The sequence below is a fragment of the Saccopteryx bilineata genome, chromosome 4 (genome assembly GCF_036850765.1).
Source record: "Saccopteryx bilineata isolate mSacBil1 chromosome 4, mSacBil1_pri_phased_curated, whole genome shotgun sequence".
Lineage (NCBI taxonomy): Eukaryota > Metazoa > Chordata > Mammalia > Chiroptera > Emballonuridae > Saccopteryx > Saccopteryx bilineata.
This window is the reverse complement of record NC_089493.1, coordinates 48,813,090-48,949,263: the sequence shown is the minus strand read 5'-3', so window position 1 is coordinate 48,949,263 and position 136,174 is coordinate 48,813,090. Positions and strand designations below refer to the sequence as shown.

The 136,174-nt window shown below is 41.7% G+C and overlaps 1 protein-coding gene across 14 annotated transcripts; it reads right to left on the bottom strand.

Moving 5' to 3' along the window:
* Nucleotides 1-18,742: 18,742 nt before the first annotated feature.
* On the bottom strand, nucleotides 18,743-129,878 carry TRIM9 (tripartite motif containing 9). 14 transcript variants are annotated; one of them, XM_066276063.1, is made up of 14 exons: nucleotides 128,909-129,878; nucleotides 70,219-70,314; nucleotides 67,687-67,809; nucleotides 53,553-53,663; nucleotides 52,118-52,271; nucleotides 45,463-45,507; nucleotides 42,272-42,429; nucleotides 40,391-40,529; nucleotides 27,779-27,967; nucleotides 25,319-25,360; nucleotides 24,886-24,909; nucleotides 23,738-24,041; nucleotides 21,224-21,386; nucleotides 18,743-19,266 (listed from the first exon to the last, which is right to left on the bottom strand). In XM_066276063.1, the coding sequence occupies exons 1-14, from the start codon at nucleotides 129,728-129,730 to the stop codon at nucleotides 19,204-19,206; spliced, it is 2,433 nt and encodes an 810-aa protein (XP_066132160.1). In that variant the 5' UTR covers nucleotides 129,731-129,878; the 3' UTR covers nucleotides 18,743-19,203. The 14 variants fall into 14 exon arrangements, with proteins under 14 accessions (XP_066132160.1, XP_066132163.1, XP_066132161.1 ...); XM_066276066.1 differs by having other exon boundaries at nucleotides 23,792-24,041; XM_066276064.1 differs by having other exon boundaries at nucleotides 42,272-42,417.
* Nucleotides 129,879-136,174: the final 6,296 nt, after the last annotated feature.

The following is a 136,174-nucleotide window of genomic DNA, read 5'->3' as shown; positions in this document are numbered from 1 at the left end:
GGCACGGGCTTTTACCTTGAATTACTTTTGAACGGAAGTGGGGGTGGATTGGGCAGAAAAGGAGGGTGTGTGTGTGTGGAAAAGGAAGGGATAACTCACTGAGCCAGTTGCCTTGTTTACATGAAACAAAGCAGCCTGTGTTAATCTGCAGTACAGGCTGATCTTTGCACCGTTCACCTCCGGCTTTACTGGTACTTATTTTTAAGTGTGGATTTTTTTCTCCCCAAAACGTTGGCAAAGACAAACGCATGGTATTTTAGGATGTTAGAGGCTTTTCTTTTCCAAGAAGTAGTATTAATCTATTATTTTAGAAACAGTTCATTGCCAGAAATGAGTTAAAATCTTAGTATAACTGACAAATAGACTTCACATGTAAAAATAAACTAAAGCTGATTATTTTGAGTTGATACATTGGTGGTGGAGTTGTTGTTGTTGTAAAGTAGTGTACTTTAATTCCACGGGTTACGTAGAGACACCAAGGCAGGATACAGAAGAATTTTTAGGAGGAGATATATTAATAAGCCGGCTGCATATGACTTACACAGGGTATAGCTGACTCAAATCGTGTGTGTGCAAAATAGCCCTGCAGCTCGTTATATAGACTTGATCACACACAGGTTGGGGGGAAAAGGAAGGGGAACATGATACAATAATCAATCATTAACAAACTTATAACATTTGTCTATAGGATCTATAAAAAACATTCCTACATATTAAAACTTACAATGTAGCACAATAGTGATGCCATTTTACAAATCAAAGACATTCACAAATCTTTTAGTGTCTACCTCCTTTGTCTAGAGGTATATGTTGCTCTCAAGATTCCAGGAAGGGAAGAAGAGTTAAAATCAGTGTAGGATATGTAAACATTGTCTCATATTGAAAGGGAAAGGAAATTCTTCAGATAACCTTTATTCTTTCAATGCCTAACTTTTCCTCTTTAAAATGGCGTTGCCAATACTAAGTTTTACAGTTCTTTGGTACTTACCACAGTGGGGCAGGATTACTTGACTCAGGCTAAGTGCAGCTCTCACCATAAAAATGAAAATTAAGATCACATAGGTCTGTTAAAATATCCAACCTCTTGTATTCCAAAGTTAGGGTTTTAGACCCTAGGCCAGGGGTCCCCAAACTTTTTACACAGGGAGACAGATCACTGTCCCTCAGACCGTTGGAGGGCCGGACTATAAAAAAAAACTATGAACAAATCCCTATGCACACTGAACATATCTTATTTTAAAGTAAAAAAACAAAAAGGGAACAAATACAATATTTAAAATAAAGAACAAGTAAATTTAAATAAACAAACTGACCAGTATTTTAATGGGAACTATGGGCCTGCTTTTGGCTAATGAGATGGTCAATGTGCTCCTCTCACTGACCACCAATGAAAGAGGTGCCCCTTCCGGAAGTGCGGCAGGGACTGGAAAAATGGCCTCAGGGGGCCACATGCAGCTTGTGGGCTGTAGTTTGGGGACCTCTGCCCTAGGCCTTTGGGGCAAAACTGAGATTGATCTGGGCCTCATGCAATACCTGCCACACAGATGATTTGCATAGGAAACATTTACAGGACACCCGAGGTGGAGTTTGGGGATGTATGTGGGGGATGAAGTGTGGCCATCTAGATGAGGCCAGAAATACCTTGAGTGAGAGTGGAACCACATCAATCTTAAAAATAACTAGGCCTGTGTGGTTATGTTAGAGGTGAGGTCTGAAGGAGAAGGTCCCTTGACATTGTTTTTAAAATCAACTTTTAATACCCCTTGGATGGTCACAGTGTTAAGCCAATTTTGAGCCATTCACTTGGTGTGAAATAGCTCCATCAGCTATTGATGGAAGAATAGGGTGGAACAGTGGAGTGAGGGGAAGGTCTGAGTAGATCTTACTTACAGGGAGACCTATGAGCAGCAAAAGGCAAAATAATGTACTGGCACTTTGGATGGGTTAAGGAATTAGGGGGTGCAAGAGAAGAGATGAAAGACTCCGAAGGTATTGGGCAGATAAAATATATTATGCTCACTTTGTTAAAGATGGTGCTGCCCACGTGGAAGCCCATACCCAGGTGATGGTATTGGTTGCCCTTCTTGCTTGGGATGGGTTTGATTATATTAATGTGTGTTGGGGGCGGGCTATGGGCAGGCAGGTTCCTTGTAGCTTGGGACTTAGTTTTAAGACTAAGCCTTTCCCACCCTTTTTGATGTAGGGTGGTACACTCTCATGAGGAATCTCATTATGCCTCAGATAAGTGACTTTGTATCAGAGACTTCCTTGTTTGTATATTGGATTAAAGGTTTTGGTTTCTACACTATAAAGTGGGGCAGACCGGGAGCTTGCTCTCTTTCGGTTCCTGAGATTAGCATTAGAGAGGAGAGTAAGGCCACATGGAGGAGAGGAGAGAAGCAGTCAAGATGGCGGAGTGCTGAAGGAGAAGCCAGTTTGTGTAGAGTTTGTGCAGGGAGAAGGAGATGGGGAACAGAGGTGAATAAGGCTAGTGAGCTAGAAACCTTTGATTCTAGGAAAGTTGGATAAGTTAGTAGCTTTGTGAGCACTGGATGAGTGGGTTTTGGAGCCCAGTGTGTGTTTTTACTTGCCTGCCAGTTGCAAACTAGGATTAAAGGTAATGGCCCTGGCTCTGTTTTCTCATTACCGACTGTTTGAATCAGATGCGAACCTGCATGGGCCAGGCTGCTGTGATGGTGGCCGTGCCTACTGGCTTTACAGAAGGCAAACTTACTATTCCTTAGTTTTGCTTAAGACAGTTTCAAATAGGTGGATCTTAGCCCCACTATCTACTGAGAAGTACTAAATTCTTGTTGGAAACCCAAGATAATGAGCTAATAAACACACTATTTACTTGATTCAGTACCTGGTCAGTGAGCCCACGTCCCTGACTTGAACATCTCTCAAAGGGAAAAAAACTGAACTATAGATGTCCACACTATAGAATGTAGGGAGGGACCAGCCAACGCCGTGTTAAAGAGAACGTGATGGTACCAGGAGCTTTGGGTGCTCCACAGATCCAGTCTTAAATGATAATAAGTCACATGATCAGATAGTCATTCCCTTTTCATGTCTCTTTTAGTCTTTCTGTAAAGTCTTTGATGTTAGCATCCCTTTGACACTCATTCATCTATTTGTGCTTTTAACAGAAAGCAGGCCCAGGTTCCAGACTCACTTCAGGTTCTAGCAATGTTATTAGAATTTAATAACATTGTCTCCCCTTTATGATAAATGATACTTTTCCAGTTAACGTTTTGAAATAAACTTTAGTTTTTTAATTTTAAAGTTAATTGACTTAAAGAAAAACAATATAGTCTGAGTGGTACACGAACTGGCCAAAATGGGCAGTGTAAGTATCAGTGTAACTGAAGTTTGGGAAACACAGCTTATGGTCTCCCAGGTCTGGTTGAAATCTGACATCAGCTTGTCCTGTGCTGGTCTGGGACACTGAGGACTAGAGGGATTAAGTTGCTTGACCAAAAACATTATCTTTAAAAACCTTTCGACCTGTGGTGGCGCAGTGGATAAAGCGTCGACCTGGAAATGCTGAGGCGCCGGTTTGAAACCCTGGGCTTGCCTGGTCAAGGCACATATGGGAGTTGATGCTTCCAGCTCCTCCCCCCTTCTCTCTCTCTGTCTCTCCTCTCTCTCTGTCTCTCTCTCTCCTGTCTAAAATGAATAAATTAAAAAAAAATTAAAAAAAAATTAAAAATTAAAAAAAAAAAAAGGTCCTGGCCGGTTGGCTCAGTGGTAGAGCATCGGCCTGGTGTGCGGGGGACCCGGGTTCGATTCCCGGCCAGGGCACATAGGAGAAGCGCCCATTTGCTTCTCCCCCCCCCCTTCCTCTCTGTCTCTCTCTTCCCCTCCCGCAGCCAAGGCTCCATTGGAGCAAAGATGGCCTGGGCGCTGGGGATGGCTCCTTGGCCTCTGCCCCAGGCGCTAGAGTGGCTCTGGTGGCGGCAGAGCGATGCCCCGGAGGGGCAGAGCATCGTCCCCTGGTGGGCAGAGCGTCGCCCCTGGCGGGCGTGCCGGGTGGATCCCGGTTCGGGCACATGCGGGAGTCTGTCTGACTGTCTCTCCCCGTTTCCAGCTTCAGAAAAATACAAAATAAAATAAAATAAATAAATAAATAAATAAATAAAAATAAAATGAAAACCTTTCCTTTCACCTCTCCCTGACCAGGAACAGCAAAAATCTGTGATTCCCTGGGAAGGCATGAGGTAAATTGCTTACATCTGTTTATACCGGCCTTTGCCAGAAAACCTGTGTTGTTTCTGTTTCTCATCTGCTTCTGCCCTTGGGCGGCTGTGCTGTAACGGTGCTTGTGAATAGCTGAGCAAGCGACCCAGACCTCATGGGACAAGTTTAAGTGCCCACTATTGGGAAAAAAAAAACCCTTTGGAAAGTGTGTTAGTCCAGGTCTTCAGAGAGGCAGATCAGAAGATGGAATTAAACGTGCCAGGATTTCATTAGGGCAGATGCCTGTGGGAGAGAAGACAGGGAAGGAGCCACATTAGCCTGGGAGAGTATTGGGATATGATGAAGTGTGGCCCCCAGTGAAGGACAGAAGGGGGGAAGAATGGGAGCGAGCATCTCATACTGCTATGCAGTCCCAGGAAGCTCCAGCAAGACCACTGGGCGGCTATGGAACCGAAGTCCGCCGCCAGGGGAGTTCTCATGTTCTCTTACTCATTGGTGGGAGCATCCTGGAAGGCGTGGCTTCTCCACAAACATAGGAAGGAATGGGGGGGGGGGGGGAGGCTAGTTATGCTCCCTGCAGTGGGAGGTCTGTGAGACCCATTCTAGTGGCCAGCACAGAAAGAACTAGAGAAACAAACATAGGTTAGCAGCCGCTGCGTTTCAGAGTTGGCCTTATTGTGTTGACATACCACTTACAGGTTCAACAAGTCTGCCACTAGCACTGTCCCAGGGCTCTGGCTTGGCCCCTACTATGCATTTCCCCATGTAGTCCTCTCACTAGCTCTCTGAGACAAGTTCTGTTATTCTTCCCATTTTACACATGAAGAAACCAAGGCTTAGAGACATTAAGTAGCTTGCTCAAGGTCACTTAACAAGTATAAGTGACTGAAGAGGTTTTCAAATCTTTTCACATTGTTTTTCCTCCTCTGTAATAAGGTTTGCGATATGTTAACTAAACCTGGATTCTGCCTGCACCTCAGCTGACCTACTTACCTTGTTCACTCGGCTTGTTTTATACTGTTCTCTGGCCTTTTGGCCTACTTTTAATCCGTTCTGAAGTTCAGGGAAATGCCAGAGCTCCGAAGTGGCCCCACAAACAGATCATTTGCACTCCAGAGATGGGTGGTGAGCTTTCAGCTCAAGGAGTTAATTTCGGTACATTCCACACTGTGTATTTAATGTATGAATCTGTCAATCAAAGTTACTTACCTAGGCGCTGCTGTTTTAAATATTTAGAAAGATGACTGAGAACCCGGATTTATTATACAATTGAATGCCCTTCGAATCGGTAGGCAGCCTTGCTGACCGCAATGCCATCTCTATAATTGTCTGTGACTGCGAACGTTTGCTTGTTACGCTGAATATATTTGGCTCCTCTTGAAGCAAGTGGGTGTTCCCGGCACTTTCAGGTCCTGTCATGAATGTGATTTTTCTCATTAATACGATAGTTTGACATGTTAGGTGTGGTCCAGTGGGAGCTCCTGAGAAGCCAGAAATATTTAACAACCCATTTTCTCCCTGCCTCTCAAATCACTTACAATTTTAATATGGAGTATACTGAGACCAGGGAATCACTTAGTGCCTTCTTTACGATGTCTGCAAATTAAGGATAATACTTTCTGTCCGATTCCTTCCATGAGATGGCTAAGCTCAAAAAATAAGTATGAGTAGAAAAATGCCAGGAAACATTAAAAGCATTATTAAGATGTCAGCTTTTGGGATGGGATTATATTTTGAAAGGTCAGTGTTTGACTTTTCTCCTGTAGTTTACTTTTTCCCTACCTACCTTGAGGAGCCATTCCAGCACTTGTGCTTTGACTCTCCAAGGGAGGATGTGAGCCATCCTGGGTTTGGCCTGCTGGCCGAGGTTGACATTTGGGAGACACGCTATGAGTGAGGGCCAAGGGTCGGAGAAGATGACACGGTGGGTGCAGGGGGAGTAGAGATGTCAGCGGTCTTGGAGGGAGGAGCCTGGAGCCTGCCTTCCTGGGGAGGCCCGGGGAACCCTAGGTAGCCCGAGTACCTGAGGGCAGCCTGGGACTTTGCTCTGCTTTCTTGGGAAGATCCAGGAAGCAGCAGGACCCCAGGGAGAAGCAGCTGCTTGGTGGCTCTTAGCTGTTGGGTCTTAGACGTATTCTCAAAGACTCCCCATGCCCAGGGAGGTGAGAGAGAGCCCTTAGCTGAACAGTGAGTCCTGAAGACTGACTCAGAGAATAATACCCAAGGGGAGAGGCGCCAAGCTCTGGGGCTTCCCACCCCCACCCCACCACTTGTGCCTTGGTCTCCAATTGAATGGACCAATTGACTGAGATCACATGTTCCCCCTTTTTGGAGGAATGAAGCTTCAATTTAGAAATTGATTAGAAACTTACATATACATATAATAAAGCTGCATTTCTTGCACATCAAGTTGATATACCATTTTTATTTGTGTTAACCTCTGGTTTTATTACTAACTGCCACAATGCTTGTGTTTCAGAAAAGACTTTCAACTTGTTATGGGAATGAATGAGGAGATGAACTCTGGGACAGTTTTGCCAAGAGATATGACCCAAAGCTGACAGAGGAAGGGAGTGAGAAATGTGCTAAGCACAGGGTTTCAGCAGGTAATCTTGATGCAACATGCACTAGTGACAGCCTCTCTGTCACCTTGTCTCAGGGCCTTTGTCATACAGACCCTCACAGGGGCTCACATTTTGACCGGCCCTTTGTGTGAGATTGATTTGTTGCAAGATTGACCATATAAAATGTATACTTCCCACACAAATATTTATTGGGTTTGAGAATTTTGTTCCCTTAAGGAGTAAACCTAAGGAATCACAAACACTACCTCCTCAAATGCCAAATACTTCAACTCCTCTGAGCTATTTAATTGCCTAGCTTTAAAGCTCTAACCAGGAAGGTGCTGAGATAACAAGGGGTAACATTTATTAGCTTAAGACATATAATACAGAGGAAAATAGCTTCCTTTTCACTCAGTATTTTCAAAAACAGAGCCTGGGAGTCTGGATGATATATTGAAATGCAAGGCTTTTCTTTTTGCATTTCTTGTTGTCTTAGGTGTATTGTAATTCATTAAACATAGTTTTGCATAGCATAAGCTATCTCTGTTTTTCAAAGTCAATGTTTTAATTTACTGACTTATTAGAAAAATATTTGTTAAGCACCTACTATGTGTCCAGCATTGTTCTGGGTACTTGGGATACATCAGTGAACCAAACTGACCCTGAGTAGCCAGACACACTGTTCCCAGTGCCTTGTTTTCTGGGAACTGACTCCCTCCCCTGCCCCTTACTTAAGTATAAGTCCATATACTTATTGTGGGAGTGGTCATTTTCTAACCTGAACAAGGCTTTACAACCATGATTAAAGGACTCCCTGATGGTCCTGTGCCTGGTGAAAGAAGGACCTGGAAGTGTTGGCTAACTTGGAAATTCAACAAAACATCAGAGAGCCCCTAACTGTATACGAGTTACTGTGCTCACTGCTAATGGTACAAAAATATAAAGGCTATTTACTCCTCTACCCTCTTGAATAACAGTATCTTAGTTATTAAATCATTATACATTTCCAGTTTAAAATGAAATTTACTTTCTAATTTTCATAAGAAATTATTTTGCATGTTTGAGGAAGGGATTCGGTGTGAGAACTGCAGAGACAGGCTCACACCAGCAGGTGGAGGAATTTTCCATTTGCACTTGACATCTCAAGCTATTGAGGGGTTTAGCAAAGGATGTGATCGCAATTTTAATTACGGCTTTCTTTCTTTGCACCGGATCTTTATGCACCAAAAACACTGTGAAAAAATTGCTCATGTTCTGAAGATAAATCAAAATGGATTATTCTCATCACTCTAGCCAGAGCATAAAGCAGATGATAACTTCTCCCTTTCAATAACTGAAAGAGAAATATATTGAAATCTAAATAAATAATTTATTCTGATATAGAGCATTGGTGAAATCTTAAAAGTAAACAAACAAGAAAAACCCCATGGGACTTTAACACTGTTACTCTAGATTTGGAACACACGCAAAGCTGGGTCTGCTAGCGGCTTGGGCGTTTCCCAGTCAACCATATGAACTTACTGTAGCAGAGTAGATGGATCTCTGCACTGGTTTATCTGGGGTGTCTCACAGGTTTTCAAGCCTGTGTGGGCATGTTGGCAACCTGGTGAGGCAGGCCTGAGCGAAGTTGGTGTGCCCAGGGGAGTTGGAGTCATCAGGAAGGAAGTCAGCCCTTGCCCATTGCTGGGGTTTAGGTATATACAGACTTGTCTAGCAGAATTCCAGCTGTGGGTGGCTGCTGGAAGCTGAGAAACTTCTTGGGTGAGAACTCACCATAAGGGTAGAAAGAGTCTGTTGATTAGCTTGAGCCAGGAAAAAGCCTTCATTGTCAGAGGATAGAGGCAAGTCTGGTTGGGGTTGTTGTAGCAGGGCTTGGTTCTGTTCTCTGGTCTGTCTACCTAGCTAGAAGCATGTGTTTGTCGCATTGGACAAAGAAGCCTGTCAGTAAAAACTGAAAGAATTTTCTCACTAAGTTTTTTTGGGGTTTTTTTTGTATTATTATTTTTTTTTCTGAAGCTGGAAACAGGGAGAGACCGTCAGACAGACTCCCGCATGCACCCGACCGGGATCCACCCGGCACGCCCACCAGGGGCGAAGCTCTGCCCACCAGGGGGCGATGCTCTGCCCCTCCGGGGAGTCGCTCTGTTGCGACCAGAGCCACTCTAGCGCCTGGGGCAGAGGCCAAGGAGCCATCCCCAGCGCCCGGGCCATCTTTGCTCCAATGGAGCCTAGCTGCTGGAGGGGAAGAGAGAGACAGAGAGGAAGGAGAGGGGGAGGGGTAAAGAAGCAGATGGGTGCTTCTCTTGTGTGCCCTGGCTGGGAATCGAACCCGGGACTTCTGCACGCCAGGCCGACGCTCTACCACTGAGCCAACCGGCCAGGGCTCTCACTAAGTTTTATAAGAAATACTCAGATCCCAGAAACACTGTTTTACCTTATAACATGACCAGGTGAGTCATTCTTGCATGTCATTCCTGGACAGTGTAGAGGTGGGTCTGGTGGAATCCCTGTGTTGTCAGCTGGATTGTAAGCATGTAGAGACACCTTCTGGAGACTTCCGGAAATGCAGGACTTGGTGTGCAGGGGTTGGAGGTTTGGGAAGGCAAGTGGGAGCAATACCAGGGACATTTATGTTGGATTAATGAGATGTCCTTTGACTCAAAATCTCTTAAGAACTAGAGAAAGAGTCATTATATACATACTATTAATCAAGTTCTTAGATTTATTGAATATTTACTAAAAGAACCTTAATAACTGTTATTCTTTTGATGTATAGGGTGGGACAAAAACTGGTGTACAATTGTTCATATGGAAAATAATACAACAGTTGACAAATTATACAAGAATCACCTCTGTGTTTTGCATACTCACAACTGTAAACCTACTTTTGCCCCACCCTGTATAAGCTCTTTGAAAAACCTCTTTTTTGGATAATGTTTATATAGCAGTAAAATATACTTACAGACAGATGTATAAATCTTAAGCTTGTATTAAACTGAATTTTTACAAATGAATAACTTGTGCAAAACCCACTCAGACTGCATTAGAGAACATTATGAGCAGTCAGAAGCCTCTTGGACCCACTTCTAGCCACTATCCCATCCTAAAGGTCATCACTATCCTGAGTTCTAATACTACAAGTTACTTTCAGCTGTTTTAAACTTTGTATAAATGGAATCATACAGTACATCTGTTTTGCCTGACTCCTTTTACTTAAACAACTGTAAGTTTCATTTATGCTCTCGCCAAACATCATATGTTTTCATTGTTGTCTCATAGTCCATTATACAAATGCAGCACTATTTTATTCTGAATAAATCCTGGGCATTTTGGTTTACTCTCCAATCCCCAAATCACTTAGCTTCAAGTACAGAGGCACTTTTCACTTAAGACTGGCCATAGCTGATGTAAGTTAAGAAACACTTGGCTGGTATGTGTGTGCGGGTTGGTAGTAGAGGAGAACTATGTCACAGCAGAGGAATATCTTGAAACTGGATCTCGGGCATCATCGTGCATAAAGTCCACTAGGCAAACACTGTCAGAGGGAATTCCTTGCGAGCTATTTCTTTCCTTGGATCCTATTCTGTTTTCCTGTTCCTGAAGACCACCCTTTTTAGAGTGTTTTTCTCCTACCTTTTCATTCCCTTGAGACCCTCAGCTGCAATCTCTGGGCTGTCAGGCGGAAAAGGAACTCCCTTAAAATGAACAAACAAACAAACAAATCCTGTGCCCAAACCCTCTGCACAAAGATGAAACACTCGCATCACTGAAAACAATTAGCTCCATATTTCTTAGTCACAATTAATAGCCTGGGCTGGACTTTTCCTTTCACATAGTCTGAGATCTCTTTAAAGCATTTTAACAAAAGAAAGGGGGGAGGGAAATCCAGGAAAAAAGCAGTTTTCCCCAAAACAGTCACCTACAGCGTACTCAGTGCAGCAATGGCTGCAGTTCTGAAAATTCTTACCTTCCAGCCACCCTGTTCCTAATTCCCACGCCTAACTCTTACCACCCTTAGCGGCTGGCCTCTGATCTTCCCTCCTCAGCCCTCACGTGCCACACCCCCTCCGCTTGCAGTAGCTGTGGACCTGAACGGGCACAGTGAGAGTAAGTGGGTGTCCTCCTGGCTGCAGCAGGGCATAGCTGCCTGGGTATTAGTTTGTGCAGACCCTGTATTTCTAAGCTGGGTGCTGATGGACGTGGCGTGACCCAAGCATCCTTTTCTCTCCTTTCTAGGTGATCTGTCCCAAAGGGTGGAGTCTGTTTATTTCAACAAGTTCCCTTTGTATCTTGACCATGAGTATGTTTTGCAGTTCAGCCTTCTTTATTTTGACGTTAATCTAGATTCTTTTTAGGCGCTGTAAAATAATGGACAGGATTTCGAATGCTGTTGAAACCCTTGTATTTTAAGAAGCTTGTGTGGATATCTTAGTGGAGAATTGTAAGAAACTGTATTAGAGATTTTACTCTGATAAAGCAATAACCCAGAAATTGAATACTGAAACATTTGATTAATGAGGGGAATGGAAAAGAGATTGAGTCGAGCACGAGTACGGGTCCTGAGGCATGAGGTAAGTTGTAGCTGTTGGAAGCTTTCAGTACTTTGGATACTGTATTTGGGATGAGAAGTGGTGTACCCAGAAAGGGAAGTGGGAGGGGACCAAAGAGACACTTTGTTTATTTTGAAATTTTGCCTGGAGTTGACTTTGTTCTCTATCCTCCAGGCTACCAGATGGGTAATAAAGCTTAGGGAGCCTGACCTGTGGTGGCGCAGTGAATAAAGTGTCAACCTGGAAACCCTGAGGTTGCTGGTTCAAAACCCTGGGCTTGCCTGGTCAAGGCACATATGGGAGTTGATGCTTTCTGCTCCTCCCCCTTCTCTCTCTCTCTCTCCCCTCTCTATAATGAATAAATAAAATCTTTAAAAAAAAAAAAGCTTAGGGAAGAGAGCCTTCTTCCCCCAGCTGGGTGATCCTCCGAGAGGGCCAAGGTCAAAGGCCAGGTTGCAAGAAAACTAGGTCTCTATCAGAATTTCTCCAGGTCCCGTACATAAACCTTTAAAAATACATGTATTTTTTAATCGTGGCAAGAATACTTAACATTAGATCTATTCTCCTGAAAAATTTTTGAGTGCACAATGTAGTGTTGTTCACTACAATACAAGTACAGTGCTGCACAGCAGATCTCTAGAACTTACTCCTCTTGCTTAGCCGACACTTTATGCCTGCTGATTAGCAATTACCCGATCCCCTCCCCCAGCCTCTGGCAGCCACCGTTCCACTCTCTGATTGTATGTGTTTTATCATCTCCATGTTTACTACAGAATTATTCACACTAGTTAAGCTATGGAAACAGCTTAAATGTCCATCTGTGGATGAATGGATAAAGAAAATATGGTATATACATACAATGGAATATTCTTCAGCCTTAAAAAAGAAGTACCGTATTTTTCACTCCATAAGATGCACCTGACCATAAGACACACCTAGGGTTTTAAGGAGGAAAATAAGAAAAAAAAATTCTGAACCAAATGGTGTGTTAAAATATTTAATAAAATATCATATTTTTCGCTTCATAAGACGCACAGGCATTTTCCCCTCCAGTTTTTTTGGGAAAATGTGCAACTTATGGAGCGAAAAATATGGTAAATGCGATAATATGTAACAATGTGGATGAACTTTGAGGACATTGAGTTAAATGAAACAAACCAGTCACATAAAGGCAAATACTGCATGATCCCACTTACATGAGGGATCTAAAACAGTCAAATACATGGATTTAAATCTATTATAGGAAATGAGAAGACCTGTTTCCCTGTACTTCCAGACCAGTGTCCAATCCCAATTGATAACATCTGCTCCATGCTGCACATGACACTCTGATGAACAGATGGAGCCGAGGAGCTTGACCAGCACCCAGTGCTAAAGGCATGTGCATAGGTGGTTGTGGTTGGTTTGCTCACACTTACACAAAACAGCTCATAGGGAGCAAGGGACACAGCGTAATACTGAAGAACACATGGTCCCTGTCTTCAGAAACTTCATATTCACAAAAAGTACTTTTCCAACAAAACTTAAAACTTGAAAAAAATTTAAGTTTGTTTTTGGAGAATCAACAAAACACACATAATTTAAAAATTGCGATTTTAATTTGTTACACCAAATGGACAACTTTGCATGCAAGGGAGGAAGTTGAACAGCCCAAGGGGGGAAGTATGTGTGAATTAGTGCTTCTTTGCTCTTTGGAGAGTAAAGCAGAACAGTTAGGAGTGAAGGCCCTAGAACCAACCTTTGGGGGCTCACATCCCAGCCTGGCACTTACCTGCTATGTGACCTTAAGCAGATTACACATACTTGATTTTTAAAATGAAGGGAAATAGTAATGCCATCTCAGAGAGCTATTGTAGAGATTAAATGAATTAATAAATTTGAAGTATTAAGAATAGTGCAGGGCACATTGTGAGCCCTAAGGTAACAAGAGCAATTATTATTACTTGCCCTAAGCAACACTGGCGTGAACCATGCTTGAAGAATATAAATCTTTTATAGTTATTCAAGGCCAACACCTTTTGTAAATCTTTTCCCCCTCTACATCCACACTGCAGACATTCAAACAGTGTGTATTTATATACTGACCACTTCCCATTGCAAAGATCAACAAGAGCTTAATTAAGAGGAATCCTGATGAGGTGTTGCGTCAGGCACTTCATATTATTTTCTGACTTAATCCTCACAGTCACCCTATTTTGTAGGTATTATTACCTCTGGTTTGTGACAAATTAAGGCTGACTGAGGTTAAATGAACTTGCCTAAACTTGTATCTAATAAGTGGTTGACCTGGGCTGGGAACCTGTTTTTTTTGACTCAGAAGTCCACAATGAGACAGATATTCAGATCAGCAACGTCCAAAGAATTATTATTTTTTTCCTATTAGCTGTGTGGATCTTTATGTCATGTAAAAAAATTCTCAGTTCCATTTTGAATAGCTTAGAGGCAGCAATTTTTTGTGTTTATTGGTTGGAAAAGATGTGCTAGGTAATATTGGCTGTGACTCCAGTTTCAACTTGGTTGTGGGAGCTCTGTTGTTTTTGAGCTAAATCGGTTATGAGCATTTGGTATTCTGAGATGTGCAGTCAATACTAAAGAAAATTCCTCCTTCACTGTTTGCTGTCTGCAGAGATTGAAATTGAGCCTACTTGCTTCCTGCCATTTCTAAAACATTTGCCTTTGTAAAACAAAGAACACATCCCCGAAATTAGAGGCACAGACTTCAGGAGCACTCATTCATTTAAAGTGTGACAGAGATAGAACCTGTCAACTCTGCTCATTTTGCTGCCAGCACCCATCCCTGCTTTTCTGGAAATGGCAGTCAGATTGGAAGCAGTGGTTGGGGTTCTAAGTCATGATCTTGTCCTCCCTTCACTAGGAGGCAGACACAGGAACCAAGCAAAGTCAGACCCTGTCTTTCTGGAATCATACCTTGAGCAGAGACAAAAAGACGAAGAACTGGGGAGCTTCTGTGAGGCCGGAGCTGGACAGTGGAAGGGATGGAACTGTGGTACCATTCCCTAGTTGCATGCAAATAAAGTAAGTGCTCATTATGGGCCAGGGACTGTTCAGAGTGGTTTATGTATGTTCTCTGATTTAATCCTCAGAAAATTTCTATTAGTCTCTCCACTATAGAGATGCGGAAATGGCACGTGAGTTGTCATCGCTTGCTGCAGGGCACACAGCTGGCGCACCTTGGGGCCAGGACCAGAATTCGGTCCCTGCCAGAAACTGTGCTCTCAACCGCTACACTAGGGCTCTCAGGGGTGTCTGAAATGCAGAGTGCAGAGGCTACAATAGTTAGTACTCGGATTTAATACGTTTTTCAGCTTTCTTGTGCTAAGCACTGTCACATGCTTTATCGCGCTTCGTGTCCCTTTCTTTGTGCAGAATGTGTAGAAATGCATGGTTGAACAGACTGCCCTTATTAGAGAATTTTAGCTCTGGGTGAGAAGCAATGGCTTATACCTTCATGCAGTTCCTCTCTCCAACACGGTTTCTTTGTCTTTATGGTTTCCTTCCTCAGACGCATTAAAAATCATGGTCATACATCAAAAGATGATGTGTAAGTTGATAAACGGGTAATTAAAATTCAACATTCAACCATGCTTATTAATGAAATTATTTTTATTATCTTCTAATTAGTAAACAAATTTTAGAAAAAAATATTAGGAGAGAAAAAGGGTAAGGTTATCAGCCACAATATTAACCCTTTTAGATTTCATGGTGTTTATTTTTACTTGGTGGGAGAAGGAAAAAAAAATATGTGAACAAGATTCATAACCACAGGGAGTATGTAAGAGCTATTTTGAATTGCTTCCTTAATGGTAGCCAGGTCTCCTCTGTCCACCATGATGGCTTTCAGGAAAGGGGCAGGTTAAAGTCCCCGTCAGAAAGGCAGACAGCAAAATGCAGAGGCATCGTCACCAGAAGGGAAGAGGAAGCAAGTCAAAGCCCTTCCAGTGACTGTGGGAAGGTGGGAAGGGAAAGGAAAGTTAGGGGCGGAAGGTCAGCTGCCAGGCCCTCCCACCCCTGGCTTTGGGCTCTGCCTCGGAGGACAGGTGTGGTACAATAGAAACAGACTGTTAGGTGTGGTGCGAGGGGGCTGCAAGGAGAGTCTTGGTCACACCCAACATGGCCCCTCACCCTTTTAAAGTGTACAATTCAGTGATTTTTACTATATTCACAAGGTTATGCAACCATCTACACTTTCTAATTCTGGGATATCTAATTTTATACCTGCAGCTTTTCTTAGCATAGCTGTGGTAGAGTGGAGCGGATAATAAATTCAAAGGACCAGACTGATGTTTCTGTGTATTTAATTAGGTGCTTCCATTGTTCACCCTTATTCCATACCCCACATTCTGTGTGTATCCAAAAAGCTGGTTCTTCAGATAAAGATGAGATTTAGGCAGCCTCGGTGCCAGTCTCAGTGGAAGGCGCTGGCACACATATTTGAAGAATATATGCAGGAGTCTTTAGCATATTCATATAAATTATAAAGTGGTGTGATCTGAGAACTTCTCTCCTTACTACAGTTTCCTTGATTCATAATCAGAAATCCTGATTTGACACCAAGCCCTCCTTTCATGTCAGTACATTGACTAGACGGGCAAAAGATTAACGCACACATTAGAGACAGAGAAAAAGGGTCTCATTTCCAGAGAATGGCTGATGTTTGTAAATCACTTAATCACTCCTATGAGAAAATACCAGGAATCAGAAGTTCCATTAATATAAGAAGAGTAAAAAAAAAAAAAAAAAAAATAGCCAAAGTGTTCCATTAGGGAGTGAACAGAAGAGAGAAAACATGGAAGAGAGATGGGACCAGTAGAGGAAGAAGGGAAAAGCAGCAGGGTGGGTGGGTGGGTGGGGGTGATGAGGAAAGAGGACTGAGCAGGAACCTGGAGGAGGCTGGGCAGCGGCTGCTTCCAACCGCCTCTCGCTCCGCTCCGAGATAACAACCCAGATCGTGTACTCTTAGGTGATGTTTTTATTTTAATAAAAAAACAAAGGCAGTTTATTTTAAGAGGCCATTGACAATGTAAAGGAGATCAGTAATGTTATAATTATTTAAAAACAATCGTATTGTTTAGCCATCTGAACCTACAAAAACAACAACAACAAACAATTGTGTTATTAAACATACAGACATTCAAGGAAATGTTGAAGGAATGAGGTTTGAAAAAGTCAGGGACACTACACTTTGCAGTACAAGTTTTGTGGCTTCTTTAGGAGCAGATTTGTTCAAGTCGGTCCCCAATGGTCGGAGGCAGACCCCACCTGCATCTGTATATATAAGATTTCACACTCACTAAGTACTTCCAGGAGGGATGAATAACACGTGATTTCAAGAGCTCTGGGGGACTTTCCTATCACACTTTACTGAAGAAACATTGCTTTGACAAAGGTGAATTGTCATTCCCAAATAGACAAAAAATAATATATTCTAAAGAGACATATGATGTTCTCTCATAAAAATCATTTATTGGCACAACAGAAATATCCATTTTTTCTAGTACAGTAGCTTTATATATCTATAATTGCAATTCTGTGTAAACTACATGTTACAAGTCACTAGAAATCTAATTAGTGGGATGAATTTAATAAAGAACAAGAGAGACTGTGAGTCTACAGCGGCCCAGCCATCGAGTCTCATTGGAGAGTAAATCAAATATGGAACTAGTGTTGCCCTGCAACAGAGTTTTTCTGTGGCCAAGAAAAACCAGGACAGACATAAACAGGATAGCACCCATTCAATAAATTAGGTCCACGTAACTAGAAAAACTATAACTGATAGAAATAATCTAAATCAATTAAGCATAAAAGTAAATAATTACCTATTTACATCTATTACTTTTTGCCAAAGCTTTGTTAGCTTTTATATCCTACCTCTTCCTTTTTTATTTATTATTCTTGCTTTTTTTCCATGGTGAATTTCTTGGGTCACAGGCAAATATTTAGACCACTAATCAGAACCACTTTCCAGGTCCTACATTTTCCAAAATGTCATGTCAAATGAAAGAATCTGAAGGGTAGCTTACATACAAATCTATCTCTAATTAGAAATAATAATAAGCATTATTATTTTACTATCACTCATCACAATGACATACAATTTCATTTTCTTCCAAACAGTGTTTGAACTGCTCCAGAAAGTTAGGTTGTAAATGGCAGCAGAGCGGATGGTGGATTCTTCACTTGTTTTTTGTTTGTTTATTTATTTGTTTGTAGGTTAGAGGAGGATATATAGTGAGGCAGATTCCCACATGTGCCCCGACCGGGACCCACCCGGCAAACCCATCTGGGGCCAATGCTTGAGTACCAAGCTATTTTTAGCACCTGAGGCTGAGAGGCTTGGACCAACCAAGCTACCCTCAGCACCAGGGGCCATGCTCGAACCAATTGAGCCACTGGCTGTGGCGGGGTTGGTCCCCCCACAACCAACCCCGCCACAGGGAGAGAAGGGGGAGAGAAAGGGGGAGAGAAGCAGATGGTCGCTTCTCTTGTGTGCCCTGACTGGGAATCAAACCCAGGACGTCCATGTGCCAGACCGAGGCTCTATTTACTGAGCCACTGGTCAGGGCCGGATTCTTCACTTGTAGCAGGCACAGAAAGTGTACATGGAGACGAGTGTGTTTATCCTGAGAATGAGAATGCTGTGGACTGCAACTTACGACATCCCATTACTGAGGATGGGTCCTCCTCCCTCTGGCCACTATTTTTTTTTCACATTCATTTTTAAGGCTTAGTATTACTGCAGTATTAACAAATAAGAATGCTGACACCATTTCTATCAAAGAAGGGCTCTGTGATGAATGGCAGCAGGTACCATAATTGAAATAGCACGGTTGAAAAGGCATTGAGCTGGTATGCTTCTGGTGCTGCGGCCAGAATATGTGGATTTTTAACATCATTCCAGGGGATTTAAAAGATCTTGCCAATGAGCTGCTCCCTCCCTCATGTATTTCCTTTCTACTTAATAACAATTTGTTGTTATTTTATTTTTGTTTGTTCTCCTAGGAGACTATAAGCTCCAGAGGGCAGAGACCACACCTGTGTATTCACCATTGCCTACAGTAATGCCTGGTCCATAGCAGGCTCTCAATTAAAAGCTTGAACTAAATAAACAAACCAAATTATTAAGTCCCCTGGTCTGCTTATGTCTAGAAACTTTCCAATTCAGTGACCCGGCTTCTGGCCTGTCCTAATGACCCAGCTGTCCTGATGCTCCTACCCACTGTGAACCTTCGGGTAGCAGTGTAGCTGCTATTGTTGTGCTTCAATGGATGGTAAAACTTTTCAAGGCTACGTTCACTCTGTCCACCCCCCAAAGATCAGCTGTGCAGAGCTACCGCTGCACGAAAGGTAACAGGGCAAGGACATTGCAGGAGGTAACTGCAGGCTCCCCAGTTCGCTCCTTCCCCTCAGCCTTCCCCAGTCCTCTCCTTCCCCTCAGCCTTCCCCACCACCTCTGATACAAAGCTGAAGGAGAACGTCATCAGGAGACTTCCCTCTGGGCAGTGCCCGTTCCATATGTCACAACAGCATGATCAGAAAGGAATCAAAATATAACTCACCTATGTAAAAATTAAGTTCAATAAGAGCAAAATCTGAGAGTGGAAATGAAGTGACATGGTGGGCTGTCTAGGTCCTTTGTTGGTTGGAATTGCTGAACATGGAAGCGAATGCAAGCGTTAGGGCAGGAGAGAGGTCGGCGGGGACAGGGGTGGAGCTGTGGGGTGGAGACCATAGAGGACCAGCTTTCCTCTCCTCCTCGTCCCTCTCCTTCTAGCTCTCTGGCATCCCACCGTGCTCTGGCTGAGCTTCTTGCTGTTGCTTCTCAGGCGGAGGTAAGAAGAACAGGCAGCTGGTGCCTCCACAGCCCATCCTTAGGCGATTGATGCTCTGCTGGAGTAGAAGTCAGGGACTGGGAGCCCCGTGTGCAGTGTGACCTGGGGGAAGAGACTATGAGTCCTGGAGGCTCTGCGGAAGACCCTCACCCCTTTCCCCCATCCTCCTCCCCAGGACACGGTGGGTGTGTTCCTAATTCAAAAGGGGATCTGTCCACTTTATCATCTATTGTAGAACACATTAAAGAGAATTCTAGTAGGAACTCTGTCTGTACTAAGCACCTGGACATCATGGTGGGCTCCCAAATCCTGAAGACACTGGACATATTGGTTCTCATTTTAATAGATTCTGAGGATATTGTGTTCCTTATGACTGAAGACCCCCACCATTGATCAGCAGGTAAAGAAAGCCTGCTGGCCACATTCTAGTGATTACTGCTAAACCCATAGTCAGAGAACAGACGAACAGTCAACCCTTCCATTTTTAGTTGTCCACTAGTTATTCCAATAGGATAAACCTTCCCTTTTGGGATTGCATAGATGATTGCCAGGTGTGAGGAAACCTGGGCACTTATGCAATTTCACTGGTTTCTGCCCTACCTCATACCTCAGTGGACAAGCTAGGACCAGTTCACACAGGCCTGTCACCTCTCCCATTCTTGTGCCCATCTTCACTAGCCCAAGAGTCTTTAACTATAGATACTTAGAGCTAAAAATGTGGAAGACTTTGAGTGAGGTTTTTCTAAGGCTCACTTCTAGGGTATTTTATGGTTTTCTTTCTTCCAATGTAGAGGCTGAACTTGACTGATTAGATGTCAGCCTCCCAGAAAAACCCAAGTAGCTGCATGAAGAGAGGAGGGCCGAGGTCACTGCATTGCCATCACTTTTACTCTACATCCTGATAATCAACAATGGATTTTTTTTTTAATAGCACTCAAGACTGTGGTTCTGAATACAGGAAAAAATCACCTGCAGTGTCCTGAGCCTCAAGTCCTAACGATCTTAAGGGAACCATTTGCTGAATGAGATTCACGGCTGACAATGAGAGTTCCAGCTCAGGAGGCAAACGGCTGGGTGCAAACGGCAGTGGCTGGCTGGGCACCCCCTCCCTGTACAGCTCTGACTGTCTCTCCCACCACCCCACCCTTAGCTGCTCCTGCACAGGGCCCCTTGGCCCTTCCTTGACTGTGTGAAGCCTCTCACGCCTCTGAAGCTTTGCTCTGGTTGTTTCCTCTGCTCGGAAAGCTCCACGCAGCTCACTCCCTCACCCACTTCAAGGCTCAGCTCACCTGTGACTGCAAGAAGGCCTACCTGCGCTGACCACCCTGTTTAGGACGGCAACATCCTCCCGGCCCCAGCACTTCTGACCCCTTTCTCTTACTGTGGGTCTTTCCTCCCTTTCACGGATGGCCTTCTAATGACTTGTCTGTCTCCTACAATTAGACTGTGAAGTCTAATGAGGGCAAGATTGTTTTGTTTTCGCTATAAACAATACTTATAATAGTGCTTCACATTGTAAAGGCACTCCACAGATATTTGTTGAATGAACAAATGAGAAGAACCTATTGTTTCTATATACAATAAATCAGAAGCAATTAACTTTTGGGCTGGGACTGTTTTCCACCCCTCCCCCCCTAGACTCTAATAAGAACACATAGAAGATGCTTAACCTTTCTGAAAATAGTGTAAATACTTCAGTCTTACACCTTCCCTTCCCCGACGCTCACAGAATTGTGTGAATCACTTGTTTTCACGCCAGCTGGGTCAAGAGTTTCATTTCTACTAGAGATGAAACCAGGGCTGGGAGCGGCAATCATTAGCAGACCATGAATAGAATTCCAGTTTCCCACTTGCTGTTAACTAGACTGTGTCCAAAATAACGCAGGGGGTTAGGCTGGTTTGGAAACAGGTCAGTTGTCAGTGCGATCCCTTTCCTTCCTGTCTTGGCCTGGCCCTTCCACCGCCAGCTTCCCTCTCTCAGCAGTGGAGTGACTCGCCATGGGCGGCCGGTGAAGCGGGGCCCGCAGCAGCCTTCCACGCTCAGGGGCGCGGTGCTTACCTGCACGTTCCTGTTCAGGCTGACTGCCGGGAAGAACAGGCCCTCCACGTTCTCGAAGGCGATGGGCCCTTGCTGTTCATCGTTGATAAAAAATGTCAAGGTTTTTCTATTTAAGTCGAGGAGGACTCCGATTGTGGCCCCTTTTGTGATCCCTCCCTCAGTTCTGTGGAAAAAAAGCAACAACAATTGGGTGTCACTTGCCGGTCATTCTAGAAGCTTCCCATTTGTATGGTTCAGCCAGTGTTTCTCAGCTTGTTTAAAGTAGCATCTTCTCAACCCCAGGAGCCTTTTAAAATAGATCACTCCTCCCTCATTACTCCTCCTTACGTAAAATTTTAAATACCACAGATATACTGTATGTCTGCTTATGTGCTAGATGCATACCTGTGCTTTATAGATAAAAAATGTAATATATTTTCGCTTACTCCCCCCCACCCTCAAACCAACTTTCACTCCCTTGGGGGGGTATCCCCCTGTGTTGAGAAGGTATAGGTCAACCACGCTGCTCTGCTGTTGCTGAGAGTGAACTCATTCATGTAGGGTCACTACCCCTGTGACACAGCTCAGAAAACAAAGCATTAAAGACCAAGAAAGTTCTGCCCAAAAGCTATGTCATGCACTTTGCACGGAGGGTGTGAATTAAAGAGCATTTAATTGAAAGAGATTTAATTTAAAAATCAAGTTAAAGAACTTAAGCCAAACTTTGTGCCTGAGAAATTGGATTTGTGGCATGATGATACCCATTACATAGGAAAACTCATTCCAGAAAGATGATAATTTTGGACATGTTGAGTTTGAATTGAGAAGTTGGAGGCTCTCTATGAAATGACAACATTGAAGATGTTGTCATTTACCTGTAAAGTAATTATATGGTCGGAGATAGGTTTTAAAGAATCAGCATTCAAATGTTATTTTACAATGAACTGTGTTTTATGCTTCAATTGATGGTTTCACAAAGGCCAGTGAGCATGGATGATCAGACTTGTCATTTCCCCCTCTTTGAGACGTAGCCATACTAAATTTCATCCTCATCCAGCAGAGCTCAGAAATGTCAGTGTCGCTCTTTTCCTCTGGCATGCAGAATACACACTACACAAAGTTGTTAAAAGACAAGCTTATAAATTGTGTCTTGTTAATTCACACCTTCTATGACAGCACAGTGACATGTAGTTCGCATGCAAACAGGCGTGTTCAGCTCTAAGGGTGTAAGTTTCTTTGCATAGTGTGACAATATCATTATTCACTCCTTCGCTCCGCAATAAAGAAGCTAAAAGGGAAAAAGTGAGCCTGGTATGTGGGGGATGGATTCCGACATCCCATTCCAGAGCTTTCCCCCTAAATGTAGATCACTGAAAATAACTGCTTATCTGCACTCAGTAGGATTTGATATCAGGCTGAAATGACATGCACGTTCACTTAAGTGATAGTGAATAATGCACACCAGCACGGAGGTGTATAGAAAATATGCAAGAGAACAGGAATAAAGGCTCTAGGAGACCTACTAGCTAGAGGAGGGGCAGTGATGAGCAGTAAGAAAAGGCTGGAACAGTGCAGCCCACTATCCTACCATAGCCTGACTCACTTTCCTTTTGATTTGATTGACTTTTTCCCCTCAGAGACACCAGGGAGAATGTATCGTGGAGAACTCATTGAGAATAAGTTGGACCAGGGTCCACAAAAGACACTTACCTATCTAGAAAATTTGTAAACAATACATTTGAGGAAGAAAATATAAACCAAAGGAAAAAAGGAAGTTTAGGGAAACTTATTGCAGTGTGGGCTAAATTATAATTGCTTACATTTTGGTGTGTTCAGCTTTAAGGATGTAACTTTCTCTGCAATGCAGTGATTTGGTGGTAGAGGAAAAGCTAAGGAGATCACCATGTTTTTTCCTCTCAGCAACTGGGTAGTCTGAGTCTGTACAATTATGAAAGAGTTCTCCAAGTACAAAGCTATCCAAACTGGCATCTGTAAGACTTAATTTATTAAATGGCTTCTATGCAGAGCAGTGGCATTGATAATGATCATAATAAGAAGAACAGTGGCTTCTGTTTTCAGGTACTTCTGATGTGAAACATTTTTGCATATTCTGTTTAATCTTGGGTACACTCTTGCATGGAAAAATATTATTATCCTAATTTGGTGGATTTAAAAATTGAGGTTTAGAAAAACTAAGGACCTTGTCCAAAACTGCTTTTCTGTAAAGGTTTCCTATAACGGCTATCTATGCATTGGGATTTTTCATTTCCAGCCATGGGTGGAATATTACAATGAAGGGCCTAGGAAAGAGCTCACATCTCTGCCATTATGCAAAAACAAACAAACAAACAAAAATAAATAAAAGACCCACCAGGATGGGATCAGTTAAAGACTAGTAGATCTCCTGTGCTACCAAATGAAGACCGCCTGCCTGACATCCTTAACATTGCCTATTTAATAGGTCTTTGAACTTAGGCTCTCGTTCTTAACCAGAAGCCAACGTGAAGAAGGCCTGGTCTGGGGGCTGCAGGGTACCTGTTGGTGTGCGAGTTGTTGTGCATGAACCAGCTCCGGTTATTGTCCACATACATTGCCCAAGCTTTGTCGTCCTTTCCTAACATCACATCCTTCAGCACGTCCATGCGAGCCACGCCAAAGGCAGGGTCGGGGTGGTTATCGTAGCGATCCACAGTCAGCTCCCAGTAGTGGACACCCTTGGAGAAGCCGGTCTTCCCCAGCACCACCCGGTCATCGTAGCTACTGCAGGTCACAGTCAGGTTGTCATTGGAGAAGATGATGTCCGAGTGCGCCGAGCCAGGGTCAAAAGCAAACCAGGCCACTGGGAACAACAGAAGGGAACAAAGTTACTAAGATGGACCCAATGAACCCAACACCATAACAGACTCCTGGGCGGCTGAGGAGTGTGGTGGCCCATTTTCACGCTGCTGTGCAGGAGGGAGGCATCCAAAGCCAGAGAGGCTGTGAGTGAGCCGACAGGGAACACATCCTGGGAGTTGGTACTCTCTGCGCCCAGAGCAGACGAGGAACACAGGACCGACTCAGCAGGGGTTACCTGGCTCAGACTGCACTCCCCACCAGGTGATCCTGGAGTGAAGTGGCATTGATTTTGGAAGGTGCAAGTCCCTTCACCCAGTGACTGGCAGAACAGTACAGACATAAAGGGAGAAGGATGTGCTAAGATGCCTGTGTAACCCTGAGCAAGGAGGCTAGGATCTAGAGTCCTAGACAGAGGAGGGATGAAACACACCGGGAAATCAGGAATTACTCCTTCGGCAGAACTGCTAAATTCTGGCCGTTTTGAAAATGTCCTCAGTGCTAGTGAAAGCTCAAAAAAGCTGCGAAGCTCTCCGCAACATCAAGGAGCTTGCATGAGTGATTATGACTTGGCCGTAAGACAGCTTGCTGCCTTCAGAACTTGAACATACAGTTTGTATGTTACTTCTAACACTAACGTGTAAAATATTTTACTGGAGCAGTAGGTATTTTGGACATCAGGTACAGAAAGAATGATGTACTTGTACACATTGTTATGCTCCGAGTTCTAAATGCTGCCTACTAATAACACTCTGCAGAGACGTCACTGCTGATTTATGAAACCAGTGAGTCACCTCACATGCACTTTCGGTCTTTGCTATTTGTAACAGAATAAGGATATTTCATACCTGCCAACAGCTTTTTAATGTCAACTGTTGTCATTCCAAGTGAAAGGCATGGGAGAGAGAAATAGGAAGCAAAATTGACATTGATAAGAAACCATGATTCTTCTAATAGGCTACCACAAAAAAGGGCTCAACTTAAAACACTACAAACACTACAACAGTTGGTCTGATTATACCTTTACCCACAGTTAGCGCTCATAAAGAGTGCTTTGCATTGATGCATAAGAAAACTGGTCAGAAAAAGTTGAGTTATAAAATTAAAACACAGGTATGTTTTCCGTTTTTCTAAATATTTGGGAAGTGGTTATAATGGGATCTGAATGACAATTAGACAATTTTATTGACATAAAATAAGCTACTGCCATTTATTTCATGAAGGAAATTGAGCATACCCATCACATAAGTAAAAGGTAACAATTACAATAGATATACTTGCCTAATTGAGAGTAAGGTGCAGACTGTGGCTCAAAATTGCATCCTACAAAGAGATACTACACATCAAAGCTATGAAACAACAACAACGTTGTTAGAAATTACTTGTATACACTTAAAAAGCACCAGTGGGAAAGAGTCACCAGAGGCCTGATTCACGAAAACCAAAAGCCCTTTTTACGTCAGTTTACTTTGCTGAGTAAAGATTGCTTTTCTGGAATAAAAAGTACCTCTTTTTCTCCATGTAATAAGTCCTCCTGTAATAGATTCTATACTGTACAGCTTAAGTTTTCATCATCTCCCAAATTCAATTTTTTCCGTGTTAGGAAGGCTTATTGTTTAAAAATTAGAAAAGTTCATCCAATTGAAATGGAGAAAACACTGGACCTTGATAAAACTCCACTCGACATCACTTGATTCTATGCACTTCTAACCTGGGGTAGGCCTTTGTTGTGACTTGAGCCCAAGTTAAATGATACATATATGATTAAACGTGAAATGTAATCTATATGCTAATGAATGCATCTGATAACTATTAATAATGACATGAATTAAGTGTTATAAAAATGACCTCACCTCCTTCTTAGATTGCTTTATATATCAATCCTTCTCATCTAAGGGAGAGGAGGGGGAACAGTGGATGGTGGGGGTTTTCCAACCACCCCCTGTCCTTACGATTTGGATACCCCTCCCTGCCCCATGTGAAGTTGCATTGGGGTGGGGGGAGCAGTCTTGTCTTACTTAAAATATTCAAAGATGTGAGAACTGTGATTACAAGTGGTGCCAGGGACTGCTCCAGAAAGAGTGTTTTTAATGAGCACTTAGTGTATCCCCAGGAAGGATCATTTAATTTTTTTCCAACTCAGTTAAGACCCTTGTTTGTTAATTTCTAAAACTGTTCAAGGATAGTACACTAAATTAAAATAATCTCAGAAGAATTAAGAAAGCAACTCAGAAAGGACTAACAATTGAGTTAAAGCAAAATTTAAAGGTTTTGACCTTACTTTTAGTTACTTTATTTTATTCTGGGATGAATTCACATACAGAGGAATCATTTCTCCTGCTAACCCATGGAGTTTTAAAAACCGAATCTCATATCCAGCTTTGGAAATACATTTGTAGAATCTCAGTAGGGCTTTTAAAATGTTTAAATGAATCATGCCTTGAGCAAGTCCTTTTCAAAGCAAGTTTTCTGAAATCTTTTTACACTACTGTAAACACACCCTCATACATTCAAGATCCAGCAGTACAACTAGAACAGGGCTGTCAGACACAGCCATCAAATAGCCCCAAACCCACATTTCATTTTATTCTTGAGACGATATACATTACAAAGACCATTACAATGTTTCAGTACATCAGACACAAGGGAAAAGAATTCCATAACAAAGCATGTCGGAAAGCCAGTAGTGCACAGAGAAACAATAAGAAACATAGAAGCACAAAAGAAAATGTCATTTTAAAGAGAGCTTGAAGTCCCTGCATCCTTTTTGCACTGTCATGCTGTGGTCTTCTTCATTCCAGGATGTGGGATGAGCAAAAAGAATGAACTAAAAAAATAAAAGAAACCTTTGGGAATGTGAAATGTGCGTCACATGTATCCATGATTACAATATAGTCCTGAAGAGATCAAATAAGTTTGCATCGTAGATATTTAAAGGTTCTGTTTGCTAGACAGTCCACTGCATGGTAACACAAGTCTAGCTTCTCTGAAATTGGCCTGGAGCCCTGTCACAACCTGCTTGGCTGTGGGAAACTCTGGGGAGGCCAGACTTTTCAATAACTCAGATCTTGGGCCTGAGGCTAGTTAAGGGTATCTGATTCAGCTAGTGGTGGTCCCTCCCCTTTGCTTGGAAAAAAACAACAACAACCCAGTCTTGAGCTCAACTGTCATACCAGTGAGCACAAGCTTTTACAGAGAAAACTTTTACTTTCTGCCCTCTGGTTTGCCTGCTTTGTATGCTGCGTTCTGCTGTTGGCATGTTTTGACTTTTATTTTTTCAATAAAGATCTCTTGAGTCTATGTTTAATCAGACCACTCCAGGCTGGATGCACTGATCCAGTCCCCCAGACACAGCTGGTTTCCTGGATACAGCAGGGTTGCAAACCTTCAAACTAAGACCTCCACTCAGCCAAGCGCCTGTGCCGTGCTAGGCCACTGCATGTGATGACAGAGCAGGCTATCCACAGTGGTAGCAGCTTGTGCAAAAAGAACAACTTCACTCATCGCTTTCCAATGCCATTGTACATTGACCACAACTCAATGGTGGGCCCTCACACCACACAAACAAGAACGCCACAAAGTGCCATCATCCAAATGCCCCTTACAACGAAGCAGGCCACAAACACAGAGACTAGCTCATCCCCTTCTCCAAGCACATGAATGGCAAGACCAAAACAAGTATTTCAGAGATGCCTTCAAGGCACAGAGATCAAGGGGAAAGGTCAGAGGAGCTCAGCTCACCGGGTGCATTGAGAGACTGTAAGGAGGAATGCAAGCTCAGCTGGTGGGGTGAGGATCGGAAATCAAGGTAGGATCTCCCGGGGAAGCTGGGCTGTAGATTAAGGGTGGAGGAGAAAGGACTCATTCTACGGAGCGGCAATCTTTCCGAAGGCACTGGAAAAGGGAGTGTCTGTTCTTCTGAATCTGTGTCTAAACGTAAGATCAATGCAAACTAGAGATCAGAAATCTGCCACTTGCCCGTGCACAGTTCCCCAAGACCTGCTTAGCAATGCATCTGTACAAAGCCTCATCCAGCCCGCAGTTGCCACAGCCATTTACTAAACCACAGTGGCTTGGGCTAGGAGGGAATTCTTGGCAGGTCAGGACCCAAGACCAGATAAGAGGACACCACAAATGTCACAGACAGTCGTTTTCACTTCTCTCTATTTTTCTTGGTAGAAAAAGTATTCTGGTAGAGAAAGTTTCCTTTTAATTGAATATTTTTAGAGTTGAGTTTATAAACGTTAGAGGTAAATTCTACCCACTGATCACCAAGAGGAGATTTCATACTTCACCCCCTTCAGCTACTTTTGAAGTGACTACCTGTCCAACAATAGCTTCTTAAAATAGTGTCCTCTTAGGAGGTGATGATTTTTACCAACTCTTCTCTGTTCCATGTTTTCCCTTTTCTCTCTGCAAATATATTTTCATTTAGACATGGATGAGATGATTTTTCTATATCAGCACACTTGAGACTTGCTCAGAAAATCAGGCCTGAACAGGTAGGTAATCAGGAAAGGAGCCTTACTTTTGTTTCTGTATTATGATCAAACCCTAGGGATGGCACTTGAACATCTCTGGTTCTCTGATAATAAACAGATTGTGGGCAGTGGTGAGGTGCGTCGGTGGCAAAAAAAAAGTCTTTATTTTCAGATAGTCAGGTCTGGTGTGAAGATCACTATTATATCAGAGAAAGGACGGATCAATTACTCGATCTGGTTTTAGGAGGTCTTGTGAGGTAGTTTCTCTAAATTACTAAAATCACTCCTTTTTCTTTTGTCAATAACTGATTCTTTGCATTAGGATGGTCTGGTTAGAAGTAGGTGATTTCCTAACCGGTGCCTTCTGAGAACTTAGTTTGATGGTCATAATTTGGGAACTACCAGTGACATGGTGGTTAACAGTCAATATCCAAAACCAACAAGGAACTTTCTTCTCATCGAAAAGATAATTTTACTTCAGTGGCCAGAGGGTGTTGTTGAAAATATTTTTCTGGTTTGAGCCCGTTAGCATGCTTCTCCATGTTGAACGCACCCTTTGCCCTGTGAAAATGCTACTATGGGTATGTTTAAACAGAAGTGACATGTTTAATCATGTGTGCGGAACGTGATTCTACTTGAGTGCTCAGAACAAGGGCATTGGTGGGTTTTAATTTTAGAATTGCCAAGAGTCAGCCTCATTTTCATTTCTGACCTTAGAATATTAAAGTTAGCTTTTTAGGTTTTAGCCTTATTCTTGAAGGGAATTTTTTTTTTAAATATACACTTGATCTCAGAAAAAAAGCAATACTACATATTTATGGCGTTAAAGCATTGAGGTCCCCACAATAATATATTTAACATTTTTTCTACCTAAACTTTATATGGTTTGGATGACTTGACATATGTGATAATTTCTTTTTTTCAGAAATAGTGAATCAGAAATAATTCCTGTTACAATTGTCTCAAGGGGAACTTAGTTTTTTTAGTTAAATGGAAAAAAATTGAAAACCAGTAATATAGCACCACAAACTGCTGTGGGCTTCTTTTAGGGAGAGAAGGCATTTCCAGGGATATATGTCAGTAAAAGGTTTTTTTATTAACAAAAATTTGCTTGCAAATGTATTTTTCACCAGGTGGTAACAATCAACTGATTATGTTGAAAATACTTGTTTCTTTAAAAATTCAGAGAAAGGACCTATATAGTAAAATTAATTTCAGAGTATAGTGAAACCCCAAGGAAACATCTGAAAACCAGTGAAGAGATATGCACTGAACCCAGACCTTGGGGAGCATAATAAGAACCCATCAGGGACCGTACTTACCTTTTCTATTCTCAGCACCAGGAAGAAACACTTAAGAGTTGGTGATGACACCACTCTGTGGGGTGGGGGCCAATGGTAGCTATGGTTATTCATGGGATTAATAACTTGACACTAAAACAGTACTGTTTTTCTATCCTTTTATGTGGACTCACTGTTTATTGATGACCCAGCTTTCCTTGACTCCTCTCACTCTTGAGGTATGCCCTCTATTCAGGCAAGAATATTGAATAGCCTCATTATCCACCATCCATTTCTGTCTTTGAGTTTTCCCCACTTACGGGTTCCCGCACCCTACCAGCTGAGATCTTATCCCATGTTCTCTAAGCAGCTCTTAAGATTGTTTTTTTTTCTACCTTGTCATGAAAACTTCCCAACTGAATTACAAGAGAGAGAACATGGTCCACCTGATCCCAGCCAGACTAAAAAAAATCAATGCTTCTGATGCCCATCCTCACGAGCACATAGTGCAAATGTTTGGTCAGTTGCCTATACAGGCCATCTCTGCCCCTTGATATTATCTTAAAGTGCAGGAATCTTAGAGGGAAGACACATCTTGGTAACATCTGAGGAGCAATCATCAAACTTCCCCTTGAACTCGCCTGGGTGGAGAAACTCATCACCCCAAGGCAGCCCCATCAGTATGTAGTTATTGCTTATGTTGCTCTGGATATGTCTCTTTGGGAGCTCCATTCATTAACTGAAGCATTACTACCTGTGCCCACACACAACAGATCACTAAGTCTTCAAGTATTTGAGGGCAGTTACCAATCCCCTTAAAATCTTCTCTTTTCTGTGGTAAATAGAATCTATTTCTGATCTTCCTTCTGTGGTAAGGATTTCAAATCTTTAATCTCATCATCCCTCTGGACATGTTCAAAGACATAAACCAAAGACAATAAGACACTACTGGGAACAGTATTACAACTTCTTGGTTTCACCAAGTCACATACCTCACACCGTGCATGCACACAGCTATGCACGTGTACGTTTTGTGTTGTACCATGGAATGCAGGAAGTATGTACATCCCACGTCCTCCCCTCCCCTTCAAAGCACAAATATTGAGATCTGGAGAAGGCTTCTCAGCCATTGATATTCTATTAGTCAAGACAAATAGGAATGAGAAATGAGATTATCTATTTTTTTCTTCTTCTCCAGAATACATGATACAAAGCCATGTTTCGGTTCATAGCTAATAATCAGGATGATTACCATTAGTTTTTAATGTGTAGACCACTAGAGAAAGACAAGTAGCTCCTTAAAAAAATTTTAAGTTCTTGTCATATTTCATTCTGTGTAGTGATCCTATCTGCTGAAGAGCTTTGCTGGTAAAAAACAGGTTAGCAGGAAAAAGCAATGGAAAACTTATGTCAGCTGAATACTGGTGGGGCCTCTCTAGGCATATCTGAAACTCTGGGATGGGGACTGTGTTCATAATGCGAATGGGTCAACACACACTTGCCATCAACTCTGTCTTCTTGCCCTTGTCTGGATTGCTTTCCCTTCTCACCTGGGATCGCTGGATTCTGGATTTGGGGGCTCTGCTTGAAAGAAGCCATCACAAATTAGCAAAGCAGAGTTCGGCTGGGTGATCCCACTTATTATTTACTGACTTTTGTCTTTGAGGTGAAAAAGAATATCTAGGCAGTACTTCTGTGTGGCTAACTTTATAATTCTTTTATTCATTAACTAACATTTATTGAACACCTACCATGGGCCAGACAGTGCATTAGAACTGAGTAGCTGGGAAACATGAACTGTTAGGAGAGCTGACCCTCAGAAAAATAACAATTCAGAGAACATCTGTGTCATATTATTGATAGATTTTTACTCTTCTGGGAATAGAAATTCTTGACTGATTCCAACATATACAAGTACTAAAGACTTCCATGGATGTTATAGACTATTTTGGAAACATAAAGTACAATACTTGAGATGTTATTTTTGGGATTCAAAGAGGAAAGGCAAACTGACAGGGGTTTTCCTTATGACAGCGTATGCTAACCCAGCTCCTCTGTGCCCCTGGTAGACTTCTTGGTTATCTTCCTGTCTGGTAGTGAGTGAGCAGCATCTTAACTGAAGCAGCCCTCGGGCACTGGTCCAACAAGAGGGTTGCATTTCTGGGCACAGTAAAGCGAGACATGTCATGAGCTGCATGAACAGCATGCAAGGTGAGTTTCAGTTCAATTATAAATCAGCTGGAAAAGGAGTTGCTTTTGTTGGGAAGATTTTAAAAGAGACAAAGAAATGAATGAAGGAGGCTGAGTATCCTTCAGTGATCTAATAAGCATCCGAAGTCACAATTATGTACAACTGGTACATAATTTACAGCGGAAGGTAGTCTTCTAAGCTTTCTTAAGTGTGGCATTAATTGCAGCTGAGATGTGAGGAACAGATACATTTTGAAACCTTGTAGGAGAAGAAATGAAACAGCTAACACCCCTGAGACAGGTGCATACTTTGTCACCAAGTCCTCCATTCCAATTTAGAATACCATGGCATTATTTATAAGGAACTGTCATCAGGAGAACCAAAAATTCCTATATTTCAAATAGATAAAAAAGATTTCAAAGGACTAAACTGCTCCCCAGAGTATCAACCGCAAACCAAACCAGAACCAAAAATAGGGTCTGGATCCAATTCAGTCCTATGGAAAAATTCAGGAACTTCCCTGGGATATCATGCATGTGGTCAAAATGAAAAGGAGCAAAGTATCTCTCTTTTCTGGGCTCTGACCTACCAGCGTGCCTCTTGCCTTGGGTTTTATAAAATCGACTCAAATTTGTTCAGGTATGATTTACCTCCCATGAAGATTTGTCCTGAAAATGCATATTCTTCTAACTGAATTATTCTGGGGGAGGCTTTTAGGCTCTAAGTCAGGAAGAGCAAAGCAGAGGCATAGAAAACCATACTTTCCTGATGTGACCCTTATCAGATATTTCCAGGCAGACGTCTAAGACCCACCAAGACCCTTAGAGGAGAAAGGAACTGTCTACACCTGTTCATAGCATTTCTGAATTAGTTAACAGCTTTCAGTAGTAAATTTGAAGAGAGAAGCCAAGAAGAAAACCAGAGGGTACTAATTATTATAAAGAACTTAGAGGTCACCTGCTCTATGTCTATAGACAAACAACAACAACAAGACACAATAACAACAAAATAAAATCCTGAGAGCTTAAGGGACAAGTCAGAGCCACATGGCCAGCTGTGGTGGGACAGGAGAGGGATCCAGGCAGGATTGAATCCTGTTGGATAAACTTTTGAGGGTGACAATGCTGTTGTTGCTCTTTTGTGCCTAGGAAATGTATAAAAGGTAAAATGTATGCCATCGGCCATGGGACACATACCAGTTGTCTCAGGGGTGACCAAGGTTTGTCCCCTTTTGGAGAATGACTTAACATTCTCCAAACTTTGCACTATACTAAGGAGGAATTTTCCTTCTCTAAATAAAGTAATTCCATAGATTGTGGTGGTTAGGGTTTGAAAGGCAAACACATCGGACTTCCCTTTGGGACTTTGGCTACAGGGGGTGGGTGGGCTGAGGCATTCAGTCCCTGTTGTCTCTGAGATCAGATGAGGTTACCGCTTCTCTGGGGCTGGGGGTGTGTGTGTGTCAGGACACCAGGGTTTACGAGTGCAATACTTACGCTGGCCCCAAATGACTGTGAAATTTCTTCAAAGAGATTTAGGGCAGATGCATTGGAGGCCATTCTGGAGCTACATTCTGTCTGCACTGAATATTCTCTGGGTGATTTCCTTTGATGTGTGGGAGAAGGAGCTATCACATTAAAAGGGTTGGTGTGATGCTAAATCTAATGGGGCAAAAAAGCATTTTAATCTGTATGAATAATGCTTTCTATGTCCTCTTTTAGAAGGCAATTTCTGATATGTAATTTCAAGAATCCCAACCCTTCTATTGTCATTAGGTAAAACAGGCTTGGAAAGTGTTAGGGCTCTTGTGGACATTTAACTAAGAGACTTAAGAACACTTTTTTTTTCTCCAGTGGTCTGAGCAGCTATTTGCTGAAATGCTGAAATTTACAGCCTTATCGATTGCCTGATTCTCTAATTATCACTGATTACTTTCTCCCCACTTTTCCTCCCAGTTGAGATCTGGAGGCCTGAGAGCTTTTGTGAATAAATAGCTCTGTGGTTTCAACATCAGCAGGGCTCCCAGTCTTAGAGCTCATTTGGTGTGGCCTTTCAAGGACCTCAAAGGTGGAGTTCCAACATTCCTTTTCCTTCCAGGCAACAGAAGGGCCTGTCTTAGAGGAGGGCTTGTCTGGTGAAGTGCTCACCTGGGTGGAGGTGGGGACTAGAGGAAGTGCAGAGACATGAAAACAGGACAGGACCTGAGGAGGAGCTCGGATATTATGCTGGAAATGACAGCTACTTCCATACCTCCTTTTAAAAGTAGGAATGTTACTCTTTTCAATAAAACTCTCACGTAACCCTTTGAAAGCATCGAAGTCTTATTTCTGGCTGGGGTCTCTGGATGAACACATGAGGCGCAATACAATGCTGCTTCATTTTGAGAAGATGTTTCAAATACCCAAAGACAGACTTAGGGTTGTTTTCCCACTTCCCTTCCCTTTGAGTGCGAACAGCACTGTTCTGTTGTCAGCACCAGAGTACACGGTGCTGGGCATTGGAGGCTGAAAGGCCTGGTCTGACATGTTACATAACTTTTCAGAGGCTCAATTTCCCCATATGTAGAGTGGTATGTAATAATAATAATACTTCCCTCTTAGATTGTGTGGTAGGTAAAATAATGGCATACTCCAAAACGTCCACATCATAATCCTGGAAATCTGTGTCACCTCACATGGCAAAAGGAACTTTGTAGATGTGATTAAGGATCTTGACATGGGGAGATTATCCTGAACTATCCAGGTAATCACAGGGCCCAAGGTTATCACAACGGTTCTTAGAGAAGAAAAACGAGATGGTCAAAATCAGATATTGGGAGGTATTTTGCTACTGGCTTTGAAGATGGAGGCAGGAACCATGACCCAAGGAACAGGTGGTTTCTAGAAGCTGGGAAAAGAGAGATTGGATTCTCCCCTAGAACTGTCTGAAGGACCGCAGCCCTGCTGGTACCTCACTGTAAGCCCAGCGAAACCCATTCAGGATTCTGACCTCTAGGACTGTAAGGAGTTGTATTGGTGCTGTTTTAAGCTGCTAAGCTTGTGGCAATTTGTTAAAGCAGCAATGGGAAAACAACACACGGTCAATCTGGAATGTTGCAGCAGCAGAACGAGTGGGAGGTGGAGCTCAGACATTAGCGATGGGTACAGAGTTGTAGTCTAAAGTCTATATAGCTGTCATGTCTCGTGGAATATTTTAATGGACAATGAAGAAAGTTCTTGGGAGCCTGACACAAAATGAATTAGGGTTTAGCATCAGAGATTTTTGGGAAGATGGGGGACTTATTTTATATTGTGATTCCATAAAGCCTTCTGAGGTATACCTAATACCTCATTACCAAAGATAATATACCGACTTTTAAATGTGCTTTATGGAAATATTTCTAAAATGCATTATACAACTTCTTAATAAGAACATATGCCATAGAATGTTCTCTTTTGATTTTTTTTTGTCTGTTCAGTTTTTCCAGTCACCTCTCATGTTCAGTGCTACCAACATCCATGACTCACTTCCGTACCAGATCCTTCTTCTCCCCTCGGATGTGGTGCCGCAGGGCTCCTCGTAAACGGGCCAGGAGGTGAGCGGAACTGGGTGTAAACTAAGAGCGACTGAGAACTGAAGGGGACCAAGGGCTCTGCTGTGAGGATAACACAGGGGCTTCTCTGCCTGAACTTTGTCTTTCTTTTTTCCCCAAGCAGAGGTCATTGTGACTTACTTCTTGATTGTAAGGTGACTAGCTAGATTGTAGGGTAGGTATCTCAGTTTTAGAGAGGTCAGGTGGTACTGTAGTTTTTAGGCGCCCTGAGTCAGATGCTGCGACGTTCAGGAGGGAGGAGGGGTAAAAAAGCCACACACCATATAGCAGGGACCTTGCCCTATGCACACTGTGGTCCTGGGACCCAACCCTGTGCTTGACAACATCCAGGTGCTTAATTCATGCTTTTGAATGAATGCTGTTCTTCTCATAGTCACCTGAATGCAGATTTTGAAGTTTTTGCCTTGCATACAGTTATTCCCTTTGTTTGAATTTCTTTCTCTTTTCTGGGAAGTCGTCTCTCCCCTTTAGATCATGTTTATTTTTCCCTGCAATATGTTGTAATGTATTTTATGTAGCTCCTAGAGGTAAAACAACCAGATTATTATTCCCATGAAGATATACTTTAAAAACCCTCTTTGAATAGTAAGTGAAATAAGTCAGAGAAAGACAACTACTGTGTGATTTCACTTATATGTTGAATCTAAAAAACAAAATAAACAAACAAAAGAAAACAGAAACAGACTCATAGATACAGAGAACAGAGACTGATAGGGGCCACAGTGGAGGGGACTTGGGGGACTGGGTAAAAATGTGAAGGGATTAAGTACAAATGGGTAGTTGCAAAATATTCACTGGATGTACAGTACAGCATCGGGAATAGAGTCAATAACATTGTAATAATTGTGTACAGTGCCAGGTGGGTACTGGGAATATCAGGGGGATATTTTGCAAAGGATATGACTGTCTAAGCACTACTATGCCATACACCTGAAACTATTACAAAGTCATATCGAATGTAAACTGTAATTGAAAAATAACGTTTTTATTAGAATTTTAAATTTTAATCAGGTACAAAAATAACAGAAGAGTAAACCTACCTGTAAAGCCTTGCTAAAATCCTCTTTTATGAACGTTTTTACTTTTAGAAGAGGCTGCTCATAGGTCAAAATTAAACTCTAGATAGTGGAATTAAAGTGGTGAAGAATGAAGTGGTTTGTACATTTCTGGTATAAAACCTATTTGAAAGCACAGAGCAAGGGCCTTAAGAATGTTCACGCTCTTTGGTCCAGACTTTGCCCAAGGAAAATAATCTTTACACACAAAGATTTGCATTAAAGAGTATTTATTGCATAGAGGAGGCAACAATCCCCTGAAGGCTGGGTGGGCTGCAGCGCCACCTCTGCTGAGACGGCTGCACTGCGGAGAGCACTTCCCTGGCTGGCACCCGCCAGAAAGACCTTCTCTTTCCAGCCAATTAACAGTCTCTCTAAGTTATGTGACCTCAGGATTTTGATTCTTTTCTACTCGCTTTGGTCTATTTCTATTCTCTTTAGATTAAAGAAAAAGAAAAAGGTGCAGTCTGTTTAGATAGGCAGAGGGGGAATAGGGAAAAGGAAACAGAAGAAATGTCCTCTCCTGTCCTCATCCTTGTCTCCCAGACACAGAACAAATCTGTGTACTAAGAATGTCTTGTCACATAATGTTTTTAATGAATACTCTTTTGCAGATGGTTTCAAAGACTGTAACACAGACATGATGGCTAATGAATCACTTTAAAGATATATACAACCAGGGTTGTGGGCTGTATTTTCAAATGTTGTTGCCATTCTTAATTGCTTACAGTTATAACTCTTCTTAAATCAGGGTTGCTTGGTTTAGAGTACTTATTTGCATGCCTGTTTTAGCTATATCCCCAAGAAGTTTTGCTTTTAGGAAACTAACCAAACATGCATTTCTCTTTCCTCTTCTCTTTTAATGACGCATTCTTTATAATTTCCATTAAATTAAATTATTTTTTATTGCTGACCAATTCCCCTATACAAATCATGTCTTCCTCCTGGTCCCCTTTCCCTCTTTCACACTGTTTATCATAACTTGTAAATATGCAACTTTTTGTGTGTCTGTTTCTTTAAGGCCTGTCTTGTTTCTTAGGCAGCAACGGCGAGGTCTGCTTCCTACTCTGTACCCACAGCCGAGGACTCAGTGGGCACTTATCGAACACTGCCCAGCCAAAAGACAAATCAATAGACAAATTTGTTTTTGAAAACAATGATGAGAATTTATAACAATGTGGACATAGGATCTTCCCTACTAATGTTACTTTTAGGTTAGCAGAAAGTTTTGTGATCGTTCAAAGAGTATAAGTGATAAGTGACTTAAACCTCAGACTAAACGCCTGTAGATACAGGTTCGACTTGCTATCACATATGAATTGCACCCTTATGTGATTAGACATTTTGTTCTGATCTTTGGAAAAGGAGTTAACTCTTGCTAAGATGAATGCAAAATATTTCCTTATAGTAGAAAACCAAAAACCAACCACCATATCACCCCCAATAGCAGCAAAGAAAAAACAATCTCCAAAGCAAACCTTTCCAGGAACTATAGGTAATAATATTAATAAAGCTCAAGTTCAGTTAATATAACAACACTCCATTAATGGCATTTTCTTTCTCACTGATTTCTAAGAAGCAAACAAACAAACAAAAAAGATATAATTCTTTAATTCTATAGGCTTTCTGTATTGTTACAGATTGATTAAAACTTTTTTTCCTCAAAAGTAATCTATTCATTATATTTCTTTCTTTTTTTTTTTCCTTTCTAAATCTGGTCTCACTGTTTGAATGAATTAGAATGAGGAAGAAACAAATAGAACAAACCAAAGTTATGGAGAAAGTATGTGTGTGAACTTTATTTCATCATGAGAAAATCACTTCTGTGCAGTAACAGAGAATACTGATATCTACACGATAATAAGGTTGTCTTTGTATTTAGATACATACCTTCTATTTGTACACAATATATAAAATTCATGGAGGAAATGATTTTCTACAGTACAGTTTCTTTGTTGAAAGAGGACTTGTTCCGTTAGTTTCTGTTAGAGAACGACCCCCAGTGCTGTGACTGTGGTACCAAGGATCGCAGTTTCGATTTTGTAATTTATTAGACACCATAATCTCATATGAACATTAAGTGAAAGCTAGAAACTACATCCTCCTGCAGGATGGAAAGAGAGATGTAAGTACTCAGGTTGCTATGCCAATAACTGAGTTTAGCAGAGTATGATTTCCGTGATGTGTTATGAATAGACATAGCTTTCCCGACTAAGTCTGATGATGCCTATTAGTAACATTGCTGCAAATGGTCTCCCTGCTCTGACGGCATGCACCTCATCTTCAATCAGACATCCCTGTACACACAAGGGAAATGAGGCTACCACCACGAAGGGCCTTCTGCATTGTATCTAAGAACTTGTGGAGGGCTTTAGTGGTTAGCATGGTACTTTGGGAAAAGAGGCAACCACTTTCAAGCAGACAGCCCATCCCAGGGAGAAGCTGCTAAAACAGTAATTCCAGGGGAGGCTCTCTACCCCATCCCTGTAACCTAAATAGAAATAGACCATGTGGGTATTTTTCCCTTCAAGAAATTCTTCTCTTTGAATAGCATACCTCACAGATTTACGACTGTGCCCCACACATGGTTTTTATGGCCAGGGGCCTATCAACCTTGCTGTGGGATTTGAAATTGTGCTTGTTTTTAACCATGTGAATCATTTTAGGGATAACTGGCACAGGCTGAGGTTTGTGGGAAGTAGGGGGGGAAAAAGAAAATACCAGCATAGTTCTCTTAGCTAACATCTTGAATTTGACCCAAATGAACATAATTAGCTCTGCACAGGGAAGTTATGGAGAATGCTGGTGGTGAGGGGATGAACTCTATGATTAAAATCACACCGAGAAAGTCTGAGAATGCGTTGGCACCAACCACAAATACTTCTTCATAGGGTTAATTTCATGTGTTGCAGCTGCTTTTAAAATAAAAATGTTAAAAGCCTCAGAGGTTATACCTGGCCACCAAATTCAACCCTCTCTTCTGAGATGGATGGCTTGCCTTTGATGACCAAAATATTTAAAGTATAGCTGAGAAGCAAAAGTTCTCTAGAGAGTGACCTTTCCTGGTGGCCCAAGGCAGCCTAACTAAGCCTAGAGGGACAGGCAAAGATGCAAATGGTGAGGTAATGCGGAGTTGCTGGTCTCTTCCTGTCTGGTGCCCACAGGAAGCCTCAGTCCTGGTGCCGCCGGCCTGGGCTTTGGGTGTGAAATGGAAGCAGTCCACGCTGGTTAAGCCAGGAGTGGCCGACGGGCCCTCTCTGAACAGCTCTAGCACCCACACCCATTGGAAAAACAGTCAGTCAGGCAAATCCACAGCTGGAGGGAACCTTGGCCCCACCCTCAGGAACAAGCAAGCACTAAACGGCAATTTAGAATCATTTGGGCAAAATTGGCAAACGCTGTGTGTGGTGGAGAATAGGAGCCTGCCCTAAAGCCTAGACACACTGGTCTCACACACCGGGGGGCATTCAGGCCTTCATTTCTCAGCTTCTTCAACTGCAGCTTATTTAGAGTGTTATCAAAGGAGGCCGGCGGCCCAAGCCATTTGAACTGCCGCTGTGGACTCTTTGGTTTGATACATCCACATGCCATGGGCTCTCTAGCGGCGGGAGAGGCACAGTGGCCCTGTGCCAGAATGCAGAGCAAGTCATGGAAACACTGCAGAGCGTGGGCAGTGGTGGGGTTACCTCCGGCCTGCCAGCCACTTAGATGCCTCGCAGCTCTCGCTCTGAGGGATACTGCTGAAGGGCCTTACCCTCGGACGTTTGGAGGACCAGGGTCTTGCTGTACTGGCTGACGCCTGTTTTGTTGAAGGCCTTGACGCGAGCGTTGTACGTGCTGTTGAAGTGGAGACCATCCACGGTGCACATTGTCTCCTTTCCGACATACACTTCCTGGGGGTCAACAGAAAACAGGCCACCATTTAATGGGAACCCTTGTTAGGAATTAGGGAGGTAGTGTTTTTCAGTGGTGCTTTGGCATCAGCCTGATCTGGATTCAAATTTTGAGTTACTGGGCCATTTAATTGACTTCTTTTTAGTCTCAGTTTCCTCATCTGTGAAATGGTATAGTAATACCCACCTTATGAGGTTGGTGTAAGGATTTCACAAGGTCAAATGGGCAAACTGGCAAGCATAGTGCCCTGTATTTATTTATTTGTTTATTTAATTGATTGCGTTTAGAGAGACAGAGGAAGGGGGAGAGGGGGAGAGGTAGAAAAGGGGGGGGAGAGAGAGAGAGAGAGAGAGAAAGAGAGAAGCACTTATTTGTTGTTCCACTTAGCTGTGCATTCTTTGGTTGTTTCCCTTCTGTACCCTGATCAGGGATCAAACCTACAACCTTGGTGTTTTGGGACAACACTCTAACTGACTGAGCTAACCAGCCAGGGCCCATAGTGCCTTGTATTTAGGATAGGCCTGGCAGTTTAGTGAATGGGAGTTGTTAGTAGCTAGGGCTTAAAAAGTAAAATTGGGTGTTACAGGTAGTCTTATACTTATCATTATTAACATGGCATTTATACACTGTATTATACCTACAAGCTCTTTATCAGTGTGATTTGTAAAAAAAAAAAAGGTTTGAAAACATGAGGGTGGTCTCCATGCTGTGTTTCTAACTCCACTAATGACTTCAGGAACTATTATAAGATGATACACTCAAAGCCAGAGGAGTGTAGGTTTCCATCCCCATACAGAAGGAAGGGGGAGGAAACAAGGAAGAGAGGAAGAATGACATTTCAGGGCTTAAAATAAATTCTAGCACAATGCATCTTTAGCATAGGTTAAGCATTTGCTTCCCACTTTGCAACGTTATGCTGATGTAATGAGTAAAAATAATTCACATTCAAAGCACAGCCTTAAAACAACAACTCTTCTGTGGGACACGAAGAAGATTGGAGTCTGGGATGGCAGTATGCTAAGAATTTCACATGGATTATCTATATGACTTTTCACAGTGCATGAGGTACATGATATTATTATCATCTCCATTTTACCACGGAGGACGTGAAGGCTCAAAGAGGTGAGAAATGGGCACAGTCACACAGCGAAGTGGTGGAGTTGGGACCTAAATGCAGGCATTCTGACTCCAGAGCTCACAGTAGCACCTGTACTCTCTCTTAAGAAGGATAAAGACTACCTGGCCAGGCAGTGGCGCAGTGGATAGAGCATTGAACTGGGACACAATAGACCCAGGTTCGAAACTCTGAGGTTGCCGGCTCGAGCGCAGGCTCATCTGGTTTGAGCACAGTTTATCAGCTTGGACCCAAGGTAACTGGCTTGAGCAAGGGGTCACTCAGTCTGCTGTAGCCCCCCAGTCAAGGCACATATGAGAAAGCAATCAATGAACAACTAAGGTGCTGCAATGAAGAATTGATGCTTCTCATCTTTCTCCCTTCCTGTCTGTCTGTCCTTAGCTGTCCCTCTCTCTGTCTCTGTCACAAAAAAGAAAAGAAAAGAAAAGAAGGACAGGACTGTTTCTATTCAGAGACTCCTTCATCTATCTTTGATATGGAACAGGAGAAAGGAGGCCGCAGCTGGAGGGCAGGCCCCTGCCGGGTTGGCCTGCCCCCAGGAGAGGGGGTATGGTTGAGCCTGAGACCCCTCAGAGGTAGCCGACAAGGAGCAGGTCCCCTGCTTACCCGGAACTGACCGCCATTGCCGTCATCCAGCTCCAGAATGTATCCTTCAGCGGGCACCATGGACAGAGGCGGCTGTTTCCAGGACAGTGTAGCGCTGTTGTTGTGGGTGCAACACTCCTCCAGCTGTAGGATGGGGGTTGCTGGGACTGGAGAGGAAGCTAAACAGAAATTAGTGTAACCCTGGCTTCTGTTGAGTTGCAAACACTTCAGTATCTTGGAATGATAAACACTCCTCTGATAAACCTGCAAGCAGATGAAGTAGCTAGCCCAGGAGTGCATGGGGAGGGGGGGCGGGGCAGGGAGGAGCCCTCGCAGTCTCCACTCCTGTGCTGCCTTTGCTCAAGTCCATGGTGTACTTCCTACCTTAATGAAAGGGGAGGCTCTGTTCTCACTCCCTTGAGCTTCAAAGACATCATCCCTTAGACATCATCACTAAGGGAAATGTTTTACATGGGGGATTGATTTCCAGTCCAGCCCATGGAAGCCTATTTAACCCACACCATGGCTGATAAATTTATCATAAAATTTATTCTGTACATGGGAGTGTCTTATTCATGGGGGAATACAGTATATTTCTAAGGTCCTACCATTTTTTTTTTAAACCAGTGATTCTACTCAAGGCCTTATGCATGGAAGTAGCTAAAACACTGTTTTGAAAATTTGGTATCAATGGACTAAAATGGTGATTTTTCAGTTTTGAAACTTCTGAGAAACTTGACATCATTCTTTCAAGGGAGCTAGCTATACCTTGAAAACAGCACTCAAGTCTCTTCTTTCTGTAGGTATAGAATGTCAACTGTGAGCCTAGAGAGTAGTATGGGAGAAGACAGGGCCTGGCAAGGGAGGTCGAGGTGTCCTCACGACCTGGCGGGAGTCTGTCATAGTGCTGCTAGCCACAACATAACCCGGTCTGCACTCTGTGCCGAGTCCTCTCTATTACTTAAAACTGCAGATTAGTTGAGCCTTCAGACACACAGCCACAGAAAAGTTATGTAATGAATAATCCAAGTTCCTAAATATAAACTCAGTATATGTATCTGAGAACAATGTTTTTTACCAACTGCTTAAAATTATGTTTTTCAGCACCAAAATATGAATTTATTTTTGGAGCACTTGAACAACAGGAGAGCACAGTTCGGATCCCATCCAGGGACAAGCAGGTGAACAAATGCCCACTGTGGAACACCTGGTATGTTGTACCGAAAATGGACCCTGAATGTCATGCATTGAAGTAAATCTGCTCCTTTTCAGTCACCCCCACCAAGAAGACGGTTAATTTAACAGCAGCTTAGGAAACAGGTTGTGTAGTGGATGACCGAGAAAACAAAAGCAGCGACTCTACCATGAGAAATGTGACAGTGAAGCAGGTCAGTGATCTTATACTTAAGAAAAAGACTGTGATACGTTAAATAAAACCATGCCTGAGTTGCTAGATCAAATACAATTAAATTAAAATTATGACTGGTTAATTGGAGATGATCAGTTTAGGAAGGGACATCCTGTTTCCAGTGTCAATGGCATAGAGTTCAGGTGGAATTTTATTAAAGAACAAAGTCTTCTGTAGCTCCAGAAATCCTAGAAAAATCTGGATGTAAAGAAAAGGAGATGCATTCATTGCCTTGTCCAATAAAAAGACTACAGGACTGGATGGAAGAAGGAAGAGAGAAGACATGACTCCATCTAATGATTCTAACGGTCCTCTCCACACAAGCGGGCATCACTTAGGAGTTGTAATTAGAGGGTTAACTTTAGGTTATTATATATGTTAGGAACGTACTTTGTCATTTCAACATTTTCCTCATAAAAAGAATACATTTTAGCATATTAACTGTGGAGTAAACTATGACAAGTTTAAGCAAACCATTCTTCAAAGGGCTTTTAAAGACATGGAATGATTCTCCCTTGGGATATTTGCTCTTTAAAAAATTTTTTTAATTGAATTTATTGGGGTGACATTGGTTAATAAAACTACACAGGTTTCAGGTGTACAATTCTATAACTCATCATCAGTATATTGCATTGTGTGTTCACCACCCCAAGTCAAGTCTCCTTCCGTCACCCTCTATCCCTCTACATTCCCTCTCCCCCTTCCCTTACCACCCTTGCTCCTTTTTTTTTTTTTTTTGTATTTTTCTGAAGCTGGAAACGGGGAGAGACAGTCAGACAGACTCCCGCATGCGCCCGACCGGGATCCACCCAGCACGCACGCCCACCAGGGGCGATGCTCTGCCCCTCCAGGGCATCGCTCTGCCGCGATCAGAGCCACTCTAGCGCCTGGGACAGAGGCCAAGGAGCCATCCCCAGCGCCCGGGCCATCTTTGCTCCAATGGAGCCTTGGCTGCGGGAGAGGAAGAGAGAGACAGAGAGAAAGGAGGGGGGGTGGAGAAGCAAATGGGCGCTTCTCCTGTGTGCCCTGGCCAGGAATCGAACCTGGGACTTCTGCACGCCAGGCCGATGCTCTACCGCTGAGCCAACTGGTCAGGGCCACCACCCTTGCTCTTAAATGGCCTTATTTGTTAGCGCTACCATAAATCCACAATTCCTAGGACTCTATTTTATTAGCTCCCCTATCAGTCCTCATTTTTCCTTTGTTCATGTTTCAGGAAAGACTACATTTCATTAATTTTAAAATCAAAGAATAAGATCACAATAAGAAACCAATAAGATGGTTTCAACCTGAAGCATACAAATATTGCAATGTCTCTGACAAGAAACTCAAAATTTCCTATATAGATATAAGTATAATTAAAAGATTAATTGAAACACCTGGTGTCATGTATAATTAAAACATGTGAACTTCATTTATAAGTCCTCAGTGGATATACTTTAAAAGACCAAAAGTATAGAAAAAAGTCTAACCATTCACTAATCTTCAGATCTTAATATTGCCCCAGGTTTAAACAAATAAGCAAAGAAAAAAGGGAGAGAGAGAGAGAGAGAGAGAAATTAAATGAAGGAACCTAGAGACAATCTGTACGATTAAATCTATTTCTCAATGTGCTCAGAACTATTTTTTCTTTTTCATTATTTACCCCAAAGTGATGTTGCATATAAAAGGCAAGTGTGACAACATTCAAGCTGACATTTAAAAAGAATACATTTTATAGTGGGTGTTATGTAACCCCATTTTACTTTATTAAGTATAAAATCAATGATCTACGAGAATCCAAAGTATTTCCAAATTAATTTACCTTTTGTGTTTTGGAAATGGATAGCATCACAGTTCCTGGGCTGAACTACAAGAAAAAATGTTTTATTTAAACTCCTGTCACTGAAGTTTTCATAGCTATCTTAATCTTAACACTTTCATAATCATTCTTAGACATCATTATTTTTTTTCCCCTAAAGAACTAATTTTTCCTAGCTGATAAGAATTTAAACACCTGGCATTCTTTTAGCTGGTAAAATCAAGCTTCTGGCTCAAAGTCTCCTCTTGGATAGAAAGGGGCAGCTGTTTTTACTGACTTCCTTGAAGAGACCTGGTAGAGCTATGGCTCAAAAATTACATTTTGTAACAGGGTCTTCTTATGTTTTAATTTTTTTTTTTTCTTACAGAGACAGAGAGAGAATCAGAGAGAGGGATAGACAGGGACAGACAGACAGGAACGGAGAGATGAGAAGCATCAATCATTAGTTTTTTGTTGCACATTGCGACACCTTAGTTGTTCATTGATTGCTTTCTCATATGTGCCTTGACCGTGGGCCTTCAGCAGACTGAGTAACCCCTTGCTGGAGCCAGCGACCTTGGGTCCAAGCTGGTGAGCTTTTTGCTCAAACCAGATGAGCCCGTGCTCAAGCTGGCGACCTCGGGGTCTCGAACCTGGGTCCTCAGCATTCCAGTCCGATGCTCTATCTACTGCGCCACCGCCTGGTCAGGCTAATTTTTTTTTTTTTTTTTGGTAATTTTCCGAAGTTAGAAGTGGGGAGGCAGAGACTCCCGCATGTACCCAACCAGGATCCACCCAGCATGCCCCCTAGGGGGTGATGCTCTGCCCATCTGGGGCATTGTTCTGTTGCAGACAGAGCCATTCTAGCGCCTGAGGTGGAAGCCATGGAGCCATCCTCAGCACCCGGGCCAACTTTGCTCCAATGGAGCCTTGGCTGTGTGTGTGTGTGGGGAGATAGAGAGGAAGGAGAGAGGAAAGGGTGGAGAAGCAGATGGGCGCTTCTCCTGTGTGCCCTGGCCGGGAATCGAACCCGGGACTTTCACACGCTGGGCAGATGCTCTACCGCTGAGCCAACCAGCCAGGGCCTGTTTTAACTTTTAAGCCCATTCCAGTTCAGATTATATCTCAGATTTTTCATGTTCATTTCAGATTTCTCCCCTAATCCTTCAGATAGTGCACAGTCACAGCCACCCAGAATTCCTCTGAGAAGGATAAGAGGAGTATGGTGAGGACATGTGAGGAAGGGAAGCTGGCCTCCCACTGTTGACAGGAAAAAACAATGACAGCTGATGCCTTTGAGTACTTACTGAATGCATGGCAGTGTGGTGAAAAGTTTTACATGTATTCACTCATCTAATTTTCACAACAATCCCACCGTGACTGGTACTGTTACCATCTCAACTTTGTAGATGAGGAAACTGAAACACAGAAAGGTTCCCTGGCTAGTGAGTGGCAGTGATGGGATTTAGAGCCAAGGTTACATTGCATCCTACGGTCTCTCTAGCCTGCTGTTCAGTCATAATGCACTAGAGCAGGGGTCTCAAACTCGCGGCCCGCAGGCTGAATGCGGCCCGCCAAACAATTTTGTGCGGCCCGCAGACTAATCCACGAAGTTCAAAATATTTTGGATAAAATTAAGTAAGCCTAGGGGCCTACTTGTATTTTTCATTTCTCTAGCATCCTAGCTAGATATTAGCTTAGTTAACAGCAGTTGTGATGCGAACTACAGTTTCTGGTCGTTTTGTGACACTGAGTAAACTGCATGTACGATTGTGCTTGTTGTACTGATTTTTTTTGTTTTCAACTGCAGTGAGAAAAGTGTTGCGTAACAGTTGCCTTTTGTAGACCAAGTGCAGCCCCACGAACGGCTGTGATCTTGCTCTGCGGCCCACATGCTGAGTTGAGTTTGAGACCCCTGCCCTAGAGGGAAGGCCCCACACCTAAATCCAAGGGGAATGTTCTTTTTGGTTTCCATATGGGAACGATAAAGCCTCCCAAGAATTGATGGCATGGATTAATGAAATATTTCGCTGCAGGACCTATGGTGGTTGGGAATGCAATTTTACTGCCACTTTCCCTGAAGGTTCCTTTGTGAACTCTCATTTCTGGTTATGGTGGCTGGACAGTACAAATGGCATCTGAGGAAGTTCAGACGTTAGAGGAATACTGCAATAAGCCATTTCTGCCAAGCTGTCAGTAGCGCACTGTTAGGGATAAACACGAACACAGGTTTTGAGAGCATGCCTTTTAAGTCCCCAAACCATGAATTGATTTCATGCATGAACAGGTTACATGCATGAACAGGTTACATGCAAGTCATCGTGTGTGCTCATTTTATCACCGCCAACCCCCTGGGCACACTTTCTCCATCGTTTCTATAGGAGAGTCTGTTCAGATCACACTGTCCTTGTCCATGACCTTGGTGCATACTCAGAGCTCTTACATTCAATATGAGTTAATAAAGATAAATGTGTCTTAGGTGAGTAGAGGCACTTAAGGGATTAACAGCCATTGGCCTATGCACTAAATAGGCTTGGTAGGGTGTTAAGTCATTATTTTATCTTCATTCAGAATGAACACACTGGGGTTTCATTTCAGCACCCTGACCAGTGAATCTTGGGATACTTTGTATGTTGTACTTAGACGATTCTGGGGTAATCTTTTTCTGGGCTGGGGTAGGTATCTGAAATCTAGTCTGAGCCAAGCAGCAGAGCCCTTGATGGACTAGGAAAAATGTCTTAAAATTTCCTCCCCATGTCCTGGGAAGAGTTGATAATACCAACTTAGAATTAAAGAAAAACTTTAAAAAAAAATGAAAGGAAAAAACCCCCAATAAAAACAGAAAACAAAGCTTAATCTGTTGTTTTTTTATAAATGAAAAGTTTGAGAAAGAAAATACCACTCCCAATAGTCTAGAAAAAGAGTAATGATGATTTTCTAATCAAAATGCAATCAGAAAACATGTCATTAAAATTTAGGGACATTTGAACAAGAAAAGTACCAGCATTCTCCACTTAGATCTCAATTGTTTGGGGGGTGATGTGAAATCAGAAAGAGCAGATTAGTTACATCCTTAGTTAATAGCTGTGTATTCTTGCTGAACCTTAGCTGGCCTAAATGGAAACATGTAAAAACCAACAACAGAACTATTTTCTTTTATATCAAAAAAACCCCCAAAAGGCATCTGAGATGAAATTTCAAAACCAGAGAGTTGCTAAAGTTTTGTTTCAAGATGTAAGCAGAAATTTTAGTTGTTCGTTTGAGTCATAACTTTAAATGCATATGTTAAGTAATTTTGAAACTATTTTAACTCCCTACTGTAATCCACAATTAGAAGACAAGTGGAACAATTAGAAAACATACTGATGGGCCCAGACGGGGTTGCTGGGTGGATCCCCATCGGGGTGCATGCAGGAGGGAGTCTGTCTCTATCTCCCCTCCTCTCACTTGGAAAAGAAGAAGAAAAAGAGAAAACATATTGATTTACACATATTGTTAGTTTCACGATGGTCAGATTGCTTAAAAATGCTCCTTAAATTTTGGTCATTTATACATGGATTTTGGGTGTAGTTTCTTGAGATATTTTTATTGATAAACTGTGAAAGTGCAGTTTATTAAACTGACTAAAAATACCCTTAAAAAATTAAAAGTCTAATACTACCCTGATGCAGTTGTGTATATGTTAACAGCTATCAGAGAGGCCAGCAGAAGTCTTCACTGCAGCCAGTCAAGTTCCAGTACCTCATGAGTTTTGGCTTTTACCTTCCATCGCAAGCATCTGACAGATAAAAATGATCCAGATCCTAAAGAGGACTGGGCTCTCCCTGAAATAATTAAACTTAATGGCACAAAACAAAGCACATAAACTAACTCTGCAGAGGGATACTAATCAGAAGTAAATTAAATTACGATGAAGTGTTAAAAAGAAAAGAAATATGGAACAATCCAGTCTCGTACCCAATGGCCTGTTTTATCACCTTCATAAACCACTGTTCTGGATAATTTTGTGTTCCGGGTGAATTTCCGCAGTGCGTTCTTCATTTTGGCCTTTAGAGTGCTAGGCATTCTCTGCTGTGTGTATAGACTGACGGACTGAACACACAGCTGTGGCCATGCTTCTCTGTATGCAGCCTACACAGCCAAGTGACAATGCTTTTAGGAATGTGGACCGCGATGCACACACAGCACATTGAACCTGAAGTTTCCATACCAGACGAAAGGCCTGTTCACTCCAACACTACGGTTACCCTCCCACCAAGTGGCCTGGACGCCACGTTGGGCAGACGGACACGGCTCAGAATGACAGTGAAGGGAGGAGGAATGGATGGAAGGACTTCAAAATCCTGAGGCTTTTTTGTCTGACCTGTGGTGGCACAGTGGATAAAGCGTCGACCTGGAAATGCTGAAGTCGCCGGTTCGAAACCCTGGGCTCGCCTGGTCAAGGCACATATGGGAGTTGATGCTTCTTGCTCCTCCTCTGTTCTCTCTATCTCTTGCCCCCCCCACTCTAATAATAAAAATGAATAAATAAAAAAAAATTTTAAAAAAAGTCCTGAGGCTTTTACCCTCTACCTGCCCCTCCTCTCCTGCCCTGTCACCATGGCTAATTGGTTGGCTCATTTTTTTTCTTTTCCACCGAAAGCCCTTACATTGCCATTCTTAGCTGCTCCTGACATAACCGTTCACTGATTTTAGCTCATTGAAAGAACTGGGTACAGAGAGAGGCTGACGGAGGGGAATTTACCTGGGGCTCTATACACTACTCAGGCGGCTGTATTTCACAGGCCACAGAGTAGGTCTTAAAGAAGATAAATTTAAATAGCAAGAAAAAGTTGCTGCAACAAAAAAAGAAATTTCTATGTTTGAGAGAGGAATTCAGTTATTCCTTACAGCAGCGCGTAGTAAGGCGCTAGCTTCGCAGCACTCACTGGAAGCTGTCAGCGTGGGTTCTGGAGCCATGCTCCCCCGGTTTGGATCCTGGGCCTGGCACTCACTAGTTGTGAGAGCTCAGGCCAGTAACTCAGTCTTTCTGTGCCTCAGTTTCCTCAGTTGCCTACTAGGGCTGTGAGACTAAAATGAGTTTTAATCCACGTAAAGCACTTAGGAGAGTGTCTGATTTGGTAAGCGGTCAGTAAATGCTGAACGTTTTTGTTACTGCAACGAAGTATTTTTGTTTGCAATCTATATACTACTTACTTCAAATATGAATTAAGGCATCATCCCAAAGCAATACATATTAAACAAAAAATGAGAAAATTGAAAATAAAAGAGGGCAAAGGTCCACTAAAAGGATGAGAGATGTGCATGCCCCAGGTACAGGGTGAGTTTAACTGCGTGATGTGCGCCATCAGTATGTATATAGCCCAGAACTTGCAGGGTTATATGGTTCTAGACAGATAAAGTCTAGTCTGATAAGGGAAGCACATAGATTTTTCTTAAGAAACACAAATTTTAAAGCACGGACTTCTAAGTCATTTATTATGTAGATGCTTAAATTGGGAGGAGCAAAGACCAAATCAATTTCTTAAAGAAACGTCAGAAAATGACTAAATTATAGAGACAGAGAACAGCTCAGCAGCTGCCAGAGATCGGGGATGGTGGAGGGGAGGGGTGTGGGTGTGACTGAGGGAGAGCTTTGTGGTGATGCAATAGTTCTGCATCTTGATTGCAGCGGTGGTTAGACACCTGGCAAATGGCATAGAACTAGCCGCACACACAACATGCCGATGTCAGTTTCCTGGTTTTGACATTGTATGATAGTTACCCAAGTTGTAACCATTGATAGCACTGGATAAAGAGTACACTGACCTCTCCTTACTGTTGTTGCAACTTTCTGTGACTATATAGTTATTTCAATATAAAAAATAAAAAGACAACAACAAACCTATCAGAAATAATTTTCAGATGAATATTACCTACACTGCACAATTGGCTCGAGTTTTATTTTTATTTGAAAGGGTTATTCCTTAAGGTAATTTAAAGTGTTTTTATTTTCCTTTACCCATCTCAAAATCTCAGAGATTTCGCCATATCCTATAATCACATAAACCAACAAGTTTAAGAGTTAAAGTTTATTTCGAAATTTCGTTTTCTTTGTGCATCCAGGCTCGCATTTTCCTGACCATTACTGGCAAGCCGCTGAGCCTGTCAAATTCCCGCAGATCCACGTGCAGCTGTTTGCTCACTGTCTCTATCCACGTGGAAGCAGTCATTTCAGTTCTCCACTCCTTTGATTTTTATCAATATTTCTGGGTTACTTTCTGTAACAAGATTATATTTGTGTACAGCAATGCTTGCTGTCTCTTCCTCTCTCTCTCTCTCTCTCTCTCTCTCTCTCTCTCTCTCTCTCTTTTGTCAGCTATTCTCTGATGCTGAGCCTCTGAAATCTAAAAGATGCTCAAAGTGACAAACATAGAGTTTATCTGAATTTATCTGACATTCTGAGAGGTAGGCTACAGAGCTACAAGGTATATTTCTATTACATGGTAAGATAGGAACCATTTCAAGCTTTTTTTATTTTATTTTATTTTTTTACATTAACCAGAGGGATGTGTGTGTCCACCTTCCAGCCTCTCAGGTGATTTATAAACCTGATAGCTGCCTTTCTTTGCCTATATCCTGCTTCAAGCACCAGTCTTTACTTGGCTGGAGCTATGCCTGGGGAGAGCGGGGCACCCACCTTTCATCTGCACGAAGTCCAGCTGGTGAATGGACTGCAGCAGAGGGCTGTTGTCCAGACTCAGGTCGAAGTCCGTGGTCATCCTGGGAGTGAGCGTGCCTTTCCCCCACTGATCCTCAGTCAGGTGCACTCTCCTTATGAGGGCGTCAGAAATCTAATCACATCAAAGACCACAGCCTAAGAAACACACTACCACACTGGGCCCAGACCACTGCTCCTCCACTCTCCTGGACTGTCACCACCAAGCTTCCTGGGACTTACACTTTCCTGTCTCTACGCAGGTGGTGACCCACTCTTTATCATGCAAATCTAAACACTTTTGTGAGTCAGAGGGGGTGATTTAAATAATTAGCAGCTATTAATTGCCCTAATATTTGGATATATGATCATGATATTTATGATTGAAAAAATATTTATGACTAACAGCCAACATTAAATAATGATATGTTGGTGATTAATTAATCCTACCAGAACCAATAACCCTGATTCTAATATGAGGTGTGGGTATCCTGTCAAGACTTACAAATGAGGTTTACAAATAGTTTAGAGAGGCTGCATATCATAATCTGTAAAATGGAATTTCTTACACTCCCAGGGGTCCCCAAACTTTTTACACAGGGGGCCAGTTCACTGTCTCTCAGACCGTTGGAGGGCTGCCACATACAGAGCTCCTCTCACTGACCACCAATGAAAGAAGTGCCCCTTCCGAAAGTGCAGCGGGGGCCAGATAAATGGCCTCAGGGGGACGCTTGCGGCCCCCAGGCCGTAGTTTGGGGACCCCTGCAAGCCATCATCTTCATGGATCACTCTATGCTTTGGCAGAGGATGCTTTCATTTCTTATATTTAGTCTCTGTCTTTCTTGGCCAGCTTGGTAGAAGGGATCTACATATTCCTTAATAAAAGGTCCCTTAATCATTGGGATTAAAACTTAAGTAAAATTCAGCTGTTATCATGGCATCTCACTAAAACAATTAACACTGAAGAAATCATGAGACAGCCAAGGAATGAAAAACTTCACTTTATTTGCGAAATCACTGACTTGCTGGCAGTAGGAGGTGTCAAGAAGATAGAAACTTTGTACACTTAGACGTTTAGCATCAACACCGTCCAGGTGATATTAGTGGAAAAGGACACACTTCTTAGGGAAGGCAGTTAGTCTGCTTTGGAGGAACTTAGAGGGAATTACGTTTTCATGATTAAACACAAGAACAAAAACAAACACAAAAGCCCGTGCACTCGTCAATCTTGTAGCACGAGGTGGCAGAGACTTCCAGGAAGTCAGTGGAGTTTAGCAGGCACCCACATACACACAGCAATGCAGGCAGGTTCTGTTATAGAGGGACCCATGTCCAGCCAGGGCCATTGGGAGTCTGGCCTTGGTAGACTCAGTCTCATGGGATAGAGAATCTGAAGCAGAAACTAATCCATACTTACCTGCAAAAAGCCACTGGGATCATTTTCCTTAATCACCTCCAGGCAGTACTCCATGAGACCCGTGGTCTGGCGCAGTTTCACGGTGCAGTGAGAGATCTGATCTCGAACCACCTATGAGTGATGACAGAACAGAATGGTCCATAATGGCAGAAGGTGGAAAAGAAGCAAACTGGGACTTCAGGTCACTTCTTCAAACCAGAATCCAAGAGCATCATGGAACGAAACTCAGTTTATGCGTATTTTGTGGCAATGCCTGCTGTGGACAACGGCCCCAGAGGACAGGTGGATAATGGCTCTTACAGGAACTTGTAACAACAGGACCCATCAGAAAGGCTTGCAGATTGAAATCATGAGAATCTGGTTATATTAGCATCTCAAGGGACATCTTCCACAGCCCCACTCCCCCTTGCTCCCCTCTTCTGGGAGCTGCTCTAAGTGGGAGGTCTTGGAGCATCTGCCAAGGAGCTGAGCAGCTTGAGGTCCAGCTGCAGCTTCAGCTTCTGCTCTGTGACACAGTAGCCCACCTTGTCCCACCCACGGCCTGTCCCTTCTAAACAGCAGGCGTCACCATCTGAACCCAGTGCCTTTCTCATACTGATTCTCTTTCTTCAGGTGGGTGGTAGGGTGGGGCTAGAGGTGGAACTTGCTGAAAGACAATCAGCTGATGTAACGAAGCCAGAGAACCGTGGATGCAGAATCAAGTTTTAAGAATAACCCACTTAGAATCAACTCATTTTGGAAAGCAGTTTTAAAGGCTGTTCTATTTGCCAAGCTGTGCATCAGCTTTAACCTAGAAAGGCAGTTTCTGCCTCTGGGAAGTTGGCTTTGCCCAGTGTTAAACACTTGACTGTCCTTGAAAAGTTTCTTTCTTCAGAGATGTTTATCGTCTGTGTCCTCTGCTCAGTGACCCACACCCTGAAGTGGTTTCTGAAGCAGAATTGAACAACAGTTTTCTAGGAGTTTCAGTCACTCACATCCTAGCTGTTTATACTACTTTGCAAAAGCCTCAAAAACATCCAGCATTCCATACTTCACAGATAACAAAAGAGGTTTTTATAATAATTAAATTAAATATTAAATTAAATATAATTAAATAATATTAAATATAATTAAATAATAATTATTTAATAACTTTTCCTTGTCCCTTCTTTTCATTTATTTATTATAAATTTATTTTCTTTTACATATACTTTTGGAAAACAAATGGGGGAAAAGGCAAATCATCTCACCTCTCTGATGCAAAATTTTAAAGCATTTGATACTTCCTTTTAGTTTTTTTCTTTGAGCTAGATTTATTTATAGTTGCAATCATAGTATGTAACAATTTTACCTCCTTCCCACTGAACACCTTACCATAGGCATTTTCCATGTTGCCACCATCCATAAATGTTATTGGTTACATAAACATCCCTTTGAGTGGGTTGTCATAATTGATTTAACTCTTTCTGTTCCTCTATTTTTGGACATTTAAGTTTCTTCCTAATTTTTTTTTGACCATTCATTCGTTATTACTGGTCTTTGTTTCTAATTTTTTTTTATTATGATAAAATACACACAACATAGAATTTACCATTTTAACTATTTTTATTTGTACAATTCTGTGGCATTAAATACATTCACACTGTGCAGCCACCACTACTATTGGTCTCCAAAACTTTTCCTCTTCTCAAACAGAAACTTTGTACTCATTGAACAACAGCTCTCTCTTTTTTCCTGCCCCCAGTCCCAGGCAAACACCATTCTACTTTCTGACTGGATTTGACTGCTCTAGGACTCTCATAGAAGTGGAAGTATACAATATTTGTTCTTTTGTGACTGGCTGTTTCACTTGGCAAATGTCTTCAAGGTTCATCTATGTTGTAGCTGGTGTCAAAATTTTCTTCTTTTTAAGACTAAATAATGACAAGTGATGTTGACCATCTTTTCATGTGCTATTGGCCATTTATATATTTCCTTTTGAGAAATAGTTATTCAAGTCCTTTGCCCATTTTTAAAAAATGGGTTATTTGTTTTTCTGTCGTCTTTTGATGCACAAAATTTATAGATTTTCATGAAGTCCAATTTGTCTACTTTTTCTTTTGTTGCTTGTGCCTTTGGTGTATATCCAATAAATTATTATTGTTTGTTGTTGTTGTTTTTAAGAGAAAGGAGGGGAGATAGTGAGATAGACTCCCACATGTGCCCTACCAGGATCCACCCAGCAAACCCATTTAGGGCCAATGCGCAAATCAATCAAGCTATCCTCAGTGCCTGAGGCCAACACTCAGACCAAGTGCACTATCCTCAGCACCTGGGGCCGATGCTCAAACAAGTTGGGTCCTGGCTGCGAGAAGGGAAGAGAGAGAAGGAGAAAGGGATGGGAAAAGAAGCAGATGGTCATTTCTCACGTGTGTCTTGACCAGGGATTGAACCCAGGACATCCACATGCAGGGCTGATGGTCTATCCACTGAGCCGACTGGTGAAAATAATTTCAGAGCCAGAAATTATTTTCAAATCCAGTGTTGTGAAGTGTTTGCCTTATATTTGCATCTAATAGTTTTATAGTTTCAGTTCTTACATTTAGGACTTTGTTCCACTTTGAGTTAATTTTTATATATAGTATTAGGCTCAATTTCATTCTTTTGCATATGTATAGCCAGTTTCCCCAGCATCATTTGTAGAAAAACTGCCTTTTCCTCACTGAATGGTCTTGGAACACTTGTCAAAAATAATTTGACCATATATGTGATATGTGAGAGTTTATTTCTGGGCAGTCTATTCAATTTCAGTGGTCCATGTGTCTAGCTTTATGCCATTACTATACTGGTCTTTTTAAAAACATCTTTTATTTATTTATTTTTCTTTAGTAAGAAGTGAGGAGGCAGAGATACAGGCTCCTGCATGCGCCCTGACGGGGATCTATCTGGCAGATCCCCTATTGGGTGATGCTCTGCCCATCTGGGGCTGTCACTCCATTGCTTGGCAACTGAGCTACTTTAGTGACTGAGGCAAGGCCATGGAGCCATCCTCAGTGCCTGGGACCAACTTGCTCCAACAGAGCCATAGCTGTGGGATGTGGGAGGGGAAGAGAGAGACAGAAAGAGAGATAAGGGTGAGGGGGGTTGGGGAGAGGAGCAGATGGGCACTTCTCCTGTGTGTCCTGACTGGGAATTAAACCCAGGATGTCCATACACCAGGCCAATGCTCTACCACTGAGCCAACTGGCCAGGGTTACTATACTATTTTGATTACTGAAGCTTGGTAGGTAAGTCTTGTAATCAGGAAGTATGAGAATTCTAATTCTGTCCTTTTTCAAGATTGTTTTAGTTATTTTGGAGTCTTCTAATTTTTTGACAGATGATTTGCTATTGCTTTTAAACTTTCAATATAATAAAAAATAAAATTAAAATGTGGGATTTAAAAATCTCTTTATTGGAATTAATGAAAGAAAGCAACTTTGATATGAAGATTATTTGGTTTTGGTGGGGAGGGGGAGGAGATCAAATTTAAGATTGACTTATTTTCTTCTGGCATCTAGTGTGTTTCTGTCAAACTGTTACCACCATCTGTCGGTCTGGGTTCAAGAAATACAAATAATTTTATTTTTTAATCAGAAAAGAAATAGGAAAGTTAACTTTCTATTTCTTGGGTGGAAAATAACCACCCACAAGTAAAACATTTTAAAATGCCAAGACAAATGACCTACAGAAAATATGCTACCCTTCTCTGCTATGTGAGGCTCATCTAAATTGTTCTGAGAAGATGTTTTTATATTTCGGTAGCCAGTGCATCAACGTTGCTAGGTAGCAGAAATCTCAGCAGGTATTCTTCACTACTCAAATGTCACCCGCCAGGAACATGCCTGACTGACTAGTAGTACTAAAAGTCCGAATAACGACCACGAACCTCATCTGAGCACAAAGTGAGTTTACCATTGAGGCAAAATAGACTAAATTGTGCTTACTTTCCAGGGCATTCAGCTCAATGATAATTTTATGACCTTAATATGCTGAAATAAATACAATACTCCAGCCTCATGAAATTCTGTCTGCTTCTATAAATTTCCTTCTCAAGCAAGGTTTATTTGGTGCCAAAGAAGCTGTCTGAGTGTTGGGACTCCCTTCTCTTAAGAAGCTTCCCTGTTGCCCTGCAGACAGACGATTCTCTGTCTCAGCAGGGGTTTGCTGGCTCCTGAGCTTCACAGTTCAAGCTTCCTGGGCGGACTCACAATTCCCAGAGTTCCTGGTTCTCAATTCCCACTGTTGCAACAATTGATTTTGGTCTATCTTTTTACATGTGTAATTGACCATTTCACAGTAATCACCATAGCCTGTTATAAAAATCACTGCTAAAAATTAAACTACAGGGTCCCAGAAGTAGTGCTTTTGGGTGCGTTATAATGGACTTCTAGTTTCTGAAGTAGTTTAGAAGGATTTCCTGTCTTATAGAAATTGGCCATATACTTAGAACATTTAAGAGTATAATTTTTTTTTCTCTGAGTGTCTTTATCAGCTCTCTTACTTGCTACCTTATTCACTCCGATATTTCTACCCCTTTTTATTATTATTTACTTCTACATTGTATTTTTTAGGAAAATCAATTCCTAGGAAGCCAAGCCATGTTCTTTTTCTGTGAGTTTCAGGTTTCTTTGTGGTGGCTCTGATGCTCTAGGGACAGTCCTGGCAGCATGTCCGCCGCTGGCTGGACTCAAGAGTTCCTCTTCCTAGGAAAAGTGTGAGGTGCAGGAATGACACCAATAGGCACCAGGAAACAACCTTCCTGCTTTTCATCTGCACTAAAGCCCAAGTAAGCCAGCTCTCCAGGGACAATGCATTAATTTGTGCTCCATAGTTTCAGTAAAGGTTTTCATCATTTTATCAGCAGTCACCATCTGTTCCGGATGGCAGTGCCTGTTCATTATTTCAGCAGTTTTATACTGTTAAGTGGCACATTTATAAAGGTCATTTCTTGAGACAGGATGTGACACTAACGCCTATTCAGAAAACGAGAACCTGAGGACAGACTGTTGTGTCCCTTTGAATGCTCAGACATTTTCCGTAGCATAGAGCAACCCCTGATAGCCTCTACCAGACAAATAAAAACTTTTGTTCTGCCCACTCACAACGACATTTTCCCATTGCACCTCTGACAGGCCAGTCTCCCTCCATGCATCTCATGTGACATATCCAGTAACAAGAACTGGTGTTAAGTAAGGGGGAATTTTCATTATTTCAACTGATTTTTTTTTTTACCTTGGCACCCTTCTTCTCCCTCTATTCACCTCTTCATCTAATAGGTGGCTCTTCAAATTTTTCTTTGCTTCTTCTTTTTTACTTTTATTTTTATTATTATTATCTTAGGTGAGAAGAGGGGAGATAATGAGGCAGACTCCCACATGTGCCCTGACCTGGATTAACCTGGCAACCCTGTCTGGGGTTGATGCTCAAATCAACTGAGCTATCCTCAGTGCCAGGGGCCACACTCAAACAAATTGAGCTACTGGCTGCTGGTGTTGGGGCAGGGGAGAAGGAGAGAAGGGGTTAAGGGAGAGGGGGAGAAGCAGACGGTCGCTTCTGTGTTTCCTGACCAGGGATCGATCCCAGGACGTCCATCGCTGGGCCGATGCCCTATTCACTGAGCCACTGTCCAGGTCTGTTTCTTCTTTTTAATTATTTATTTATTTATTCATTTTAGAGAGGGGAGAGAGAGAGAGAGAGAGAGAGAGAGAGAGAGAGAGAGAGAGGAGAGACAGAGAGAGAGAAGGGGGGAGGAGCTGGAAGCATCAACTCCCATATGTGCCTTGACCAGGCAAGCCCAGGGTTTCGAACCGGCAACCTCAGCATTTCCAGGTCGACACTTTATCCACTGCGCCACCACAGGTCAGGCTCTTCTTTTTAAATTAATACTTCTTCTCATAGCATTCTCTCTCATTTTAGCATCTGGAAGAATACCACTAATGAATTTTTAGTCTAAGTAAATACATTCTTTTTCTCCTATTTCAGAAATGATTTTTAAATATAATCTATATTTTCCCTTCACAGTTTAAAACAATTACCCACAAGTAAAAAGTAACCTTTTTTTTTCTTTTCTTTTTGAGATTTATGTGCTTTAAAGATGCAAGCTTGAACTTATTGTTCACAGGTCCTTTTGGTCAGTGGGGGGATTTCCTATGGATTCCATCATGTCTTAAAGCAAGATGACCAATTAATGCTTGGAACTGACTCACCTTTGAGTTATAGGTGAAGTGCCATGGCTGTTAGATTCATCTAGTAAAATAAAGAATTCTCCTGGTTTTTTTTTTCCCCCCTGGAGTTGAATGTTATCTCCTATAGAACTATGATTACATTCACTGAAACTTAGAGCCATTTAAATTAAGAAAGAACATCTTTATTTTCTCACAAGCCACCATCCCTTCACTCTGTTTTAGGCAAATGTTTTCTGTTCTCTTGATATTACCCTTTGTATGGGTGTTATCCACTCACTTACATTGGCAACTAATCATTTCAAAGACAAGTCTGAGCCTTTGAGTTTTTAGTCAAGATTAAGGATCATTAGGGCTATTAAATATAATATATAAAACACTACCTGTTTTGAGGAAGGTTTGAAATTTTAACAGTAAAGCACTGAACTGTCTATTCTAGAAGTGTAAGTGCCATCAACAGCCTCACTGATAAACACTGAGTGGAATATGCAAAGCATGCTCCTAGCGTATAGAATACTGTACCCTTGTACAGAACAGTGAATAAAGGAAAAAGTACCAGCCATTCGGAGAGAGAAGCATGTTACTGTCGTCCCACCCACACAAGAGAACATTTACCATTTACGGTGGGCAATAGTAAAAGTGACACATGCAGTATGGTGCTTTGTAAAATATTGTATATGAGGCACAGTAAGTTGCGGGGGATTATCCATCATCTTCAAAGTATGCGTTAAGTCTTCGGGAGCTAATTAGTGTTAGTCATGTCTGAGTTCAGGCAAGGGTGTCAGAGAAGTTCTGTGACTGTCCTTCGCTAGCATGGCCAAGATGTGTAGGGAGGATTCAACGGTACGTCCCCTAACCTTGGTGAGCTCCAGCTCTATGTGATGGCGTCCTGTTGATTCCAGGGCACCCTGAGTGCTCTATTTCACACACACAGATCTTCTGTGACTTTGGCTCCTACACAGAATTTGCCAAATGAAACTGAAAGTAATTTCCCATTAATAACAGACTTATAATCAATCATAATTGTGGTTAAATTATTAGATCAGCCCCCTAAAAAGTTCTGATGAGGGTAGTTGAAGGTTTTAAGTTGTTACAGTGTGACTAATTTTTCCAAATGTCTTCACTGTGACAGACTAACTGAACTTCTTGCCAGTAGTTGTATTAGGATTTATCTGATTATTGGCTTAAATTTGTTGCTTTTTCTTTCTAGTAATGGCTGTAGCCAGTCAAATACTATATAATTATTTTAAAATTCCTTATAAGCTTGAGCAGGTCTTCCTTCCTTCCTTCCTTCCTTCCTTCCTTCCTTCCTTCCTTCCTTCCTTCCTTCCTTCCTTCCTTCCCTCCCTCCTTCCCTCCTTCCCTCCCTCCCCCAACTCTCTCTCTCTGGATTACTTGCCTATTATGAAGCAATGGAAAAATATCTGAAGTAAGCAGTTTGACAAGCCAACAATGTCCCTAGTGTAAATTTGTACTCAATGATACAGCCATATGATTTTTTTTAAACATAATGGGAACATAACAGGCAATACATGGTAAATAATAACAAAGATAATGATAGCAATAATAATAATAATTCTAATAAAATCCAATAGTATATAGTAGGATTCAAAATCTAGCATTCTCTAGATAATTATAATTGGGATAGGGAGACCCTCTATAAATATGAAAGGCTCTATAAACAGTAAGCTTTATCATTATCTTTCAGCATTCTCACTGAATAATTTTGTTGGTAGATTAATTTACCAACCACATATAGAAATGAAAGGTTAGACTTTTTCAGAATGTTTTTTTCATAATTATAATTTTCTTTTCTACAGAGGAACTCAGAAAAACGTACTATTCAACATATTAATTCACTTAATAATATTGGAGGGAGAACACATTTAAAATGATTGTAGAATTATTTCAAATTTTGAATATGATATAGAGTAAAAGAATTCTCAGATATTTCTTTGGGTTTACCAAAAGAAAAATAGCATTTTTAAAGTTCCTGAAAAAACCCCCATAGATTTCGTGATTGACACATTTTAATATAAGTGTTGTCACAAATTCCCTGTGAGGATCACAGACAGAGAGGACAGTGCTCAGGGCCTTACTCAGCTAAGACAGACAAGGGAAGGATGAGAACAAAACATACAGATAGGACAGGAAGCCTGGAAGTCTAGTCTACTTTTTTGGTCATCAGGATATTGACCAGGAGTTCCCAGTGAGACCTGGTAATATTTCTTGAAAGCTCAAAACCTGTTTTTCTCTCTAGTAGGTTCCTGGCATTTGTTTTAGTTCACCACATCCTGAAAACAGATATTTGGCTCCCAGTGTTTTTTCAAACCACAAAATAGTATTAACTGTAATTTATATCTCAAACAGTATTCCTAAAATATGATCACATCTGTGTATGTCTCAAAGCCTTTTTTTTTTTTTTTTTTTAGCTTTTAAAAATAGCTCACCAGACTCTGTGGACTATTTTGTAAGATGATCAATTATAAACTCAGACCACTGAGGAATTTCTAAGGTTCAGAGACAGTGACACACCTGCATGGGCTCATTCTACACCATGAACTATGATTTATGAAAAAATAAGCCCATAGGAGCCCTTCTTCAGGGAGCTGAAGGAAACCAGATCTCCAGTTATTCTTTCTCAGTAACAACACCAATAATAACAGTGAGTATTTATTGAGTGCTGTGGTCAGTGTTTTCCAGCGCCACACGAGGTGACGACGACTTCTAGCCTTACTTTACACACAGGTAAAAGAAACTGAGACATACACTTGCTGACCGTTAGAGACCCAGTAAATGATAAAGCGTGTGCTCAAACCTCGTCCTCTATGACACGGAGTCTGGCCTCGTCACCACTCAGCTCCATCTTGCCTCGGAACCAGAGCTATTCAATCTGCTCAAGCCATCCGAGCTTGCAGAGAGGGGCATGAGGGGACTATAAAAACTGCATTTACACATGCTCACTGTCCAGCGTCCCTAGCCTTTTGGATTGCTCAGGCAGAGAAAGTTGCCAGAAAAATACACAACACAACTCTCCTCTTTGTCAGCAAGAAAAGCAGGCCCCCAGAGGACTCGGCCAAAGGAAGCGGAAGACCATAAGATTATCCAAGCTGGACTGTGAGTGATGGGCTAGCCAACAAAGCCAGAAAGAAGAACTGTGCTTGGCAAGTGATGTCTATAAAAGGCCAGTCTTTTCTCACAGATCTGAGTAGCAACAGAAGTGACAAGAAAGGGAAAAGGCAGGAGGAGAGAAGCAGAGAGAGGGGGACGTGGAGGTTGGCATTAGCAGTCGCGGCATCGGCATTGCTGACTGTTTTTAGAAGCAGTGACAGATACAATCAGCTGAAACAGCAGAGGAACAAATTGCTTGAGACAGAAGACAGAACAGCTTTGCTGCCATGGGGGGACAACCAGCCACCTGTCTCTGGTGTCCATAGCCCTTTGGGATCTGGGGCAGGGAACTCCACCTGGGGCAGAGTGAAATGAGGGCAGGCAGCTGCCTCTGCTCAGCAGCCCCCCCAGAACATCAGTGCGCCCGTGGGGCAGGCCACCGATGCGCCATCGTGGGACTTGGGAGTCCTGGTGCTGCATTAGAGCCACTCCTGCACGGTCTCCGCCTGCAACAACGGCACAACCTGTCACTGATGTTCATACAGTCCCTCCTGCGGGGGCAGCACTCGGAGGGGGCCGGGGGAACTTTCATGCCCCTCTGCTACTTTTTGATATAAATAAGTAATACTTTCTCAAGCTTTAATTTCCTCCTCCATCCAGAGCCCTGCCCTTATATCGCTCCCATATAGGAAACTTGGAGTTGCCACTAGGGTCACCCACCCCATATGACTTCTGTTCATTGTGTTCTGTTTAAAGATGTCAGGAAAGTGACCACAGTATTTTTAAAAAGAGATTTCCATTGAGAAAAAGTTAAAATTTTATGGCCAGATACTAAAATGGTTGGCCCCCTATTTAGAGGGAAAACCCCAGCTGTCCAGCTCATTTCCCAAAGACGACTGTGTTTTTATTTTAGATTGCTCCATGCAATTCAAGGGGTATTTTGAGTTCTGCTATAACAATAAAAGTTCTGGGTTTCTGAAGCACGCTAAAATGAAGGGCTATAGTGATGATCTCTTAATAGTGTCAGAGCAGCGACAGAAACAAAGAAACACCCGTCCATCCTCACGACTAACTGGATGGAGCAAGACCAGGTGCACTGTGCTAACCACCATCTTCCGCCCTCACAGCTTTGCCGAGTCCTGCAGGCAAGAATGTAAGCTGCCATCAGCACACACATCCCGAAGTTTGGGCTACTCCAATGCCAGCTCTCCTGCGATGCACTGTGACCCTTTCAGCTGGAAGCAATTTTACCCTCCTTCCAGCTTGTATGGCCTTGGCCACCTCTCCTCTGGAAGCTCACTCTCTACCTGTATGGGACTCCTCTGTGGGTGTGACTTATCTCATCCATTGAAAGTAGGCTCCATAAGGGCAGGACTCATCCTGAGTCACTATCTCTCTCTCCTCCCCTGCTCCTCAGCCTAGCACTCAGCTCCTAGCAGGCGTGCATTAGGCGCTGGCTGACTGATGAAAGGGTGAGGGTGGGAACAAGCCCTCTCTGTGCACTGTACTTCTACCAGCCAGAGGCAGTCAAGTGCCACGGTCCAGATTCTGGGCTCTGAAGCTGGTTATCAGCACTGGAATTCCGGATCCTTGCACCAGCTCTTAATATCATGGTGCCATGGTTTCCTCATCTTTAGAATAGGGACAGTAGTAATAATGACCTTGTAGAGGTGTTGTGAGAAATGGAGGAGTTGATCCCTGTAAAACAATCTGTTACGTGCTGCCTCAAAGCAAGTGTCCCCAAGGGTTAGTTATTGCTATCAGGAAAGCCAGGGCTTGGTTGCCAAGGATGTTCGTCTTGTGTTGCTCGCTGGGCAACTGCAGAATCACATCTCAGAGCATTTCTAGGTTTTAATTCAGATTTAAACAATGATGATACTTGAAGAATTTTTCATTCAGACCTAACCTGACTATCTTGAATGAAAATGTTTATGAACTAGAAATATTTTCCAGATTAAATCTATAAGATTGATATCCAGCCTATCCAGGTGGTGCAGTGGATAGAGCGTCGGACTGGGATGCAGAGGACCCGGGGTTTGAGACCCTGAGGTCGCCAGCTTGAGTGCGGGCTCATCTGGTTTGAGCAAAGCTCACCAGCTTGGACTCAAGGTTGCTGGCTTGAGCAAGGGCTTACCGGGTATGCTGAGGGCCCACGGTCAAGGCACATATGAGAAAGCAATCAACGAACAACTAAGGTGTTGTAACGAAAAACTAATGATTGATGCTTCTCATCTCTCTCCATTCCTGTTTGTCTTACCCTATCTATCTCTCTCTCTGACTCTTTCTCTGTCTCTGTAAAAAAAAAAATTGATATCCACATGATAAAACTTTTAGGGATTTTTTTTTGGTATAAACAATAGCTTTACTACTACCTCCATTTTGCTCCCCCATATATTAGGAATTACTACATACATTGCCATGAGACACAATCCTGATGTCCCTCAGGAAATTCGAAAGCAAATAACTTGATTTATTCTTTGACAGTGTGATACTACAGAAAAATTATTCTGCTGTCATTGTTCAGCTTAATCTTCATATATTCTTAGTCTTTATCATCATTTGTATTATTTCATTTTCTTGTTTTCCAGTTCCCTTGGATTATTAGTGTCTTTGTAACTGGTTTCGAAGAGCTCATTTATGGCTAAAGATGTTAAACCTTTCTCATGCATTGCAAATGAACCATGCTTTTTTGTTATTATTTTACTGTGGTGTTTTATTTTCTGGCTGTACAGAAGTTGTGTACTGAAATATAATTATGTTCTGTTAAAAAAAAAAAAAGACCACAGACGTTAGGAGAGTGGAGCCTGGACACTGATGAGCTAGGGAAAGCCATGTAAGTAAAACGTGCCGTTATTCAGCACTTCGTGGACTGCGGTGCGTCCTTTGAAAGTGCCTTTCCGCCCACCTCTGGTTCCAGTGCAAAGACTCCACCAGGCAGGGTCAGTGTGGTGCCCCTCAGGAGCCTGAGTTGGTTCGAGGATGAACCTGAGAGGGTCTTCTAGTTAGACACACCACCAGGAAACAGTACTGGTCTCTCTGGAAGGAGTGTTATAATCCCCAGCCTTGGTTCACTGAACACTAGAGCCCTGGGTGCCTATCTTTCTGAACTGGTTCAGATTCAGCTTCAAGATATGCAGTTTTCTTCATCGCGGGATCTGCTGAGCCTCTCTTTGCTCAGACTGTGCTTTTGCTGTCTCAGCAGGAACGCTGAGACACATGGTTCCGATACTGTGGCAGAGGTGGTCTCCTGGCCAACGTCAGCCTGGGGCACAGCTCTCACTGGCCTTTTCTGGCTTGGGCCCCTTTGTCATAACTCAGTCTCCGTCTGCCTCCATTCCACAAGCCCCTGCAGAGTGACAGCTGGGCGGGTCACAAAGGCAGGGGAGACAGGTTCATACTCCAGACACATGATTGCACTGGCTTTGGGGACGGAAGCAGCAGAGGTGTGGCTCTCAGTGTCCTTTGAGGAGCAGCAGGTGGGTAGTGCAGGAGGGTGCCTTGGAAGGGGCAGCTGGAGTGGGGGTTTTCTTCACCTTTGGGGAGAAACGGGAAGCCGCCCCGGGGAGATGAAGCCCTTTATCATGCTGCCCGGCTCCCTGTCGCCCTGGGCTCCAGGTCCTGGTGCGTGGTGGGGCCCGCAGGAAGGCCTGGCGCCTCTGCTGTGCAGGGCTCAGCACTGCCAGTCTTGCTGCAGGTCTCGCTCAGGCCACATGCCCCTAGTAGCCCCCTGGTTTCTTGCCTTGTTCCTGGTAACCACGAACTGGCTACTGGCCAGGCTCGAAGCTTCCCTGACACCAAGCTGTAGTCTCAAGTCCTGTCAGCTGTGTTCTTTCATCCTTCATTTTCAAACCCTTGGTTCTCCCCCTGGATTCTAGTCTTTTAGGAACAGGGCTTTCTCTTGTCCTTCAGGGACAAGAGCCTGTTCCACACCTGCGGGGTATCTGACACTGACCGGACTGTTCACCAGCTCCCAGCTCTCCCGAGGGAGTCCACCCATTGCTGCCCACTATTGAAGCTCCTGAGGCTGACCGCCCAACCCCAGCAACAGCCACGGCCAGGCCTCATTTCCTCTTCCACCCCAGTCCCAGGCTGACACTGCACATTCCCCACCCACCATCCACCATGACTTGAGGCTTACTGGCGACGTATGGGGGCCCCGCGGACTTCCTACTTCTGAGCTCCCCTCTGCTGGGCTCTTCCCACCTGTCCAGCCTGCTTTCAGATGCTGCTGCCCTGCTCCAATGGGGCAATGAATGGGGTATTGGGTGTCTCCAGGACGACCAGTCCTCCTGCCAACAGGGACCCTGCCTTGTCATCAGTTGATTCCACTGCGTGATGACAAGTCTGTCCTGCTGTCCAAATGAACAATTCACTTCAAAGCTAAGGCAGATCTCATTTGCTTTCTGGAAAGTACAGATTCCATTTTCCAATTGAACGAATACATGATGTCACTGTATGGTCACTCTGACCACCCTGTCTAAAATTTCAACCCCACCCCCCGTACTTCCTATCCCCTTTTCCTTATTCTTCTTCTTAGCACTTTTTACTAATATCCTGGATATTTTACTTATCTTGCTTATTTTATTTATTACTTATCCTTCCTGGTAGAATATAAGCCCCACGAGGGCAGGGATTTTGTTTACTTTATTATGCCTATACCCAAAGCAATTTCTGGCCCAGAGGAGTCACTCAACAAATATTGGTGAGTTAGATGAAGAAGTGCGTGGTGGATAAAGGGCTATGCCCACGCCTTGCCACTGGCCACCCCGGGCTGTGGGCATCCTGCTTCCCCCACCCACCCACCCGGCCAGCCTTCTGAGCCGCCAACGCGCAGCACTCACCTTCAGCTTGTGCTCGTGCTCCTTGTTGACGCGGGCAAGCAGCTGGGCTTTCCTTCTGTTGAGGGCGTCGATGAGGGCGTCACACTGGGCCACCAGGCAGGCCTCGAACTCCACGCTGTTCTCCTGCGGGAGAGAGCACACCTCCCCGCCGTCAGGAGCCCGCGCCTCCGGCTGCGGGAGGAAACAGCTGGCCCGTCCCTCTGCAGGGTGGAGGTCCCCACTGAAGGGAAGGAAGAGGGACCCTGTCCACAATGCACATCTGACATCTTAAAAATTACCGGATACATGTCATTCTGTAGTGGTTGTGTTTTGCTTTCGATTTAGATGAAAAAGGATAAATGTCACTCGATAAACTTATTTTTATTAAGAGGGAATCACCTGCAAGGCTTGAGTTGTATTAAATAAAATAAAGCTTTGTTTGCAGAGTTGAACGTGAATCCTTTTGAGGGCAGGCCTGTGTCCGGCTGTGTGTGGTGGCAGGTGGCCTGTAGAAAGGCTGGTGGCCTGAGGGAGTGGGGTATTGTTAAGGCACAAGATATGGAAGAATCAACAAGTTCAAGAAAAGAAAAAAGAGAATTGCAGTGCTTTTCAATAGTAACCAATCATCCAACGACACTGGAAGTTTACAAGAATAATCGGGGGCACAAGTACTTGCTCTTTTTGTTAAGAAAAGCAAAGTGAATGCGAACAAGCAGGTTATTGAGGTCGGACAGGAGCCAACAGCTTGTGAGGGAAGTGTAACCATGTTCTAAATGAGCAATAGCTTCCCCATGATGTTTAAATTGAAGGCTAGATCTCAATTTTTAAAGTTAATTTAAATCTGTATATGCCACAGCCATTCATTTAAAGCAATTCTCTCACTAATTGATAAGCATTCATTGAAAGTAATCCTTTCAATCAATTGCATATATTATTTTGACTCTCAAACTATAATCTGAAAAACTATTGTAATTTATAGCAAGTGAAAACTAAATACTCGTGTATAATACAACTGAGTAAACTGTAAACTTGGGGACTGGCAGGGAAGAAATAGCTTAGCTTATTAAATTTTAATTTCTACCAAAGTCATAGAGATCTGCATCTCTCTCTTAATAGAAGAATCTACTGATACATACATATTTGCGATTGTTTTCAAAGACAAGGTCTTCTTCATGTAAGGCGTGTATTAGTAACTGCTTGAGGAATGACTTCATGGGCAATTGCTTTTGAGTTCTTAGAGAAGTCTCCTGGAAAACATCACTTAAGAGCTCCCTATGTCCCACACAGGGCAATATTGGGAGGGTGGGGGAGCTTTTTCCTCATAGGCTCTGATTTAGACCGGAAAGAAAGCTTTGTCTGATGAAGAGGGGAGATTCAGAGGTGAGTCTGGGGCTGCATACTTTATGCCAGCAAAAGCAAAGAAGGAACTTTACTGCTCTGGAAAATGAAGGGAGTGTATATCTGTTAGGTTGTTAGGGAATCAGAAGTTTGAACATAGGCATATATGCCAAAAATAGGCAAAGAAATCAGTGACATGCTTTGGAAGGCTGGCTTACATTTAAAAAGCCATTTCTGCCTTAATGTGGGTTAATTCTTTGCTCAGAAAGACAATTTACTGGAGGCCAGAGCTCAGGTTACCTCTGTGAGGCAAGTCTCAAAACATAAGAATGGTAAATAGTGCAGAAAGTCTCTTCAGCATCTCATGCGAATTATGGCTTCTCCGCTTTAGCTACAGGGAAGAATTCACCAGCTTCCAAATACTGGCTGATCTGTTGATAATTGTGTCCAGATTAAGCAATCTGAGAATATAACCACCAGGAGATTATGGTTGAAAAATACTTAAGTATTTAAGTAGAAGAGAAGCCTTACTATGGGGGCAGGAAGGAAAGAAAAAGGAAGAAAAAAAGGGAAGAAAGGAAGAAAAAAAAGTGTAGCTTGTTTATTACCATCAGATAAGATATAATCATTGCAAGGTGCTTTGGGAACCTATAGAGTTTTTTTAAAAAAGACTTTATTTATTTATTCATTTTAGAGAGGAGAGAGAGAGAGAGAAAGAGAGAGAAGGGAGGAGCAGGAAGCATCAACTCCCACATGTGCCCTGACCAGGCAAGCCCAGGGTTTTGAACCAGCAACCTCAGCATTCCAGGTCGATGATGCTTTATCCACTGCGCTACCACAGGTCAGGTGCAGGAACCTACAGAGTTTAAAAACTCAACAATAATGACTCTAAATTCACACATACAAAATTGACCTCTTTCTCAATACAGAGCAGAGGAGAATTAGGACCTCTGTGTGGAACACAGGAACCACTTGGAAGATTGGGCTCATTCTAGCTCGTTAGCAAGCATAACCACCTTAAATAGGAGTATGCTTGAAGTTGGTCTGTATGTGTGTTTGTGTGTATTAGAAGAGACAAAGCAGAGGAAAAGAAATAGGATTTTCCCCCCACAATACATAAGAATAAAAGAAAAGAAATAGACAAACTCCCCCCCCCCCCACATAGTTACATCTCAGCTCATGGGAGTTTGCTGTCTGTCCCAGGGGCTCTGGTACCTGGATCTGCTGGACCATGTTTCGGAGCTGCACCAGAAACTCCTTGGCTTCTTTGGCCCTGTCCGACAGCCCGTTCAGCGCCTGGGAGAGCTGGCTCTGCAAAGATGAAGAAGAAAACCATGGAGCTATGATCACACAAAGTAGCAGCAAGATCACACGGGCTTGTGTTGACCCGAGACCCAAGAGTCCTCAGATTCCTCTTGTCTGAGTCTGGCCACTTAGGGGACATTTGCACATGTGGATTAGATAACAAGGGCCTCCAGGTGCCTTCTGCAGGCTCCTCAGTAGTTTGTCCTCTGAAGCGGTGACAACTTTGGCCATAGCAGTCAAAGGCCCCCATCAGATATTTGCCTGTAGTTTCCTCATCTCATTAAGTAATGAATTCAGCAATAGTTTCTTCAATATTTATTATTTGCAAGAATTAAAAAAAATAGAGTCAGGTGATCTGATAATTATCAACATTATTTAGCCCAAAGGGCTACTGGTCTGGGGTTGGGGCAGAAAAAGAAGAGAGTTGAGAACAGGATGAGGGAAGGAAGGAAGCATCACAAGTGTGAGGCCCTGGGGCCATTTAAATAGAAAAGTAGATACAAAGGGCACCGCAACATTCTTCCTCATTAACATCCTCCCTCTCCCAAGTCCAGCCCTGCTGCTCCCTGGTCTTCCCCTACTGTCTTTGTGATTTCCCACACGGCCCCATCCGTATAGGGATGTAGTTCTGCAGTGGGGGGTGGGGGTACATGTCATGTCCAGGGAAGCACTTGCTTTCTCAGCCTCCCTGTCTGCTGGTAGCCACAGGACACATTGCTGATGGGTGAGACCCAAGTGGAAATCAGTGGGGGGCCGGTGGAGTCTGAGAAAGCCTCTGCTTTTCTGCTAACACAGTCCCAGTGCCGCAGGTGCATTCTTCTTCCCCTTGTGTTCCTGACTTAATGGCAAATGCCTTGTGATTCTGAAGAGGAGGAGGTAAACATGATAAGGGAGCAGGGGTGGAACGAGAAACAGACTAAGTTCTAATGGCATCTTTGGGCAGCCAAACCAACACTTGACATCTCCTACCACCAGGCTTCTCATGAAAACTAACTCCTAGTTAAGTCCCTGTACTGGACCTTTCCATTACTTGCAGCCATTACCATTACACTTGATACAAAACTCCATCGCCGAGCAGCTTGGGCGTATCCTTCCACCCCTCCTATAAACTAGAGACCAACTCCCTTTCCCTCATGCCTTCTTTGGAAACCAAAGTCCACTCTCCTCCTCTTCAACACAATGCCTCACCTACTCTTCCCTTTCAGTAAAAAAGGCAGAATCTTAAAATTATATCTCTTGGTCCTATGCATGTTTTCCTTTTATATTTGTTTTATTAAATACAAAGTTGGGCATCAAATCTCTGAGCTTATGCATGCCAAACGCTTGGTGGAAGCAACGTGGGTTAGTAGAAAGAACAAAGTCTTTGGGAAGGTTTAAATTTTGGCTCTGCTTTTTGCTAAGAGTGGCCTTGAAGAAGTTCATTTCTGGCTGAATTATCCCAGTGGACAAAACTGGAAATAATAATAATACTTTGTGGTTGGGTTACTGTTGAGGGTTTAGCGCATTCCTTAATGTGAAAGTTTCTATTAGTTAAGGGTAGTGGTTAAGGGAGCTATGCTGAATTTAAATGCTGCTGGTTACTGGCCATTCAAACTTTTACCCATACTTTTACTTTACCCATGAAATGAGAAAAATACTGATACTCTCGGGTGTTGTGGGCATTGCATGGTATGCAATACCTAAAACCCAGAATCATGCTGGTGATTGGTGCGTGCTTAATAAACGTTGGCTGTTATTAACTGTTATTTACCTTCTTCCTTCCTGTTCACAAATACCTGCTGATCAACAGGGGGCCTTTGAAGGGAAGATTTCTTTAGGAGAATATCCTTTATCACTTACTTGTGCCTTGATTTATGTACTCAGACTTTGGGAAGGACTAGACCAACAACACAACTGAGTGAGAAAAAGTATAAAATGAGCCTACATTTGCTGAAAGGGCTACTCAGTTTTTTATTACTAGGTCCTGGCTACACTATAATTTGGGGTAAAAGTTTTCTCCTCAAAAATTTTTTCCAGGAGTCCAGGGGATGAAGGGAGAAAGGAGGGTCTGTCTCGTTTGGAAAAACAAGCAAGGAAATGAGAGACATTTTCTTCTAAAGGAGAATTTGTTCACTGTTACTTTAAAACTCATAGTCCTTCTTTCTGAATGAGCAAAAGCAGGCTGGCAGTTTTCTTCCCCCTTTTATTTATATTATAAACTATGCCTTAGTATGGAGGCCGAGTATAGGAAGCCAAATTCATTCAGCTGCACAGAACTGAAGCTACCTGTTTTCTTGTATTCCAGCTTTGCAATTAATGATCTGTACAGTGTAAGTCAAACCTCACCCCTCTAAAGAATTGTTGACCAGGTGCTGCTATATATAATACTTAGAAAACAATTACGCTGTAGTTGACAAAGAATGCTGGCCTCATCCGCTCAGGATTTTATATGGCAAAGCAATAAGTGAACTGTAAAAATCTATTTATCTGCAGATTTCCTCTCTCTGTGTCTATGTTCAGTCCTAAGGATGGCTTCTGCCTGGCAAATGACTGTTCTGGTATTCGATAAACAGCTGTATTATAAGATAAAAGACCTCTGAAGCTATGCTAACTTGCAGAAATTGAGCAGGAGACAATGAAAAATCCTGGAAGCCATTTATCACTAGAAAGCACTCTGATTGTAAGGATTTACATGTGTGTTGTTTTTATAGGATTGTCTTTTGATCACATTTATAAACCACACCTGATGTAGAAGAACTTTATTATTGATTGATTTTGTTTCCCAGAAGCCTTTAAATTCCTACTCTGTGCTAACAGAGATGTTCTGTATTCAGGACCACAGAGCAGCCCTGCAAATTTATACCAGCATACTGACGGTGTAAATATTTAGTGTGTGTGTTCATTACGGCATCTTTGGCTGCATATGCTGTTGGAAGCTGTTTATAATATCTTAGCGATGACATTCTTATTTCTTGGACATCTGTTTTCCTACGTACTGAAAAGGTGTCATGATCAGAAAGCGAATGAGAGTGAAAAATGATGTAGCCGAAGAAACACTGACACATTTTCAGTCAAGTGCTCAGAGCATGCTCTGAATAACCAAGATCTCCCAGAGCGATGGCACGTTGTCCGGAGCTTGGGGAGAAAACAAAGAACTCCACCTCCTTCCCTCCTCTCCTGATTCCCCCTCTAGTTTCCATCTGAACTGGCTCCCCTTGCTGCCCAAATGACAGAATGTTACAGAATATTGGGAGCTCAACCTGGGAGTGCATATGGAGGATGTTTCAAAACCTATTGTTTAGGCTCAGCAAATGGGTAATGCAAGTCTCTGCATCCCGACCAAGTCCTTATTTGCCTGTGCATACACCCAGCCCAGCTGCTGAGCATGCCCAGAAAGAAGGCAAGGTCTCCTTTCCTTTTCCTGCCATGAACGTTAGTCATGTGTCATCCTCTCCAATCCCTCCCTCCCTAATTTACTATGATTATGGCATGGAGACAAATGAAAGGAAGCATCCTGGCCTACTGGGATCTGAAGTTACAAACACAACCTGGCTGCCTTCCCAGGGGAGCTCTGGGGCAATGCATGCCACTGGGGACCGTGGCCCGCTCCACCTCCTTCCCAGGCACCCAGCTCGATACGAAACACAAAAGCAAAGTGACAAGCCATGCAATTTTTCTTGAATAATGATTGTTTCTTGAAGAGATATTGATTTTTGAGTCTCACTACCTACTGGCATTATATAATTTAAGAAAAGCAAAAGCAAGAAATTATAACAGTTACAATATATTGGCCATGTATTCTAAGCCAGGAACTTGATGGGAGCTTTTACTATGTTCCCAGTGCAGTCCCAATCACCATCCTGCCATTTTGCAGAGGTTCAGGGAGGATACACCTGATTTCAGTTTGACCACTCACATATGGAACAGCCGCAACTCAAACCCTCATCTGATTCCAAAGTCGGCTCTGTGCTTCCCCCTCCCAAAGAAGCAAACCCATCCCTCAGCTGAGCAGGAAGGAACAAAGAGGCCCATGGTAAGAGCCTGTAGCCAAAGAAGATGAGGTGGTAAGGGATCATGAGTGATTATGAGGGAATTTAATGATGCTCAACAATCAGACAGTATGTAAACTGTAGCATGGCTAGTTTTTTTTTTTTTTGTTTGTTTGTTTTTGTATTTTTTCTGAAGTTGGAAACGGGGAGGCAGTCAGACAAACTCCCGCATGCGCCCGACCGGGATCCACCTGGCATGCCCACCAGGGGGCGATGCTCTGCCCATCTGGGGCGTTGCTCTGTTACAACCAGAGTCATTCTAGCACCTGAGGCAGAGGCCATGGAGCCATCCTCAGCACCCTGGCCAACTTTGCTCCAATGGAGCCTTGGCTGCGGGAGGGGAAGCAAGAGACAGAGAGGAAGGAGAGTGGGAGGGGTGGAGAAGCAGATGGGCGCTTCTCCTGTGTGCCTTGGCCGGGAATTGAACCCGGGACTCCTACACGCCAGGCCGACGCTTTACCACTGAGCCAACCGGCCAGGGCCTTGGCTAGTTAACCTATGAAATGTTCAACTTTCTTTTTCCTGCATAAAGATTTTGGTGAATTTGAAAAGCATCCCTGTCACAGAGAGAGGTCTCATGGGAGAGGGCAAGACACTTTGGATTGGGTCCAATGCTGGCTTTATCACCTACTGACTGGAGACCTTGGCAGAAACCAGGCTGAATGTGGAGTGAGGTAAACAAGTGGCAATTCACCAAGGGAAGCGTCAAGCGGAGGAAACCTCCAGCTGAGCTGCCCAGGACCCTGATTCTCCTTCTAGCTAAATTTCTACTCCTCCTGCCTGCACCCCTTCTGCCCCCACGAAGGGATCTCTCTTCTGGTTTCTCTGGTGGTGGGGGTTTCTGGATCAACCGAAGCCCCCGCTCACTGTAGTTACGGGGGAGGGAAGCCTTGGAGGCTGATCTGCCTGGCGGTGCCACCCTGTCTGCAAGCCCAGCAGCAGGGCCAGGGCAGTGAAGAGGCTGTGGTCTGCCAGCTGAGTAGCTGAGCGTGGGAACTGAAACACACAGTCTGGGGCGAGAGCCCGTGTGTGTGAGAGTGGCTGGCACTGTCTGTGGTTGTATGTGTTTAAGTGTGCAGGTGAATGTGAGCAAAGGGTGTGTAAGGGTGTGAGAGAGTATGTGAATGTGTGTGTATAGGATTTCTGATTAGTAAGGTAGGCTCCTGGCTAAGAGGAGTATCAGAGGAGGCTGGTGGGGAGGGATTTTGTCCGCCAAACTGCTGCTTATTTCTCACTTGCTGCGACAGTGATTCTCTCTGTGGCCAAACTCTAGCCAGACTCCTCTGAGTTGTGTTCTCAATTAGGCCTCAACTTTGGCCTATAAAGATTTGAACAAAATACTAACAGTTTCTAACAGCTCAAGGCAACATCACTAGGAGGACACTGCCCCCTCCCCAAAGTGCCTGTCTGAGAAAACTCAAGGCTGCCCAAAGAATTTGCTGTTTGTTCCAAGCATCACCTAAAGATAGGGCCCCGTCTCCCAGTCTGTGGGAGGGTAGGAGCCTAACCTCGAGGAGCAAACCCAGATGGGTGTCATATGAGCCAACTCCTCCTCCCCCCCTTTTGTAATTTTTCACTCACTGATTCAACTGAGTTCCTTCCCACCCACCTCCCTCCTCCATCATTCTCTCTTTAAAAAGCCCAGTCACCTCTGTACAAATTAAAGTTGAGATAGCTAATGCTAGACTCTTCCCTATTGCAAAAGTATATCACTGATTAGAATCTGTCCTTGCCACTTTACCTGGTCCGGTTTTGTTTATCTTTGGCACACCGGCTCTGACCTACCTGGAGGGCTGGGGCAATGCCTGGGCAGTGGGCAGTCCCTTCAACAGGCCCAGGTCAACTTTAAGGATGTGTCAGGAAGCATATTACTAGCAGATACAAGTTCCCCTGCCTAAACTGGCACATCTCTCACATCTGAAACAATCGCACCCATTTTATTGTGAACCTGACCCTGTAAGTTGTGTGAAGGATGGAAAGAAGGAAGACAGTATGTATCTTTAATCTAACCCTGGGTTACTATAATGCCCTTTCCCACTCCTTGGGGCTAGCCCTGCATGCACAAGCACACACCCATTCACCCCAAAGGCCTGTGCAGAAGGCCATTTCCTCCTTTTTAAATGTTAAAAAACAATTTAAATCCAAACATTCTGTTCTAGTCAATCTTTCAACCATTAACATGTACTAAAAATGCCATTATTTCATCAGATTGTAGCAATTGAATGAGATAGGTAAGGCAATGGGACCAATATAGCATTGGGGGTAAGAGACAAACTCTGAGGTTAGATGGACCGAGGTTTAAATGCTAGCCTTTGACTAGCTGTGTGATCATGGGCATACTACCTACCTGTAGTGGATAATGTGGTGCTCTGCCCAGATCCCTGTTTAAAGGCCCATACATGCTTTAGCCAGCTGCTGGGATGTCACTATTGATAGATTACACTAGACATCGCTCTTGCCAACAGGCAACTGCATTGTTCAAGGCTATGTCCCCTTCTGGGGTATACCATGAGTATGAGTGACTGCTGGGACCCCCTTGCCTCAATTTTTTTTTTATTGTATTAGATTTATTGACGGCTATACACTTCATAGGCAGAGTACATAGTCTATTGTTTTTAATATATTTTTAATTAATTTTTAAAATTTATTTTGTTAACATGGATTCAAGTGGCCCACCCTCAACTCCTAACAATGTGCCCGCCATTATACCCCCTTTGCTTTCCTCCCCCTGACACCCTCCCCGCCTTCCCTCTGGATTTGCTGTCCTGTTATCTGTATGTGTGTTATGTAAAAATAATTTTGCTAATCCCTTCACCTTCTCTGATCCTGTTCCCTCATCCCCCTTCCCTCTGACAGCTGTCCCTCCGCTCCCTGTGACCTTGCCTCTGCTTCTATTCTGTTCCTCAGTTCACTTTGTTCATTAGATTCCACATACAAGTGAGATCATATGATATCTGTCTTTTTTTGCCTGGCTTACTTCACTTAGTGTAATCATCTCCAGGTCCATCCATGCCATTGCAAAAGGTAAGATTTCCTTCTTTTTCACAGCCATGTAGTATTCCATTGTGTATATATACCACAGCTTTTTAATCCACTCATCCACTGATGGACACTTGGGCTGTTTCCAGAGCTTGGTTATTGTAAACAATGCTTCAATAAACATGGGTGCATATCTTCTTTTGAAATAGTGTTTTGAGATTCTTAGTATATACTCCTAAAAGTGGGATAGCTGGTTCACAGACCAGTTCAATTTTTAATATTTTGAGGAAACTCCATACTGTTTTCCACAGTGGCTGCACAAATCTACATTCCCACCATCAGTGCAGGAGGGTTCCCTTTTCTCCACATCCTCGCCAGCACTTGCTGTGTGTTGACTTGTTAATGAGCGCCATTCTAACAGGTGTGAAGTGATATATCATTGTGGTTTTAATTTGCATTTCTCTGAAGATTAGTGACTTTGAACATTTTTTCACTGGCCATCTGTATGTCCTCTTTGGAGAAGTGTCTATTCAGTTCCTTTGCCATTTTTAAATTGGATTGCTTACCTTCCTGGTGTTGAGTTTTAGAACTTCTTTATAAATTTTGGTTATTAACCCCTTATCAGATGTATTGTCAATTATGTTCTCCCATTGTGTGGATTGTCTTTTTATTTTGTTCATGGTGTCTTTTGCTGTGCAAAACTTTTTTGGTTTGATATAGTCCTATTTGTTTATTTTGTCCTTTATTTCACTTGCCCATGGAGATATATCAGCAAAAATATTGCTTTGAGTGATATTGAAGAGCTGACCTCCTATGTTTTCTTCCAAGATGTTTATGGTTTCATGATTTACATTTAAGTCTTTTATCCATTTTGAGTTTGTTTTTGTAAATGATGTAAATTGGTAGTCTAGTTTTATATTTTTGCATGTGCCTGTCCAATTTTTCCAACACCATTTATTAAAGAGACTGTCTTTACTCCATTGTGTACTCTTGCCTTCTTTGTCAAATGTCAGATGACCATAAAGGCATGGGTTTATTTCTGGGTTCTCTGTTCTGTTCCATTGATCTGTATGCCTGTTCTTATGCCAGTACCAGGCTGTTTTGAGTACAATGGCCTTGTCGTATAACTTTATATCAGGAAGTTTGATACCTTCCTCTTTGTTCTTCATTTTCAAGATTGCAGAGGCTATTCAGGTTCTTTTTCGGTTCCATATAAATTATTGGAATATTTGTTCTAGATTTGTGAAGTGTGCCATTCGTACTTCAATAAAAATTGCACTGAATCGATAGATTGCTTTGGATAGTATAAACATTTTAAAGATGTTAATTCTTCCTATCCACAAACACGGTATATGCTTCTACTTGTTTCTATCTTTATTGAGTTCTTTTTCAATGTCTTATAATTTTCCAAGTACAAGTATTTTACCTACTTGGTTAAATTTATTCCTAAGTACTTCATTTATTTACTTATTTTTGTAATAGTGAAGGGGATTGCTTTCTTTTTTTTATTAAATTTAATGCAGTGACATTGATAAATCAGGGTACATATGTTGAGAGAAAACTTCTCCAGATTATTTTGACATTTGATTATGCTGTATGCCCCTCACCCAAAGTCAAATTGTCTTCTGTCACCTTCTATCTGGTTTTCTTTGTGCCCCTCCCCTCCCCCACCCCCTCTCTCTCCTTCCTCGCCCCCTCCCCACCCCCCCATTAACATCACATTCTTGTCCATGTCTCTGAGTCTCATTTTTATGTCCCATCTATGTATAGATTCATATAGTTCTTAGTTTTTTTCTGATTTACTTATTTCACTCCGTATAATGTTATTAAGGTCCATCCATGTTCATGTAAATGATCCGATGTCATCATTTCTTATGGATGAGTAGTATTCCATAGTATATATGTGCCAAAGCTTTTTAATCCACTCGTCCTCTGATGGACACTTGAGCTGTTTCCAGATCTTCGCTATTGTGAACAATGCTGCCACAAACATGGGGGTGCATTTCTCCTTTTGGAGTAGGTCTATGGTGTTCTTGGGGTATATTCCTAATAGTGGGATAGCTGGGTCAAAAGGCAGTTTGATTTTCAATTTTTTGAGGAATGTCCATACATAGAGGCTGCACCAGTCTGCATTCCCACCAGCAGTGCAGGAGGGTTCCCTTTTCTCCACATCCTCGCCAGCACTTATTCTGTGTTGTTTTGTTGATGAGCGCCATTCTGACTGGTGTGAGGTGATATCTCATTGTGGTTTTAATTTGCATTTTTCTAATGATTAATGATGTTGAGCATTTTTTCCCTTGCCTCAATTTGAGAACCCTAATGGGCAATCTCAACTCCAGAATTCCCTGCAGGACCGGCTGAGGCCACTGCAGGCCACTGTTCTCTCTGCCTCCTTACTTCTTACTTCTTTACAGGTGGATCCACTGAGAGCACCCAGCAACTAAGCATTCCTATGAAACTGAGTTTGTGTCCTGGAATCCAACCTAAAATACTAAACTTTCTAGGCTTAGTTTCCTCATCTGAAACATGGGGATAATAACAGTACCTATATTATAGGACTGAGGTAACAGTTACATGAAATCATGGGTAGAAAGTTCTTCTATACAACACCTGGCATATATAAACATTTATTTAATAAGTAGTATTATTTTTATAATAAAAATTATGTTAAAATATACATATATATTATTAGAAAAATCTGTCATACCACATATCCCAATTTGGGGTTTGGTCAATTACAGTTACTCAGACAGTGGGGTAGATTGTAGTATTGTTCACAATGTTTTGCCTCCATCCCCATTTTTGCCACATGACTGGCAGGGCCTCCTGTAAATGGAACATGTGTCCCTGGTCCATTGTCATCCTCCTCCATATGATCTGCTTTGGCCTAAAGAGGCCTTGTGATTTTCTGCCAGCTCCTTTGCTTTTCTTTTTTGTCACATGAATCTGGTAGTGTGTTGGTAAACTGGCTCTCAAAAAACAAAAATACTGACTTAAAGTGCTTGCCAATTATCATGGTGTAAATACAAAGTTCATTTTAGGTCACCCAAATTGTGGAACATAAAGCTGGGAAGAGATGGACACCATAAATTCTTCTGTGCTGTGAGCTGGTATGAGCCAGGCCAGCATAGCATGGGCATGCCCCACCCTGTCTGCGGCCCTCAGAGAGAAGGCATGTAGAACAGAACTTTTATACTATCACCTATGAAACTCATAGGAACAAGAAATAAACCTTCATTTTACAAGCCACTGAGATTTTGGGGGTTGTTATGATGTAAAACTAATATAGATAATAATTATAATTTTTCCCATCATGATTTATTAATTTAATCACTATTCATGGAGTTTCACCATGGGCCGGGCACAGTGCTTCATGCTAGGAAAATCATGATATAAAGAAAGTAAACACAATCCCTTCCCTCAAGGAATCATCATTGCCCTGAAACAAACCCCTCTTTTGAGCTGAGTATGTCCATTTAAAAGTACTCTCCTATAGGATTTTTAATGAAGCAGAAGAAGACTTGAATATTCCAACCCACAACAGAAATGTAACTTCTCCACCTCTCAGAGCAAAATGTGAAATATCTGCTTTACTAGCAAGATCCGGCCAGGTCGGCCACAGTTTAATTTCCAGAGATACTCTGACAGCTTTTAAAGTCCATCAAACTGAAGATGTTTCTCTGCCTTAGACAGGAAGGTCTGAAACTGGAAATGCAAATCAACAGGGCAGGTTTTTTTCAGCAGTAAGATAAAAGAGCCACCTTTTGCCTTACAATATAGCAAAACAAACAAATAAAAAAAGAAACAAACCCAAAATGAAAAAACTAGCTTCCCCCAATGATCACAGTTTCTTAAGAAAAAATTGATTTGCCATGTCTCTGTTGCTTTTTTTTTAGAGTGCTGGAGGCTGTAAAAGAATTCATGCAGCAATTGTGATTGAAGGCATGAAACTTTAATAAAGTGGGAGGCACACAGGCTGTAAGGTCAACACCACCGTGCCCAAGGCTCTGTCAGGGAGCATGCCTTTCTGTGGATATTCTAAACCATGATATGTCTGTTGTTAGGCAGTTACTAAGTATTTACAGCCAAGGATAAAAAATATGCCTTCCCTGGGCTAAGCCTTTGTGTAAATATTGGATTTCACATCCTGGAGAGGTACTATAGGATAGATCTCCTTTGTGCAAATGTTGCCTTTCCTCCGGAGAATTCTAGGCCAACCAGCGGGCTCTGGCTCCCTTTCCGGAAGGCTGTTTACTCTATGGACCCTTCCAGTTGTACCCCTTCACGTACACAATTCATGGTCCACTGTGTTCTTCCAGGTGCTGTAGCATTCTGCTTTGTTCACTACCCCCGGTGAATGGTGTGAAGAAGAAAAACAGACTGGAGATCTATAAATTTTCAGTTCTCTATAGTAATTAAGTGCCCCAGGTAGAAACTCTGTCACAAACTGAGTAAAAACATGCTCTTAGAAATATGTATATGTGATAAAGTGAAAAAATCACTGAACTATTTTCCTATAGAAATGTTTTTACTATGCTCTTTTGGAGACTCAAATGTTAAAGGCTAAAGCAAAAATGACTTTTTTGTTTCTTCTTATTTATGTACTGGTTATACAATAGCTCAAATGGAAACTTGACAGGAGTTTCCTCCCTCCCTCCCTCCCTCCCTCCCTCCCTCCCTCCCTCCCTCCCTCCCTTCCTTCCTTCCTTCCTTCCTTCCTTCCTTCCTTCCTTCCTTCCTTCCTTCCTTCTTTCCTTTCTTCCTTCCTCCTTCTCTCCCTCCGTCTCCTTCTCTCTCTCTCTTTCTCTTTCTTTCTTCCTTTCCTTTCTCTTTCTCTCTTTCTTTCTTTAATTTATTGGGGTGATATTGGTTAATAAAATTATATAGGTTTCAGGTATATAATTTTATAATATATCATCTGTATATTGTATCATGTGTTCACCACCCCAAGTCAAGTATCCTTCCATCAGCATTTGTCCCTCCTGTATATACCCTCTCCTTACTCTTTCCACACTAGTGATCACCATGCTGTTGTCTATGAGTTTTTGTTTTTTCTGCTTAATCCATTCACGTTTTCACCCAGTCTTGCCACTCCCTCCCCTCTGACAGCTGTCAGACTGTTTGCTATCCAGAGATGATTTCTTATTCATCCCCTCAAATTTCCAGTGATGAGAATTAAATAACTGGTGGGAGAAAGACTTTCTATTTGTTTTAAGAAGCAACTTTTTACCCCTTATTTCAAAAGCAGAATATGCTTATTTAAGAAAAATTGGAAAATAAAAAGACTTAAAAAAACCCCATCAATATGTCCAGCGACACATTATTTAACAGTCATTTATAGATAATGAACGCTTTATGTTTATCTTGTGAAATCTTGTATACATTTATAGGCAGATATATATGTCTTTATATAACATAAATGAACACAATTGAGAACATGTCATATGCCCATTGCTCTCTTAAAATCTACTCCTTCCTTAAAAATTTTTATAAATTTATTTATTGATTTTAGAGGGGAAAGAGAAAGAGAAAAGGCGAAGGAGAAAAAAGGAGAGAGAGAGAGAGAGAGAGAGAGAGAGAAACATTAAGTCATTGCTCTACTTATATATACATTCATTGGTTGTTTCTTGTATGTGCCCTGACCAGGATTGAACCTGCAACCTATACATATTTTTTCATCTCGTAAATATATGATTACTCCATTTATAATAGCTATATAACACTGATGAAATTTGCTAAGTGGTAGGCACTGCTTGGAATGTTTTACACATATTAACTCATCTTTTCCTACAAAACAACCCAGCAAAGGTGGGTACTATTATTATTCAGTTATTTTTATAATGATAGAATTAAGGCATGGGAGGTTAAGTGGTCCAAATTCATAAAGTTGTTAGAAAGCAGAGCAGAGATTCAAATCCAGGAAGTCTGTGGCCAGAATATATTCTATTAATTGCTAAGCTGTAGGGGAACCCCTGTGTAGACACATCATAGTTCATTTAACTCATCTCTTATTTTAGGATATTTAATTTGTTCCCATCTTGTTGCAAAGAGCTGAAATAAAATTCATGTAGTAAATATATGAACACATCCTTGATTATTCCCATTTCCAGAAGTAAAACTGCTTGATCAACAACCTTTCAAAATTTAGAGTTTTAAAAATCTTGTTATCTAAAGGTCCCTCTGGGTGGCTATTAAATTTACACTCCTGCTCAGGGTGATGAGAATAATACTTGCCTGTATTACTTACTCCAAATGTAATTTATATTTGTTTTTGTAATCTGATAAGTAAGAAATTGAATCTCATTTTTTAAATCTGCATTTTAAAATTACCAGGTGGTGTTTTTTTTTTTTTTAAACTTCTTATTGATCTTTTCTTTGTAGTTAAGGTGTAAGTTCTCATTGGTATTATTTTCAAAGCACTTGAAAGAGGTACTAGACCATAGTGTTTGTTAAACAAATTATTTTCTTCTGATGACTATCTGTAGACATCGCTGGCCTAATCACATGTTTGTTTACCAAGAAAGCCTTAGGGACCTCAGATTGGAAAATGATCTGGAAATTTTAAGGTGGTCTGTTGAAGAAGACGTGAAAAGTCATCGACTGTTCTTTAGAATTTACTGTATAATCATTACTTTGTGGATAGATGCATGTGTATGATAGTTTCTGGTAAATATTCAAATATTCAATGGGTGTAAGAGAAGATATATTCTCTTCTTATAGGAGAGGAGATAGATAACATAAGATATTTATAATATAAACCTTTGTATGTAATACATTTGTAAATATAATTGAACTTGTTAACTGGGTTATTCAGAAACCCTGTAATTTTGTTTATTATTTGTCTACTACACTTATTCTAAAAGAAACAGGTGATCAAGTTTCTCACAAGGGTTGTGCTTTGATTATATTCTCCTTTATTTCTAGGAGTCTTTGCTTTGTGTAATCTGTGGCTTTGTTCCTTGTTATATCTTCTTTGTGCATTTATTTTATCTTTAACATTAGATCTTATCCTTTTATATTTCGCTTAGTTCTTTTGGTCTTGAACTTGATTTCACTTGATACTATTATATATACCCTCCTCTGTCTTTCTATCTCTCTAGCATAATTTTGCTTATGTTTTATTTTAAACTACAGTTAAAACTATGTTTGTTTTAAACTCAATCTAACGGTTTTTTTCTTTTATCATAGGGAAATTGGGCTATTTACATTCATTGTATTAATTGACATAGTTGGCTTTATCCCATCAATACTGTTGATAGAGGGTGGGGCAAAAATAGTTTTGTAATTGGCTGTATAGATTTGTATTGCTTTAGTAATCAATACTACCAGTCCGGATGGCAGAAGAGATTGACAGCCCTGTCACTGTAAGCACCATGGTGAGAACTAACAATTGCTAATAGCATGTATTCAGAAGGTTCCAGGGAACCAGCAGTTTTCAGTTCCCGTCCCAGCTAAGAACAGAATGGACAAACCACAAGAAGTTGGCTGACACAGCTTGACCTTTGTCTGCTGGCTCTGACAATTATATAACTTATAGATAAACATCATTTTCGTTTAAGAATTCTAGGAACTAACGTCAAAAGATCCTGATTCTGACCTTTAGGCATTCCAGCTTTGGGAGATTTGCTGAACTTCAACTGTGAAACCAGAATGACACACACCAGACCATCGCTTGGCCAGTTTTGAGGTCCTTATCAGAATAGACTGTGCTGGTCTGCACGTAGAGAACTTGTCAGCCCCCACCCCTTGATCTCTTTGTTCTGCTTTCCCTCTCCCTCCTTATAAACCCCTGCCTGCACTGAGAGGAGAAGGAAGGCTTTGGGATGGGAGCCCTCCATCTCCTCAGGCTGCTGGCTCTTTACTAAGCCTCTTTCCTTTGGCACCAGTACTTGTCTCTTGAGTTTGGCTTTTGTTATGGCAGGCAGTCGGACCTGAGTTCAGTTTCATTTTACAGCTGTTCAGATGGAAAACAATACAATAATTATTGGCCCTGGCTGGTTGGCTCAGCGGTAGAGCGTCGGCCTGGCGTGCGGGGGACCCAGGTTCGATTCCCGGCCAGGGCACATAGGAGAAGCGCCCATTTGCTTCTCCACCCCCCCTCCTTCCTTTCTGTTTCTCTCTTCCCCTCCCGCAGCCAAGGCTCCATTGGAGCGGGGATGGCCCGGGAGCTGGGGATGGCTCCTTGGCCTCTGCCCCAGGCGCTAGAGTGGCTCTGGTCACGGCAGAGTGACGCCCAGGATGGGCAGAGCATCGCCCCCTGGTGGGCAGAGCGTCGCCCCTGGTGGGCGTGCTGGGTGGATCCCGGTCGGGCACATGCGGGAGTCTGTCTGACTGTCTCTCCCCATTTCCAGCTTCAGAAAAATACAAAAAAAAAAAAAAATACAATAATTATTAAATAATAATACAAGAATAAACTGTGTTTCACATACTCAACACTAGGAACCTACTTTTGCCCCATGCTGTATATCTGTTTGTTAGAATTCATTTTTCTTTTTTAGAATTTCTCTGGCTTTGTCACATTTCTTTTAATATCTAAATCCCACTCAACAATTAATTTGGATGTTTTGCTATGCTTTTTCATTTTGCAAGCAATTACCTTCTTGTCTTTCATCACAAACCTACATTTGTCCATTACTTATTCAAAATTAACTAATAATTTTGACCCTCCTACTCTAGTACATTCCCTAAAATGCTTCACTTAATGTTTAATAGGTCTTATCAATTAAGAAATTCTAAATAACCCCTAGATCAAACTAGAAATTAAAACTGAGTTCATAAATTATCTAGATATTAATGAAGAGAAAGTTTATGAAAATATACTGCTTTAAAAATATGAAATTTAGGCTAGATAGGATGCCCAAATGCTCTTTATAACATTGTTCCCACTAGAAATACTGTTTTTAGATGAAACTTGAAAAACCAGGGACATTTTTTCCCCTTCTTCCTGTCCATCCACCTTATAGACCCAGAATAGTATCCTTCCTATCTCTCTATACTTTCAAATCTAAATCACAATGGTGATAAGGTCATAAAAGAAAGATGACTTTTTGCACGTAAGTGCTTGCATTTAGGATGCCTCTGGCAGACTGTTCTTATGTTCTGAACATTCAATAGTTTCAGTCTTTTTTTCCAGTATTAAGTTATGAGTTTCATGGAAAGATACAATGGCTTCTGTTTCTTTACAAAATATTTTTCATACCATCAAAGAATAAATCCTAGCTAAGAAACACTGTCTCCCAGATTGACGTCACAAGTTTCCTTTAAACTTTACTGGGAGACAATTAGAACTGGTGGCATTACTATCTGTTCCTCAGCCTCTGAGACACCTTGGGAGGAATAAAAGCCACACTTTTGGCATCTACTCTGATAAAACAGCAGTAATGAATGTGCACGTCAAGGGAGCAGCTGTGCCTCAGCAGTGTCACTGGAGCAGGGCTCAGCCACTGGAATTGAGAAAACTGATCAGGTTCAGTTCCTGGATATTGATTTTTTTCTTTTTTTTCTTTTTTTCTTTTTTTGTATTTTTCTGAAGCTGGAAACGGGGAGAGACAGTCAGACAGACTCCTGCATGCGCCCGACCGGGATCCACCCAGCACGCCCACCAGGGGCGACGCTCTGCCCACCAGGAGGCGATGCTCTGCCCCTTCGGGGCGTCGCTCTGTCGCAACCAGAGCCACTCTAGCGCCTGGGGCAGAGGCCAAGGAGCCATCCCCAGCGCCCGGGCCATCTTTGCTCCAATGGAGCCTTGGCTGCAGGAGGGGAAGAGAGAGACAGAGAGGAAGGAGAGGGGGAGGGGTGGAGAAGCAGATGGGCACTTCTCCTGTGTGCCCTGGCCAGGAATCGAACCCAGGACTTCTGCACGCCAGGCCGACGCTCTACCACTGAGCCAATCGGCCAGGGCTGATTTTTTTCTTGATACAGGAGGCAAAATAATGTCCCCCAAAGATGTCCACACCCTAATCCTCAAAACCTGTGAATATGTTACCCTACATAGCAAAAGGAACTTTGAAAATGTAATTAAAATTATGAATCTTGAGATGAGAAATTTATCCTGGATTATCTGGATGAGATCATTCTAATTATATGTGTCCTTAAAAGTAGAGGACCTTCGGGCTATGCCAATGGGAGAGAGAGAGAGCTGTGACTACAAAAGGATCAGAGAGAAGTCACACTGCTGGCTCTGAAGCTGGCCATAAGCCAATGAAAGGCAGCTTCTAGAAGGTGGAAAAGGCAAGGAAATGAATATCCTCTCAACATCCAGAAGGGACTCGGCTCTGTGTATTGGACTCCTGACCACAGAACTATAAGATAAAGATCTGTGTTGTTTTAAGTCACAAAATATTTGGTAAGAGAATCCTAACACACCTGAAAAGGCAGTCAGTTAAGAGCGGGACATTTACCCCCTTTAGCAATGGCCAGATTGCTTCACCTTACATTTTGTAAATCTGTTTAGAATCTGCATCTTCTGGCCCTGGCCTGTTGGCTCAGCGGTAGAGTGTCAGCCTGGCATGTGGATGTCCCAGGTTCGATTCCCGGTCAGGGCACACAGAAGAAGTGACCATCTGCTTTTCCACCTCTTCCCCTCTCCCATCTCTCTCTATCTCTCTTCTCCCACAGCCATGGCTCAGTTGGAGCAAGTTGGCTCTGAGTGCTGAGGATGGCTGCACAGCCTCACCTCAGGTACTAAAATAGCTCAATTGCCGAGCAACAGAGCAACAGCCCCAGATGGGCAGAGCATCCCCCCATAGGGGGCTTGCTGCATGGATCCCTGTTAGGGAGCACTTGGGAGTCTGTCTCTCTGCCTCCCTGCTTCTCACTTAAGAAAGAAAAAAAGAATCTGGATCTTCTGCTTTCTCTTTGAATTCAGGAGCTTTAGATTGACAGCAACATGACCTCAAAGAATAAAAAGAATCTAATCTATTGCAATCTGTGGACACATTTCAAAGTTGAGTAAAGGACCAAGAATTGGCCATTCAGCTCTTTTCATACACATGTTTAGTATTTGAGGCACCTAACCTCCTGGTAAACTAGAAATTCTGTGAGGTTGAGCTGGCTCAACAGTCCTACAGCTAATCACCAACAGTGAAGCTTCCCCATTACTGGAACCAGAGACTGAATTTCAATGACTTAAAAATAGGAACAGAAAGAGATTTTCGGTATCTTCACAGCAAGTGGCTATTGTTCATTTTAGAAGTCTAAACTGAGGTGTGTTTCGAACACCAAAGTATTCCTTTCCAACTTAAGTCTGTCTAGTCATCAGTTTATAATGACCCTGGAATTTCAGCTTCCTCGAACTTGTATTTCTCTTAGAAAAGCTATATATTTCAAAGGTATTGGGTCATTAAGAGCCTGGCAAATGTTAATCACAATATCTGAATTTTTATTTTGACTTCCAGACCCCATTTCAACATTAATGCAGACATTAGCATAGCTTCTCTAAAGACAAAGGGCACACAAGGACAGATCCCTACACACCCACTAGACTGACAACACTGAGTGCTGGTGAGGATGTGGAGAATCACACATTGCTACTGGGAGTTAAAATGGTACAACCACTTGGGAAAACTAGAGCTTTCTATATAAAGTTATATATACATCCATCCTACATGACAGCATATGCCCACCAAAGACTTGATAAGATGTTTACAGCTGCTTTATTTATAATAGTCCCAAGCTGGAAACAGTCCAAATATCTATCAACAATAACATGGATAAATAAATTGTGTATGTTCATATTAATAGAATACTGCTTATTAATAAAGTACAAGCTAAGGATATATGCAAAACATAAATGATTTAAAAAATATTTAAGCAAAAGAAGCCACATACAAAAAATTCTCTGAGGTAGAAATAGGTTCAATATCTAGATCTGAGTGATAATTACATATCCATATATATACACACATACATATATATATGTATATATGTAAAAGTTTATTGAGCTGTAAATATAAAATTTGTATATTTTATTGTAGATAATTTATGCTTTTTAAAAATGGATTTTTTTATAAAAATGGATTTTCCCCCCCAAGGGTAAATACTTCTTATGTATTTTAATATTTGTTTACTAAGAATTCCGTGCTGTGTAGGGAAAAAAAGTGGTTTTTTTTTTAGATGGTCCTGTTTTTTCCAATTGAATTTAAATAAATACCCACAAACCCTCAAGCATCTCACACTTGCTGTTGGGATTCCTGCATTCAGGGCTGTTTCTCTTGTGCCCTTCCCCTGGTCGTGTTGCCGTTTTTCTTTTGTTGCAAACACCCAGCACACCTGAAACTGCAGACTCTGTTCCCTGTGCTCTCTCACAGTAACATAATTTCAAATTTAAAGATGTGTCTGGATGAAGGCCCTTCAAGAGGAAATGGATACCTAATTTGAAAAGTGGCGATTCCTCAGAGGGAGCAGGAATGCGTCAGGGCCATAGAGTAAGAGATGGATGACACACAGCCACTTCTGCCAGCACCTTTGCCCACCCTCAAACATGTCCCACGCTTTAGGAAGGCACAGTTGCCACAGGCTTGTAACACGTATTTGCCCTTCCTGGTCAACTCATGATGCCATAGGTTTGGCCATAAAGAACTTGAGCCTGGCCTGTGGTGGCACAGTGGGTAGAGCTTGACCTGGACTGCTGAGGCTGACAGTTTGAATCCATGCGCTTGCCCAGTCAAGGCTCATATGAGAAGCGAATGCTTCCCTCTCCTCCCTCTGCCTTTCTCTCTCTATCTTCTCTCTAGAATTAATAAATGAAATCTTTAAAAAAAAAACAAACTTGGGTGCAGATGTGCTGGGTTTCTTTACTTTGACTATGAGTTTGAGAAGCATGTGATCCTTTTGTATAGAAGATAAATCCACATATTTCTCCTCTGACAGTGCTCATACTTAATTTATAAAGCCTGAATATAAGAAAAATATATTATCCTTAGCATAACTCTCCCTTTCACTATCATGGCTTTAATTACTCTGGGAAGAAAATAAAACACAATCTTATTATTGTAATAAATGATCTTCGTTGGCAAAATCGAAACCCTTTGGGGTGTCTTAAATAGCTTTTAAAACACATTTGGGAATTTCCTCCCCGTATGGAAAGGTTTTATTAGGATCCAGTATTTATAGGTCAACTTCTAAAGTAACATCAATATTGTTCAGGAAAATGGACTGAAGCCATGTCTGGTTTCTTTTCACCCTCTCCCTTTGCATCTTTGTTGATCCATCTCCATGCAAGTGAACTGCAGCTCCAGCCCAGTGAAATGGGAATGGTTGCTATGACAACGGATTTTTTGCTCTGCTCGTTAGAATGTAAGATTTGACTCCCACAGAAATAAACCTCATCATGGGAGTGGGTTGATTTTGTAAACGACTTAATAACTGTGCGAGCATTTCCAAAGAAAAGCTCGTTATAAGCTTACACGGGCAAGGGTAGGTTACGCGAGGTGACTGGTGAATCACAGCTAACGTCGCACAGACAGCAACGTGCAGGAAGTGCCTGTTTTGACCTGCTGCACTTGCTCTGCTCTGCACCTGCCAAGTGTGGGCTGCACAGTCTGGCCGTCCTGTGAATTTCAATGATGTTTTAATCTGAGGGGCAGGGAATAGCTTTTAGAGCACCTCATTGCAAATGACGAGTGTTCACCTCCAAATGTCTTTCCCCTTAGTTCGAGAAACTATTAGTTCCCTGAAAAGATGAGAGTCCCAGAGCTGTTGTTAAGGCATCCATTATGGTGTGAATTTAATTGCTTATTATCTATTTTTCTGTTAAAATTAGGTGCAGCTATTGTACCTGTTTACCATCATTTCCCTTCTTAGTAATCTATCTTGTTTTATTAATTAGAAATTTTCATTTAAAAATCTAACATGATGTTCCAAACAATGCTTTATAGACATTTTCCCAATAACATTTATATAGATCATAATGATTAATTCCAATCTGTAAGAAAAAGATTGCTATCCATCTAGTGCAGGGGTTGGGAACCTTTTTGGCTGAGAACCATGAACACCACATATTTTAAAATGTAATTCTGTGAGAGCCATACAACCACCCGTGTATGTTACGCATTATCCAATACAAATTTGATGTTGTCCCGGAGGACAGCTGTGATTGGCTCCAGCCACCCACAACCATGAACATGAGCGGTAGGAAATGAATGGATTGTAATACATGAGAATGTTTTATATTTTTAACGTTATTTTTTTTATTATTATTAAAGATTTGTCTGTGAGCCAGATGCAGCCATCAAAAGAGCCACATCTGGCTCGCGAACGATAGGTTCCCGACCCCTGATCTAGTGGGAGATAATTAAAGTCAATTCCATTAATTTCAGTCGTGAACACAGTAAGCTACGTTTATGAGCAGTGGGACACACTGCTGAAGCAGGAAGTTCTGTCAGGGTGAGGCTGTGTCCTCAGCAGAGCTCCAAGGAGGGAATGGGCATGCTGCCTTGAACAAGGATGCAAACAGTCAAGATGTGCTGGAGAACCTCTGCAAAGTGCAAACTTCATAGCTAGATCAACCCCCTCTCACCCCAGCTTGGGATGCATTACGCTGAGTGAGCTGGTTTTTAAAAGCCACCGCAGGTGCTAGACAGCACTCTCTTAGTACACCGCCTGTCATTGTCCCCACCCAGCAGAAAATAATTACGGCCAAATCTAGTAAAGCGTTCATCTCTATGTAGTATATACCTTCCTTGTCCCCTCAGCCTCTCCCCTGATGCCAACTCTCCTTTGTTCTCTCAAGGCTCAAGAATGATCTGATACCACTGACTTAAGAATAAACTGCCGAATATCCCGTTCATTAACCTTTCACATTGACATTCACTCACATTACATTTTTAATCCAAACCAAAGATTTCTTTTATTTATTTTTTTTATTTAAACCTTTTATATCTAGTTGTCAAGCGAAAGACTTTGGCCGTAACTAAGGGAATTTTTGGTAATGCTAAGAAAAGTAAGATTAAAACGAAGAAATCTGAATAAAATCAGTGGATTTCATCAACGTCATGTGATATTGTGATATTTTACTATAGTTTGTGCAAAATGTTGCCACAGGCGAAACCGGGAAGAGTGCAGACAGATTTCTCGATATTATTCCTTACAATGCACATGAATCTACTGTCCTCTCAATGAAGAAAGGAAGAAGGAAACCACTTCAAATGTGAGATACCTGAAAAATATTCTTGGTCTCTGTCCTAGGATAGAAATTATTATTTTTTTCACCCTCACAAAATAAAAATAATGAAACAAGGTGATTTTCTTTAATAAAATTATTTGAAAGCCAAGTGGAAAAAATTCAGACTTTGACACCAGACGCCTGGGATTGACTCCTGGCTCCCTCACTTGCTGTCTGTGAAACCTGGGACCACTGAGAAAACCTGGAGCCTCAGTTTCTTTTTTAGTAAATTGGGATAAATGCACAGTATATGCCCTCATTTAGGCACTGAAGAGTAACATTTTTCTTCCTGATAATAGCTTGTTATGAATGTCATTTCCTAAATTTTACTCACGTAGACTTTGTTGTTAATGTTAGCATGATGACTATCCAAGTAACTAAATTAAATTGCCTGATGATTTTGCAGTGCAGAGGTTTTCAGGGTTAAAATGGTTGTGTAGCAGCGTAGGGAAGAATCATTACATGGGCAATCTCTGCCTTGTAAATGTTTAACGGAACGTGCTGTGCTGGCCAGACTGACTATCATGCAGCTCTGTCCCGAAGGGCAGTTTTGAAAATTCTCCTTTCACAGAACTCACAGACAGGAGCCATATTCAATGTGACAGTCCAGGAAGAGAGCCACCAACCCTTTCCCTCGGTGAGAATGATATTTTTACTTTCAAGAGCCCTTGTTAGTTGAGCACTGTTATGAAAGTTCACGCGTTTCTCTGTCGCTTGTCCATCCATCTAATCCTTCTGTTGAGTGTGTTATGTAAAAAATATCGGTTTGTTAGTAGGGGCACAAAGACCAACATGACCCAGACTCTGCCCCTGAGAAGCTGGTGACTCAGGAGAAGGCACACATGCAAACTGTTCAATAAATGCAAAAGAATGTTACAGGTGTGTACAGGGTACCACAGAGTTAACAGAGGAAGCACCCAGTTCTACTCTGGGGTGGGTGTGGGTTGAGAGAGAGGCCTCAGAGAAGAAGTGAAGCTCAAGATTTGTAGGGAAGAGTTGTTCTGAGAAGCAGGAATGTAGTGAGCACAGGCATGGAGGTGTACGATGGCCTGGCTTGGTCGGGAACTGTGAGCAGTTCAGCATGGCTGCGCTAGGGCAGTGAGAAAACATGAGCCAGAGGTTTCTTGATGCTTTCTCTGTTTCCTGCAGCAAGCACGGCCGTCACTGGTCAAGCCGATGCTAAATTTCTCAAGTTAGCAGGCATAGGCATTATGCTTGGCTTTATTCTGCTGGCTTTCAGAAAAGGTCTGACCTATCATCTCATTAGCAGTATAATTTACCTTGTACCCAGTGATATGCTTTTAAAATCCATTTTAGAGTCCTATTTACCCTGAAGTTTTTAGTCCTTTGACATACATCATCATTAAAACAGTGCTAGACTGTTTAAAAAAAACCCTCAAAAAAACTGATTTTGGCAGGCACAATCAACAAATTCAAAAGCAAATGGCTGGGTTAGATATTGAATGCATGAATTAGAAATCGTTACACCTCAGTACTATCATTTACATTAATATAGTTCAGTGTAGGCACCATCATGGGCTTTTATTTTTCCTTCGAGACTGCAAAGTTTGTACTGGGTCTCAGTGGGACTTTCAGGAGTGTGAATGCTCCTCAGCACCCGGACTCTGTACATGCGACCGAGTTCTGCCCTTCCTGTTCTTCCCAGATACATTCATTACAGTGCTGCTGCCACCACTGGTCAGAGCAATTGGGAAATGGCCTTCACAAAGTGTTACCATTTATTTGTTATGTTTTTCCCATTCCATCATTTCCCCCCCCTTCCCCCCACACACCCTGAGCCTGCACTCTGGGGTAGACACTGTCCGTGCACTGGACATAGGAGGGTGAACAAAATGAGGTGCTGCCCTCCTAGAGCTCACTGTCTGATGGGAGGCAGAAGAACAAAGATAACGATAGATACATAACGTATGACATTATCTATAGAGGTGTCCGTCTATCTGGCTATCTCTCTATCTATATAGCTATCAATCCATAATATCAGGTAGTGGTAATTGCCTTGAACAAGAACAAAAGTAGAGCAGGGTAAGGGGAGAAGGAGAGAAAGTGAGTGTGTGCATGGGCACTCTAGGTAGTGAGAGGTCCCAGAGAAGGCCTTTCTCTTAGTGGGTACCTTTTAAATAGGGTTCCACATAAAGCAAGGGAGCAAACCATGTGAACATCTAGGAGAGAAACAATCCAGGCAGAGGGAATGAGCGTGGCAAGTGTGAGAAATGGCAAAAAGATGAGTGTGCCTGGAGAGGGGTGTGGTGGGTCAACAGTGGTAAAAAAAAGAGGTCCAGAGTGAAGGGCGAGGCCATGTAAGCTTTGTCGGTAAGGAATCTTGGAACTGATGGGAAGAGGCAATGGTCAGATTTATATGATCTGATTTATCAATTATATACAATAGTTATAATTATACAACCACAGAAAACTCTCCCTGCAGAAGATCGTATTCTCCCAAAATAGTCATATCTAGATACTTATCTCTTCCTAGGTGTACTTCTAACAATGTGACCACCAAGAGAAGGGTTCTATGTTCCCTCTCCTTGAATCTGGGAAGAGGGTTGGGATTGTCCAAACCAATGGAGTATGTCAGAATTGATCTTAAGTGCCTTCCAAGGCTAAGTAGTAAAAAGGATAATGTTACTGTCTGGCTTCAAATCTCTGTCTCTCTTTCTCTCCCTCCACCTCCTGCCTCCTGCCAACCCTTCCTCCTTTCCTGTTTTCTTTCTATGAATGATCACCATCAGAACCCAGCTAACAGGTTGTGAGGAAGCCCAGCCCACTTGTGGATGCTGACATACTGGAGAACTGAGGCTTTCTGCAGATGGCCAGCACCAGTTGGCCAGCTGTTTGAGTGAGGCTCCTTGGAAATCCAAGCCTTCAGATGAATTTGGTATCAGCTAACATCTGACTGCAACCTCACAAACCACCTAACTAAGCCATTCCTGATTCCTGACCCATAGAAACGGTGAGATAATGAACTGTTTTCAGTCTCTAAGTGGTGTCTAAGAGCTAGACCATGTATAGCTTTGTAGGTCATCGTATGGACTTTGGATTTATTTCTAAGTATGATGGAAAGTCATTGGAGAGTTGGGTTTTTTTGTTTTTTTTACTTTCTGGAGAGTTTTTTAATAAGAAATTGATATGCTCTGACTTACCAGTTACAAAAAAATAGTATCATAACCAGATAACCACAGGAAACCCTCTTTGTCCCTAAAAATTTTATTTATCTTTTTTTCTTCCTCCTACCTATTTCTCTATCTCTTCCATCCTTGCTCTCTCTTTAATGTCTCTATCTAGCTCTCTTTGTCTCCCCCATTCCTTGTTGCTTCCTTTCTTTATCTGGATTATTCTCATTTTTTCTCTCCTTGAATTTCAGAGGAGCTGTGATTCTGTTAGCCGAACCACCACTGTGAGGAAAAGACTGAAGGGTAATTTGGAGTGGGTGGTGTGAAGGCAGACAGGTCTTACCTGGCAGGCCTCTGCCGCACATTGAGGTTGAGAGATAGGAGCTTTTTACACAAAGCACCTAGGAAGAGATGCATTTGTATAACTTGCTAGTGTGGATATAATTAGCAGAGGAATATAAGGAATATAATGCAAATAGCTAAATGATCTTAAACTTGGATTGTCAGTGAGGTATAAATGTGGGTCCCTGAAGAAAAAGATGAAACAGTACAGTAAACCATACTTACGGTTTTTTATATGACAGGCATAATGATCCAGCTACTACATTTTATTAATGTTCTTGTCTGGCTTGTCATTAAGTTAATTATCTCACATATATTATATTTTCCAGTGGTGGAAAAAAGACCTATAAATGTTGTGAAGCAAACTATCAATTCCATAACACTTAAGGAGCCCCTTTAAAAATAACAAAAGAGACAAAGATTAGAAATTATTATTATTATTTTCTTCTTCTTTTCCAAGTGTGTGTGTGGGGAGACAAAGAAACAGACTCCTGCATGAGCCTGACCAGGATCTACCCAGCAACCCCATCTGGGCCGATGTTTGCAACTGAGCTTTTTTTAGCGCCTGAGGTGGAGGCTCCACAGAGCCGTCCTCAGCGCCTGGGAAATGTGCTGAAACCAACCAATTGAGCCTTGGCCGCAAGGGGGGGGGGGAGAGAGAGAAAGAGAGAGAGAGAGAGAGAGAGAGAGAGAGAGAGAGAGAGAGAAGGGGGAAAAGTAGAGAAGCATATGGTTGCTTCTCCTAGTTTGCTTCTCCTGTTTGCCCTGACCAGGAATCGAACCTGGGACATCCACATGCCAGGCCAATGCTTTACCATTAAGCCAACCAGCCAGGGAACAAGATTAGGAATTATTTTTTAGTTAATAATGACTCTTTAAAATCTTTTTATTCCCATGGTGTGTCTGCTGAAATTCCTCTTCTTCTGGGAATTAAATTTGATCATCAATAGCCTCATCTTCTAGTACTATTTATTTCTAGCTATCTATTGTTGCTATTAGAAACATTTAATTTGTATTTAATCCCTATAGATTTAATTTTTTTTAAATAATTTTATTTTTTTAATGGGGTGACATCAATAAATCAGGATACATATATTCAAAGCTAACATGTCCAGGTTATCTTGTCGTTCAATTATGTTGCATACCCATCACCCAAAGTCAGATTGTCCTCTGTCACCTTCTATCTAGTTATCTTTGTGCCCCTCCCCCTCCCCCTTTCCCTCTCCCTCTCCCCCCTCCCCTTTCCCTCTCCCTCTCCCTCCTCCCCCCGTAACCACCACACTCTTATCAATGTCTCTTAGTCTCACTTTTATGTCCCACCTACGTATGGAATAATGCAGTTCCTGGTTTTTTCTGATTTACTTATTTCACTTTGTATAATGTTATCAAGATCCCACCATTTTGCTGTAAATGATCCGATGTCATCATTTCTTATGGCTGAGTAGTATTCCATAGTGTATATGTGCCACATCTTCTTTATCCAGTCATCTATTGATGGGCTTTTTGGTTGTTTCCATGTTCTGGCCACTGTGAACAATGCTGCAATGAACATGGGGCTGCATATGTCTTTACGTATCAATGTTTCTGGGTTTTGGGGGTATATACCCAGTAGAGGGATTGCTGGGTCATAAGGTAGTTCTATTTGCAGTTTTTTGAGGAACCACTATACTTTCTTCCATAATGGTTGTACTACTTTACATTCCCACCAACAGTGGATGAGGGTTCCTTTTTCTCCACAGCCTCTCCAACATTTGCTATTACCTGTCTTGTTAATAATAGCTAATCTAACAGGTGTGAGGTGGTATCTCATTGCAGTTTGATTTGCATTTCTCTAATAACTAAAGAAGATGAGCATCTTTTCATATATCTGTAGGCCATTTGTATTTCTTCCTGGGAGAAGTGTCTGTTCATGTCCTCTTCCCATTTTTTTATTGGATTGTTTGTTTGTTTGTTGTTGAGTTTTATGAGTTCTTTGTATATTTTGGATATTAGGCCCTTATCTGAGCTGTTGTTTGAAAATATCATTTCCCATTTAGTTGGCTGTCTGTTTATTTTGTTATCAGTTTCTCTGCTGAGCAAAAACTTCTTAGTCTGATGTAGTCCCATTCATTAATTTTTGCCTTCACTTCTCTTGCCTTTAGAGTCAAATTCATAAAATGCTCTTTAAAACCCAGGTCCATGAGTTTAGTACCTATGTCTTCTTCTATGTACTTAATTGTTTCAGGTCTTATGTTTAGATCTTTGATCCATTTTGAGTTAATTTTAGTACAGAGGGACAAACTATAGTCCAGTTTCATTCTTTTGCATATGGCTTTCCAGTTTCCCCAGCACCATTTATTGAAGAGGTTTTCTTTTCTCCATTGTGTGTTGTTGGCTCCTTTATCAAAAATTATTTGACTATATATATGTGGTTTTATTTCTGGGTTTTCTATTCTGTTCCATTGGTCTGAGTGTCTTTTTTTTCTGCCAATACCATGCTGTTTTGATTGTCGTGGCCCTATAATATAGTTTGAAGTCAGGTATTGTAATGCCCCCAGCTTCATTCTTTTTCTTTAGGATTGCTATGGCTATTCGGGGGTTTTTATAGTTCCATATAACAGATTTAATTTTTAATGAGGAGGAAAGAGTGATTCTGATTGCCTGAAGCAGCATAGTCGACCTGACATATCACACTTCAATGATATGAGCCCTTGATTTCAAGGTAGGAGTTTTGATGGAGGCACAAAAATTGCCAAGATTCTATAACATTCAGTTAAGCAGCTGCCACTAAGTACCCAGACTTTCTTACTAAAAAAGATCTTTCTTCAGTCCTCGTTCTAGACTTCAGGCACAGACATCATGGCCTATGTTGGTCAAATAAGTTTGTAAAATGTGATTTTTATGTTTGTTCGCTTATAGTTTACATTGGGGGCTGGGCAGTGCCAGGTATATGTCTGTGGAATTGCAAATTACCTTCCAGCTTGGGAAGGGCCATTGTCTAGCTAATGTTTGCTGGACTAGGGGTTTTTGCTCCAGAAGGAGAGGGGAAGGGAGAAGCCATATTTGCAGAGTGAGAACAGAGAGAAAGCAGAGTGCCGAAGAAGCCAGTTTGGCAGAGAGAGAGAAGGTGTGCAGATGGGGAACCAGAGGTGAGGGACTTTTGCGAGCTCCACTGAGACTGGTGGGGCCTTTGGTTCTAGGAGAAACCGGAGAAGATTCTCTTGGTTGTGGAACTGGAGAATGTGTCAGTGGCTTTGTGAGGTCTGAATGAATGAAGAGGGAAGTGTTTTCCTGGTGTGTTGCTTGTTGGCCAGTGCGAGACTTTAATAAAGGGATGGTCTACCATTTTTTGGCTCCACTGTTTCTTTACCATGTGTCCAAATTCAATGGGAACCTGCATGTGCATGCCGCAACATGCACATGTTGAGAGTTAGGGTTCAGTAGGTCACCTCACTTTATTGATGCATTGTAGTAAAAACTCCATTCTTCATTCCTGGCATTGATGGAGAGAGCTTGTCATTTTACTATATTTAGATTCAAGACAAAACAAAACTCAGAATCAAAAAGAATCTTGAAGAAGGACTTGTGCAAATCACTTTTATTTATGAAATGTTTTATTAATGACAATAAGATGAACTTTATTTTAGGTAGTCTCACAGTATTTATCAGAGAGCCCCAAGAGGAGTTAAGTTTCAATTGTCTATTTCCTCCCAAGGTCCTGAGGGAAATCCTGTGCTTCTACCAGTACTTTCTTTTAAAGAGCTGAGGCCTTTTTGGGGGGGGGGTAAAGGTGTCTCTGATTGAGTAGTACAAATGTTCATGTATATTTTTGTGTCTCCTGACCATCCAGAGTGTGATCGTACATGTGTAAGGCAACATTAAAGAATGGAAAATGTACGTTCTTCTTGTTTCCATAAATTGATTATCAAAAAAACTGATTTTAAGTTAGTAAAACTGTAACTGGTATTAATTTCATTTTTTGAAAAAAAAAAACACAACTCACTCCCAGGGGTCAGCGAGCATGAAAAAAACTCACTACTCAAAGGGTTAAAGAGCAGAGGCTTTATGGGGGGGGGGGGGAGAGTGTGTCTGATTGATGGGGAAGTGGTGCACAGTGCATACTGACAACAGAGGATGCCTCAATTCAAGCACAGAGACGTTCATTCACAACTGCAGTGCACGGTTCACACTCTTGGGTGGGAGTGTCTCAGACACACAGGTTCAACTGTAAAATTGATGAAAACAAGTATTCTTATGGATGGAAAGGGTTATAAACTATCCCCCAAAGATAAAGACTATAAAGGAAAAATTTATGGGTAAGGATAAATCTACAATGGTCTGCTGTCTTAAAATCTTTAATAAAGTTGTCAATTTAATCAGCTACGATCTCGAAAGAAAGATGAATGGTCAAACTGAATTTTAAAAATTCATTATCTTAAAATGTAGTTATTGAAGTCCAGAAACTGTCACAGAATTAACTAATCTTTCTCTAGAAATCATTTTGACATCATTTTGAAAGTATGATTTATGACTCACATAGAAGACAAAGGATTGGATCAAATACTCATTTGGCTTATTCCTTTGAAGTTCTGAGAAGTTATTTTATCAACTTTAAATGCTATCCATTGTAAAAACACTATTATTTTATGTTCCAATAAGGAAAAAAAAGCATTGCCAATTAACTATAAAACAATGCTTTCTTATCACATTGATTGTAAGACATATCCTGATTGCCAATATCATAAAATGTGAAAAAATGTGTGTGGTAGGCAGAATAATGGTCCCAAAACATGACCATATCCTGATCCCTGGAACCTATAAATAATTAGGTAGAGTGACAAAACAGAATTAAGGTTGTTAATCAGCAGATGGGGAGGACATCAACAAGGGTCCTTAAGGTGGAAGACAGAGGCAGAGGTTAGAGGGAGATACGATTACAGAAGAATGGTGAGAGAGGAGCAAGGTTGCTGGTTTTGAAGATGGAGAAATGGACTATACATCAACAAATGTGGGTGGCCTCCAGAAGCTAGAAGAAACGAGGAAATAAATTTTCATTTAGAACCTCCAGAAAGGCATGACGCCCTGCTGACACCTTGATTTTAGCCCTCCAGAGATCCATATCAGATTCCTGACCTACAGCACTGTAAAAGGTAATCAGTTTATGTTGTTTCAAGCCACTGAATTTGTAGAACTTATTATGGCAGGGATAGGAAGCTAATGTAATATATATCTTTGAATCTATGAATATAACTTATACAAATTTGAACTTATATATATTTCATTAGATACAAAAATTCATGAGAATTATTCAACTATTCTTCATAAATAAACAATTTTAGACCATCCTGAAACAATTAATTGTGTACTCCTCTGCCATAGGAAGTAACCTTCATTAAGGATGCATACATTCAGAAAAGTATGTCCAAAAATTAACCTCATTACTCAATACTGCAGCCATATCTCTGATGTTTCATTCATTTCTATTTATTATAGGTCTGGAAAAGCAAATCTTTACAATAGGACAAAAATTATGCCTATGCATTCAGCATCCTTGATCTAGCTAAAAAGAAATTAGAATATTTCAGAAGTATTAAAAGCTCTCTAACTAGACCAGAAATTAGCTTATCATCAGTGAATCATTATCATGTAATGAAATGAAAAACATGAACATTTATTTTCTTTAAAAATTTTTAAATATCAAATTCTTTGTGTTAGCCCTCAATCCAGCACATAAATCCATTGATTCTATATAAATGCATAGTTTGCAACTGTATTACCTAAATCCAAAGCTGAATTTCCAATGACAAAACAAAATAAACGAACTTATTGTAAAATCATCTCTAATGCCAGATATTCTACATTCTAGATCCCAGATCTCATAATCTCACATATAAATTCATGACATTAAACAAATGAGGCCAACATTTGTCAGGCAGCTTGGAAATGTCACTTCACTGGTGCACAGCAAGCTATCTATCAGAGGGCGCGGTATTCTGAATACAAAATAGGTGACTGAGGTATTTGTGTGGATCAACAGCTCAGCAAACTGTCAAAGAAAGTATTATTTTGTTATTCTGCCATTATTATTCCTTCCAGTGTCACACCTTTAGAATCTTAATGGTAGCTGGTCCAAGATCTTGATTTTTCTGGCAAACTGTTTTATTTTTTATTTCTTTGTTTCCTTTATCATTGCTGTCTTATCCTACATAGCAATTTGCCTAAGCCCTTCCCTTATCTCCTTCATATCAAAGGTCAGTGTTTCCAGCTTCTGGAATCAAAAAGCAAATACTAAGGTGAGATAGAAATTTAAGACAGAATCATGTACCTGTAACCATGGCTTAGCTTCTGCCCACCAGATAAAATAAATAAATAAACCCATCTCCCATTCATTAACCCAATCAATCTGGAGCCTTTTACTTTTTAAAGTATTCATTGATTAAGCCTCTGTGGGTAGCCAGCATCAGGCCTCAAACATTATATCTTTTTTTTTTTTTTTTTTTTTTTGTATTTTTCTGAAGCTGGAAATGGGGAGGCAGTCAGACAGACTCCCGCATGCGCTGGACTGGGATCCACCCGGCATGCCCACTAGAGGGTGATGCTCTGCCCATCTGGGGCGTCGCTCTGTCGCGACCAGAGCCACTCTAGTGCCTGGGGCAGAGGCCAAGGAGCCATCCCCAGCGCCCGGGCCATGTTTGCTCCAATGGAGCCTCGGCTGTGGGAGGGGAAGAGAGAGACAGAGAGGAAGGAAAGGGAGAGGGGTGGAGAAGCAGATGGGCGCCTCTCCTGTGTGCCTTGGCCAGGAATCGAACCTGGGACTTCCGCACGCCAGGCCGATGCTCTACCACTGAGCCAGCCAGCCAGGGCCACATTATATCTTCAAGTCCACAGATGCTGTGCTCTAAGTCTTCTGGTTTCTACCCCACAGCCCCACTGCCCTTTGATTGGAATTGCTGCTCACACTGTCAAGGGAAGCAAATTACTTAAGTGGCCATGACAGCAAATGACTGAGCTAATGAATTGTTCTGTTAGTGCTATTAGCCTGATTATTAGGAGTGCTGCACTTTTACAGAATTAAAATGTCTCTGTCTTCTAAATTTACAGATATTCCTTTAGTTGTATTCAAGAAAGTTATAATGGAAGCCTTACTATTTCCTCTTATAGATCAAGGGATTTGTTTTCTGGAAGTCATCACAATTAATATTATTAAAACTTGAGTTCCCTATTTTTTTATAGTAATAGTCTACCTGCTAAAATAAAATACACTAAATTTAAAACTTAAAAAATTTGAAAAATTTTTTTTAGATTTCTTTTTCATTTTTAAAATCTGCTTGGCAACTGTTCATTTGTGGCCCAATAAAAATATGATATACACAGGCAGAACAGCATTATATATCAGCAATTTTCAAGAGGTATGAAAATCATGTTTTTATTTTTGTCATAAAATTATAATTGTGGTCTTTATTTTTTTAATTGAGTTTATTAGACTGTCACTAGTTAACTTAATTATACAGGTTCCAGGTGCCCAATTCTACAATACATCTCTGTATACCGTATTGTGTGTTTACCTTCCCAAATCAAGTCTTTGTCTATCATGGTCTTTTCATCTGAATTTATTTATCTTTTAGTAGTATAGTCTATTGATGAAAAAATAGGCCAAACTTATAAGACCACAAATTAAAAAAAATTTTTTTGAGACTGAAACATTTGTATAAGGCTAAACCATCTCTCTGGAATTCAAGTAAGAAAGAAGTTGATATACCAGTTTAAATATCAATTAAAGATAATTTACTCAAAGGAGAGAACTCTGGGGCCTGATTGCAAGTCAATTTATTCTGATTTTAAATTAAATTCTAACAACCTGATTATTTATTTAGTTTCTAAGTCTACAACTCATTAAAAGTAATCTTTTTATCAACAGATGGCAGCAAGACGCAACAACTGATAGCCTATCAGTAAAGAGACTGAAAAATTAGAAAATTAAGTCTTGTGGTATCTAGAGACCTAGACTGAGGCATTTCAACCTCCCACAGTATAGCTGAGGGCATCATTACATTACGGCACAACACAGTCATGCCCTGGAACTCAGAGTTGAAACTGGAGTCGAGTCCAGACTTAACAATTTACCACCTAGTGCCCCTGAGCTACTCAGGTGCTATGAGCCCCTCATCCCACAGAACAGGGAGAGTTATTCCCGCCTTGCCTACTCTATCAATGTTATTGGTTGGGAAGACCAAATGAGATCATGTATGCATTAGTTAGGTTATTGATTCAGCTGCATATGAATCTGAATTCTCTCCACCAGATTAAGGACTGCATTTCTTAGCCTCTATTACAGCTAGGTGAGGATCTAGAACTCCTTTCTGGCCACGTGGATGTGAGAAGTCATATGTGTGTCCTCCAGGACATGCCCTCCCTTTGCCTTTTCCCACTGTGGTGGTAAGAATGCAGGTGTGGTGGTGAGCCATCCTGGGCCATGAGGATGATGGCAACAAGACCAAAGATGCTTCGGTACCTGATGACTGCTTCATTAGAACAAATACACTCAGCTCAGACTGTTATGTGAAAGAAAGAAATTTCTATCTTCTTCTAGCCCTTTTAATTCAGCTGCAAGCATTGTATTTCTATCACACTAATTCAAAATGACAAATGCCATGAAAATTCTGGATAGGATTTGTTATGAGATGTTGGAAGAATGAGAAAAATATTGCTGATTCTCAAGCTTAAGAAATATATTCTTAGTTCTCCACACACAAGTAAGAATTCTCATGTGATGATTTGCATTTCTCCTCAAAGATTGTAGCAGGAGACAAGGATTTTGGAACCCTTGGACTAAGTACCCAGTTCTCCAAGTTCTCTAGGGCAGCTTCGAATATGTTTGTGAAGGACGAACTGATAAAATGGAGGCTTAGTTGGCCAGGCTTAGGACCAACAATATTACACACTCAGCAGCTCCTCCCCAATTCTCCTCATAATAGTTCTTGGGAAATCAACTCCTTCCTCCTGGGAGTGAAACAGTGGATCACAGAAGATCACAGAGAAGAGGAAAGGCAGAGATTTTTCATTTCCACTAAACACTACTTCCACAACTTTGCCTCATGTTACCATGATTAGCACATGACTTATAAATAATTTCTATAGAAACAGAAAATGTGGAAACAGACAAGCATAGCATTCAACCAGGTAATTCAACCAGAAATACAAGTAATTTGCTATAAAAAACAATAGTGGGTAGTCTTTTCTTTCAACACTTACTTTTAATTGTCCATCAATATACAAACTGGAGGAACAGAATTGCAGGCACAATGAAAAGAATGGGAAAAATACAGCCCAATGAAAGAATTTAATATTCCTCTACTATGGCTTTGGACATCTAACCATCAGTATAGCTTCTTTAGCATATCAGCCACTGCTGTGCTGACTGCTTCTGGTCTTGACTATGGGTTGTATTTTCTGAACTCTTCATATGTTTCACAATTTTTGATAGTATGTCGAATATCACATTGAAAAGAATAATGCAAGTGCCAGTTCTGCTAATGGTGGAGTAGATTTTATTGAAATAACCCTCATACAAGAATCAATTATAAACCCTGGGCAAAATATATATTTAAAAAGGAAAGCCATAGCCCTGGCATGGTAGCTCAGTTGGTTAGAGCATTGTTCCAATATGCCAAGGTTGTGAGTCCAATCCCCAATCAGGGCACATTCAAGAATCAACCAATGGATACATAAATAAGTGGAACAATAAATCAATGTTTCTTTCTCTTTCTCTCTCTCTAAAATCAATAAATTTTAAAAAGTAAAAAAAAAAAGTAAAGGCATTAAAGAGCAACAAAAGCAGACATGAACTGGAAGGAAGTACATGTCGATCAGTGGTATAGGGATTGCCTTTGGGGCAAGGGCAGTTAGAATAAACTGAAGTCTTACTGGCCTGTGGTTAGGGAAGACAGAATTCATATATGCCAGAGTGGCTGAAAATTAAAGGGTAATATTATAAAGGAGAGTGCTACAGAGAGCAGATCCCTAAAATCTGCATTTAAATCCCTACTGAAATGCTTTGCGAATCCTGAACTGTAGACATATGGGAGAGACTCTGGAGAGCCTACGAGAACCTGATAACAGCTATGAAGGTGAAATGAGTGAGCAGAGATGTTTGAATAATGAAGAGGATCTAAGTTTGAATCCTAAAAATATGAAGCATGTAGAGAAATATTAAATGAGATCTAGCCTGACCAGATGGTGGCGCAGTAGATCAGAGCATCAGACTGGGATGCGGAGGATCCAGGTTCAAAACCCTGAGGTCGCCAGCTTGAGTGCGGGTCCATCCGGTTTGAGCAAGGCTCACCAGCTTGAGCCCAAGGTCACTGGCTTGAGCAAGGGGTCACTCGGTCTGCTGTAGCCTCCAGGTCAAGGCACATATGAGAAAGCAATCAATGAACAACTAAGGTGTCACAACAAAGAATTGATGCTTTTCATCTCTCTCCCTTCCTGTCTGTCCCTATCTGTTCCTCTCTCTGTCTCTGTCATACACACACATACACACACACACAACACACACACACACACACATACAAATAAATAAATGAGATCTAGTTGAAAAAAAATAATAAAAATCTGTCAGCAGAAATAGAACCCTAGACAACCCAGATATTGGGATTAGCAGAGAAAGACTTCAAAAACAACTATTATAAATATGTTTAATTCCTTAAAGGAAAAGATAGCCATTAGGTATAAACAGATGGGGAATTTAAACAAAGAAATGGAAGCTATAAAAAACAAGCCAAATGGAAATACTAGAACAGAAAAGTAAAATATCTGTAATAAACATCTGTTTAATGGGCTTACCAGTATACTGAAGTATGCAGAATAAAGGGCTCTGAAAAGAGAGCAATAGCAATTATTTAATCCAAAGGAAAAAAGAGAAAAGAGAAAACAGAGCTTCAGTAGCTTTCAGGAAAATATCAAGTGACTTAAAATATATTAATTAAAATAGAATAAGGAGAGGAGACAAAAAATAATGCAAAAAAAATTTGGTGAGCTAGTGATCAAAAATTCTCAAAATTTGGTTTTTAAAAAACTCAAAAATTATAAGCCAAGAAGTTCAGTTAAATCCATGGAAGATGAATTTTAAAATAAACAAACAAATCAGCCACACACAGCTAGGCACATGATAATCAAACTCCTAAAAGCCAAAGATAAAGAGAAAATCATGAAATTAGCCAGAAAAAGACACATTCCACAAAGGGAATAACAATACAAGTAACAGCCAATTTCTCATCAAAAACAAATAAGAAAGATGATAATAGAACACAATTTTTAAAGTGCTAAGAGGTAAAACACCCCAAAATTTACATCCATTAAAAATAACCTTCAACACTTAAGGCAAAATAATTATATTTTCAGATAAATGGAAGCTAAGAAAATTTGTCTCCAGTAGACTTACACTACAGGAAATGGTACAAGAATTTTTTTTTCAGGATGAAGTGAAATAATATCAGATTGCAATTTGGATCTGCAGAAAGGAATAAAGAGCACCTGAAATGGGGGTAAATATATATGTGTAACATATAAGAGACTTACCCCTTTAATTTATTTAAAAGGCACATGATCATTAAAGGCAAAAATTATAACTGTTCTGTGCAGTTTACAACATGTAGGTATAATATATCTGATAATAGCAAAAAGTAAGAGGTGGGAGAATTAAATTACACTGTTGCAAGGTTCTAATATTTTATCTGAATGTTAGCTCTGAGTACAGTGATCAGTTAAGCATGCATATTAGATACCCTAGAGCAGCCACTAAAAATAATGCTGAGAACTTTAGCAAAAAAACTCAATAAAGAAATTATAATTAAATACTAAATAATACTTTATAACCCCAAACAAAGGCAGGAAAGAAAAATAGAGAAACCGCCTGACCAGGTGGTGGCGCAGAGGATAGAGCGTTGGGCTGGGACACAGAGGACGCAGGTTCGAAACCTCAATGTCGCCTGCTTGAGCATGGGGTTGCTGGCTTGAGCGTGAGATCATAGACATAACCCCATGGTCGCTGGCTTGAGCCCCAGGTCACTGGTTTGAGCAAGAGGTCACTTGCTCTGCCACTTGACCCCTGGGTCAAGGCACCTATGATAAAGCAATCAATGAACAACTAAAGAGACTAAGGAGCTGCAATGAAGAACTGGTGTTTCTCATCTCTCTCCCTTCCTGCCTGCCCATCCTTCTCTCTGCCTCCCTCTCTGTCTCTGTCACACACACACACACACACACACACACACACACACACACAGAAAGAAAATAGAGAAACCAACAAACACTAAGCAGATCTGACAAACAAGAAAATGATAGACCTAAATCCAACTTTATCAATAATTATATTACATTCAAGTCTAACAACCCCAATTAAAAGGCAGATCTTGACAGACTGAATAAATAGGTCCTGACTATAAGCTGTCTGCAAGAAATGTACTTTAAATATTTGTACTTTAAAGATACAAAAGTAAAAAGAAAAGTGATGGAAAAAGAAAGGGAATATTAAAGACTAGAAGTCAATGAAACTGAGAATAAACAATAGAGAACAGCTTGATCAGGCAGTGGCACAGTGGATAGAGTGTTGGGCTGGGATGGTCAGGGCTCACATTTGAAACCCCAAGGTTGCCAGCTTGAGTGTGGGTTCACCAGCTTGAGCACAGGATCGTTGGTTTGAGTGTGGGATCATAGACATGATCCCATGGTCGCTGGCTTGAGCCCAAAAGTCACTGGCTTGAAGCCCAAGGTCCCTGGCTTGAGCAATGGGACATGGTCTGCTGTAGCCCCCCCCACCTCGTCAAGGCACATATGAGTAAGCAGTCAATGAACAACTAAACTGCCACAACAAAGAATTGATGCTTCTTGTCTCTCTCCCTTCCTGTCTGTCTATCTCTATCTGTCCCTCTCTCTCTTTCTGTCTCTATCACAAAAGAGTAATAAATAAACAAACAAATAAATAAATAAACAACAGAGAACAATTTTAATGTCAGTAGTTGTTTCTTTGAAAAATACTAATCAAGAAACCAAAGAAAACACACAAATTACTGTGTGTTTTAAAATAGGAATGGATAATAGGAATGGAAGAGAGAATGTCTCTTTCATTAAAAATTCTAAAAACATTAGAAGGACAATAAATAAATACTATGAATAGCTTTATGACAATGAAATTATCATGTGTTAGATAAGCTTCATTCAGGCATGAGTTATAGTGCTACTGGCCCTGAGTTTGATGATAATGAATTAATGATATATATAAAATAAGGTTTCTAGAAAACAGAAACATACATAAAACAAGGTTATACATTGATCGGCAGATAAAAATGTGACCAGAGGCTGGTAGGAACTTAATTCCATATTTCCCCTAGGAGCAATGGTTCAGCATTTGCTAATGCAGTGTTCGTACTTTATAGAACTTAACTACCTTGAGTAATGAGAATGCATTATATGCTTCTTTCAAAATTGGACAAATCAAAGACAGACCAATGGCCACATGTTATCTGAAAAATGGACAGCATTTCTTTCTAAAGGTGAAAACTATTGTTATTATTTCTATTCCTATAGACTAAATATTAAATGTTCAAACTTTGTTATTTTGTTTATATCATCTATTCCCGTAGGCCAGGGGTCCCCAAACTACGGCCCGTGGCTGCATGTGGCCCCCTGAGGCCATTTATCCGGCCCTTGCTGCAATTCCGGAAGGGGCACCTCTTTCATTGGTGGTCAGTGAGAGGAGCACTGTATGTGGCAGCACCGCAAAGCGCGACGTCGCTCACGTACAGTACTACTTCCAGTGACACGGGACGCAGGCGTCACGGCTCCAGAAGTCATCATATCACTTGTTACGGCTAGCAGTGACAAATATGGAACCGGACATTGACCATCTCATTAGCCAAAAGCAGGTCCATAGTTCCCATTGAAATACTGGTCAGTTTGTTGATTTAAATTTACTTGTTCTTTATTTTAAATATTGTATTTGTTCCCGTTTTGTTTTTTTACTTTAAAATAAGATATGTGCAGTGTGCATAGGGATTTGTTCTTAGTTCTTTTTATAGTCCAGCCCTCCAATGGTCTGAGGGACAGTGAACTGGCCCCCTGTGTAAAAAGTTTGGGGACCCCTGCCATAGGCATTTGGCTCACAGTTCTAGGCATAAATGTGTGTGTGTGTGTGTGTATAAAATATATACTATATAATACATATATTTTTATATGTGTGTAAGTATATATGTATATGTGTGTGTATGCATATACATAATCTTTTGTGTATGTAACTGGAAATTATCCAGAACCATGACAGAGTCAGAGATTCAGACAACAGGGACTCCAATACAAGGAAGTGTTAATAATCTTGGGAAAAGTAATACTTTACACTTTGGGGCTGATAGGAAAGATGGAATAAGAATTATATCACTTAAAGAAGTAATGATGCCAGACCTGTGTTGGTGCAGTGGATAAAGTGTCGACCTGGAAAGCTGAGGTCGCGGGTTCAAAACCCTGGGCTTACTTGGTCAAGGCACGTATGGGAGTTGATGCTTCTTGCTCCTTCCCCTTTGTATCTCTCTTCTCCCCCCCCCCCGTCTTTTCTCAAGAAAGAAAAATAAATAAATAAAAGTTATGACAAGTAAGCACCATCTTAAATACCAAATCTGAGAGACTGCTATTGGTCTCTCAATGTGACGTGTTAAGAATTCTGAGCTGCATTTGGATTACACCTGGACTCACTGCTGAAAAAGAGCCACGATTGATGGTGAAGATGCCATGGGGCTAGAACAGAGGAGTGGCAAGGCCCTATAGATCTGCCAAGCCTGGCCTCAGTGATGTGAGGGAGTACCATGAAGGGACAGCACAGAGACAGGGAGCAGAATGCATGGAAGGGGACTTCCCTCTCTTCCCAGTTTTGCTCTGGTCTGCCCATGCTGCATGTAGTGAAGGCACACATGGCAGGGTCTGGCCAACCTGGGCGTTGGGAGAAATACGCCTGGACCTTCAGAAGGTCCTGCTTCTTTCTGGAACATTCAGGACATTTCTTTCTTCTTGAGGAGATTTAACTCTTGCTTCTATAATAGTAGTATCATACTTTATCTTATTTTATTACATGAAAAAAAATACAGAGGAATAGTAAAGCGATTAGATTTCTATGAAAAATCTGTTTGATATAATTAACCCACATCCGTCATTCTAGGTGAAAGTTCCTTAACCTCTGAAATAGTGAGCTATTCTTTAAATTTTTATATCTACTTGCCATAGAATCAGCAATGGATGAACAGATTGCACTACCATATCTAAATAAAGATTAAAAAAATAAAACAGCTCACACAATACATAGGAGGAATTCAATTTTTAGTTGGACAAGGTTTTTAAAAAAAGACTTGTAGATAAGGAAGAAAGTCTTTCTATTGAGATAATGGAAAGGAAAAAGGAGCCTTACCTTTGGAAACATTTTGAAATACATATTTCATATGAAATCAGAATTATTTTTTTGAGGTTAATGAGGTTTCATTTTTTTTCCTTACAGACTATTTGAACAGCTATTACTTTCATTTAAGAAAGACCTGTTCTCTTTTGAAAATGTATTTGCATTTGCACTGTGTTTGCTCTTATAAAATCCTTCTCTCTAAATTGCTTTGTATTTCTAAGCAAGCTATGAAATATGCACAAAATCTGAAAAAGACTCAATAGAGAGCAATGCAGAAGCTCTGCGTTGAGCAAAAATTACAAGAGAAAACAGAGGCGACAAATCTTTTCTAATTAGTACTTCTGGCCCATAAGGAAAAGCAATAATTTCAGAATTAGGATTTTTTTGAGTTTTTTTTTAGTATTTGTGGATTGAAAAAAAATTTAGAAGACGATTAAGAAAATGCCAAACAACACAATGGATACATGAGCAGATGACTTAGCAGATTCTGCAAAAAGGTGACCAGCTTATGAAAACATACTCAATATCAAATGAAAAATGAAAGCATATACTAGCAAGCGTTGGTGAGGATGAGGAATACTGCTGGTGGGGACGCACCATGGCGCCACCGCTCAGTGACACTGTTTGGCACCATGCACTAATGCTGGGCTTATGCATACGCAGTCATCCAGAAATTCCCCTGCTGGTGATACACCCACAGAACTGCTTACATTTGTGCCCCAAAGGACAAGCACTATGTTTATTGTTGCATTGCTCACAATAGCTAAAACCTGGAAACTGCCCACATGCCCACCCATGGTAGGATGGATAAATTATGAAATAGTCCTAAAATGGAATACTATCAAACAATGAAAATGATCTAAAACTACACGCAGTAATAAGACAGTAATATGAATGGATCCAACAAATATAAAAGTGAGCAAAGAAAAAGCCATGCATAAGAGTGCATGCAGTTGGCTCAGTGGTATAGTGTCAACCTGGCTATGGAAGTCCCTGGTTCTATTCCTGATCAGGGCACAGAGGAAAAGCAACCATCTGCTTCTCTACACCTCCCCACCCCTCTCTTCTCCTTCTGCAGTGATGGCTCAGTTGGTTTGAGTGAGTTGACCCCGGACACAGGATAATTCCCTGGATTCTCCTCCTTCAGGTACCAAAAATAGCCCAGTTGCCAAGCAACAGTCCCAGATGGGCAAACATTGCCCCATAGGGGGCTTGCTGGATGGATTCTGGTGGGGTGGGGTGCATGTGGGAGTCTGTCTCTGTCTCCTCTCCTCTCACTTAAAAAAAAGTGCATGCTGTATGATTATGTTTATGTGAAGTACAAAAGCAGGCAAGATTAATTTGTTGTTGGAAGGCAGGATACTGGTTACTCTTGGCAGGGGTAGATGGAGACTGTTGTCTGGAAAAGAGCATAAGAAGGGCTTCCAGGGGCTGATAATATTCTGTTTCTTGATTTAGTACTAATTACACAGATGTGATCTGTTTGTGAAAATTCATTGAGCCATTCATTCATAATTTCTAAACTAAAAATTTATGTAATGTTATTTTTTTTATTTTACAGCTGCTGGCTTAAATAGTTTTAGAAATTATTTTAGAAAACTTACAACCTTGCAGTTCTTCCTGTCTGACATAAAGCGACAGAGCTAAAACAAGCTGTGGGATGCTGGAGCTGGCTTGTACTCACTCTCTTCCCATCTCCGAGGTCAGTGCCCTCACTACGGGTAGCTGAAGTCAGCCATGACAAATGCTGAAATCAAGCTTTACATAATTACCAACACATTGTTGAATAACTGCAATGCCAACAACAAAACCCCCACACATCTATTTCTTCTGAATAAATAATAATCACTTGATATCGAAGAAGTCTGGCATCAAAATGAACAATACTGTTACTCCTCTCAGAAGTCTAGCACCGAATGTGGCTCTCGCTGTGAGTTAAGGAACTCCAGGCCTGGTTCACATCTCAACTCGAGTTTCAAAATCCCCAGGATGAGAGGGTGAGAAGGCATGAACATATTTGCCCTTCGTTTTCACCTTTTATTTCAATCAAATGTTACTTCTCATTTTAGGAAGTAAATATCGAAAACAGCTTTTTATGCCTTTTTGACCAGCCCCCTCTGCCCTGCCCTTTTCTTTCTCTCCAAGTAAAAGACAATGAGTGCCATCTATAGACAAGGTCATTACAGACCCACCCGTGGGTTGCTCCACTTGGGATCTGGACGCAGAGCTCAAAGCGGGGCAGCAGGTGCTCTTCTCTCCTCACTTAGCGGTTCCTGCGCTGTCAGCCTCCCTCTTACCTGGCTCTGGAACCTCCTGGCTTCCAAGGCCAGGGTCCAGTGAGGGGAATGAAAGATGCCGCAGTTACCTGGCATTTCTTCCTTTGATCCCCAAATGTTGAAGCCCCAATTAAGAAACTTGAAACAAGGAAAATTAAAGCTTCTCTTATAAAGGCACAAGCAGTAGATAGCAGATAGTTTTATCCAAGAAACTCCTGTCAGGAACAGAATCACAGAAACATCAATAAATCTGGGTCCCAATTAAATCTGCCACTGACTGTGACCTTAGTTGTCATTTAATCCTACAACCTTATCTACACAGGAGAAGGTGGAAGTCCTGGGGAGTCAAGTAAGTAGCCCAAGAGGTGGACACAAGATCAGAACCGAGGCCTCTAACTCTATCTCCTGCTTTTTCTATTATACTTGGTCACCACTATGCCAAATTCCTTGATGAACCCCCCTCCCCAACTCTCACTCTGTGTTAATGTTTCTGAAATTAGGATGTACCTTACAATACTTTAAAAAGAATTATTTTCCTTGAAACAAAATAAAAAATATGTTATTAACTTGTTGGCATCTTAGAATCTGGGCAATGTGGATTTACAACAGATATTTACATTTAAAAATACATACCAGAGATTTTTTATATTGAAAATGTCTATAGTACATTTAAAATATGATTTGGTTTACACAAAGTTTTTGGAAACGCATGCCCACATGGGGCTGATTTTGGAAACATTCCTTAGTAGTTTCTTGCCTGCTATTTTTTTTTCTTCATTTTTGCTGCCCTCCTTTAAGTCATGGCCTGAATTCCCTGCAAACCCCCAGTAGTGATGAGAGTCAGAAAGCCTTGAGCAGGCCCTGCGGAGGAACAAATGGCGATGCAGATGGCTGAGCTGTCCTACCGAACTCTCAAGACTGGGGGAGGGGTCTGATCCAACTGAATTTCTCACTGCTCTCGGCCAATTTCTAATGTGATAGTTAGTTTTATGTGTCAACCTGACGGGGTGCCCAGATATTTACTACGTATTCCCTCAAGTATAAGACACCTTTCTCCAAATAATTTGGGGTCTAAAAATTGGGTGTGTTTTATACAGTGGTTGTAGATTTTTTTACTTGCATTTCCCGTTTTTTCGCCCTTGTTTTTGCACTCATCGTTGAATATAGTGATTCGTCATCAGACACTGATGAGGACAAGCTAATGGATGGGAGTTTTGACAGTGATGAGGAGTTGTATGAATTTTATGATGAATAAAACTTGAGTTCAGTAACTTTCTGTAATACATTTTTTTCAAATTTTGGGCCCCCAAATTAAGGTGTGTCTTATACATGGGAGCATCTTATACACGGGGAAATACAGTAAATGTTATTTCTGGATGTGTCTGTGAGGATGTTTCTGGATGAGATTAGCATTTGAAGTGGTAGACTGAGTAAAGGAGATCTTCAGTGACCACAGCCATCATCCAACCCACTGAGGACGTAAGCAGAACACTGGGGTGGAGGAGGATAGGATTTGTTCTCTATGCCTGCCTGCGTGAGCTGGGGACTTGGTCTTCTCCTGCCCTCAGACTGGGAATTACACCATTGGCTCCCCTGGTGCTTGCATGGGTCTCCAGCTTACAGATGGCAGTTATGGGACTTCTCAGATCCCAAGTGCACGAGCCAATTCCTTATAATAAGTTATATATCTCTATAAAACCTCCTATTGGTTCTATTTCTCTGAAGACCCCTGGCTAATGTACCCAACTTCTACCTCATTTGTTGCAAGATGCATTGAATGTAAAAAATCCCTGTGTGCTCTCTTCTCAGAGAACATACAACCTAAAAGAGGATCACAGCAAGAACACAATGTTTCATTAAAAAATGTTAATTTAGCAAGCAGGAATTTCTAAATGTTTTTTTTTTTTTCATTGATATATTCCCAGCACCTACAAGAGTACCTGAGGACCAGAACAAATAATTTAATGACTTGAATAATAAGTTATTAATTATCGAAGACCTGCTAACTCTAGGCACTTCCCAAAGACAATCTCATTGAGCTTGCCATACAGCTAAGGAGGTGGGTGGTGTGTTCACAGATGAGGGAACCGGGTCACAGATAGATTAAATAATTTACCAAAGATAAACTCAAGGAAGTGAAAGAGAGTTATTCTGGCTTCAAAGCCTGGGCTCTTTCTCAGGGCCCTTTTTCTTCTGGAATGATATATCAAAGTCAGGAGTGACTCTAAGGGAATGTCATAATCTCCTGCTAAAATTTTCTATCTCCTAGACTTGCCTTTCCTTTACAGTTCTTTTTTTTTTTCTTTCATTTTTCTGAAGCTGGAAACAGGGAGAGACAGTCAGACAGACTCCCGCATGCACCCGACCAGGATCCACCCAGCACGCCCACCAGGGGCGATGCTCTGCCCATCCTGGGCGTCGCCATGTTGCGACCAGAGTTACTCTAGCGCCTGAGGCAGAGGCCACAGAGCCATCCCCAGTGCCCAGGCCATCTTTGCTCCAATGGAGCCTTGGCTGCGGGAGGGGAAGAGAGAGACAGAGAGGAAAGCGTGGCGGAGGGGTGGAGAAGCAAATGGGCGCTTCTCCTGTGTGCCCTGCCCGGGAATCGAACCCCGAACCTGGGTCCTCCGCACGCTAGGCCGACGCTCTACCGCTGAGCCAACCGGCCAGGGCTCCTTTACAATTCTTTATTCTCTGCCTCTCTGTGAAAGGCACTATGTCCTTCCCTAGCTGCTTAGCTTGCCCTCTTCCCCAGGGGAGAGACTGATGTGTAAGGGCACCAGTCTCCATGCACTGTGTAGCCCTCCACATATATAGATGAATAATAATAATAATAATAATAATAATATCTAATAATAAAACCTTGGAAAGGCTTTCTCATACATTCGTTCTGTCATCCAGTCCTTATCACCAGCCCAGGTCTGGGCAGAAACTACCAGCCCCCTCTAACAGGTAACACTAGCACACATGAATCATGCACTTACTCTGGCCAGGCTCTGTTCCAAGGGCTCCATTCCTTTCATCTTCACAACAATCCCTGGAGGTTAGTTTGATTATTATCTCCATTTTACAGATGAGAAAAGGAAGGCGCAGAAAGGTAAAAGGGAGTTACCTAAGTTCACACAGCTAAATGGTGAAAAACTCAGGGATTGAACCCAGGAGGTCTGCTTCAGGCCCAGGTTCTGAACCCCTCCACTTTGTTCCCTGAGGAATAGTAGAGCCAGGAAGAGAACCCAGCTTTTCTGGCCCTGTACCAGTAAGCTGCACCATACCATGCAAGCAATCCCCACGATAGCTTTATCAAGGAAAGGACTTTTTAGCTGAGCTCACATCCTTTGCCCTCACTCTCATTTTAGTGCTTGCTACAAAAGGGTTTAACCAGAGACTAGTTTTCGCATTTCTGCCATGTTCAAGCTATTTCCTGTTTTATCTGTTTTATTTTCTGTTACCTGAATTCTTGCTGTGCCTCTCAGATTCTTCTAGCTTATATACCATATTTCTTCATGTATAAGATGCACCCTTTTTCAAAAAATTTGGGTTCTAAAAACTGGATGCGTCTTATACAGTGGTTGTGGCATTTCAAATGCCATAGATGGAACTGAGGACGAGGCAGTCTATGAAGACAGTGATTCGTCATCAGACACAGATGAGGACAAGCTAATGGATGGAAGTTTTTACAGTGATGAGGAGTTGTATGAATTTTATGATGAATAAAACTTGAGTTCAATAACTTTATGTAATACTTTTTTTTTTCAACTTTCAGGCCTTAAAATTAAGGTGTGTCTTATAAATGGGGAAATATGGTATGTGTCAAAATGCTGTCATCATTTGCTCTCATCCAGTAAGGCACTGATGTAGCAACTTCATAGTGGCTTATGTGGTCAACAGCTTTTAGGAGCAAGGAGGAGGAGTCTCATGTTTCCTGTAGGTGTCATGGTTGCCTTGATAGGGTATTTTAAAGTTTAAGGTAAGGTGATCATGAGCTGTCGGACTTATGTCCTGTCCCCCAATCTCAGCTTCAGCACGCACAATGTCCTCATAAAGCAATTTTAATGATCCTCACTGTTAAATCAAAGAAAGAGTTCATGGTGGACAAGACACTAATATGAAATCACAGCTCACAGCATAATTTACACAGCAAATCTTGTTCTAGCAACAGCTGTTTCATGACCTTGGTTTTAATATGTTACAAGGACCAGTTTTTTCAGAGGCGCTTAGGAATAAAAATGGTCACACACTGTTATCTGTGTAACCATTATCTTTTCTCTGGGCACATAAAAGTGCTTTGTTTATGTGATCAAAATGGAAACCTCCCTTACTGTGTGAATTTCCCAAGTTGAGCAGCTGAATACAACCGGAGCTCAGTATCAGCCAAATAGCCAGTGATCTCACGCTACATCATCAGTATCCTGAGTCTGACTCAACAGTAAGGGCCCATCCAAGCCACACTGGGCCTTGAGGTAGTCAGAGTGGGGTTGGAACTCTGAACACAGATCATATAAATTCCTTAAAGGGGCTGGGAAGATTAAAGAACAATATGATAAGAGGGAATGTAGTGGGTTTAATGTACCAATGATAAATATGATTTAATGCCTGATGAAAAATCAGGAGATGTAAACAAATATTAAATTAAATTTAAAGTCTAATATTTATGCAAATCTGTTCAAACTAATTTAAAAATGACTAAAAACACTGGGTTAATTTGTAACAGAGACAGAGAGAGGGACAGATAGGGACAGACAGACAAGAAGGAGAGAGATGAGAAGCCTCAATTCTTCGTTGCTACACCTTAGTTGTTCGATTGCTTTCTCATATGTGCCTTGACCTGGGGTGGGGCCTACAGCACAGTGAGTGACCCCTTGCTCAAGCCAGCGACTTTGGTCTTAAGCCAATGACCCTGGGCTTCAAGCCAGCGACCTCTGGGCTCAAGCCAGAGACTATGGGGTCATGTCTATGATCCCATGCTCAAGCCAGTGACCCCGCACTGAAGCTGGATGAGCCCGCATTCAAGCTGGCAACCTCGGGTTTCGAACCTGGGACCTCTGCGTCCCAGTCCAATGCTCTATCCACTGTGCCACGACCTGGTTAGGCAACACTGGGTTAGTTTTTTTTTAACTGGGTTAATTTTTGATGGCTATATTTCACAATAATAACTTTTTGTACACATAGTTTTAGAAAACTAAATAGTTGACCATAACTCAAAAGCTGTAACAACAAGCAAATTAAATAACATAAGTGGTAAATTGATGATTTTGTTTTCATAAAAGTAAATAGAAGACATGAGGGATTAAAATTATAATGTAATTGAACTATTTGGCTCCACTCAGAAGAGAGTAATTGACCAGTCTTTGGTCAGCCTCCAAATTGGGTAATAATCTTCTACCTATTAAATCACTCCTTCCCTGTTTTGCAGATGAAAATTTATAAATTATTCTGTACTTTCTGTTCTCAACATAAGCAGAGCTTCCAAGTTCTACTAAATATCCACGATATTTAATTTCAGTGGTAGCTTTATATCAATAGATTTTATGTTTGTACTTAGTTAAATCATTTTATGGCATGTTTAAAAAGAAAAGAGTTATGTGAATGCATTTTTATACAACCCAGATGTACATGTTATAATCTTATTTTAACATTATAGGTGATCGGCCAAGTACATTATAGTAATCTATTGTTGGGATCAGTGCCAGCCCTGAAGCTGCTGCTCACAAGGTATGACTTGAGGAGCTGTCAGTACTGGGACCTTCACTGGGAAGAAAGCCAGGGCTGGGCAAGCCAGTGTTAGGCTGTAGGCAGAAGGTGCACAAGCCAGACGGACTGGGCAGAGAGACTCCCCAGAAGTTGCTGGTCAAGGTTCTGGAGCTGGATGAGCAGATAGGACACATACTCTGGTCAGAACAAGGCACAGAGATGATGAAGAAAGAAGGCTCATATATTGGAACTAAATCTGGGCTCACAGACAGAGAAGAATCACAGGAGACCACAGGTAGAGAGGAGAAGCTGTGAGTACTGATGGCTAGTAAGGAGCCAACAAAGCTGCCAAGCAGCACACCAGAGCAGAGAAGAACAACAGGAAACTCTCTTTTGCTTCATTCCATAAACTTCTTTTATGCTTCTGGTTAGAGCAGGAACCAGTCAGACTGCCACTCTAAGGGAACAGCCATGCAATGCAGTAGGTCCCCCCGTGTGAGGTTCAAAGCAAAACCTAATCTCTACAGATTTCTCCATTTCCATCCTTATGCTGATATCCTACCATGAGATGGGTCCTTTGAGCAAAGGCACTATCCATTGAAGTCCAATGTTAAAAAACCAAAATCTATTTGTAATGAAGGAACATTAATTAAATTGTATAGACAAATAAAACAGTCTCTTAAAATAAGTTCTAAGAAATCAATTTTAGGGGGGTAATATGTACTATATGGCTTTGGTAATTTACTGAAGTGTTCTTGGATTTGTTTCTCTTATTTTGAAGGAGGTTGGGCATATGATCTCAAAGATCTAATGTCCCTTTTATCAATTCATAACTTTTAAATGTAGTGGAGAAGCCACCATCTATTTTGACACCCTAAAGTGACTTTTTTTGAATACCACATTGGTAAGCCATAAGTAACAGAAATCATAGCCCTACTGGAAATTTATACTATTGTATTCCATTATCAAAGTCAGGAGAAGTGGGACTAGATAAAGGCAAGGAGGAAGCACAGCCACCATATCCAAGGACCTTGATAACTAAAGCATTACCCCCCTCCTCCTTTTGGACTTTTCCAGTTTTCTATTTGTCAAGAACCAATCTTGATAGAGCTTATACAAGTTCTGCCTCAGAACTGGATAATAAAGGTTTTTAGGCAAGGAATTAGTAGTAGGTCCTACTGGGCCAGTCTTGACAAGTTTTTCCTCATGCTCAAATCTGTGACTGTTTTTTAGTCCTTGTAAGTATCTCTCACAGATAAGAGGCTCACATCTCTGTCTCTTCAATTTTAAAAGTAAGTGCCCAAAGTAGAAAAAGAACTCTCACAACTCAACAATAAAAGAGAAGTAACCCAATTTAAAAAGGGGCAAAGGATTTGAACAGACATTTCTCTATAAAAGGTCTAAAAATAGCCAACAAGCACATGAAAAGGTGCTCAATATCACTAGGCAATGCAAATCAAAACCACAGTGAGACACCACTTCTCATTCACTGGGATGGCTCTAGGCAAAAAGACAGACAGTATTGGGGAGGCTGTTGAGCAACTGAGCCCTCATACACTGCTGGGAGAACTGTAAGATTGTGCAGCCTATTTGGAAAATAAGTATCAAGGATATTCTCAATGCTAGAAGCATTAGATTTCTTTTTGGCTTTATGGTTTTAAAAATTCATGTGAAATATTTATGTGCTGATTTGCCAGTTAATAACAATAGTTTTAGTAATATGTTTTATATCTACAAAGCAGGACCTTACTATCAATTCAAACTTTTCCACAAAATTATTTTGGGCTGTGACCAGAGGAATTAGAAACCCATGTCCTAGTACAGGTGTAAAGGTGCCATTTTGAACTGTAAAGCAGTGGTAGTTACATTGTTTATCCTTATTGTGTGGTTGAAGCCAGCTTGGAAATCAGTGGTTCTACAAGTCTTTATATACTATATGTCTTGATCCTTAAAGTAGAAAGTAGATAAAATTTTATTTAATACTGAATAATGTTTTAATTCCACCAATCTCAGATTCAATTCCATCATGGCAGAGGATAGTCAGATAACATGAATTGAATGAAAACATCAACTTCCTCATGTGGCATTGATTGTGTACTGAAAGGTGTTTATCATATTTCTTTGCTAAGCCTTGGCCAGAAGATTGATTGATGGTCAATAAAGTCAATAGAACTGCTTGTTAAAAGCACCACAGATATATCTGTACCATGTAAGAGGTATTAAATTGGATGGAAGTCCAATTTTACACTTGATTTTACGTTACTAATGCTCTTGGGATAACATTTCATAAGGGGGGTGGCATAGCATAAGTGACAGCATTTTATCAGTTTTATAAATTGGTGTGTCTGAGTGATGGAATGAATATCATCAGCAGTACTATGTAATGGACTACACATATCTACAGTAAAATCAGCTGTTGGTTATTTGCACTGAAGAAAAGAAACTAAAATATAGATGATCAAAAATGGGAGATTATGTTAATAGAGTCATTTCCCTTTGGCTTTTGGTGAGTTGTAATTACAGTTGAACCTGTGTATATTTAACCTTCCAAGCATTTGCTCCCTACAAAAAATCAGAAAGCCTTATTAGGTAGAAGCTGTATAACTGCCAATATTCACACTTATTTCTCTCTGCAACCTGCTTTTTTTTTAATAGACTAAATAATGGTTTAGACTGATGCACAGCACAGGTCAGAGCAGCGTGGCCTTCTTGCAGGCTTGTTCTGGAGCATGGGAGAGAGAGTAACAAGTATTTGGTGTCTAACAGTGGCTTATTAAAATGCAAGCTGCAAGCAAAGTAACAGTAAGAATAGGATAAACAAAAATCTCAATAAAGCTGAATTGATGCTATCTTGCTGGAAAATCGGCTTCCCATGAATAAATCAGCAGCAGATCAGAATTAACCACCTATGTGTACTGGCTAATGACAGAGGTAGCTATTTCCACACCAAACACTGTTAAGCATTCTACTTCCAATGCTAATTCTTTAAGAAACAGTTTTTTAAACCAGAACTAATCATGTAAAACACCCAACGCTTATGAGAAAACTTTTAATTTGGCAATTCTTAAATCCATTCTTAAACAACAGGCTTTTCCAGTTCATAGATTCCTTTTTATATTATGGTAAAAGGTGGGCCAGGCACATATTCATGAATAGGAACACATGTATTTTCTTTCAACTACCTTGGCAAAAGGTACAAGAAGAAAACTGAAAGTAAACCTAAAGCAGATACTTGCTTACAGGTTTAAATATATTTTTATGTTTTCCACGACAGACTTATACATGTTTTAGATCTGCAGAGATAAGAGATACTTAAAATGCCAAAAAACTCTACTTATTCTTTTATGTCATTTCTATCAATAAAAAGGAAGCAAACCTATAAATAGTTTTTGGTGCCCTCTTAAGTCTTACACCTGAGGTGACCGCCTCACTGGCCTCTCCCTAATCTTCTGTACCCACCTACCCAAAGGGGTGGGGTCATGACCCAGACAGCCATCAGGAAATACATGACTCAAGTTGAGCCAATTGGATTCTCTCTTCGAGCTTGAAAATGAGAACTAAGAGACACAGAAACACTAGTTAGATGATGGTGCACACTTGAACTAAAATGTCATGCTGAGTTGGGACTGGAGGAGTTAGATAGGGCCTTGTGTAGGTCAAGGAGTACAATACTGAGAAAGAAGTACAGATGAGAGTTAAGCATGTGGCAGATTGTATTATTTGTTCAAACTCTTCTCTGCCCACTTCTACAGGACTCTTCCCCTCTTGCCTCTCTGCTGGAAGAATGTATTTCTCGTAACACAAACATCGAGTTTGACCACATGACTTGTTTTAGCCAATGGAATGTAAGTGGAAGTGACATGCCACAACAGAGTAGGATCTTTAAGGGCCCTTGAGTGATTCTGCTTTGCTGTCTTTCCTCTGCCATAAGTTTGGCACAGGAGGGCCACAGCTGATTCTCAGTGAACATTGACATGAGTAAAAGATTAGATGTTGTTTTTGTAATTCATTGAGCTTTGGAAATTGTTTGTTACTATAGCATAACTTAATCCAAGCTGACAAATACAAAGACTGAACTTAGTTTCTAGCTTCCCAGTTTCATTCTTCTTGTGAGATGATTTTGTTTCATTTCCATTGAATTCCTCTGAGATCAGTGAGGTGGGTTTACAACCAACAATCCCTGACAAAACTGATAAAAATGATAGTATAGAACTATTTTGCTCTTAAAGATTTATCTTGTAATGAATTCTATCCTCTGTGCCAAAGTTAAGTTATATGCATATACTTACTTTGAGGAGTGTTCAGGTGAGAGAAGTGCAATTCACTGTACTGATGGTAAAGGTAATTTTTGTCTGTGTATTATCTTATTACTGAATACAAGAGGGCTGTGATCATTTTTTCTTATTTTATGCAAACTGTGATTTGACCCTTTTCTTGGTATATACAGGAAAAACAATTTCTAATGCTTTAATGTGGTAACAATAGCTTCACTGGAAAACCTGAAAAAATAAACTGAGTCGTTTCAGTTATTGTTTTAACTTTGTTATTAAAAAAATAAGATACCTTTGTGTAGTATTTTTATTCTCTGAGCTTAATTCAACTGAGTGTTCTCTCTGAACCTCTTTTAGGTCACCTCCCACAATAGCCTTTGTACTGCACTCTGTGCTCAGAAAAGAGCCAGCGAAGTACCCCAAGCTGGGGGAACGAGATTTTATTGTTGACCAGTGAAACAATAACTTCTATTTTATGTAAAATCTTTCTCTTGGGTCAAACTGAAATTAGCAAGGTATAAACATTTATTTTTTCAAAATACCTCCACAATATAGTGTTAGCTCCTTTTCACCCTTGTAGATAGGAAGCACAGAGAGCTTATGAGACCTGCTTAAAGTAACTAGTAAGTAAGTGGCAGCATCAGATCTGAAAGCCAGATCTCCTGTCATCTAGTTATTTCCATTATATCAGTAGGAAGAGGAACAATTAATTTCTCTGTAGCGTTCTCAATGCCTGCAAGAATGTTTACATTGCAAAGAGAATGTTCTGTTTGTATTAGAAATAAACTTTAAAAATTAAAAAGTATGAACATATGCTACATATTATATTTACCACAGGAACATTTTTTTTTTTCCCCTGAAGCTGGAAACAGGGAGGCAGTCAGACAGACTCCCGCATGTGCCTGACCCGGATCTACCTGGCACTCCCACCAGGGGGCGATGCTCTGCCCATCCGGGGCGTAGCTTGGTTGCGACCAGAGCCATTCTAGCGCCTGGGGCAGAGGCCAAGGAGCCATCCCCAGCGCCCGGGCCATCTTTTGCTCCAATGGAGCCTCGGCTGCAGGAGAGGAAGAGAGAGACAGAGAGGAAGAAGAGGGGGAGGGGTGGAGAAGCAGATGGGCGCCTCTCCTGTGTGCCCTGGCTGGGAATCAAACGCGGGACTTCGGCACGCCAGGCCCACGCTCTACCACTGAGTCAACCGGCCAGGGCCACCACAGGAACATCTTATCTAAGATATTGTGTTTACTGCTGATATATAGTTAACTGAATATCATTTTAGTTACATTAAATAATATATTTTGCTACAGAAATATTTAATGTCACCTCTCTACAAAGCAAATGTTTTTTTCCAGAATAATTTAAAAATCAAAGCATAACAACTGACGGTTTAAAAATGTTTAAATCGCAAATCTTCATAAAAAAAAGAAGAAGAAGATAAGAAACAACATTGAGACATGATTCAGAAAGAAGAGTCAGAGTTTAGGATAAAAAGGAAAAGAAAATCCTTGCTCAACAGCACAAACCCATTATTGATTCAATGACTGATAAAACATCAGGAATTCAAGGATAATGCTAGATTTAGGAATGTAAATTGCTAAACCTACAAAGTAATAATAATGGTTCCAATTGATCATTGAAAGTGTCTACAAAGTCATTTTTGTGTGTGTAGCAATTCTTCATACCAACTTAAAGCTGGATAAAGGAGTATAGCAAGCACTGATATTAAATAAAAACTGTTACCAGATATTTATCTTATAAAGTCACTTTGTGCATTATTTTTCATAAATTTTGAAGGTCAAATATATCTGAAAAGTACTTTAATTTGGTAGGTTGACAACTAATGAATTTTAACTAGTTGTTACTAAAACCATTTAAAAAGAAACTTTAGTCATTTTGTCCTGAGTGTGTAAGATAATGACTTAGAGCCCAAAGACAATATTCATTCACAAGATTTTCTCTGTTTTTTAAATAGAATTTATTGGGGGTGACATTGGTTAATAAAATTATATAGGTTTTAGGTGTACAATTCTACAACACATCATCTGTATATAGTATTGTGTGTGTGTTCACCTCCCCAGGTCAAGTCTCCTTCCATCACTATTTACCTCCCCTTTACCCTCTTGTACCTCCCTCCACACAAGATTTTCTTTATCACTAGAAACGGCTAATTAATATGGAAGACTATTTTTTTTTTTCCATTTTTCTGAAGCTGGAAACAGGGAGAGACAGTCAGACAGACTCCCGCATGCGCCCGACCGGGATCCACCCGGCACACCCACCAGGGGCTCCGCTCTGCCCACCAGGGGGCGATGCTCTGCCCAGCCTGGGCGTCGCCATATTGCGACCAGAGCCACTCTAGCGCCTGGGGCAGAGGCCAAGGAGCCATTCCCAGCACCCGGGCCATCTTTGCTCCAATGGAGCCTTGGCTGCGAGAGGGGAAGAGAGAGACAGAGAGGAAAGCGCAGTGGAGGGGTGGAGAAGCAAATGGGCGCTTCTCCTGTGTGCCCTGGCCAGGAATCGAACCCGGGTCCTCCGCACGCTAGGCTGGAAGACTATTAATGAAAACTTTTATGTCTAGTAATTACCTGCCCAACTTTGGGAGAATACTTAGTGTAATTCTTTGTTATCCTATGTTTTAAAGAGCATAGAAATTCTGGCCCATGAGCTTTTGTGGCAGTAGAGGCATCATTAACTAGAACATAAATAGACATATGAGAAAAATAGAGCGTTAACACATTAACTACATTATTAAAGAGATAAGGCAGGACAGTAATGTTTGTTGTTCATCAACAGATGGTAAGTGAATGCTAAAATCTGTCATCTTTCCACCTTATTTTTTTTCCTGCCAGTTTAATAATCCTGATAATGACTGGATAAAATTACATCTACATACTCTTTTGGAAAAAATCTGCACAAGATGAGAGAATAAATGATTAAAAAATAAATAAAACAACTTTCCCTTCCTAACCTACTTTGTCAAATCTCAAGAGCTCTAACATTATTCTTTTTTTTAGCAGACATCCAAATTTCAACCTAGTGTACAGTACAAGTCTATTCACAACTTCCATTACTGATAAGATAAATGGTTTAATATTTCAAATCTACATAGGGCTAGACAGATTTAAAGGTTGCTTTTAGTCTTAATAGGTAAAGTATAGGCTCTAGCCAACAGAACAATAATGCTATGGTTTGATCATCTTCATTAGTGTGTGACTCTAAGTTTGTTGTTTTTTTTCCAGCCAGGGTAATTAATGTCTTAGTTCCAAGGATAGTTTTACAGGGAAGTTCAATAGTTAGCAGTTTAAGAGTGAAATCACAAAATAAAATAAAAACTGGCCATGAAATAAATTTTTGCAAAACTTTCAAAATTATCATTTAAAAACATTTAAATTGAGGCATTCTCAAAATAGTGGCTTGTGCCTAGCGGGGCTCAAATTTGTGCTAAATTAGATCTCCATCAGGACTGATACGGTTTAATAGGTTATATGTGAGAACACAAATGACTATACATGTGGATCACATTCAATTAATACTGAGTCAAGAAACCCTCCCTGATTGCTGAAAGTGGTGATTTATTTTCTTTCTGTAAATAAAATACCAATGGCTTTCCTCAAAGGCCAGTCTCCAAGGAATGCTGGGAAACCCTGAGTGGGGGGGCATATCTGAGGACTGAACACTATCTTCAGGCCCTGCCTTACTCTTGGGCTTGCAGTTAAATGCTGTGAAGAACCCCCTTGCCCCACCATACACAACAATCTGGAACCCCTGCCCGGCCTTGCCCTTCACACCCCCAACTAAGTGGATTAATTACTTAAAAAGTAGAAGTCAAATTTATGCACATCTCTTCAAGAGTGGTTCCCTGTCTTCCAAGCCCTGCGGAGATAACATTATAAAGCTCTCTTTCTTCTTGAAAATAACAGAATTAAAATAGATAGCATGCCAGATAGTGATAACTACTACTGAGAAAAATAAAGTAGGGAGGAAATGAAGGGGTGTTTGAGATGGGTGGCAGCAATTGTGGTCAGGAAGATCTTGCGAAGGTGGTATCTGAGCAAAGATCTGAAGGAGGCAAGAGAAACGGCTATAGCATTTTGGGGAAGAGCATCCTAGGCTGAGGGAACATCAAATGCAAAGGCACTGGGGCAAGAAGGTGTCTGGTCTTGGTTGAGGAAGAGTAAGAGGGGCATTGTGGCTGGAGCAGAGGGAATGAGTCAAAAGAAATGAGATGGATGAGGCCAAAGGGCAACAGGTCATGTGGGTCCTGGTGGATCATTCTAAGGATTGTAGGAGAAACGCTGGGGATGACTGGAGGATTTTGAGCAGAGGAGTGACATGGCCTAACACGTTAAAGGCATCCTGCTTGAAGCTAGCTTTGGTGGAGGCGCGCGCTATCAAAAGCGTCCAGAAAGATAAATTTGGTAACAGGTGTCTCAAAGTTTGCACAGACAACTATTGAAGGAGGAAAAGTATGGAATCCTAGACAAGTGGGTGTGTAGGTGGTCGGGAGGGCCGGGTTATCCTGGGAAACTCGCTTGCCTACCCCTCAGGCCTTGACTTGTAACACAGAAACCGCGGGTCCTACCACTCCAGCCCCAGGTTTCCTGGAGAGAGTCGGGATCTAAGTCTGCAAGCCGAGTTGCCAAGGCGGTACAGGATTTCCTCACCCCACACCTCAGTCTCTTGGGCGAAAAACACACGGATCCGCAACCCCTCCAGCGGGTTCGCGGGGTCTGGGCCAGCACCGGCTCATCAGTATTCTGCCTGCGGCGTTTCTCCCGCCTCCACTGTGACTCACGGCGCCTGCCTATCCAACTGCTCCAGACCCCCGCTATCAGCGTCACCCGACCGCCCCCACCTCTTCTTCGGGGATCGCGGCCGGAGCCCCACAGGATGCTCTCCCCTGGAGCGACCTTGGCGACCCTGGGCACTGGTGCCACTTTGCCCAGTTACGCAGCGCATTCCAGTATGCTGGCCTCAGCCTCAAGCTGCACATCCGCAGCGGAGAGGGGGCGCCCTGCGCCTGGCTCACAGGCAGCGCCCCCCAGGAGACCCGCTCTAAGGCATCCGCGCAACAACTGTCTGGAGATAGTCAACTCTCCAGTGCACCGTTTAAGATCCCCCTGCGTTTCCTGCAATGCACCAGATGGGGGAAGCAAATATTGTAGGCACCTGCATTGGGCGCCCGCTGGGATGTACTGTGCGCAAAAAAAAAAAAAAAAAAAAAAAAAAAAAAAAAAAAAGACTGCTGCAAAACTGGAGGGTCAGAGGCGCGGGGACTTGGGTATGGGTTTTCTAAGGACTCACCTTGTGCAGTTTCCACATGGCCCCTAAAGCCTTGACTTCGTGGCTGGAGTGTTTACCCTCCTCCAAGCACTGGTAGCACACGGGCATCTTGCACTGCACGCAGTACATGCTGTGGTTCTCCAGCTCATGGTCGGTGCAGGTCGAGACCTTGCGCGGGCTCAGCCGTCGGCTAACGCGGCCCTGGGCAGGGGGCACCAGGCGATGCTTGGCGAGGGGACCCCGGGGCGGGTGGCAGCGAAGGCGGCATGGATCGCAGTAGAAGACATCGCACTGTTCGCACATGACTGTAGCCTCCTTGGGCACCTTCTCGCAGAGCTGGCACTTGAGGGCCGCAGCTTTGCTCTGCTGGTAGCGATCAATAACCCCTTCCAAGACGCGGTTCTTGGGGAAGCCACGGAGACCCCGGTCATCCAGGATGAGGCTGCGGTGGCACTGGGGGCAGGTTATACAGGAGTTGCGGGGCACCGGAGCCAAGGCCGGTGACAGGTGGGTGGCCGGTGGCGGCATAGCCGGGGGGAACACGCGGACGCCGTTGGGAGACTTCTGGCACGGGGTAGTGGGGGCGCTGGCAAAACCCCCGTAGGAGCCATAGCCGCTGTCCGCCTCGCTGTACAAGCTCATCTTGTCCAGGTCCAGGTAGTCATAGTCAGAGACCCCAGAGCCCGAGGCCCGACGGCTCTGGGGGGACTCAGACTCCGGGGTTTGCACCAGGATGTTGCGGGCGCACGCCTGACATAAATTGTGAGAGCAGGGCAGAATGATGGGCTCCCGATAGAAGGACCCGCACACGGGGCATTTTAGCTCTTCTTCCATCTCTTCCATGAGGACCGGGATGGGAGCGAGGCAGTCGCGGCGGCAACGGGTGGCTGAGTTGGCGAGAGAGCCTATGGGTCTACGGCGGCCAGCACCTTGGCCAGTGGCGGCGGCGGCTGCAGCCGTGGCGGTGCCTTCCCGCGTTGTCTGGACGCCGACTCCCTCCCTACCAGGCGCACTCTGTGAGCTCCAGCAGCGCGGCTCCGCGCGCCAGTCCGGGCCCGCCCACTTCTTCCCTCCTAGTCCCGCCCCGGCCTGTGAACAACGGTCTATTGGACGTCGAGCGAGGAAGCAAAGCTCTTATTGGCCAAACACCCCGTCTTTCTCCTCTCGACCGCAGGCCACAAGGGGTTTGGTGGAGGACTGTGAGGACGAGGGAAGTCTAGCTCCCCGCGGCACGATCTCGGGAGGGGGCTGGCGTGCGTTGGCGAGGGGACTCGGAAGGCTGAATTAGGCGGTATGACTCATCCCTCGCTCCACTTTCTTCCGACCTCCGGTGCAGTCACCCAGGAGCAGGGGGCGTGAGAAACCCCTCCCCGCAGTGAGTGGGCTGGCGGAGGTGCTGGTGCTTCTCGCCAACAGTCTGCGTTTGGCTTGCAGCTCTGCTCACCGCGCCGACCAGAGCAGACCCTTTCTTCTTCCGCTGCTGGCAGCCTTGGCAGGCCCTCACTCGGGCCTAGGCTTCTGTATGGCAGCCGGGCTTTTGTCCCCCTCAGTAACCCGCGGAAACCTGCCCCAGGCGCTACTCTATCCCGGAGTCTGACGGCGCCGGCGGGCGCCCGGGCAAGCGTCTCTCCAGTCTTTCATCCAGTCCTAAATCCAATCTTTCACCCTGTCCTTGGTGTGGAATAATTATCGACTTCCTAGAGATTTAAACTAGGTGACCGATGTAAAGGCTCATTCTACTTTTTCAAATCTCTGCCCCGTTATTTACCTCTTAAATTCAGGGTGGGCAACAGGCTTCTAAAGGTATGGCGTGAACACGCCGCTGTCCCCCTTGCCTCTCCCCGCCTCCCACAGACTGTGCTCATCTCAGCACCGGTTGAGAGCCAAAGGCTAGCAGGACCTTTGGTTCAGTTGAGGTAGGAGTGGGTTGCCCATTTCCGAGCGCCCATAGTTCAGTAATGAGCTCCTGATAAATCACTGCGTCGCTGTAGCGTCTCAATATTTGACTCCAAACAGCTTTATTCAATGTCAAATGGCATGAGCATTTCCCACAGCTTCAGAATGGCTCTTTCTCTTCCTTCCTTCCTTCCTTCCCTTCCTTCCCATCCTTCTCTCCCCTCCCCTCCCCTCCCCTCCCCTCCCCTCCCCTCCCACAGCTTCAGAATGGCTCTTTCTCTTCCTTCCTTCCTTCCTTCCCTTCCTTCCCATCCTTCTCTCCCTCCCCTCCCCTCCCCTCCCCTCCCCTCCCCTCCCCTCCCCTCCCCTCCCCTCCCCTCCCCTCCCCTCCCCTCCCCCTCCCCCTCCCCCTCCCCCTCCCCCCCCCTCCCTCCCTCCCTCCCTTCCTTCCTTCCTTCCTTCCTTCCTTCCTTCCTTCCTTGCAATGGTGATGGCAGGAAGGTGATGAAGGGGGTTCTAATGTTAGTCCTCATATATTAAGCATCCTTCTTCTTCCTCTGGAGAAAGCATTGCTGGAGATATTTGGTCCTACCCCTTGCCTCCTGTAGAACTGTTGAGTTGATTGAGGACCAAAAAAAGAAAAAAAAATATATGTATGTATACACACACACACACACACACATATATACATATATTTTATTCAAGTGACATTTGTGACATTTTTGAGGTAATAACTTACTTGAAATAGTACATGGTTGCCTTTGGTTGAATGATTCATGAAATAAATGACAAAACTCTTAAGTTCTAAGAAATCTTCCAATTTTTCATCTTCCAAAAAAGAGATAATTTGGTTATATGCAGCTACATTTATTGTTTAAAACCACTTTACTGCCCAGAAAAGAAAAATTGGACTCTTCATAACCCTGCCCTTGGAGAAAGAGTCAAATAAACTAGGTTATCTTTCCAACATTTTCTTCAATGAAAACAGCACTTGCCCGCTGTTTGGAGGAAAATGTTATCATTGATATTTAAAGTTACACTAATCACAAATGCTATGATTTATTTATAACCTGGCTTTTAACTGGTTGTGTGGAGAGCATTCACAGGCATATGTACTCTGTTTATATAGAATTTCTTTATGTGGGTTTGGAACATCTGTATCTGCAGGATATATCTAATTTAGAGATCCTATGAGATTTGCCAATAACAAGTAGGTAATTTAAAAATTTTTTACTGATTTGAGTGAGAGAGATAAAACATCAATTTGTTGTTCCATTAGTAGGGATTGAACCCACACCTGAACTACCCAGCCAGGGCTACAAATAGATAATTGTTAAGAAAATGTTAGAAGTGTTAGTACCATTCATGATTTACAATCATTTCTATGACTTTTGTATGCATTTGGCCAAATGTCACAATAGATTTGGGCCATGGCCTTGGATGTTTCAAGGTGAACAGCTGTTATTTTTATGAGTTTGAATTTTATCACAGTATATCATCTAGTATAGATTGTGTCTCCCTCAATTTTATATCTTGAAATCCTACCCCCCAAGATGATGGTATTAGGTGGTGCCTTTGGGAGGTTTAATAGGTCATGAAGGAAGAGCCTTGACGAATGGGATTAGTGTTATATATAAAAGTGGCATAAGAAAGCTCCCTTGCTCCCTTCCAACATACTATATGAGGAGGCAGGCCCTCACCTGGTACCAAATCTGTTGGCACCTTGACCTTGTATTTCCTAGCTTCCAGAACGGTGAGAAACAAATTTCTGTTGTTTGTAAGGTACTCAGTCTATGGTATTTTGTTATTGTAGCCCAAGCAAACTAAGACACCATCTAAGAATTCTGCTTATTAGCAGAAAATGTATACTTAGCTTAAAATAAAAGATAGCCTTAGAGAATGTCAGTAGTGTAATATGGTATTGGTTTCACAGAAACTCAATGGAATACAGATTTATAATATATGCAAGTATACAAATATTTCATCTATTCTGAAATATATTGAGATGATTTAATTATTAGATCTATTTGGTCAAGAATTAGCTAAACCAATTCCAGGAAAGCTCTTAAAATGACTGTTATTTGTTGAGTGTTCATTCTGTTCTAGGCATTGGATTTATTCATTTACATACATTACCTAGTTCAATCCTAGGTACACTTATCCCCATTTTTAAGATGAGCAAACTGAGGATAAGCAAAGTACTCAAGGTCAATATTGGTAAGGCTGAATTTGAACCCAGGTATGTGTAAATTTGTTTCTTTGTTCATTTGTTCATTCATTCATTCATTCATTCAACAGATTCTGACTTCTCTCTGTCAGGCTCTGTGTGTGATAAAATACCCCAAATAATCTTTGTTTATTTCTATGCTATTCTGCTTACCTTCCCTGAGAGTTTATTTTTCTTGAATTAATTTCTCTATAACATTTTTGTAAACCTTAGAAGATTTTAAAGCCCCCCCATGAGTTGTATTTAAAGGGAAACAAACATTTGAGTGTAATTGATGATATTATAGATATACTATAGACTAGAGAATATCTTCTCTGTTCCAGCTGGTAATCAGCCCATGCCTTGAAGCACAAGGATTCATAGCTTTGTAATTTCCTCACTCCTGGGGTGACTGCAGATGTTCTCATTTGTGTAAAGTGTCTAATTATTTTCTGAAACTTGCCATTCACTCAAATCATGCTCTTTAGCAATGAGTTGAACAAATTTAAAATGTTCTAGCAGCTTTTCTGTTTTTATTTTTATTTATTTTTTATTTTTAGTGAGCGAGGAAGTCAGAGACAGACTCCTGAATGCGCCCCGACCGGGATCCACCCCGACCGGGATCCACCCAGTAAGCCCTCTAGGGAGCAATGCTCTGTCCATCAGAGGCCATTGCTCTGTTGAAACTAGAGACATTTTTAGCACCTGAGGTGGAGGCCATGGAGCCATCCTCAGTGCCTGGGCCAAATTGCTCTAATCAAGCCTTGACTGTAGGAGGCGAGGAGAAGAGAGAGAAAAAGAAGTGAGAGAGGGAAGAGTAGAAAAGCAGATGGGTGCTTTTTCTGTGTGCCCTGATCGGGAATTGAACCTGGGATATCCATATGCTGGCCCGACGCTCTACTACTGAGCCAACTGGCCAGGGCCAGCTATTCTGTGTTTGAAAAGGTAAACAAGATTGATGAACCTTTAACTAGACTCACCAAGAAAAAGAGAGAGAGGACTCAAATAAATAAAATTAGAAATGAGAGGGGAGAAATAACAACTGACACAACAGAAATACAAAGGATTGTAAGAAAATACTATGAAGAACTGTATGCCAAAAAACTAGACAACCTAGATGAAATGGACAAATTCCTTGAAACATACAATCTTCCAAAAATCAGTCTGGAAGAATCAGAAAACCTAAACAGACCAATTACACCAAATGAGATCAAAACAGTTATCAAAAAACTCCCAACAAAGAAAAGTCCTGGGCCAGATGGCTTCACAAGTGAATTCTACCAACTATTCAAAGAAGAACTAACTCCTATCCTTCTCAAGCTATTTCAAAAAATTCAAGAGGAAAGAAGACTTCCAAGCTCCTTTTATGAGGCGAGCATAATTCTGATTCCAAAACCAGGCAAAGACAACACAAAGAAAGAAAATTATAGGCCAATATCTCTGATGAATATAGATGCTAAAATCCTCAACAAAATATTAGCAAACCGGATCCAACAATATATTCTGTTTTTAAAAAAGACTAATGTTTACCAATGAAAAATTTAAGTGTTTTTCTATTTACTTTTGACTACAGTGCTTAATTATTAACACACCAATATCTTTCATTCTAAAGAATGAACACTCAGAGAAGAAGGCATCCTCTCTTATCTTCCTTCATTCTCTCCTACAGTCACTGATCTTTAGCTGTAGAGGGGAAAATCAATGAAAGGAGCTGATTCTAGGCTCTGGCACTTTAAGATTCTCTACCACATAGATAAAAAAATCTGCATTTACTTTGTAATTAATGATATTGCTGAATATGTTTTATACACTTTGCATTATTTGAAAAGGGATGAGGGGTGATGTTCTAGTCCAAAAGAAATTCAGAGGAAACTTCTTTTTATGGGGTAATTTAGCCCATTGATATTTAATTTTATACTTGGCATATTTGTGCCATCCTTGAATAATTTTTATATTTATTGCTATCCATATTCCTTTGTCTTTTTTAATTATGCAATTTTCATAGTCAGTTAAGAGTGTTTTGCTTATTCATTCAGTACTACTGGAAGATGTACTCGGTAAGCAACCACAAGGAGGAAAAGTCACAGATGGAAGAAAAATCACAATCGAAAGACTACTTTTCCTGAATTAAAAAAGATATGAGATTACAGATTGAAAGAATTTTAGAATTACAGAGGACCTTGATGAAAAAAGACCCACGCATCTATAGCTGCAATTCTTGAACTCTAAGGAAAAAAAGAACTATCTCAAGATGAGTAAGGAAAATTGTTTGTATTACAAGTCCAGTAATTGCTCTTTCCCTAGAAGTTATTGCCCAACCTGCTAGAGTTTCATTCTACATGTGCATGTATTGTGTTCAGTCAAAGACCCAAACAAATCCCCACGGTACCTGAAACTTGTTCTTTGTCTAGTTTTTTCCTCTCTGCAAATCATAGCTTCATTGGCCTTCCCAAGATCTTCTGTCTCTCTCCTCAAGTCAGAGAGATGGGTGGGCTTCGTTTGGGTTTCTCCTTCCTGTACCACAGTCTGGAAATTGCCATCGGGTAGAAAACTTGGCTGAAGATAGGACTCACCTCTTTTTCTGCCTTCTCTTAGGAAGTGCAGTCCTATACACACAGGACCAGCAGTCATTCAGATTCCTGTTAGCCAGAATAAAGAAAACTTATGGAATATACAAAAATCAATTTTATCTCTATATACAACAGTGGTTCTCAACCTTTCTAATGCTGTGACCCCACAATACAGTTCCTCATGTTGCGGTGACCCCAAACCAAAAAATAATTTTGGTGGCTACTTCATAACTGTAATTTTGCTACAGTTATGATTCGGAATGTAAATACCTGATATGCATTATGTATTTTCCGATGGCTTTAGGTGACCCCACCAGGGTCGCGACCCACAGGTTGAGAACCGCTGATATACAAACAATGCACAATTAGCAATTGATATTAAAAATTGTACCATTCACAATAGCATCAATAAACTTGAAATTGAGTTAAAATGTGTACAAGATCTAAACACTGACAACTACAAAATATTGCAGAGAGAAATTGAAGGCAGCTTTAATAGATGGTGAGATGTGCCATATTCACAGATTGGTGGACTCAATTGTTTATTTTTATTTTTAATTTTTTATTATTATTAAATTTAATGCAGTGACATTGATAAATCAGGGTACATATGTT

Bases quoted from the DNA above. Each gene is read 5' to 3' on its own strand.
- TRIM9 (XM_066276063.1), bottom strand. From the start codon at position 129,730: ATGGAAGAGATGGAAGAAGAGCTAAAATGCCCCGTGTGCGGGTCCTTC. The intron at 24,910-25,318 runs GCAAGTATATCT...GAATGACAACAG, and splicing joins TGCACCTTACTCTCAATTAG to TTGACATTAAAAAGCTGTTG. The intron at 21,387-23,737 runs GTACCCTGCAGC...TTTTTTCCACAG, and splicing joins AACAACTCGCACACCAACAG to AACTGAGGGAGGGATCACAA.